The sequence below is a fragment of the Netta rufina genome, assembly GCF_964035555.1.
Source record: "Netta rufina genome assembly, chromosome: Z".
NCBI classification, from domain to species: Eukaryota; Metazoa; Chordata; class Aves; order Anseriformes; family Anatidae; genus Netta; species Netta rufina.
In genome coordinates, this window is record NC_140126.1 from 60,797,360 (window position 1) to 60,941,538 (window position 144,179).

At 40.3% G+C, this 144,179-nt stretch overlaps 2 protein-coding genes across 2 annotated transcripts; one reads left to right on the top strand and one right to left on the bottom strand.

Moving 5' to 3' along the window:
* Positions 1–19,155: 19,155 nt before the first annotated feature.
* Positions 19,156–27,945, top strand: LOX (lysyl oxidase; the record flags this gene model as incomplete). The annotated part of the gene is made up of 6 exons (XM_084305727.1): positions 19,156–20,191; positions 20,424–20,532; positions 21,812–21,949; positions 24,231–24,387; positions 27,594–27,689; positions 27,826–27,945. Exons 1-6 carry the CDS (start codon positions 19,465–19,467, stop codon positions 27,943–27,945), a joined length of 1,347 nt encoding a protein of 448 aa, XP_084161853.1. The 5' UTR covers positions 19,156–19,464.
* A 13,186-nt stretch (positions 27,946–41,131) lies between these two features.
* Positions 41,132–116,271, bottom strand: SRFBP1 (serum response factor binding protein 1). Its single transcript, XM_084304939.1, has 8 exons — positions 116,161–116,271; positions 89,271–89,359; positions 88,261–88,333; positions 64,906–64,977; positions 44,873–44,954; positions 43,211–43,958; positions 42,762–42,799; positions 41,132–41,995 (listed from the first exon to the last, which is right to left on the bottom strand). The coding sequence occupies exons 1-8, from the start codon at positions 116,188–116,190 to the stop codon at positions 41,808–41,810; spliced, it is 1,320 nt and encodes a 439-aa protein (XP_084161065.1). The 5' UTR covers positions 116,191–116,271; the 3' UTR covers positions 41,132–41,807.
* Between the last annotated feature and the right edge of the window lie 27,908 nt (positions 116,272–144,179).

Genomic DNA, 144,179 nt, shown 5'->3' on the forward strand with positions numbered 1-144,179 from the left:
AGACTGAACCAGGTGTGAGGATTAAGCAGAAAGGAACTGGAAAGAAAACAAATACTGCATTTACAGCAGTTTAATCACCTAAACAGAGGAGACTGCAGCCAGATGTTTGCACATACACGCATGTGCACTAGTGTGCTTGGAGGGAGGGAGCATGAGGAGAAGGAGCAAGGGTAGCCTGGGGACTTGCAGACCCCTGACGATGCAAGGCAGTACAACCAGCCTCAGATGCAATTCTTATTTATGGCAGAAGATACTGTATGCATTGGTGAGAGGTCAGCAAGGCTGGCATGGTTGTCAGCTTCCTGCCATTAGCCTGTCCCTCTGTACAAAGAAGATCCCTCCATCTCTCTGCTGAAGTGCCAAGGCTGCAAGAAATGCAGAGGTAAAATTAAAAAGATGAAGAGAGTTGTACAAGATTTCAGGTGTGGAAGGCAATTAATTTATGGTACCAGGTCTTGGCTGAAGAAAGCAGTCAGTTGTGGACACTGGTGGTTAAAGCTATCTGATTCAGTCTGTGTTGCAACACATCACAGAAAAATCAGCATCTGTTTGAGATTACACCTATAATGAGTGTTTTAAAGAGAGGAATTCTGAAGGCAGCTACGGAAACTATGGACTTTAAAACAAGTTCTGAACTCCTGGGACTAGTAATCCTTCCTGCAGTAGCCCCTTAAGGCTTCATGGCCAGGGCTTTGCACAAAATATGAGCAATAAAATGCAGAGTATCACATGGGCAAAGAAGCACAAAAATCTGCTATTGGGAAACTTGTGGAAGTTGAAAACTATATGTGTGATACCATCGTGGGTGCACTGAACCCTGAGTTATGGTGAAATAAACAGAGAAATGTTTTCACATATAAGTGCTTTTTTGAAGCACGTTAATGTTTTCACAAGAAGAGGTTTCCTGTCCTCATCTATTTGATTATAGGAGGTATTTATTTTTCCTAACCTCCTTTTTTCTTGCCTCTTCAGAACTTGGTTATTTCTCAAAACAGGACTAGAGTAAAAATTACCGATAGGAGGAAATTAGAAAAAAAATATTTTTGAAAAAGAGAGTATTTTTAGCCAATAGTTTCAAAAGCGGGGCTGCACTGAAGGAGAAACTTGTCTGACAGTTTCATCCTTACCCATGGTTTATACAGGGTCACTCAATATATATAGGAAATGAAACCTCTCTACTGTTTTTAGTACTTACTGGCACACAAAAAGAGAGGCAGTAGATCAAGTACAATGTTCATTCATTTTTAGAGACTGGCTGCAGGTCAGGACATGGTCAAATTAGCTAAGCAATGAGAGGGTCCCTGTGTTGCACAGGGTCCATGAATTCTTCAACTAGAGGAAAAGAGAGTTTTTATGTCTGCCAACCTTTCACCCTTCATAGAAGTTTAGTTACAGTTTTTCTGTTTTGTGAGAAAATTTATAATGATAATGATGATTAAAAAACAGTGACAATTCTTTAGATCAGGGTTTTTTGTGCCTTCAGCTCCCAACACAAAACCCTACAGAAAAGATATATAAATGAATACGAGTAACAGAACAGTTAAGAGCTTAAAAAAAAAAAAAAAAAAAAAAAAAAAAAAAAGTAAAAACTCAGCATGGTAGGTTTACCTGGAAAGATTTTCGTAGCAAGGAGGGCTGCACAGAGGTGGCCTCTGAAAAGAGCCAGCCCCAGCTGCTCCAAGAGAGAACCGCTGCTGGCCAGAGCTCAGTCATGAGCACCACTGGGTGGGCCTCTGGGAGAGCAGAGTTAAGGGAGGGAAAGAACTGCTGGGCAACAGCAGCTGGGAGAGAGGGGTGAGAAAATAGAGCAACAGCCCTGCAGCCCCCAGGCGAGTGCAGCAGGAGGGCAGGAGGTGCTGCAGGCAGGCAGCAGCAGTTCCCCTGCGGGCTGTGCAGGGAGAGGCCCCTGGTGGAGCAGGCTGTCCCCCTGCAGCCCATGGGTCCCACATGGAGCAGATCTCCACGCTGCAGCCCCCCCATGGGTGGAGGAGCCCCCGGTGGAGCAGGTGGATGTGGCCTGGAGGAGGCTGCGGCCCATGGAGAGCCCCCGCAGGAGCAGGCCCCGGGCCGGAGCTGCAGCCCGTGGAGAGGAGCCCCCGCAGGAGCAGGGGGTCTGGGGGGAGCTGCCGCCCACCCATGGGGGACCCGTGCTGGAGCAGTTTGCTCCTGGGGGATGGATGGATGGATGGACCACGTGGGATGGAGCCGTATGGGAGCAGTGCTTGAAGAGCTGCTGCCTGTGGGCAGCCCCCCAGGCTCAGCTGGGGAAGGACGGCATCCCTGGGAGGGACCCCACGGGGGGCAGGGGCAGAGAGGGACTGAGAAGGAGTGGCGGAGATGAAGCATCAGGGACTGACTGAAACCCCATTCCCTGCACCATTCTGGTGAGGAGGTACAAGGAGGTGAATAAGAGGGGAAGGTGTTTCCACTTTGTTTCTAGTTCTCTCTGCCCTACATTGTCATCAGTTGTCAACAAATTAAGTTAAGTCTGCCTTGCCCATGATGGTAATTCATGAGTGATATCCTTGTCCTTAATTCAACCCATGAGATATTTTTTTTCCATCGTGTTTTCTTCCGCTGCTGCTGAGGAGGGGTGGTGAGAGAGCAGGGTGGTGGGCACCCAGCAGCTAGCCAAGGCCAACCCAGCAGTCTCAGAAACTGAATTACTGTCTAATGCATTGAACGATTTATTCACTTGCCTTAGACGTAATGTGTATTGTTACAGCACCTACGCTTGCTCATATGATTTATCATCTACTTTTAATGAAGGCTGATTGTTCCAGATATTTGTTTTCTTGTCTCTGTATCTGTTGTCCCAGTATTCAAGGAGAGAAGTGAAACTTGGCCATAGTTATATGGCATTACTCCCTGTAGTGGGATGAGACTGAACCACAACAGTTATGCTAGTACAAGACCACATAGTCCAGCATTTCTTGCTTCATGTGGCTTGTTGGAGTTTCCCAATTTCACCCTTGTGGATCTAGCTAAAATAGGTGTGTTTTGCATTGCAAGTAATATCTCAATTTTGCTTCAAGGATAAACTGAGTAAAATATATCTAGTACTTGGAAATAACGTTCTTACTGTATAAAACTGGGCAATCATCAAAGTTAGTGCTTTAGTTAGTATGCTGGAAGTGGCCCATACCAGTTAAATATCTAGAATGAAAGGGTAATCAGCTCCAGCACCTTTCATTGTCAAACTGGGGGAGTATCTGCAGGGTAGTATAAAACAATTTAATAACAATGTCCATTTATTTGGAACAAAGTGTGTTTGATAGGATGGCTTAACAGCGATGAACATTTGGAATGAGCTATTCAAGATCAGAGTGAGATATTCAAAAGAGGAGCCAGAAGAAAGAGAACTGAAGAAATAAAATAGAGTATGCAACACGTTATGAACTAAAAGTGATGAACAGTTCAGAGAAAACCTTTGTTTGTCATAACTATAGTTGAGCCAGGAACATAGAATCATTTTGAGAAATCACAGTGCATCAGGTTGCCAGGAGCTACAGAAAATCTAAGTACCATTAACCAAAAAATAAGGAAAATAAGGAAATATTCAAAGTAAATAAGTTGTTCTAAGTAGTTCTTGCACCTATTAATATGATGCAAATATAAAGGGGAATTTACATGGGTGTAGTTGTTACCCATCAGTATTATAACGGCTTTTATGCCAAGGCTAGCATCATTTCTTTCATGATTACTTCTAGGTACAGTATGTTCATGTAACATTCTGTACCTTGAGCAACACATGCACTTACTACCTTTGTGCTGGATGACGAGGTTAGCTAGCAGGGACTCAAAATAAAGCTCTCACCCGGTGAGTTATTATCACCATATAGTGCATACTTTATTGCAGTACTTTCAGAGTCAGAGAGCCACATGATCTGACTATGTATGATCTAACTTCTGGATTACATTTAAGATACTGCTTTTCACCTATTAACTCATTTATTTTCTCCAAGCTGGTCTTCTCCCTACCTCACTGTCCTTCCCCAGAGCTAAAAGGAGAAGGGGACGGGATAGGTGACTACCTTATCAAAGAATAAATGGAAAGATGGCAATGATAAAAGCCAGATTAATTTATAAACTTCATACACAGTAGAAACAAAATGAAAAATAGATGTGAAACTACAAAAAGTAATTGGGTGGTGAATTCAAGGTGGTTTCACTGAGGAGTTTTATCATCTTGATACAAATTAAAAACTACACATTGGCCCTCAGTGGCAAAACTAGTACATGAATATGGAGATTTTCTAAAGAAAAGAAGAAATGATGCTTACCTTTCTAACAGTTGACCATAAACCATGATCTCTTCTTAAAAACCATGACCTTTTTCATGGATTTTTGAATACTCAACCTGTTCTGAACAGTGTGTGCAGGTATATGAAGAATAATCTAACTGTATCTATTTCTGGAACATATCCTTATTTTCAATTGAAGCCTCAAGAATCTCTCACCTTGAACATAAATATTTACATGCCTAATATACCCACTACCTGACACATGGTCTAACCTCTTTTATAATCTGGTTGAAATCTCCCTAGCACAGCATACGAAGCTTAGCAACTAGGTGTATGTTACTTAGTATATTAACAATAAATGTATTCCTCTAGCCGTAAGGACAACCAGAAGCCCTACCTCCTTTTAGCGCTACCATGTTATATAAAAGCCAGATTCCAGGATGTGGACGTTTCCACTAAGACCTACCAGAATGCTTGCTAAATCTGGCAGACAGATTATTTTGAGAGCGCTATGAAGTTGAAGGAAGTTATTTTAGACAAAGTCTTTAGTCTAAACATTCAGTTTAAGTCTCATCCCATCACAAGTTAAAGACTTCTCTTATGCCTGGGAGGTCCCTGAACCACCAACATTCCTCCTGGACAATTTGGGATCTGAATGGAATTATCTTCAAATGGAGAGGACTAATAAATAACATAGCTAACGGATAAGTAGAATTTCAAGAATGTCCCAGTATACTGCTTTTCAGGACAACACTGTGTCTGGCATGATTGGAAGAGTCTAAGGATTTTTGAGGTCCAAAACCTTGCTTAAATACTTGTAGACCTTCATGTACTTGTACAGATGGATTAACTGGTGATGTGATAAAAAAGAAAAAGAAAAAAAGTGACATGTAGAGATCAGATTTCACATTAGAAAACACACAGAGTTGCATTACAAGCAGAAAAATCTGGGGTGATTCTGTACTATGCCTCAGATTGCCTTTGCTGATTCTGGTCTTCTTTGTTGACCTCTGCATGACTTGGACTGTCCTGAAAACTTAATTGCAGCACAACCTAAAGAATTTACAGCACTCTGTGCCGTGATGCTGCCTGTGAGTTGCACCTCCAGGCCTGCTGCTGACATGGTCCTGTGAAGTCATCCTTGCAAGATTCTGGCTGGCTGGCTGGCCCTCACACTTCCTTGGCTGTCAGTATCTTTCCCTGGGTTTCAGTCTTCAGGGACTTTTTTACTGCTCTAGCATTCTCATCTCACAGAAACACAGGGGAGCAGGTCAGAGGATAACTTTCTAGATGAAATATAATTCATATGTTTTCTACATATATACATGTAAGTGTATGTGTGAATACATACAAAATACATATAAGTATAAAATATCCAGATTACAGTATCTGTTCACAGTACAGGTGAAAACAAACACATGATACATACAACGCAGACCTACGAATAAGAGTCTTCAAGCTGTTTTATTTCAAATAAACAAGCATATGATACAAGCATAGATACCACGTCCCCACACAAGACAATTTACATGGCGTCAGACTTGGTGGTACTTCTTTTATCAGTGCATTTTCCATCCTGTGCCATTAAAGCTGATTTTTTAATTTTCTCATTCTTCTGGAGAACAAACACAGGTCCTAGGGTTCCTAATTCAAAACCCTTTCCCACATATGCCACCTGCACAATGTATGCTGCCTCTGACAGTATCCAGCCCTGGCTAGGGATGGCTGGGGAGGCACATACAAACAGGCTGTGATGAGGGTGATCTATCTTGGAAATACATTCCCACATTCACATGTTGTTCACAAAGTTGTCTTTTCTTACACATTACTGTTGGTTTGGATCCCATCAGAGCAGATGTTGACCTGGGTTTATTTTTCTCCAATCTCTAATGTTTATCAGTGCTAATTTCCACCTTAGCCTGACCCAGACAATGGTGTGTCAGTACTAAGTTTTGATACCTCATCATTTGCACCTAAATCCTGCTTTATTTAATTTAAACAGGACAAGTCTCAGTACAGAGCTGTTCACTGGAGGAACAATGAACACCTTCCCCTTTATAGGAATAACTGCCTCACACTTTTCATGAAGAAATATATACTTCTGCCCTCAGAGATCCCTACCTGTAATGATCTATTATTTGACAATGGCTTCCTTTTGTTGTGTTTAGTGCAGTATCTTATCAAACTTTTTTTTTTTTTTTTTTAATAGGTAAATGCCTGGGATGCTCTGAGTGGCAGACAAATAGTGCAACAGAACAGGAAGCAAACAGAGCTCACCAGCTCTGACTTGAGTGCTTCCTCGTAGCTTCTTTCCAGTACACTGATGAGAGAGGTGGTTTGTAGCACCTGAAAAAAACGTGTTCATAACCAATACATTGGACTGGAAAAAAAGAAAAAAAAATCCATCAGGGGAATGCATAATGTTCTTAGATCTGCTTCACATATTGTAAACCCCAAAATTACCAGATGAAGCCAGGAGAGGGCAATGAGCACACAGAATATCATTGGTAGCTAGAAAGGCCCGAGTTCCTGAATGGTATATTTTCCTCTTTTTAATGAAGGGGTCTTTTAATGAAGGAGCTATTTGCTCCATCGTTGGCTCTGAAAAAAAATGCATTTCTGAGGTTAAGTATTATTACTCACACAATAAGTTTAAGGATCTTTCAAAGCTAAGCAAAGGTTTCCACACCAATTCTGCTAAAATAAAAAAACAATTCAGAACTGCTGCCGATAGTTTCCTCTTGGGCTAAATGGAAGAATGTGTTTAACTGGACAAATTCCCAGAATTAATGCCACAGAAATTTGCATTAAAAAAAAAACACAAAAAACCAGCATTTAGAAGTGGAAAAACCATTGCAAAGATCTGTTCTAAGAAATTGCTTTCACAACAGTCGTGCTATGAATGCACTTGGAGTTGCTTCTTTCCCAAAGCGTATTATTTTTAAGAGGTTTATTTAGTGCATTTTGGTCTCTTTCAGAATGTTTAACTTTTGTTGAACTCTGGGAAAAAATTGCTCTGTTCATTAACAAAACGAGGACAGCTTTTGTTAGGCTTTCCCAGAAAGAAAGCTCACTGTTATATGTGTTGCTGTTAGGTCCAGTGCAGACATAAACAACAATAAATTGTCCTACTGGATTGAAGCATATAATTTTCTTAGCTTTTTTTTTTTTTTTTTTAACAGGAAACTCCCTTTAGAAAGACAGGGTAAATTCTAACTTCAAAGATACTGTAATACAAAGGGAAAAAAAAAAAAGAAAAAAAAAAGGAAAAACGAAAAAAAATTGCATTGGCTGAAATAAAAATAACCTTTTCCAAAAGCAAATGAATAAGGTACATCATTATTCACAGGTGTAAACAAGTGCAGAGGTTTAGACTGGAGCTTTTTATAGCTGAACTGGAAATACATTCCTTCAAAAAATTCTTCAGAAGCTTGAGTCCTGATTTTTTTTTTTCTATTTTTCAACCTTAATAGTCTAGGTGGCATGTGTTGGATTCTGTTTTTGACCTAAAGGTATTGGTTTAACATTTTATAGCATAATATTTAAAGTCCTGAGGAATTCAGAATACTTTCAGTATCCACAGGAGCAAACAAACACATATTGCCTGCATACCTAATAGTCTAGTGGTTTACCATAGTGAGAAACTGCCCACCACATTTTATGGTTTAACCTCAGTGCTTAGTTTTTTATGGGTTCAAATGAGTTGAGTTTATTTTTCTCAAGGATATCACTATCTCACATTTGACATATGCACTCTTTTCCCTGCATGGGCCGTATTTCCCAAATAATGTATCTTAAAAAGCTGTATAGTTATGAAAACATGACTTCATATGGTATAAATAACAACACATCCATTTTCTGTCACAGAAATATACTGGACTGTCTTATGTTCTTAAACAAAACAACATTTTTGTTTATAAATATATTATTGTTGTAATAAGGGTGCTGCCACAGGGAGGAAGGTACAGGTAAAGGCAAATTAATTGTAATTGCATTTTAAAACCTGAAGGGAGAAAAGATGCTCTCCAGACACTGTATATCCACCAGTGATTCACAGCAGGATTGTTTTGTTTGCAGCCTTCTCAGAAGAAACAAGCCTAAGGAAAGATGTGATCACATGGAGGTGCACCGGCAAGTCTGGAGTGCATGGGACTCGCTGAGTGTGGTGAGACAGACTGAGGCAGGACTGGCTGGAATGGAAATTTCCATAATGGAAATTTGTCCTTTGTTTCTGGCCACAGTTTGATATCTCTTAACCCCTAAGAAAGTAATCTGGTTTGCTTCTGCAGATACAGGATATGGTTTCCCTGAGGTATTTTAAGCTTGGGCAGAAATTGCAAATTGCGATGTAGGACTGAGTGTGTAGAGCTCTGTGTTCCTCGGTACCGGGCTTTTTTTTGAGCAGTTCTTCTACCCGGCGTGCCCTCTCACTGGAATGTAGACCTTAGATCAGTAAAACAGCACAAATTTTTTTTAGAAAGTGCAACTCCACTGCTATGATAATTCAAGCTGAGAACATAACATTTTGACTGGTTAAGAAAACTGATTTGTTTTCAAGCTGTGTAATATTCTTTCTGATCGTAGTGTTTAGAAATCAAAAACAGTTAATGTAAGGGAAGACTTCGCAATTTGTCCTAACTGACTGACTTGTTGGATGGCCTAATGAGAAGATGGGGTGAGGCTCTCCTCAGATGCTTGGGTATCAGCACTTGCTGGTCTCGGAAATGATTCCAGGCAGTAAGTGTCTCTCTGCTTGCCCCCACAGCTGACACCCACCAGTGCCTTTCGCAGTCCAGCAGCACTCCACTGGTTGGAATGAGGAATGCAGAGTTAAGGAAATACTCTTCCTGCATACCACATGCCACATCCAACACTGCTCCTTTACAGCAACATACTGAACTCGTATTCACACTTGTGTTAGCAGGTGCTTTCTTGCTGTGGATGCTGTCTTGAGGATGAGTACCTCAGAAGAGGTGTTCAATTCAGATTATAAATAAGGCACAACTTTGTTTTGTTTTGAAGTGAAGGGGAAAAAAAAACCTATTGCATCAGCTGACTTTGGGATGTGGTGTGCTCTCTATCATTTGAAATCTTTAATCCAAAACTGTCTTTCTAAAAAAGATACCTTAGCTCAGCTACTAATTATGATCTTTATGCAGAAATTACTGGGTAAAATTCTATGGCCTGTGTTATACAGAAGATTAGACTACATAGGTCCTTTTTGGCTTTAAAATTTTGCGAATCCAAATTCCAGTCCAAATTCTAACACATGTAATCTTCCCTATAGCTTTCCCCAGAGGCTTCTATAAAAGCATATTCCATTTACTGCCTGTCCAGCACTGCTCAGTAACACTGTTTCAACAGAGTTGACATGCTCTTCCTTCTTGGTGTGCTAAAAACAGTGATAGAGGAGTTTACTGTAATGTGCCTTTGAATCTTCCATGATGTAATGCATACTGCTTGTTAACACTTACTCTTTGGGAAATAGTAAACCTTTAGGACAGCACAGTAAAGATGTAAAGGTGCGTGGTAGCTTAAGACCTTTCCCTTGTTAATTAGCTCAGGCATTTTATATTGTGCTCTGCTCCTGCTTGCCAACATGTTACAATTTAAAATTTAATAACCTAAAGTTTTACAACAGTGGAGTGGTGTTGAAAATCATTATAATTTTAATGCAGATTAAAATGCAAAGCCAGAGCTACAATTAAAAATGTGGCGAAGATAGTATCTAGAGGAAGTTATATTCTTTAAAAAAACACATCACAGGACATACGTTAAATGCTCTACTGTCAAGTGCAAAGTCCAACCTTAGTATAACTCAGCTAATATCCATGACATCCACTACAAATGAGTGCTGTCCATAAAACTTTAAAGAGGAATCCAGACACACTGAATTCCCTGCATGCCTGTAGGGGAAACACCTGCTTCTGGAACCAGACATTCGGTAAGTTTCATCATCCTCAGCAGCATCCTTCCTCCTTACACATGCCAAAATTAAGGCTCTCTTTTCTTACGGGGTCAGTTCTGTTAATATGATTCCTCAGGAAGCCCTGCGAGAGTTCCAAACAGGCTTTGCTCTTTATTCCTCATTAGGACCAAGATGGTAAGGTAATGCCACCACATCAAGACCTTCTTATTCCCTACTGATTTTCTGGCCTCCTCCATGAAGCTTGGTTCCAGTGGAGCAGTCACAATGACCTTCCACTAGGGAAAGCAGAACATCTAGGGTCTGTCATGCCTCACTACAATCCCATCTGATCACAGTACTAGAAGGTGTAATTTGGTGTACGTGGGTTGGTGATACACCCCATTCTGCAGAACAGCTAACCCCTGTTAGGATCCCCACAGAAAAGCATGGACAATGACAGAAATATAAAATGTTCTAAAGCTGAGGACTGTATGTATTTTTTTTTTCGTGGTCTATGTATTTGCAGAGATCCAACAGTTTGGCTTTGTTCAAGCTATGCATGGACATGTTACTTGTGTTTAGATATAACATAGTATGTAGATAGATACATGTGGGAACTTTTGTTAAACAAGAACAGGTTAAGAATTTAAATAGCACAGTGAAACTAGACTAAAAGAAAACCTGCCGTGGGTTCTCCTGTAGATTTACCAGGGAAGACAAGTAAGGGGTTTAATTGTTCCCATATGTCCCCATCTCATGTCCTCGTCCTTCTCCCAAGCCACCAAATAGACAACTCATACAAACCCAGTCGCTCTGTTTAACCACAGCTTTTCCCTAGTGCCTCTGAAAGTAGGGAGAAGTCAGTGCTGCACAGGAGTCAAGGCTGTTTGTCGTGGCCTCTCCCTCATCCCATCTCCTACCCCCTTGTAGACCCTCATGGCCGCATCACCCCATTCCCTGACCAGATGTGGACACAGCCCAGACGTGTCACGGGGGACAACACAAGTCAGCTGGAAAGTTGGGGAAGAGGATCCATTCACATAAACAAAAGTAGCAGCCACCTTTGCCACTAGAGTATTCAACTGAAATTGGCACAAATGAGTGTATAAATTTCTGAAAATGTATCTGTTTCCACAGACATTTGTTTGGTTATATGACATCACACGCTGGGATAATTTTGAATACTTCTAATTGACACACACGCAGTGCAGTTTCAACCAGTTACTGTGTTAGGCTTCAAATCAGATAAATAAACCCAACAAAACCAACCTGGCATACCACCACGACAATTTCTGTGCTGATCTCTAATTAGTACCTGCTTGAGTCTGTTTGCTTTGAAGAGAAAACAGTATTTACCACCAGCTTTTGCATCAACTCATTAAAGCTGAACAAGAACTACATAAAGTATATCTCGATGATCTTGAGGTCTCTTCCAACCTAGACAATTCTGTGATTCCGTGTGATTCTTTTCAACTACTATTAATTGGTAAATATCACAGTCACAGCTCTTATATACCTTCTACATCTTTTTACAAACATTCCTTTCAATCTAACTGCATGACTTAATGTTTTATTTCAAATAATTTCTTCAATGATCTAAGCAATGAAAAGACCTAAGGTAAAATGTGATAATTACCTGTGGATGAAAATAGGATTTAGATCAGGAATGTGTTTCCAAAAGGATCCACTATGCTGCTACAGAGCAGAATAGTAAAAGAGTTCATAATATTGGTATGTGAGACAAAATATTATGATGAAAATTAGACCAAAGGGAAAACCACCATGGGTGTTTTATTTGAGTCAGAATTGCTGAGTGTCAACTTTGCTTAATAATACACACAGCTGCGTGAGGGCTTTCACATGTTCTAAATGTCGCATCTGTTCAACACAGCATTCTGTATTCAGTGCTGCTATTCATATTGCAGCAGTGGCCAAAAGTAACAGTCAGACTCAGTGCCCTACTGTGAGTATCACTGAGCCTACACATAGGATGCCGTGGTCCCTGCCTGGACAGCTTACAATCTGGCTAGAGGAAGGATACAACAATTGGAAAAAACAAGGGAATAGTAAGGAGGAAAGCTAATGGGACCATGATCATGCATGTGGGTAGGACAAGAGTATGAACAACAAGTAACTCCTCAATAGGTTTAGTGTTCTCTTCATCTTATGAGGAAAGTAAATAAATAGTCAGCTCTTCCCAAGACTCATTCAGTTAGACACTGTTTGTTTCAATCTTCGTAGAATAGTTATAGCTAGTTAAGACTAGAGAAAGAAATGCTCAGCAACCAAGAAATGCTTGCCAGTCCAGACCATCAGTTTAGGCAAACTGGGACATCTCTTCTGTTGTTTGTAAGCTGACTTGTTCCAGAAGTGGAAATGCACACACTTTGCAATACATCTGTTTACTTAACCCTCTCAGAAACTTCTTTTATGAAGATGTACAGATAAACCATCCTACACATTCAAAATAGAACTAATATGTCTGATAACTTCAAACATTTGCTTGCCCATAAATACCAAGCTAGGAGCCAAGACTGGGTTGAAAATGTGAAGTTATTTTTGATGCATCTTGCCCCCCATAAGACACATCTACATTTTGACAGTACCATCAGATACAGCAAAAGGCTGCTGGAGGCATCCAGTAGAGATTAATTGCTGGTAGACGACCGAACTACACTGTTATTTTACATGAACTTGGCTACTGTAATGCAACTCAGAACCTGCATCTCTGTCAGAAGACCCTTTGTTGGGTAAGTCTTTGAGGCCTACCTGAAGTAGGTTTACATGTTCCATACCAATTGTTTCTATTCTTCCGTCATTTCTGTTTGAATACATACTGCAAACTGTTTTTTTCTAGTATCCTTGATACCTCTAGGACCATTATATCTAATGTAAAGGTAACGTTCTCTTTGATGCCATGATGGTATATTGTAGTTATGTACTGGATACAAATTCCTTAGTGAAGACAAAGTATCAGACAATTCACACCCTCGTTACAAAGATACTGGAATTCCTGTGTCAGTTCTTCATTATTGTCATTGTGCTACTACTTCATATGCATTCTTGTTTGCATTATGAATGCCATTATAGATTGCTATTTTGATTGAGACTCTATATGCACTTTCTTGGGGTAGAGACAGCTCTTTTCTGACATGAGTTATGAAAATCCACCTTACAAGCTGAAGGTGGGCTCTTCTCTAATCTTTTTTGAGCAGATACTGAAGTCCTACAGAAAAAATTACCTCTCTTCAACATCCACGCTAATTCAGGGATGATTAGGAAGACAAAGGTGCTATACACTAGGCAGAAAAGAACTGTCAGAATACAGAACAGTTAGGAATTATTTCTACTTGCAGACCAAGCAAGTTAGTTATTATAATGAACTAGATACAACAAATCTGTAACTCCTTTGTGCTATTTTTACAAAATTAGATTTGTTTTAGATATATCACTGCCACACTGTCTAAATATTTTTGATGAGATGAACAGTAATATAATGTTCCAAAATTTCTGTAGGCAAGTTCTTCTTTCATATTATGTTGGATTTCACAAGGACTTTGCCCCAGTGAAGAGGAAAGAAAAATATCTGATTTGAGACGTCATCCATTCCTCTCCCTTCATACACAATGTTCTTAATCTCAGAACAGTCTGGTGAATGCATTAATGTGAAATTAATTGTTTACTCAACTCTCCCTTAGCTTGGACTTACTAGCTCTTTTTTTTTTTTCGTTGTTCTTTTTTAATTTCTTTTGTGCAAAATGTCCACATACGAAAGGCAAGACTCATTCTGGAGCTGGGCCACAAAGCAGACATGATGTGTATAGAATGATGTGTGATGCGTTTAGCCAGACATTTGTTTTTCTGAATTTACTTAAGCTTTTAAGGTTTGTCATGATGTCCTCTTCTCAGGATTGAAGAGCTTCAATAAAAGTAGGCAGTTGTTGAGGACTTGCTCTGCTTGTGAAGACAATCCAGGACTGAACTTCCTAACAACAACAAGAAAAAATACTGTTTACACATGCAGTGTTCAAATCTACTTCATTAACCTTGATAAATGAATCTAATGTGTACCTACCACATGCTCTAATGCACAAGTAATAGTCTCTTTGCTCTAAACATCCTGGATTACTATTCCTTTCTGCATGCCATCAGATAATTTACTGAAATTGAAATGAACATACCCAGTTATATTTTTGACGGTAAATTTTGCCTACTATTGCAATGAATACTTCAAAGACAATAATTAGGGAAACTTTCATCACAGATGCGGACATATATGAAAGGAAATAACTTCACTGGATTTTCAATTATCTGTCTGAATTTGCATTAGTTGTCATTTATTTATTTCACTTTTTTAGAACTCTCACTTGTTATTAAAATATTTGTGAGACTCCTTAGTAGGGAAATAGAAAACAATAATCAGAGATGAAATACACTACAGATTCACAGCAGAAAGTTTTAAAATTTGTTTAATTTTCACCACGCTCTTTTTATATTCAGGTTCAGGTAAGAAGCCATGTAACTAGATGTTGTGAAACCATTCATATTCAGGTCTACCGACACACTGATGGTCTAAACTTTAAAAATACTGCTATTCAAACTTCACTGCAAATCCCTAATTTGACAAAGTCCACAGATGTCAGAAGCCTTTTGTCTTCAAGCTCTCATACCAGAATAAACCAATACTTGCCTCATCTCTGGTAATTGCTTTTCTTATCAGTGCTATCTGATCCTGCAGAAATTTACAAGTGTGTTTAATTTTATTCACCAGAGTATGTGCAGTTCAGCAGGTCTACCCACAGCACGTAAAACCAAGTAACTAAGCTAGCTTTGTATAATAAAATATTAGATAGTGGCCAGGTGATGTTTTGGCTGCTAATGTTGAATTCAAGAGATCACTGACTAATTAAATTTTAAATGATTTATTTGTTCAACAAATCGATAGGTTCACCAACATAAGAAAAATCTATGCATTCCCTTACAAATTCAGAGCAGAAAAATATATAAGAGTTTCCTTTGGCATTTTACTTTGGTGATAGGAAGCTGCTTGATGAGAGACTTCAAAATCAGACCTACAAACAGTAGCTAAATTTAACTAGTAAATTAGCTTTTGTAAAAACAAATTTTTATAGAGTCTTGTCCAAAACCTACTGACATCAGAAAAAGCCTATGATCCTGGTCTCTAATTAAGTTGGTTTCTTAAAAAATAATAGTAATATAAACCCATTACAGACTGCAAATACTTAGTGTCCTTACTGTCTAGTGAAGTCATGTACTGTATAGAATATCTTAACATGTTAATTCAAACTGTTAAGGATAATTCATTACAATGAGGAACCTTTTCATCCATTGCACTGACAATGAGATTTCAAACAAACATATATCAACCTGCTGTAGAGTGGGCTTCAGAAAAATCTACATACAGTGTTCTGCTGTGCAACAAAATTACCCAAATTTGAATACTTGAATGTAAAAACAGTTATGAAAAATACAATCAATAAGATCTGTAAAGCAATAAAAGTGTTAAGAATCTACTTGCAATGCATTGTTTATGCACACAGAAAAATCACAGAAAGTACTTTGCCTACTCAGGCATAACTCACAGATGAGTAAACTAATTTTTTTCTCAAACACAGAAAGCTGAAACCAGCCACGACTCATCAAGCCTATTCTCATAGCGACTCCTCAGCAACCAACCCTTCAATCTCAAACAAATAAATACCAGCTTCAAAGAAATAGAGTTAACACATAGGTAACACAGATTCCAGTCTTTTGTTAAGATTTTATAAAATTGTTTAAATTTCTTTTTTTTTTTTCATGTATATGCCTGTAAGTAAGATCCCAAATTAACACTAAACCAGACCACAAATTAGTCATCCCATAACAACAGAGTTGATGATGTTCTTAGAAATATCATTAAAGCTAATAAATAATGGAGTTGTTGTAAACTGGCTATACATGCAAAATAACTTCTTGTCCTCTACAGTATCAGAGTGCTTTCAACAACACACTAAATAAGAGTAAAGGCTATCTTAAAGAACCTCAAAATGTCTTTCTTGGGACATGTACTAAGAAATGACAAATTCAAATAGTTTTGATTATTTTTTTTTTAAAACTATTATTTTATTTTGTTGATTTTTTTAAATTTAATACAGGTTAATTTTTACTGTTTTTGAGATTTACCACTGCTGTTCAGTAGTGCTGGACATATAAGGAGAGCTCCAAATGTTACAAAGGCCATTAAAAACATTTTTCCATTTCTAACCTTTCAGTGAGGAGCACAACAATTTTCCAATTAAATTTAACTATAAAATACCTCCCAATCTCAGGTTTTGAGAAATTAGTGGGATTACACAATAATACCAGCTTCAATTACTGTAATTTTGGGGGAGGGAAAATTCAATATCTAAGTTGATAAAGACTACATATTTCTATGTGTGGCAGACATCAAAGTTCTGAGTGCGACACACACACAGGCAGCTCAGTCCTTCTAGCCAAAAAAGAAAGAGGTAGATGAATACTCAGGTCGCTAAGAGAACTGCAAACCAGTGTCAAAATTGATCTTTACAAAGAAGCTGTGTTAAACTCACAAGGAAGCTTGATAACAGAGTACTCACTAATTTTTAGCGCATTTTTAAAGCAATCACATTACCTGGCTTGTTTATGAGACTTTCAAGAGATTTTCACCACCTGTCTGTCTGCTCACAGCAGTTGGTGGGCTTTTTGATGGCCTCCACAGACCAAGGTATAGTTAGGCAACCTGTGAGGAAAAGACAGTTGCTGAGCAGGCTATAAGCATCTAACAAATGAAGGATGTGATGCTCTAGGGATGCTGCTAGTACTTTTTGTGAGTTATGAAGCCTAAATTCATGAACAAATAAAGGTTGTTCTGTGGAAAAAATGGCAAACAGTGTGAATGGGTGATAAATGGGCAGGGCAGGCTCAACTACGCTTTCTCCAGTTTAAAAAAAATAATAGTTACTTAATGAGGCAAAGCAAAAACCAAAAACCAAAGACCAAAAATAAACCAAAAAACATATGGCTAGAATCCCACTGTGTGGAAAGATTTTCTAATGTCACACATTGGGAGACAACCTGCTGTTTGTAACACTAGTAAGATTTAGAGGAAGATTAGAAAGACAGAAACCTCATTTCTTTGGTCTTGTATTTTCCCTGTCTTCAACCTTTCCATTTTACTCAGTCTTAGTCACTGATTGTTCCAGGCAAAACTTTAAATGGAGAAGACTATTTTCAAAGCCACAATGGTAATGGCCTGAGGGGACAGACAGTACACAAATATGATGAGTAAGGAGACCCAACTCTGCAGCGGGCTGCCAGGGACAGGGTCTGTTGGGGGCCCTGGTCTGGTGGGTGCTCCTCACCAGCCTGCTGCTGGCTGTCAGGGACAACCAGCACCCACATGGCTGCTGGGGTGCTCCAGGCAAGAGGACTTTGCTCTCTGTGATGAAAATCACCCTGCACTCCCCAGTGTCCTCCAGACAGGGAGTTTTTACACTTGTCCACTGATATCCCAGGGATCTGGGGCCTTGAGATGATGTGGGTGGATGTGGTGTGTCAGTGCCCAGGGCCTCACACTCTCTTGCAGTACAGCCACAGATATCAGCCACAGTGGTGGGCCTGATGGGACACTGGGGTGACACTGGGCACAGGGCTTGTCAGTGGCCACGGAGACCTGCCAGGTCAGGCCCTGGTGGCACTGATGTTGGGTGCCTCACCCTCACATGCCCTCACAGCCACAGCACAGTGCCCCATTTTGTAGGACTTGGGTCACAGCCTGCAAACCTCTGGAGGCAACACGCAAATGAACCACCATGGGCCGTGGCACAAGAGGAGAGCCTGGAGGTCACCTCAGCACAGCAGCCACGAGCAGCACACCCAGCCCAGCCTGGGGGATCACTGTGTGTGTGCTGGTGGTGGCGGGGAGCACGTCCAAAGCACCGAGCTGCTGGTGTGGGACCAGTGGTGGTGGTGGAGGTGGTGGTAGTGGTGGAGGACACATCCCAGCGCTGAGATGTCGGCGTGGGGCTGACTGATGGTGGTGATGGTGATGGTGGTGGTGGTGGTGGTGTTAACAGTGGTGGTGGTGATGGTGGCGGCCTCCCCTCCGCCGCTCTGTCTGGCTCTCAGCCGAAGACCCTTGGCAAAGGCAGCGGGGGACCCGGGCCGCAGGGGTCCCGGTGCCGGGGTCCCGGTGCCGCTGCCGGTCCCGGCCGTGCGGGTTTCGCCTCCCGGCGAGCAGCCGCCAGCGCGCTGCTCGTGTGACTCACACTCAGAAAGGCAGCTCTGGATCCTCGAGGGGCTGCTCGTTTGATGAAGGTTTTCTCCTAATTAACAGCTCGTTAAGCGACTCCGCTACCCAGCCCCGTCACGGAGCTCCCCCCCCTCCCCTCTCCACCCGCAGCCGCTGCCCGGCCGGGGCGATGTGCCGGCCGCCCGGCGCATTTTCCAGAACCGTGTTTCACCTCTCGCTAGCGGCCCCTTCCCCCTTCGCCGCCACCCCGTTTCGAGTCTCTCCAGCGCTGATGAGCTAATAGCATTTTTCCTTTGCATACTTTGGCGCTGCCCCACGGCATAACTCTGGCGCGGCCCCGCCGCCTGGCAGCCTACGTGTGTCTGAGCGCGATCGCCCGCCGCGGGCCCGGCCCAGCCCGGCCCGGCTCGGCTGGGCTCAGCACGGCCCGGCCCGGCCCGGCCCGGCCCGGCCCGTCGGGGCTGGGCTCTGCCCACAGGGGTCCCGCCGCCGCCCAGCCCCGTGCCCCGTCCCCCTCCGGCCTCCCCCGCCCGGTCGGGGGGCGGTGGCGGCGGGGGAGCCGTCCGGGCCGCACGTTTCCAGCCGCATTACGTGAACAAATAGCGGGGGCGCAGCCAGCGGGGCTTGTGTAACTTTGCGAGCGTGCCAGCGAGTTTAAAGTCCCTGCTCTCCTCCTCCTCCTTCCCTCGCTGCAGACGCCCGCGCGGGCCGGAGGACGGTGAGAGGCTGGTTGTTTGCTCCGGCTCCCATTCGCACCCCCTCGCCTATAAATACCGCCGAGAAGAGGAGCCGCTCCCGCCGCCTCCCCCGGGCCGGGCTCCCTCCCGACGGCCCGACCTGCCCGATGGCACCGCCCGCCTGCCGCCGCTCCTGAGCGACCGGGTGCCCCCCGCCTTTCTTCCTCATCCTCCTCATCCTCCTCCTCATCCTCCTCCTCCTCCTCGGCGGCCCGGCCCGGCCGGAGCCCCCTCCCCCGGCACCGGGGCGCCCCTCGCCCCGCTCTCGCCCTCCGTGCTCAGCTGCCTGCCCCCGCCGCCAAGATGCATTTCTCCCGGCCGGGGCTCCTGCTCGCCCAGCTCCACGCCTGCATCTACTGGAGCTGCCTCCGGCCCGCCGGCTGCCAGCAGCAGCAGCACCAGCAGCAGCAGCACCAGCAGCCGCCGCCGCGCCGCCCCGCCGCCGCCCCGCCGCCCCCCGCCGCCTGGAGGCAGCGGATCCAGTGGGAGAACAACGGGCAGGTGTACAGCCTGCTCAGCCTCGGCTCCCAGTACCAGCCCCCGCGGCGCCGGCAGGCGGCCGAGCAAGCGGGCAGCCCCATCCTGCTGCTCCGCAACAACGCCTCGCAGCCGCGGGGCAGCGCCGACCGCCCGACGGCCGCCGGGCACCCGCAGCCCGACGGCGGCAGCCGCGGCTCCGGCGCTCGCCACTGGTTCCAGGCCGGCTACCAGCCGCCCGCCGCCCGCCGCCCCGGCCCCGGCCCCGGCCCCGGCCCCGGGGCTGCCACCCCCGGCGGCGCCCGCAGCCCCTCGGCGGGGCCGTCGCGGCCCAGCGCCCCCAGCAGCCCCGCCGGAGGGCCCGGGGCCGGCGGCTTGCTCCCCCCCGGCGGCCCGCGGGGCGGCAGGGAGGATGTGATGGTGGGCGACGACCCGTACAACCCCTACAAGTACACGGACGATAACCCCTACTACAACTACTACGACACCTACGAGAGGCCCCGCCAGGGCAGCAGGTACAGGCCCGGCTACGGCACCGGCTACTTCCAGTACGGTAAGAGCCCCCCCCGCTCCCCCCCTCCCTCTGTCTTACTCATTTTCCCCCCTCTTCCCCCTCTCCCAGTCTCTTTTCTCCCTCTTTTTTTACGAGGAAGGGTCTGGATGCACGGGAGAGCGTGTAACGGGGGGCAGGCGACATCTCCTTGAGGATGGGGATGGGGGCCAAGTGTGTGCAGACATGTCCTGGGTTGATCTTGCTGTTCTGTGGTTGGTTTGATGAACTGCAGGTCTCCCTGACTTAGTCCCGGATCCCTATTACATCCAGGCGTCCACGTACGTCCAGAGGATGTCCATGTATAACTTGAGATGTGCTGCCGAGGAGAACTGCCTGGCAAGGTAGGCATGGTTCGTGCCCTGGGTTTCATGGTGGTGCTGCTGCAGCTGTGGACTGGTGGGGAGTGGGAGACGGGAGGCCAGAGGGCCTGGGGCCGTGCAGACCCTTCTGCAGCCCTTTTCTGAGCATGTGGCAGATGGCAGGGTTGTGCATGTAGCAGAACAGCACGACCCCATTAGAGGGAGAAGCCAAAGACACTTCGAAGAAACTCCACTTTTTTTTTTTTTTTTTTTTTTTTTTTTTTTAAGTGATGCTGCACGTTTCTATTGCCAGGCTCATTTGAACGTAGCTGAGTTTTGCAAAATGGAGGCACTGAAAAATCCACTTGGACCTGGTGATTTTCATCAGCCTCTTCTAATGCTGCCAAATTGTATTCTACTCCACTTGTAAAAACCTATTCCTAGCCAGCACAAGTTACTGTTAAAATTGAAACATGCTAATTGTTTCTGGACATATGTATTGCAGTGCATCTTAAAACTAAAATCGCCCTGAAAAGTGTTTCCAAGCCTTTCAACAGTCTGAAATAGCAGCTTTGCTGACCAAGTTAGGTCCTGTACACTTGGCAATGAGGGACTTTTCCTGTTTTGTTTGGAACAAAATCACCGTGGCTGGTTTTAACCATTTTAGCTGGTTTGATATCTTATCGTGCAAAACACATTTATTATTTACCAGCGTCATTAATTGATGTCAGACTCTTTCTGTGGTCATGCTCTTTCTTCATTTGCTGAAAAAAGAAAACATGGTATAGGAACTGGTATTTTTTGTTCTCACTTTACAATGAAGGCAATTCGAAATGTTCTTGCTGACTAGCAAATTATTAAATCATTCAGTATGTAAAAAGCTGTAGATTACGGCTGTGTAAAATAGGATAAGCCTGGGGCATGTGTTCAATAATATTTTTACAACAGAAACAAACATCTGTTACGTGATCTTATATTCACAGTGATTTTTTTTGGTTAACAGCAGTTACTGAGATTGTACTTTTGGTACCAGAGTAATTTTACAGCTAAGCAGTGATCTGCTTAACAGGCAGAGCCAGAGAGTCGGTGATCCAGCTCCTCTTTGTGAGATTAGAAGCAGGTCTGAATCTTACTCAGTTCTTCCTCTGATACCAGGCCCTTCTGAAGACACCACGTGGAATTCTTGTGCATCTCTATTGCATGAGCTTTAAGGAGGCTTAAAAGATCAATAATATTCAATCACTTCTGAAACAATATAATGTATTTTTAAAGTGTGCTTGTTTTGCATATACTTATGGCTCTTCTTTTTGCACTGTTACAGTTCAGCTTATCGAGCAGATGTTAGAGACTATGATAACCGAGTGCTCCTGAGGTTCCCTCAAAGAGTGAAAAATCAAGGCACATCGGATTTTCTACCAAGCAGACCCCGTTATTCATGGGAGTGGCACAGCTGTCACCAGTGAGTGAAGTGTTCAGTATGGTACCTTCTAATTATCTCTTTCAGTAACAAATTGTCAATTATAAGGTGACATTTTCTGAAACCAGAGTGGAGTTGGGGGAAAGCTATGGGAAGCTTTAGCATTTTACTCCGTGATTCATTTTATGCTAGTGGTAACCACTTTCAGAGAGCTGTGTGAAAACAAAATGAAGATTGGATATCTATAAAACTCTTGCAAGTACAAGTTTGTTACACGCCTCAATTCAGTTTTTGACAGGGAAACTTCTCCTTCAACTATATTCTATTAAGGTTACTATCTAGTTACATATAAGTCGAACCAGTAAATGAAAATAAAACAAAGTAACTGTGGAAATTCTAAAATGCACGTTTACTAAGATGTTCCCTGTCATTGTAACCACTGACCCATAGTTCTTGACCTGAACTTCTTGGGCTAGTTTGACAAGGCATGTTGAGATCAATGGGTACTGAGTTGGTACAGACTTGGTACTGAGTTGACTGATCTCCTTATCAACATTCATATCATAGCATGATATTTTAGCAGAGCAGTATGGCTCTTGAATGGCAAAATTGTTGGGAATGTGGCAAGGGAAATTCCCAACATTTTGGGAGCAGGTAACATTGCAAACTTGTACAATTTCAGAAAATTCACATGCAGGTTTGGAGGCTTGTTCCTATTTCTGCTATTTCATAGCTGAATCAATTGTAAACTATTAGAAAATTTACCATACTTCCACCTTACTTAAAATATAGTTCTAAGTAATGGGTACTTAATGATGATTTAGTATTGTTCTATTAAAAATACTATGTAATGTGGGCTTAACCTGAATGCCACTTCTGTCAATTGTCTCTAGTTTCAGGGGCTTTAAGCTTAACTGCCTGTAGTCAAACTTGGATGAAAAATTGGTTTCATTAAAACAAATTCTTTCAAAGAAGGACTGATACTACTGGGTTATAAATCTTGTAAGGATCAAAAAGCTAAAACCAAATCAAGCCAAACAGAAAAAGCTTCCAGAAATGTTTTAGTTAAACACCCACTGTGAAAAAAATCCAACAAAAACAACAAAGCCCCCACCCTGGCACTTACTAAGTTGATAAGTGGATGATGAAATGGATGGAGAGAAGTTGAAATCTTCATTGGTAGAAAAGCAGTTTCGTACTGTGCTACTGTAGCCCAGATATCACTATCCAGATGCAAAGTGTCTCTGATGTTAATACAGTTCTTGGACAGACCATATACTGCCAACAAAAAAAATCCATTTCTCGTGATCATTCCTATGGCAGTGAAACAAGTCCATTTGGAAATAGACTATAACTACTAATGCCTTTGGCTAGTCATCATCTGTGAACTGGTTTTAGTGTTCCTGACATGCATGCTTGCTAGACTTCTGTGCTTCTCTCCATTTTAACAGTATGTTTGAATTCTATTTAATTACCTTTCTCATGTAGCTCTTGAGCTGAAAGTGTTCATAAGTAACAGTAGCCAAGTGCTGCACACAAAGTGCAGATAGGTAGTACAAGTTTAGGTTTCCACCTTTAAAGAAAAAGTGGGACTACTAGAATAGTAGGTGTTCAAGTCCACAGAGAGAGATAGAACTCACAGTGTATGAAAGCAAGAAAAATACTGTGCCTAGATTGAAAGCATATGCACTTTTGAAATAGAGACCACATTAACTGTAGACTACAAAAATGCTGACATCTCTGTTCAGTTTCCGTTAGTTCTTAATGACCAAGCCAATGAGATCTGTACACCAAAGCTTCCTTCATGCAAATTTGTTTTCACTAATATTATGAATGTGATATGGATTTCCATGGACTGAGGACCATGGAAATGGGAAGGTAAATAGCTGATTTTTGGGTAACAAGTAGGAAACATCTCTGGAATTTACAGTATGTAAGGTAAGCATTCCTAGCCAAACTCTGCCCAAAGGCAGAGTTATAAGATGTACAACTCAAGTATGAACTATGTAATATTTGCTATTGTTATTCTGATAATAACAGCTCATTCTCTGTAAAATGGTAACTTTTGGAAAAACCGGGCTGTTGTACAGTTTTTCCCCTATCATTTGCTTGAAGAAGTTGGGGTTTTTATACTCATTGAAAATTGGAATAATGAATAGAATACTTAACTGAGTGGCTTATAATAGGAAAGTATACTAACATATGTGTTACGTGCAATGAAGAAAATGTGGCTAGGTCTTATCTTGATAAGTGAATAGGAATATGTTAAAATTATGCTGACAAAATCTGATCCATCTTTAATAACATATCCATGGTCTCACAGACATTATCACAGCATGGATGAATTCAGTCACTATGACTTGTTGGATGCGAGCTCACACAGAAAAGTTGCTGAAGGACACAAAGCAAGCTTCTGTCTTGAAGATACCTCCTGTGATTACGGGTATTATAGACGATATGCATGTACAGCACACACGCAGGTAAGAGTTGGTTCAGGGACAACCAGAAAGAGTTGGTTCAGGGTTTCTTTCTCCTATCTGATTTATTTTTTGATTGTGTGTCTTTTTCCTATCAGTACAGGCTAAATCTGATGTGCTAACAGGTGTGGAAATTCTGCATCACGGAGGTTGGGACAGCGACTTGAAATATTATAGTTTACCTAGTTGCTGTGAAACGCAGGTGTCACTAAAATGCAGGGACGCTCGTTAACTTACACCACTGGTAACTGACCTGTGTTAAAGCACACCACAAATTCTTTCAATTTATAGACAGGACTGGTCTAGCAAGCTAAAGAGAACTGAAGACTGAGTCAGTAAAGTTGTTTGAAGTGTTCATTCCTCCAGGAACTGTTGGGTGATGCCCCTGGCTGTTCCCAGTGTTCATAGGTAGTATCTTCTCTCTTGCAGAGCATGAAGCTGCAAAGTGTTGAATTTCCTTGATACCTGTAGTTACTGGGTGGCAGTCCAGTACAGAAAGTTTACAGCATTGTTTTATGCATATATAGAAGGCCATTAAAGAATCACAGCCATGTGAACGTGTGTATATTAGTCATATACAAGTGTAAACCAAGATATTAGGGCTATTAAAGAAACAGCCAAAAAACAACAAAAAACAAACAAACAAACAACAACAACAAAAAAAAAGAATGTACCATTCTGATATACCAGTTCATGATAGACTGCTACCTTGACTATTGTGTGGAGTGCTGGTCACTGCCTCTCAAAACTGTTACCATAAACAAGCAAAGCAACCAACCCTAGGAGAACAAGGATGATCAGGAGCGTAGTATGGCTACAACATTAGGATTTCATAGGGCGTGAAAAATATTTTCATATTTGAAAAGCCAGAAATAGTACCAAATCATGAATGATCCTGGATTGGAAGAAGAAATCGTTGATATTCACTGTTTTTCACAGTACGAGAATTTAGGATATCCAAAAGAATTGCCAGGCAACATCTTTAAGACATTGAAGGGTGCTCTTTTGACATAAGAATAAATTGTTCAACTCCTTGCCATAGGATGTTGCAGAGACCAAAAATAATCTATGAGTTCAAAAAAAATCTTTGGCCAAATAATGGAGGCTATTAAACACAATCTGATGGCATTCTGTGTCTCAGATATTGTTAAATGCCTGGTGGAAGGAATTTATCTGGCTAAGGGACATTATGAATCCCATTTCTTTTGTTTTTTCTCCTCAATCATCTGTTGCTGACCACTGTCAGAGACATGACAATGAGCTCAATGGACCTGTGGTTTATCTCAGTGTGGCTATACCGTGAACATGTATCCCTTACTCTGCAGTTTTTAATCTAGGAGGTAGTTATTTTATCACAGAGAATGACAGCCATGCTTCACTGGCTGACGTGTACGCATCTGAATTTTAAATATAATGAATGATCTACACTACATAAAAGCTTTGAAGAGGTTTTATAAACATCTTTTCTCCTTCTGTAGACGATGACATCTAACTAAGCAACATGCATATTTTACAGCTGGAGTATTTGTGTCAGTAGAATCATGCCTATGTCAGCATTTCCACTGGAAGCCCATATTTCAGGGGTTTGTAATTGGACTGTAAAACTTTCCTCCAGCCTCAGACTTGGCACATACGTGAGAGAGTCTGAGCTGATCACCAGCTGGGTCAAGAGGGAATTCTTGTGGACTTGGATTTTGAGCAATCTGTGTGTTACTAGAATGTATTAGCTTTGCCTAAACCAGTCTACATCGGCCATGATGAAAAACACCACATTTGAACCACTGATACATTCATATATGGAAATTCTTTTTAAAGTTCCTAAACTGCAAAGAAACTTTCAGAAAAGATAGGTCTGGAAGAAAGACTACATTTTAAATTGTATCAGAATTCTTGTGTCTGTGTTTGCCTGAAGAGAAACCCCACCGGGGCACTTCCCTGAAAAACTAAATGTGCAAACAGCCCTCAATTTTCCTTTTCCTGTGTAGAGGTTGCACTTACACAGAGCAAAAAGATATGCTCTTCCTAAGGGTGGTGACAGGTTCCAACACAGGTGATGAAGTTCATACTCAATCACAGAGTCATAGAGTGGTTGAGGTTGGAACGGACCTCTGGAGATCATCTAGTCCAAATCCCCTGCTGAGCAGGATCACCTAGAGCACTTTGCACAGGATGGCATCTAAATGGATTTTGAATATCTCCAGAGAAGGAGACTCCACAACCTCTCTGGGCAACCTGTCCCAGTGCTCTGTCATCCTCACAGTACAGAAATGCCCCCTCATATTCATCTGGAACCTTCTGTGCTTCAGTTTGTGCCCATTGCCTCTCGTTCTGTCACTGGGCACAGCTGAAAAGAGACTGGCTCCGTCCTCTCAACACCCTCTCCTCAGATATTTATACACTTTGATAAGACCAACGAACCTCAGAATCTCAAAAATCTCAGAAGCTGTTTACTTGAGATTTGCAAATATTTAGGTCCAGTCTTTGGTCAAGTTTGATTTTATTTTTTCTGTCAAGATTAAGATTTTCAAATATTCAGCTGTAAGGTTTCCTTTGAAACATTGCTGTTGGAAAATATATTATTTTCTGTGAAGAAGTGTCTTTTGGCAGTGAATAATTCCAACTCATTTTTATTTGGGCAGGAGTGGTAGTTAGGGAAGAATAGGGAGGTAGTGTCAGAATTCTGTCTTGTAAAGGTCCCTTTCATGTTCCAAAGTCTTCCTATCAGTAGCTCAATGCCTTCTACTCAGGATCCCCTGCTGACTGACCATTCTTGTACTAAAGTAGTCATACACACCAAAAAAGCACAGCTGGAGGAAAATTAAAACCAGACGTGCCTAAGCATCACTTCTCAGAGTACTTTTCAAAATTATGGTTTTCTAGATTATTTTAATTAACTTAATTTTTGACTTCAAACTACAGATAAAATCTAGATATTTCACAGTTGTGATATATACTGATAGTATAGGTATTTCTTATGCTATACTAGCAAAACGGTCTCTATAAAAGTGACATGCTAGAATTATGTGTTCTAGTTCAGGTATTAAAATTAAATGCCAAGAAAAAATAAGCCTTATTCCCTGAGATAATTTTTCATTTTCCTACTGAAATGTTGTGATGGCTAAGTGTACTTCAGTCTCAGTGTTACTAATGTCTGGAATGTTACTGTTCCTAAAAAAAATTTTGACACCTATCTAACTCTTATTTTCAAGGGATTGAGCCCTGGCTGTTACGACACTTACAATGCTGACATAGATTGCCAGTGGATTGATATCACAGATGTGAAACCTGGAAATTACATTCTGAAGGTAAGGGTTTTGGGAAAGGAGAGTTACTTTCCTTCTCTCTTCTCTCTCTCTCTCTTTTTTTTTTTTCCTTTTTGTTTTTTTAAGAGAAGCAATGTAAAGTTACCAACCCAACAACACTGCTCTTTCTCCTATTAAGGTCAGTGTAAACCCCAGCTACTTGGTACCTGAATCCGATTACTCCAACAATATAGTACGCTGTGATATACGCTATACTGGCCATCATGCATATGCCTCTGGCTGTACAATTTCACCGTAAGTATATTTAACTGTTTTGTGTTCATAGTACTGAAGTTGACAATCAAATTTATGAAGTTTAGAGATGTATTTCCTATTGAAAAAGTCACAGTTCTAATGATACAGGTTTATTTAGTATGTCACTTCACAGCTTTCAGGATCTAGTGTGTTAATTTGAAATTTGGATGAAACTTTTCAAAGGTTTGTCAGGAAGGATGAGTATGGTTACTTTGGTCTTGATAACTTCATATCTTTTGAATCCTGACATGGACTAATAACATTATTTACACAATTTAACACTATTTTTTAAATTATTTAGCTTTGAAAAACAATCATAAGTGAGAATTTCACTTTTGTCATCTTACTATTGGGATATATAGCACTTCAAAATTCTACTATCGCCTGTGCTCTGAGATGCTGCCTCTGGCTCAGGCCTTTATATTTGCACTAAAACCTTTCTGTTCTCATTCAATACCCATTTATAGCACTCGAACAGAACTGTTGAGCAGTTAAATAGCTCAGTTAAATAGTTAAAGCATTTTGCAAAATCCCACACGTATATGTTACTTTAGTGCTGTGGACACTGCAGCTATCTTTCCTGAAACAGCTCTCCCAGACACACAGTGTTGACAGTTTGCCATTAGTTCTTCAAAAGTTTAAACAATGCTACAACTATGCTTGTCATTTCTTTCCTCTGAAAAGGCACACTCACGTTTAAATAATGTTCATATTTGTGGATCTGCCATAGCTTAGTAGTTGCAAAATATACACACAGAAAGCAGTCTTCTGTAACACAGAGATAAGTGGTTCTCAGGATAACATGTTAGCTACTCATACAAAACAATTACGAAGTGGTTTGATTTCATGGCATAAAAAATGATGTGTCAACACTGTATAGAGATTCATGTGAGATTCCAGAGCAGCAAACAAAAAATGAAATAAATGTTCGGTATAGTCCACTGTAACAGCATCGATGAAGCAAACATAATTAATTTAAAGTAAATATTGATAATTTAGCCTGTAAAAGGTTCATTGCTTACTTTGTATTAGGAAGTTGCTGATTAAATGACACTAAAATGAGAAACATTATTTCACTCCAGCATGGAGATACGTTTATAATTACACTTAGGTCATAAATGCAAGAAGTTAAATAAATGGCTTCAGCATAATCCTTTATTATTAGTGTACAGTGGTAAGACTTGTAGAAAGTAGTGAAAGAGAACAACATGTGTCCTAGAGGTCATGAGGGATTTATTTTTGACAGACCTGTGTAAGGAGCTTTTTAAAATATTTCTCTGTAGCAACAATGACTAGGTGAATGCAGTGAACGCAGCTTCTACTCACTCACATTCAAAGGGAAGAGATGCTTGATTAATTAGCTTAATGTTCTCCCCATCTTTGTAAATGCAAGCAAATAAATATATTCATGCCTGTTAGAATCTAACAAAATTTCTTCTGCCCTTTTTGAGCTGCATCTTCATGTTGACAGAAGGATGTGTAGCAGATTTTTTTGGTATTTTTGTATTTTTGACCATGTGCTTACCACTGTTACTTTTCTTTTAACAGGTACTGAGAAGGATGCAAGAAAATGGATGAGACAGAGCCAAATGTTTTGAACTGAAGTATCATTATATAAATTTCAATAGGATGTAAACACTATAGAAGCAAAACTACAGAACATACACATATACACCCACACACATCATGTGATTTTGAAGCACATCAGCTGCTTTTCAACAAAATCTGTAACTGGATTTTAAACATTTGAATTGGCATTACTTCTTTAACTATTGAAATGTGTGGAACTGGTGATTCATCTACAGATAAATTTTGAAATTCTAACTCATTAGTAAAATCATGAGCATTTTTTAACTCCTGCAAATTTGGAGTTCAGGTGATAAATAGACTTCAGTCAGAATATTACTGTTGAACGTATTCTAAAAAGTAGCAAAACTTTATGTAAAATAAATTAAATAAAATGCAATAGAAAGTACTAACATCAGCTATCTCAGAAAATACCAGAATGAAAAACAGCTTGAGAGTAATGCTGCAGTAACCATTAAAATAAAACTTGCTAGGACACGTTGATACGAATGAGAAAAGTATGTTCAGTTTTCAAGGGATATTAACATATAGCGAAGAAATACATATCTATCTATCTATCTATCAGTTATACCCCTGCAAGAAAAGTTACGTTTACATTTTTAATACATTAGAAGTTTTACCGTTTTCTTAAGTCAAAAACAGATGGGGTTTTGAAAGAAACCTTTCATCAGTAGAAATGAATTAAAGAACTTATCCACCTTTCTGTGCTTTAGAGATTTTTCAAGGTGGGGCTTTTAAAAGACTTCTGCACACATAATGTGGATAAATATGAATACCTGTCAAGAAGAGGGCTCTTAGAGGTGACGAAGAGTCCCTGGTGTAGTCATCTGTGAAAAATAACCAGTTGAACAGGTTAACCATCAAAATAATACAGGCAGTTAACTCAGGTGGCACCATAAAAAGAAGTAGGTCAGAATCTCTAAAAAGGTATTTTTATCGTGAAGAAGCTTACTGCCTGCTTCCCCCTGAAGTACTGTACTTGGCTTTTAAAATTTATATCTCAGTAGTCAAGCAATGAAGTTGAAAATATACTATATAGAGAGGGAGAGCAAAAGTCAATGTATTAAATATCCTACTTTAGGCTGTTCAGGAACCAAATACAACATTTTTAAGGGGAAAAATTTCCAGCCCAAATTAAAGTTTTCACTGAATGTCTTACTGGTGCTGGGTACACTACCCCTCCTCCCATCCCCAAATTATTTTGCTTTTGCAGTGCACCCTGCTGTAAGCTACAGTAGCTGTGATTTTGTTTTTAAACTGTGAAATAACATATCACAAGGGGATCTCATGCTTTTTTTCAGATCATATAAAATGAAGGATCTACTTTTGAAACAAAGTGACCTAGAAGTATTGATTGGTATTGGTTATATTTAATCAGCAGTTCAAAACATCTAATGAGATGTGAAAGCTAGAAATCAAGTATCTTGATTTCTTGATTTTTTTTAAGTACATGTGCTATTCAGTATAGTTAAAAAGGAAAAATCTGAGGAGATTTTGTTACCAGTATTGAGAATACTTCAGGCAGTATTTGGAAATATTTTTTGAAATAGAACCTTATGAATTAAATTTGGAAGTTTTATCTCAATTATAATATCCTTTAAGGATCAGCTTGTTTTTTACTGCATATATTTATTTCAAGAGTATAAAGTATTTCCACCGTAATCATAACTAGGTTAAAAACTTATCCAACTAATGGGTATACTGAAAAGAGAGTCTAAGAACCAACAACCAAGTGATTACTACCCCAAGTTTGAAGTGTGTCCTGAATACAGTTTAGACTGCAGGTCCCTTTTAGTTTGTTCAGAGATCCATTTTAGCAATCAGTCACCAGTATGGGCAGCGAACAGGAGCAAAATTTGGAAACTAGGTTTATTAGAAAGCCATTTATTACATGTGTCTGCAAAGTGAGGGCCTGATTAAAGCTCAGGCTTCTGAAATCTCAGCTCAAAGAGTTTTTAAGACTAGGGTTTAAGGGATGCAAGTGCATTCACCTTTCTAGAAACTTAGGTTAGAACTGGGGTGAAGGTCCTGATAGCAGCTTGGGCAGTGGACACACAAGCTACTACTGTAATGGAAGCTAAGCTGTGGGCACAGACTGCTTCCTGGTAAGAGGTTGTGTGCTCTTACCTCATTGTGCCTGACACTGAATGTGGGACAAGAAACTAACTGGACACAGAGCAGCTGAGGAATTTCTCCCTCAGCTTTCTAGGCAGTCACCTGCTCGCATGTCTATACCCAAACTACTTGCAGAACTCCACTGAAGTCAGCAAGAAGCCAGAGAAGGTTAAGCATCTGTGTAGGTGGAGCAAGTTTTAGTACTGGACTTAGACCTTTCAATGGGAACGGCCTGGTTTGGAAAGGTGTCGAACGCCATAACTTTGAGTATTGGGGATATTGTGGCTACAGGGATGTAGCTCTTTTCCGTAGCAAAATATTTTTACTTGTTTTAAAGTGTGTGTTAAGGAACGTGACAGTAATATACGATAGCACAAACATTGCTGAAGATAACATGAACAGTCTATTCAGAAAAGCAAGAGATTTTAGGATTAAAAAAAAAAAGAAGAAATATGACTTTAACTTACCCTATTTAACTACAGCTAATCACAATGCAGTAGAAGAGTTGATCAAATAGCATGTGTAGAAGCATTTTTAATTAGGGGAGCGCCAACCAGAATTTTTAGTATCTTGGCTCTGCAGTTTTGTCCCAGACATCTTAACTGACTGTTTTCATACTGGAATATATTTAAGAAATTACGTGCATTTTTGCTGAAAAACGTTTATAAAAAATGTTTGATAAAACCTTATTTTATAAAGCAAATTATGTTTTTGAATCATTTTTTACAAGACATTGGGCTTATTTCTATCGTCTTTGAAAGGGATCTACCATTGGTCTCAGTGGGAGCAGTATCAGACAAATTTTGTGAGAAATCCAGTATAAAATTGTTGTAATGTAGTCTCAGATCTTTGAAAAGACAAAATGTTTAGTATATGTGTGAAGCAATTGCCTCCCACATTTCAGGTCTTTAGATAAAAACTGCACATAAGGAACGTACCATGTACCAGACTCATTACAGAAGGGGTTCGTTATATTTTTTTTTTAATCCTGAAATATATTTGGTATTTGCATATTTCTAGACAAAAGTGTAACAAAAATGACAGATTGGTCACCATCTGAACCAACATATTGTGTAGATGATGTTTTTGTGTTAGTAAGTCTACTCGTTTTTCTCTCTGCTCCAGAGTTTACTATGCCATGTTGAATGGGTACAAACACCAAAATGTACCTTCTTTGTCATTTATGCATTGTTTTGTACTCATTCAGACCAGCATGGTGAATTTCATAAATGAGACATCAAAAGGTGGTTTATCCTGTGTCTCACATTTATGCTGATATGGCATTTTCATTTTCTCCAAATCATAAAAGGTGCTGAAAGGTTTTAACTTGAATTAAAACCAAAAAGTATGCTATGAGGAGGTTTTTATTATGCAACTAATTGCTACAGATTCAGTGAAATGCCACTTGTTTTTGCAACTTTTTTTTTTTAAGTTTTCATTATTTTCTTCACTTCTCTTCCAAGAGTCTTAATTTCAAAAAACCTTGCATCTTTATCTGAAGAGCTCTTATTTATAATATTCAGACACTAGCTTTGTATTCTTTATTGCACTTTCATATTCTTGTGTTACATGCCCGTATTATGGTTGCAAATTTATGTGAAAATGACTTGAATAAAATTTTTCAAGCGTTCTATTTGTCTAAGTTTTATGCTTAATGGAAGAATTTATCATAGGCCACATCCAACTATAATGAGTAAGCTTCAGTGAAAGTTGTGTGCATGTGCATGTCTTATATGACAAGAAAATGGGGAAGACCATGTTGCTCTGACATGGTCTCAGAAAAAAATGTCATGCCCAGATAAAAAGAAATCAAAAGATGCAAGGGATGATAAATTACCCCTCACACTACACAAAAGCTTAACAAGTGAAGGCATAATAGGATAAGATATGGTTCATCTGGATACAGCCCATGTTGTTAAAGATTTCCGTACCAAACAAGCTGTCTCTGAAGGAACTGGAGCTTAGAAACCAGTTTTGGAATTTTTGCACCAAAAACTTTGCTCATATGGAAAGAATGTATGAGCAGTCTGTCACAGATAGTCAATGTACTCTATACAATTGACTTAACACATTTAACACTCAGTTACTCCAAAAACATTTTATCCTTTATTTACGTTTTCTGAATACAAACCAACATTCCGCTGCCTCTTCAATCTGTATGCTAAGCTGATTAAATAGGATGAATTACAAAACATCTCCATTCCCTTTGCTGAGGGATTAATTCAGAACATGGTTAGGAATACTGAATTGTTCACTCTAGTAAGAGGCCTCCAAGCACTGAAATATCAGCGATGGTGTTCTTGACCCTGGGTAAATGGAGATAAAAATGATGTAGTATCTTTAAAAAAAACACACACACGTAAATGTAGAATTATTTCAGATTTAAACAATGTTGTGGTGGTGTTTCCAAAATTTATTTAACAATATTATTTCTATGCTATATGGTTTAGAGCTAAGAGCTTCTAACTAGGAATCCCTGCAAGTGCTATCCACAGAGCACAGAACTCCATGCAAGTACAGGAATGCAGTCAAAACAATTATACATCCAACTATTGTAGTAAGAATATTCAGATTTATTGAAAATATCATTTCCATCCACTATCACTCATCTCTCATTTTCACATTAACTCACCTGCCTAGTATCACAAAATGATCTGTCACCAGCCTACAACTAGCAAATAGCCCCAAACTTTCAGTTAAGATTTTAATTTTGGCCCTAAATCTAACTTGTTCATATAAAATTGATGACAAATTTTTTATGCCTGTTTGGAAATTTTCAAACTGGTGCTATCAATTTCACAGCTGTGTTTTTTTGATTTTTTTCCCTCTTTTATTCCCTTTTAATATATTCAAAACTAACACTGAATCTTTTTAAAGATAGTGAAATCTGAGATTGTTTTGTCAGGAAGTTTGAAGTGAAAACATTGTGCACCTAAAAGCAGTCTAGGAGTATCTGACAAACCCAGGCTGAGAACATTTCGCCAATGGTATGGTACTGAAGTGGAAAGCATGGTTCTCCAGGTTTCTTAATCTAATCATCACAGAATAAAATAACTTTACATATCGCTATGAAAATAGATTTGTAATACTTTGTGAGAGGTCTATGTTGAAACAATGTTACAGATACAAGCAATATTATATACTGAAAATGTTATGCTGTCATAATGAAGAAAAAATGTTCTAACTTTTATCAACAAGCTCCAGGCATGTTCACTGAGTTTATCAGTTCATAGAAATCACCCAGTTGCACATTATAAATATTATCAAGTTTTAACCATCACTGCTCATTTGTGCAGTGCTTAGCACATGAAGGCTGTGATCCAGGTGAGTCACTAAGTACCAGTAGCAACAATTAATTAAGATATGAAGCAATGCCAATAACCTAATCTCTCTTCTCTCATTCATGTTCAGCACGTCTTTTTTTTTCACAGCTTTTGATTTATTTACTTTTTATTTTTTATTATTATTATTTTTTTTTTTTGAGTAGAAGCTTGAAGGTATTTCAGAAGTGTTTCTGAAGAGGAAAAAAGAGATGTTTTGATAAACTAGGTTTCCTTCAAGAAGAACTCTATGGCCACAAATTACAGCTGTAAGAATTTGGTAAGAAACTTGCTCCAATGCCAAGATAAACTAACGCTCCTAGATCTCTCAACACATACAAACAAGCATTTTAGAACATATGCTTCTTAAACATTTTTTTCAAACTATTTGCACTCTAACTTTTTAGTCTTTAATGTAAGTCAACTATTAAAATATGGTTCTCATCTACTCAAAGAAAGATAAGCTGTCCATGAAAAATTGTATTATAACTGATGACAGCTAACAAAAGAAATTTTTCTAGCATTTTACTGCCTTTTACTGGAATCAGAGAAGTCACATGTCAAACATTTGTTTGGACTAGCATTCAGCGAGGATTATGTATTCATTTGTTTATTGTAAGCATTCAGGACTAGCATTTGCATCTGGAAAACTACAAGAGTTTGCTATGTGGCAGGTAAATGCAAGGCGTTTTCTACAAAAGCTGATCCTTCTCTACAAAAACACAATACACAGGCTTTTATGTTTTCATGTTTTATTTTTCTGGCCTTAAGTTTAAAGTCATTCTATGTGGTACATTAGAAACAGCAACAACAAAGAATCATAGAATCATAGAATCATAGAATATCCTGAGTTGGAAGGGACCCTTAAGGATCATCAAGTCCAACTCTTGACACCGCACAGGTCTACCCAAAAGTTCAGACCATGTGACCAAGTGCACAGTCCAATCTCTTCTTAAATTCAGACAGGCTCGGTGCAGTGACCACTTCCCTGGGGAGCCTGTTCCAGTGTGCAACCACCCTCTCTGTGAAGAACCCCCTCCTGACGTCCAGCCTAAATTTCTCCTGCCTCAGCTTAACCCCGTTCCCGCGGGTCCTGTCACTGGTGTTAATGGAGAAAAGGTCTCCTGCCTCTCGAAGAGCACTGGGAAATGGAAAGTTATCTGAGTTTCAAATTCAAAAGCAATGCAACTCAGGAAAACAAAGCAGCCCAGAAGGCTACTGGTCTTCTCTGCTGTTGGGATGCATTCCTGGCTCATGCTCTGCTGGTGTCCACCAGACACCTGGGTCCTTTCCTGCAAGCTGCTTTCCAGGCAGTCAGCACCCATCACAGACTAATGTACAGTGCTTGTGCTCACCGTCTCCCACAGCATTCTCCTCAAGAAACTGGCTGCTCTTGGCTTGGACTGGCGCACGCTTCGTTGGGTTAGAAACTGGCTGGATAGCCGGGCCCAAAGAGTCGTGGTGAATGGAGCCAAGTCCAGTTGGAGGCCAGTCACTAGTGGCATTCACCAGGGCTCGGTGCTGGGGCCGGTCCTCTTTAATATCTTCATCGATGATCTGGACGAGGGCATTGAATGCACCCTCAGTAAGTTTGCAGATGACACCAAGTTAGGTGCGTGTGTCGATCTGCTTGAGGGTAGGAAAGCTCTGCAGGAGGATCTGAATAGGCTGGACCGATGGGCTGAGGTCAACTGCATGAAGTTCAACAAGGCCAAGTGCCGGGTCCTGCACCTGGGGCGCAATAACCCCAAGCAGAGCTACAGGCTGGGAGATGAGTGGTTGGAGAGCTGCCAGGCAGAGAAGGACCTGGGAGTGATGGTTGATAGTCGGCTGAATATGAGCCAGCAGTGTACTCAGGTGGCCAAGAAAGCCAACGGCATCCTGGCCTGTATCAGGAACAGTGTGACCAGCAGGGCTAGGGAGGTGATCGTCCCCCTGTACTCAGCTCTGGTGAGGCCGCACCTCGAGTACTGTGTTTAGTTTTGGGCCCCTCGCTACAAGAAGGACATCGAGGTGCTTGAGCGGGTGCAGAGAAGGGCGACGAAGCTGGTGAGGGGCCTGGAGAACAAGTCCTACGAGGAGCGGCTGAGGGAGCTGGGCTTGTTCAGCCTGGAGAAGAGGAGGCTCAGGGGTGACCTTATCGCTCTTTTTAGGTACCTCAAGGGAGGCTGTAGCAAGGTGGGGGTTGGTCTGTTCTCCCACGTGCCTGGTGACAGGACGAGGGGGAATGGGCTAAAGTTGAGCCAGGGGAGTTTTAGGTTAGATGTTAGGAAGAACTTCTTCACTGAAAGGGTTGTGAGGCACTGGAACAGGCTGCCCAGGGAAGTGGTGGAGTCACCATCCCTGGAGGTCTTCAAAAGACGTTTAGATGTAGAGCTTAGGGAAATGGTTTAGTGGGGACTGTTAGCGTTAGGTCAGAGGTTGGACTCGATGATCTTGAGGTCTCTTCCAACCTAGAAATTCTGTGATTCTGTGATTCTGTGATTCACCAGGGGCAGGGCTTTGCATTTGCCCTTCCCAAACTTCACGAGGTTTAAACTTTCCCTCTGACCATTTCTCCATCCTGTCCACGTCTCTGCATGGCAGCACAACCACCTGGCTAACATGCCGCTCCTCCCAGTTCTGTAATTTCTGTAAATTTGTTGAAGGCGTGCTCTGTCCCATCATCCAGGTCATTAACAAAGCTGTTAAATACTGAGCTTAAAATTTATGGTGACAGAAGGAAAACAGCCATCAAAACTTCAGCCCTGGATATGGGGAAAGCAGACTTCAGGCTGCTCAGGGAACTAGTCAGCAAGGTCCCCTGGGAAACTGCTTTTGAAGGCATTGGCATCCATCAGTGCTGGTCTCTAAGCACTGCCTCCTAAAAGCACTAGATCAGGCAATTCCTAAATATCGGAAGTCAGGCAGGCAGGGCAGAAGGCCAGCCTGACTGCCCAGGGATCTTTTACTGGAACTTAGGTGAAAAAAGAAAGTGTATGACTGCTGGAGGGAGGGTCAGGCGATGAGGAAGGAATACAGGGATGCTGTTAGTGTTTGTAGGGAGAAAATTCGTGTGGTCAAAGCCCAACTAGAGCTGGCCATGTCTGTGGGAGACAACAAAAAAGTTTTTTTTCTTTTTTCTTTTTTTTTTTTTTTAAGGTATGTGAACAGAAAAAGGAGAGCCAAAGAAAACAGGTCTGCTACTTGATGGGGAAGGTCTCCTCACAGACAATGACAAAGGCAAAGCAGAGAAGTTTAATACCTTCTTCGCCTCTGTCTTCAACACTCATGATGGGCTTCGGGACCCAGGGTGCCCTGAGCTGGAGGACCATGATGGTGGGAATGATAAACTCCCAACCAACCCTGAACATGTGCAGGATTTGCTGGTCCACCTGGATCCAAACAAGTCCATGGGTCCAGATGGGATTCATCCCAGGGTGCTTAAAGAGCTGGCTGACATCATTGCGGGACCTCTCTCAATTATTTTTCAATCTGGAAATTTTCAATCTGGGAATCTGGAGAGGTCCCGGTAGACTGGAAGCTGGTAAATGTTGTGCCAATTTTCAAGAAGGGCAAGAAAGAAGACCCTAGCAATTACAGGCCTGTCAGTGTCATGTCAGTGCCTGGTAAAATTATGGAGAAGATGATCCTTGAAGTTACTGAAGCATACCTGGGGGTCAATGCAGTCATTGGTCCCAGCCAACATGGGTTCATGAGGGGTAAGTCATGCCTAACAAATTTGATTTCCTTTTAGGATAAGATCACCCATCTAGTTGACCAAGGGAAACCAACTGATGTGATCTTTTTGGACTTTAGCAAGGCTTTTGACATGGTTTCCCATAGGATCCTACTGGACGAAATGTCCAGTGTACAACTTAACAAAAACATCATACAGTGGGTGAGCTGATGCGCAGGGCTCAAAGGGTTGTGGTAAATGGGGCCACATCTGGCTGGTGGATGGTCACTAGTGGGGTCCCTCAAGGCTCCATTTTAGGGCCAGTCCTCTTCAATGACTTTATAAATGATTTGGATGTAGGACTAGAAGGTGTTTTGAGCAAATTTGCTGATGACACCAAACTTGGAGGAGTTGTGAACTCGTATGAGGGTGGAAAGGCCTTGCAGAGACCTGGACAGATTGGAGAGCGGGGCAGTCACCAGTCACATGAAGTTTAACAAAGGCAAGTGCCGGGTCCTGCACCTGGGACTGGGCAACCCTGGCTATACATACAGACTGGGCAATGAGATGCTGGAGAGCAGCCCCGCAGAGAGGTCTCTGGATGTTGTGGTTGATAGCAAACTGAATATGAGCCAGCAGTGTGCCCTGGCAGCCAGGAGGGCCAACCATAACCTGGGGTGCATAAACCACAGCATTGCTAGTCAGTCGAAGGAGGTGATTGTCCTGCTCTACTCTGCACTGCTGCGGCCTCACCTCAAGTACTGTGTGCAGTTCTGGGCACCACAGTACAAAAAGGACATGAAACTGTTGGAGAGTGTCCAGAGGAGGGCGACGAAGATGGTGAAGGGTCTAGACGGGAAGACCTATTAGGAGCAACTGAGAGCACTGGGCCTGTTCAGCCTGGAGAAAAGGAGGCTGAGGGGGCACCTCATCGCGGTCTACAAGTTTCTTGTGAGGGGGACTGGAGGGGCAGGTGCTGACCTATTCTTTGTAATCAGCAGTGATAGGATCTGTGGGAACAGTGTTAAGCTGAGGCAGGGGAAGTTTAGGCTGGACATAAGGAAGAGGTTCTTCACTGAGAGGGTGGTTGCACACTGGAACAGGCTCCCCAGGGACGTAGTCACTGCAGCAAGCCTGTCTGAATTTAAGAAGCAATCGGACTGTGCACTTAGTAACATGGTCTAAACTTTCAGGTAGACCTATGCAGTGCCAGGAGTTGGACTTGATGATCCTCATGGGTCCCTTCCAACTCGGGATATTCTATGATTCTGTGACTATTGACTTCAGTACTGAACCCTGGGGACACCACTAGTTACCTGTCTTCCAGTTGTATGGGCTTTCTCCTGATCAAAGCCTTTGGAGCTCAGCAGTTTAGCCAGTTTTTGATTCATCTCACTTTCCATTTACCTCGTCCATATTACCTCAGTTTATCTATAAGGATATTAAGAGTGCATCAAAAGCCTTACTAAAGTGGAGATAAGCAACATCCATTCAGATAATATCCAGATGTTAGGATAAGCAACCTTTCTCTAACATCCACCCTCTCTATGATAAGTAGCATTGAAAGGGTGAATTAATTGTTCATTGTGCCTTCTAATACAGGAGTTGAGAACATTTAATAAACCCAGTAAGTCACTGCTTAAGACACAGAAAAAGAGATTGTTTTTTCTTAGAGTAAAATACATAGGAAGGACTTCTACAACGTAAAAGATTAGAGGCTGCACAAGTTCACATGGATTTTACAGTAGACAAACTTGCAGAAGAGAAATTCATTAAGGATTATCAAACACAATAAATTACCATATCTTAGTAAGTCCCTGAGCTGTAAAACTGCAAGTTGGGTGAATGTTTGGATAACGTAGCACTGCCTGCTTCCTCCATCTCTATACTTAAAGCATGCCTTTTTTTGATTACTGTTGTAGATGCTAGGCTAGATGGCCCTTTGATGTGATACTAGGTTATTCTCAGGCATTAAAAAATGCCACAGGACTTATACAGTACATCATCTCCCACCCATAGTAGTCATTTATCAAGTTTCTGGATTAACTTGCTACAAGATTATGAAAGATAACTATATTTAAATAAACATCACCATTAAAGATTAACTATAAATTCAGAACTTGTTCCAATTAAGCAGTAGGAAAAGACCCTGAAGAAAAATACTGTGAAGATTTTATCTCATATCCCAATCAAAAGAACTCCAAAATTGAGAATGCCACTTAAAAGCCAAATGTTTCTTAGTCTGCCAAGACTAAGGCTTTCAGTTTTTCAGCGTTCTATGAGAAATAACTAAATACATTTGTCTAACACTACTTTTTTATATACATTCGATTTGCTTAAATATCAGCTGTATCAAATACTAAGGATGACTTCTAATTGTACAAATGGAGACAGACCTAGTGAACCACCCAGATACAACCTCCAGGACAGGAATATTAAAGACACTTTTTTTCAGTTTTTCAGACCAGCCATGTAATCAAGAAATGACAAAGATTGCAATTTAACAGGCCAATATTTTATTGCTATCTGGAAATTTTGGTATCACGTGCATTACAGAGTGGATTTTTGAGATACCTGATACATCCATGAATTTGTAAAGTCTATTCATGTTTAAGAGATCTTTTCTTCTCACCCAAGATGTATTTGATAATATAGTCCTAAGATTAGCACTTCAAAAGAGGTATTTTATATTCTCACCTCTCACCTGAAATACAAGCCCTCAAGCAGTTAGAAGTACATTTTTACAAAAACAATGCTCCAGAGAGTCTGTACTACTCCTACAAAGCACAAAGGGTGTTCCTAGCCCATTCAGTCACATTAGGATGTATTTCATACATGGTGGCATTATGTAACAGGACTTATAAACCAACTCCCAAACCAACGCCCATACCTTAGTCAACAGACAGCACGCTCAGTAAAGGAAGCAATCTAATGACAATGCTTTTTTATAGACTGCAAAGAACAAGGAAGGTTTAGTAAAAATAATTTATAAAGACACCTAAACGTGACTTAAAAATGCATGAATTTGGAGACATGTAAAATTTTATCTCAGTAAAGATTTCTAGTCTGATTTCCATCCTTACCACAGAGAAAAAGTGTTCAAACAATGGTTGTTACTTCATAAGAAAGTACCACAGGATGCAAATTTACAAGAACCATATTTTAAAATCTCAATTTATATACAGTCTAGTCATCAAATTTAATCTTTTTTCCTTGGAATGCTGTAATTTGAGATATTTGTTCCCGACGTCTCTTGCTTGCTTCCCATGAAGGATGAAGAGGCTGCTCCAAACACGGTTTCTTACTGTCACATTTAAGACCCGAACCTTTTGCAAATGGTTGCTTTTTGAGCTGTGGTTCCTTTTTGAAAAGAGCTGTGTGAGAAGTACAACATGAAACATTAAGTACAGCACAAACCTTCATAAAAATGTGCTAAAACTACTTTGAGATTATAGACATTTTCAAGAATTTATTAATGAGCCATGGGGCATACATTCACCTGAATGCTCACAAGCAAGATTTTCTCATCTTGCAGCCCAGTAAATTGTCACTTGGTAGACTGCATATAGTTAAAATTTATTATTACCGACCACACTGTAAATTTGTGCAAATATTCAGCACAATCTCAACTTTTTCTTCACAACAAATCAATCAGGAATTACACAATAAAACTCAGAAGGACTGAAATGATACCCTTGACTTGAAGAATTCCAAAATGGAACCACATACTATAAATGGAATAAAATATTGAAGAAGTTAAATGATTACTCACAAGGTAAACTATGTGTTAAACACCATAATACCATCCGATTGCACTTACCATTACCTGGGCACAGGTAGCATTAACTGCTCAATGTAAACAGACAGAAAAGCATTTTTCTGTGTAAACTACTATGTACTGTGTACATTTTCCTATGTATTACTTTAAGTATTTTTAATAATCAAAGATAGGACATAGCAAATAACATCCAGAAATAAAAATGAAAGCTAAAAAAACTGACAATTTTAACAATTTAAAACAAAAAAATAATGTTAAAATTGTTAAAATACATGCCACAATTAAGACTAGCATAATTTGACTGCAGAGGCAAGAAAATCTCAAGATGTTTTTATTTCTACAACTTAATCAGTAATACATACCTGTTCTTCTGTTTTGGAGAGGCTGGTCTTTAGTATTTCTAAAAACAAAAACATAATTAATGACTTTTCAAGAAACTTGTAAGATGATAAACACAAATAAAGAATCATCATCACCAAAACACTTGTGCAATGACATTTCAAGCATAACAGTAAAAACCACATATAGTTTTTCCTCTTTGTTAATAAATGACTAAAACCAGAAGTATTCCACACTGATTTGATTTGGATGCAATACTAGTTAGGAATGCTAAATGTAAATCAGTGCCTGTATGAATATAAAAAATACCTTAAGTATCAATAAAGCACAAGAAGACTTAAGAGTAGTTTAGGCAAAAAAAGCTGTAATGGGCTGAAATTCTTGTTTAGTAACAGCTACTAAAAATCAGAAAAAATTACATTACTGGGAAGGAGGGAGGAAATGAATTACAAAGCAATAGGAATAGGTTTACCTTCCTCTGTTTTGGGATTTCTGATTGGAGGTAGTAGACAAAGAACTGCAGAACACTGATTCTAGCTTCTTTGCTTTTGTACTGGACTTTTCTTCTTCTACGATCAAATCTTGCACTGTCCTAGATCCTGTGTTCTTTTCTTTGTTCAGTAGATTTTCCTGAGGCTTATTCTTATCTTTTACTAAAGAAAGATCACTAGCTGCCGTTATTTTTTTCTTTCTTTTTACTTTGCCAATGAAGAAATCGTCACTGCTATCACTGTCAGAATCTGATGTCTGGTTATAAAACCTCTCTTCAGTACTATCATCAAAGTACTCCTCTTCACTATTTTGTTCCAGGTCACTATCATTACTAATTGTTTTTTTCTTTGCAGTTAATTTGTTCATATTCATATTTTCTTTCCTTTTTTTATTGCCAAGTTTATCTCCTGTTTTATTCTGAGTCAATTGTGGCCTTTCCACTGTCTTAAATGAAAACTCTTTTGGACTGCATGTTCTCTCCATTTCCATAATTTTCTGTTCAGATTCACTGTCACCGAGTTCTTCAGCCCCTCCGTTAGTCTGTATTTTCATGTCCATTTTTGTTTTGGGTTCACATCCTTGCTTTTTTTGATCTGGTTTAAGTACTCGTTCATCCAAACTGCTAATGGAATGTTGTCCTGATTTAGGCTGTGCTTCTGGTGTATCCTTTTTTGCAGGACTGGCTTTGTTTGGGTCCTGTCTTGCATCCTTAAACGCTTTTACAGCAGCTATAAGAGGAGAAGAAGAAAGGTCATTTGTTGCAGCTATGTAAGTTAAGCATGTAAGTTATTTTAATAAAATAAAACATTTTTGCAAGTTAAATTTATTGTATTGAGTAAACATTATTTGAACGTCCTTATCAATCTTTAACTGAACAGCTGAGACAAATAATGTCTTAGGCTACAGCACAAACAAGTGAGGAAAACCAACTAATTTGCTGTTTTTGAAACTAGGTTTAACTGTGAACTCATCTTCAGCTTATAATCACGGTTTTTAATTGTTTGGGATGTTATTTTGCATGTAAAAACTGCTAATAAATATTAATTTCATTGGATATAATTAAATGGGTAGTTGACATGGTCTGTTATTAATGAAATAATTCCGTGTTGTTATTACTAGGACTTGACCCTTTTTAACATTGTTTTTAGTTCGAAAATTTGAGTTTAAAGAGCACAGGAGATATTCTGAAGAACCAGGAAAGATTCCATAGGGAATCTATAGGCAGTTTACCAGAAAGTCTAAGGGAGTAACTGGCAGAACCTTTTAGCTACCTTTGAAATCCCAGCTGAAATGCTCCTTTTACCTTTGTATCTGCTTGTTATTATTCTGCCAGTTCAGTCTTATTTTATTTAGAGATTGTCCATTACATCTATTCAATTTTTGGAATTCCATTAAGAGCCCTGTTTGTACTATACTTTGTATCTTACATGCCATGTGACGTCCTGTCACGTACAAGCCTATTTCAGACAGCACATATAACTACAAGCTTGTGACACTTGCTCCACTGCAACCAGTTGAGGTAGCTATAGGTGCTGATACACTTTTCTTTTTATACTGGTTGTTCATATCAGGAATTAACATGAACAAGGGAACACATCTGCAAGCTACTAAGTCGCATGCAAGTTAATACACTGTGTCATACCTTTAAGTTCAGCAATTTTGTGTTTCAAGAGGGGGTGTGTTGCAAGTCTTGCAATGGCTCGCTCACTTGCAGTAGCCTTTGGCTATACAAAATAAAAGGCATGAACAGAATAATTAATACTTACAGAATAGGTCATGCTAAAATGCATACTAATGTGATTCTGGACTATTGAACAAAAAGAGAAAAAGCTTAAGACATTATAACATTTGAGGATTTCTCAGTTTTCTTGTATTACTGTAATTCTAAATGAGGAAAAATCTGGCTGCACAGATTGACAGAAACATAACAGACAATTCTGCAATTTCTCAGCTACCAAAGAAGCATAACATGATTTTTATTTTAGAAGTACCAACCACATATTTCAGACCTAATGCATGGCTATTATATTTTCTGTTTCTGATACATGTAAAGCAAATTCATGAACCCTGTGAAAAAATAACACTGTATTGGTAGGAGACATTCTGCATGACGGAATAGAGCTGCCTGCAGGAGGTACAGCGCAGAAGCCTTTAAAGTTGGCAAAATCACAAAACAGATATTGCAGGAAGATACATTAAAAGTGTTTGATAGGCAAGGTCTAACCTGATCTTAGAGTCAAACAACCCTGAGTTTGATATGGTAGAATAACAGACCTACATAGACAGATTCAAAGATTGAGTACTATCTTAATGCTTTAATATGAAGAAAAAGTAGAGAGGTAGGAGGAGCTAATTCTACTTCTGACTTCCTCTTTTATAGGCTGGAATTCACAAGTACTAGCTATCATATCTTCAGGCTCTTCTTATCACTTGGCTTACAAAACAAAATAAGAAGTACCTAAGACTTTTTCAGGAATAGCGTTTTTTTTTTTTTTTTTTTTTTTTTTTTTTTTAGCTCACTAGGAAGATTTCCTAATGCCTGCGGTAGAATTTATGAGAAAGGATAAAAGACACACCATTCTCCCTTCCTCTTAGTGGTACTGTAATGGGTATATTATTAAATTGCTGTAACCCATGAACTGAGCTGTATGTTACAGGAATTACCACCTCCACCAATGGATGATGAGCCTTATAAAGAGCTGGGCATGTGCCCAGTGACCCAACCTGGGCTGGCTTTAGTGCCCAACAACTCAGCACAACCTGCTGCTTCTGCGTCTCCTGGCCTGAGTAACCACTGTAAGAAATGGAGCCCAAGTCACAGGCTGAATTAACTCGGTAAGCAGTTAATGGAGGTGCTTCACAGACTAAGGGTGCTTCACAGACTGCTGATAACACAGCAGTCTTTTCGTTACTGCTGAGTGTTGCATGCACAGCATCAGGGCCTTCTCCATTTCGCTCTCAAGGGAAATGCACGTGATGTTGGGAAGGAAATACAGCTGGGACAGCTGACACAAATTGACCAAAAGTATATTCCATTTCACATTAAGTCATGCTCTGCAATAAAAGCTCAAGAAAAGTAGGAAGAGGAAGGATGTTTGCTGCTACTGCATTTGTCATCCCAAGAACTGTTACCTGTGATGAAGCCCAGCTTTATGAGATGTGGCTAAACATGTGCCTGCCACTGGGAAGTAATGAATGAATCCCTCATTTTGCTTTGCTTGCACACACAATTTTGCTTCACTTAAAAAACTGTCTGTATCTCAACCCACGTGTTTTTTAACTTTTGTTCTTCCCAATCTGTCCCCACCCTGCTGGGCAGGAGGAGTGGAAGAGTGAGCAAGCAGCTGGGGGGTGCTTAGTGCTTAGGGTGCTTAGTCTGGTCAAGCCACCAGACATACAAACAATACCTAAAAGATCACAAATGCACGTTTGAAGTATTTGGTTTCTTTGACATAACAGCGTCGAGTAGGGAATCCTACTAGGTTGCAGGCACGTTTTCTTCCAGCAGTCATGCCACTTAAAATTAACAGTTGTGTATTCATAGGGTAGAGATGAAGGGATACTTATACCAACCACGAGAGCTGGAGGGTCAGTTTCTGTGCTTTGGGTCTGAAGAAAACAGCAAATCCTGAAATTTGGAATCTGATGTGTCCCTGCTAAGTTTCTCAATATAACAGGACACCACAGCTACAGCAAAGCCAGTATTTCCAAATGAAAAAACATTTAACTGGTTTGCAAAATGTAAATTCTGTTCCTCAAACAATGCAAAGCAAATCCAATTTGCTGTAGTTGTATAGATTATAAAGTGCATGCTGGATATGTCAGTTCATATTTTACGTTTGAGTTGTGCAGAGCATCTGGGAATTCTAGTACTTTCCTTTCTCTTCAAGTCTCTGCTATTACAGCATTATTGCTTCAGATCAAGAAAAACTGGAAAAATATTTCGCACATAGAATGTCTACAGGATTACAAACACTGGCTGGAGAAGATGGGTCAGAAGATGAGTCCATTTCCAAGGGCCACAGACTGGCTTAATCTCAGGCTAGTCTAGCTCTGAGAACTTGGAGTCTGGATTTTTGATTCCCATGTGACAGTGCTGTATGCTGCCACCAGATTCCTGGGACAGCAAGCTCACATTTCTGAAGATCAAACAGTATTTTCTTTGGAGATTTTTCTATAGCTGGAAAATGTATTTCTGAACTTAATTAATACACTTTTTCCCTCAGCCACTTCCTGTGGGTTTTGAAAGAATATACCATGAAGTTCAGAAAGCAGCAGCAGCTTCTGTGCAACATCTGGTGTCCTTTAATTCAAATATTTATAGAAAGAGTTTAAGCATATACATGCCAATTCATATGGAATAACCACATTTTTTCCTTATAGCTAAATGCTTCACAAATGCTACTCACACTGACAGACAGCAGCCAACAAACATACAATATGACATTAACATTCTCAAAAAAATCCCATTTTTCTATTTTTTGGCACATCCAATGCTCAATTCATTTTTCCTCAAGTATTCTCCAGTATTCTCCTCAAGTATTCTCCATAAAGCCTTGGCAGAAAATAAAACTTAACAGAAAAATGCCAACTGTATCTATAGCAAGAACACTCCCACCCTCCACCTTCCCCCAGTATGTTTATTTACACAGATACTGGAAATGTAAATATTTACTTTCATAAGTTCCTGCTACTTCCTGTATTATTTTGCACTATTCATTTTTTTCATGCAAGAATTTCCTAATGTTTTTCATAGGAATGCTCTGCCTCATTCAATTTGCAACTGAGGCACTGCAAAATGAACAATGCAACTCAGCACTGCATGATCATACTTTTCAGCCATGGGCTGTATGCTACCTGCAGAAGAACCAGAAAGCTAGAGACTCCTCACATGTTTTATCTTGGTAAATAATTCATTATTTCATTATATATATACATATTCATGTATAGCATTAAAGACGTTTACCATCACTGTTGTGTTTCACTAAACTCCGTAGGAACATTTGACAGAATTAACTGCATCAATCATTGTGCCTTTCAGATCTTAAAATTAAAAAGAGAAACTTGTGTTCCTTATCCTAAATAGCAGATGTTGACAGATGCACAAACCTCAAAACATAACTTGGTAGTTATAGCAAATAAAGTAATCTGTGCTTAACTCATATGTACAAATACATAAGGACCCCCTACACAGGGGAGACAAACTTTGTAAAATGTGGCAATGATTGAGAAAAGTATGGACATTAGAAGCTTGTTAAAATAGAAACAGATTCACACTTCAAGTTTTGAGATGAGCTGGACAGGGGTCAGAAGTACGGAATGACTCTGAGGGCTGGCAGCACCGTGTAAAAAAAAAAAAACTGTGGTATGGAAATATCATGCAGAATTTGGGTGTGTAGTACTTGCCTCATACCATGCAGGAGATAAAGTGAGAACAAGAAAGACTTGGTAGAGATGGGATTTGCTGCCATTACTTGCTACATGACAGTAGGGCTTTTGGAAGAATTTAACAGCAGAAATGTGAGATTAATTTGGGAACGTGAAGTGGAGACCTCTGACCATTGCTTCATCCTTATTACTCATCCTGTTCAACTTTTCTTTAGATTTTACCCTCTGTGCTACAATTATAACCAATAACAGGGAAGAAAGAGGTCATACTTCTTTTATTCCTGTTGGGTTCTGTACAAGAAGGGACTGCCTTGCTACAGATAGCCTAACCGTGACTACTACTAGAAGACTACCAACAAGAATTTCAGCTGGGTCAAAGGACAGTGCCGCCAAACAGGCAATGCTTGGTGGCCCTCCACCTGTCACTGTACATGATTTATTATAATACTCACATGGACACAGTCAGAAAACCTATCAATGAGCACACAGTATACAGTACATCGCTAAACCTACAGCACAAAAGTAACCTAGAAACACGTCATATTGATATTTCTATAATAACTGGCAGTACAGTCTAAAGTGCAACAGCAGCCTGATTTCAAAAGAAAACAAGAAAGAAATTAAAACAAAACAAAACAAAACAACCAACCAAACAAGCAAGCAAAAAAAATAAGTTAAAAAAAAAAGACGAGAGAATGCTAACCAGGTTAAGCATAAAAAAATCCCAAATTCTGGGCCAAAAGAAGATGTCATTGTAATACCCTTTGTAGCAGATTAGTAGAAGAGCTCTCTCTGTGCTAAAAACATCAGAAAACCTCTTAATCCACATATTGTTCCCAGAGCTCTAACTAGCTACAGCTGTCTTTCACAACAGCAGGAGGAATGCAGTTAATGTGGAGTCACAGGGTGTCTGAAGGTGCTAGATGATGGCTGCCATCCAAGTCCATCCCATGACCTCATACTGCTTTGGAAAAAGATCATTGAGAAAAGTTACTTTCTGACTGTGAAATGCTGTCAGTTCTCCCCCTTCCTTTATGTCTGCAAGACATATGGTACGCGTCTTGTGGCCATCAGATCAACTGAAGATATTGGTATGAGAACCAATTGGTTATCGATCACACTTGTGGCAGCGGTGCTGCCCTACAGCTCCTGAGGTTGTTTGGCTGTGTCCCGTCTTCATAGTGGGAAGATGGATCAGATAGAGGATGCAAGAAACAGGTCTTTGTTGGGCATGGCAAGAGTTTAAAAGAGTGACTCTTCCAAATACAGAAACAACAGCAAGCATCACACAGTATGCACAGGACAGAAACATCAGCACTAACTGCTTCAAATTCTGCACTGGAAATAGATAACCAGAAATTATTGGATTTTATTCAACTTTTACTCATTTTTTACTCAAGTCTCCCCGTTTTTCCATCTAAGTTCAAAATGATGGTACAGCTATTAGGGAGAAGTAGCTCTATGAGCTTAGTATTAAGGCAAGTGAGAAATTCTTATGGCGATTAATTCTGTATGGATTTCAGGAAATCACGCTAGTTTATTTATTTTTTAAACTGTAATATACGTATAATTTTTAAAATGGGTTGAACATTTTCCAGTTGAAGCTAAAATGTATGTCTTAACAGATCTAAAGCCTTTGTAAAAACCTCAGTATGACAATGTCTTGAAATAGAAAAACAGGACAAAAATTGAACAATTTCTCATAAACCACCAAAATACACAGTAACCCCGAAGTCCCCTTTGACTACCTGTTTATTCTTCCTAAGACTTGTCACAATTTATGTTGGCTCGCCTAATTTTCTGTTATTGCCATAATTCAACCATGAAAATATATGAAAAATTATTTTACTTCTCTTGTAAGCACAAGGAAGTTGTAAGGAGTTGAATACTCACAGCAACATGGGGTACTCTGCACAAACTTTTTGGTCACCGCAGAACTACGCACAATGCAAGTCAGAGGTCTGGAAAACCCAGCTGATCTTGCACTGATGGCAGTAGCACTGTCTGTCACGCGAACATTGAATTCTACGGACTTCTGAATCCAGCTTCAGGAAGAAGCATCAAAACCTTCTAAATACTGCTGAGCTGCTTACACTCCTCTAACTTAACTTGTATGCATGGATCAAAGTTATTCTCCCCCCCGCAATCCATTCACTTTATTTACCCTCAAATCAACATCCAATTTAGCTTGTTTTGTCTCTTATCAAAAATAAGTACAGAGCATAAACCTGTTTCTATCATTGTCTCCCTCTTCATTTAAAATGTGAGTTTCCAAAGATGCCAAAAACTCAAACAAAATAGACTTCCTGCTGTTCTTTGCTGTATGCATGATGAAAAAATACCTACAGTCCATGCATTTAACAACGTTTAAAGGCACTTTAAGAACAAGTGTTTCAAGATCAACTTTATGTGGAATACAAAAGAGTCAGAGTTCCTCTGGATTAACCTGTCACAACTAATTTAGCCAACCGTACAACTGTGAGGTAAATGCTTACTTTTCAGGTTGGGAATTGGTCAAAAAGAAAGAGTGCTTCATCACAAACTACCACAGTGATCTACAGCAGAGCTTGGAATAAAACCCAGACCTGGCCAAGTCCAAATCATTTATTCAATCTACTGCTAATTCTTTCCTTCTTCTCTTTATGAATAAAATAACTCCTACGATAGTTTCAATAAAGAAAAGTCAGAGCAAGAAATCCAGAATAAAACAAGCATGGATTCCTAATTATCTCCTCATGGTGAACAGGGTAAACCCTACATGTAAGCTGAAAGAGCAAGACTGTGGGGAATCGCAAATGCTGCTTGCTCTTCACCTCTTGCAGGGCCAGGAAGAAGATGTCTATAATCCCATCAATTTGGCCTCCCACGCAAACAATAAACACATTTTGAAGAAAAAAGTCAATTTCTTAAGATTGTGAAAGAGGTCACAAAGCTAGCATTGTGTCAACTCCTCCTTCCCCTCTCTAAATTGCAGCAGTTCAACCTATTGTTAGTTAGTCTACCCCAGTGAAACCTCCGCTGACCTTCAACAAAGCCTAGAATCATGCTGAACATTATTTTATGCTGGGAAAAATGTGTGCATGCCGTCGACAAATCTTCAGTAGAAAGCAGCTGGAGAGACTGCTAACAAAGACTTCTTATATTTTTAATTGAAATATATTAAATGAATACAAAATTACATGAATTGTACATATGGTACAATTAACCAGCATTAAGTATTTATAATTCTGACTTATATCAATTTAAAGTCAAGTACGTAAGACTACAGCATAAAGACTGCATGGTTTTCCATATATTTTGGAATAAAATATATGCATTTTGTGTATTTTTGTATGTGAACATCGAAGCACTACATCAGTACAAAGTATTTGAGTTTTGCCAAACTGAATAAAAAAATAAAAAATTGGCACAAAGCACAGTAAAATAGATGCCACAGGAGAAGGAAAAAAAATCAGGCAAAAGACAATGATAATGAGAAACTAAAGTGGAAAGCAAAATATGAAGAAATAGAAACCCTGAAGCAAAAAATGTACTTTTCAGGGGGAACAGGAACAAAATGTGTCTTGGATAACAGGCGGTAGCTCTGAACAATACAAAGAGAAAGGTCTTTGCTACAAAATTCACACCGACTTCTTAAGAGAATATATTGACATTTAGAGTGAAGTTCATATATAAATTAATTTGACAAGTATTCCATATCAGATCTGAAACCACAACTGACTTTTCCAAGCATGTGAAGTATCCTGAAAAGTCGACTAATTGTTTGCTTGCAATTGGCCACCTAGAATGAGGGTCTAGAGGCTCAAAATAGGCAGTTTACTAACTCCAAACGGAGAGTTAGCCGGCCAGTCTCAAAATTAAATTTGAAACAAGTGCTGTTTGGGAAAACAAAATAAATTAATAAATAAAAGCTTGCTTACACTTGCTTGCTTGTTATAGAAAAGACAACAGAAACACAAAGTAGACCAGCAATACTCAGACATGCATCTGAGTTCCCAAGATCCAACTGTGCATCATGGGCATGTCCAAAGACTCAAAGAGTGGAAGCAGATGGGAGCAAACAAATTGGCAGTGTACAAGGATGAGCTCTACATTACTAGAACTGCTTAATGGGCCAAGAAGCTCACAGTACTCAACCTTGGATGATCCCGTTAAGCTTCGGAATTGAGATATCCACCCGTCTCCTGACAAAATCAGTTTGGAGACAGAACTCTGTACAGAACTTTTAGGGATGTAATCCTGAGATGTCCTTACAATATTCCGCTGCAAGACAGATGCTCAAACCTCAAAGCATATCTTGTCAGCTGGAGCCTGATAAAGCGGCATAGATGTGAGCACATACAAGAGTTTATAACAAAGAACCACTGGAGAAAGTAGACACAGTTCAGATCTTAAAACTTTTAAAACAGATGCAAAGCTTCAAAACTAACAGTTGAAAACAAGCTCTGACTTAATCGTGTATATTTCAAATCACAGGCAGTTAAAAGAATTATCTCTGAAAAAAAAACAACACAAAACAAAAACAAACAAACAAACAAAACCCTACACCATTCTGCTCACACCTACACAAGCATTAACACCAGGGAATTTGCCAATATATAACTAAAGACTTGTCAGGTCAGCATCCTCAGACAAAACTTCAAGAGAGAGATGTGTTTACGTTCAGAGCACTGCTGCAGAACCTACAATGGCCAGGGATCTGGGGGCACAGAGGACTTACAGACTTCACAAACCCTGCACACATGAACCAGGGGTAGGCCATATTAGAATATGCTATTCAAAACAAGACAGAGTTTCTTGGCATCTCACATTGCAATTTTTGTGCACAATTGAAAACAGATTTCTTTTAATCTATATGTTTTGCAGCCACTTTCTGAAAAAGACAATGGAAACACAAATTCAGTTCACTGAAAAACTATTAAACATCTGAGATAAACATACTGATTCCTTGGCAACAAAATACAGATTTTCCATCATTAAGTCTATTGAGGGAGTATATGCATTTGAAACTCACTCTAATCATAAACACATGTCAGATATATATAGAAGCCCTGCTGTTACTTAAGAATATCATCAGATGATGAATGTAAAATTAATGGAAAACCTGAACGGTCACATTTTCTAGCAGGTAGTTCACCATATGGTGCACAGATTAACCACCTTTATGCTCGGAGGCTCTCAGGCATCTTCTGGGCCATTACATTATTGTTACTTTGGCATGCAGAGTGTTCCTGAAGTGCAATCACTCAACCCTTTCAATCATCACACAATTATTGGTATTGGAAAACCAAGAAAAACTACACCATCACCCTTCAAATGTAATGCTGTTACACTTTCAGTAAGTAACTGGTTACATCACATTTCCCATACATTCTCTTACTTCATGATCTTGCCATAGAGGGGCAATATGCTCTAAACCCATGCTCTCATTTTACCTAACCAAGACTTTTAAATGTACCTACATTCACTGACATCTGAAGAGACAAGTTGTTTCCTTAAACAGAATTCCAATAACTCAAGAAAATCTTATTTTTCCAATTATACAGGCAGGTATTAAAACTTTCAAGCAATAATGTCTTCAGGATTTTTGATATGGTTTTCCAGTGTTACAGACTCATACCGAGCTGAAAGAATCTGAAATTTCATAACTTTTTTTTTTTTTTTAAACATTTTTTGTAACTGTTAATTCCTTAGTTCTAAATTGCAAGACTTTAAAAATGACCTGGATAGGAAGGAGGGAACAAGTACGAAAGGTTTTGCATTTTATTTCTCTATGATATACAACAAGGAACTGATAGTTTCATGTACGCAAATAAAAAGAGCAAAGGACAGCAGCAGCTGTTTTTCATTTTTAGAAATATCAGAAATGTCATTTATTCTATTCTAATTTTGTAACACAATTCTGGGTTACACCACAAAGCATATATATAGAAAGAACTTTTTCAATTTGAAATAGGTTAGTAGTTGGCAGTCTTTAATGTAATCATAATTGTTTAAATAGCATCAAACTCATCTTAACACAGTAGGTTCTGTAAGCAACAGGAACAATGGAAGATGACAACTCATGTGTGTTCCACCTCACATCTTCTCTTCTTGCACACCCTCTGTGGTGTTTCTCAAAACAAGACAAAGAGGTGATGAACCGCAGTCACCTTTCTCTCCCCACTGATTTGGGTTTCTCACTCCTACTCAGGGAAGAGCTGTTACACACAGAAATAACCTGTTGGAACTATGCGCTTCTAAAACCACGTCAGGTAACCTTGGTTGAAATTGATCAGTCGGTGCCAGAGTTTAGAACAGACTGACGGCCAGACAGGGCTTCCTCATCTGGTGGAGCGCATCCTCCTCCCTGCCCCTTCATGTGGATGAAGTTGAAAAAACGATTACCTTCCCTATGGATACATAAAGGATACAATTTAGAGGCTGTCTTTAGTAACCAAATCATACTGGAAGGAGGCCCCTTCCAACCCAAGCCATTCTATGATTTCTATGATAGAATCACAGATTGGTTTGGGCTGAAAGGGACCTAGAAGACTATATTGTTCCAGCCCCCTGCCATGGGCAGGGACACCTTCCTCCAGCCCAGGCTGCCCAAGGCCCCATCCAGCCTGGCCTTGAAGACCTCCAGGGATGGGGCATCCACAGCTTCTCTGGGCAGTCTGTGCCAGTGCCTCACCACCCTCTGGATGAAGAATTTCTTCCTAATATCTAATACAAATCTATGCTTTTTAAGTTTAAAGCCGTTCTTCTTTGTCCTATCATCACACTTCCTGACAGAGAGTCTCTCCCCAGCTTTCCTGTAGGTCCCCTTTAGGTACTGGAAGGCCAGTATAAGGTCTCCCTGGAATCTTCTCTTCTTCAGGCTGGACAATCATAGCTCTCTCAGCCTTTATGTGTAGGAGAGGTGCTCCAGGCCCTTGATCATCTTCATGGCCAACCTCTGGATTCACTTCAACATGCCCATGTCCTTCTCGTGCTGGGGCCCCAGAGCTGAACACAGTGCTCCAGGTGGGGCCTCACAAGAGCAGAGCAGAGGGGGAGAATCCCCTCCCTCAGCCTTCTGGCCACACTGCTTTTGGTGCAGCCCAGGACACGATTGGCTTTCTGGGCTGCAAGAACACATTGACAGCTCACGTCAAGCTTCTCATCCACCATCATGCCCAGGGCCTTCTCCTCAGGGCTGCTCTCAATCCATTCTCTGCCCAGCCTGTATTTGTGCTTAGGATTGCCTTGACCCTGGTGCAGGACCTTGTGCTCAGCCTTGTTGAACTTCATGAGGTTCACCCAGGCCCACCTCTCAGCCTGCCCAGGTCCCTCTGGATGGCATCCCTTTCTGCCAGCACGTCAACCACAGCACACAGCTCGGTGTCATTGGCAAACCTGCTGAGGGTGCACTCAGTCCCACTGTCCATGCCACTGACAAAGATGTTCAACAGTGCCCGTCCTAATACCAACTGCTGAGGAACACCACTTGTCACTGATCTCCACCTGGACATTGAGCTGTTGACTGCAGCTCTCTGAGTGCGACCATCCAGCCAATTCCTTACCCACCAAGTGGCCCATTCATCAAATTCATGTCTCTCCAATCTAGAGACAAGGATATAACGTGGCACTGTGTCAAATGCTTTGCACAGGTTGAGGTCGGTGACATAAGCTGCTGTTCCCCTACCCACCAATGCTGTAACCCTGTCAGAGAAAGCCTCCACATTTGTCAAGCACCATCTGCCCTTAGTGTATCCATGTTGGCTGTCACCCATCACCTCCTTATTTCCCATGTGCCTTAGTAGTTTCCAGAAGGATCTGCTCTATGATCCTGCCAGACCCAGAATTAATGAATTAAATAGATGAATTAAAGGTAACTGAAATGTCTTGCTATTACCAGCGGTCTTAAATTTGTAGTTTCTATAACCTAGTTTATGGTTTTCTATTTGCAATCATCATTCTAAGTGTAAGTTGTAGGACATTACTAGTACCAAACTTTTATTACAGTTGTAACTTCCATTTTCAGGATTTCTTAGTGCTTCTGTTTTCCTGTTACATTTTTATGCTATTATACTAAAAACAATTATTCACAACACAGTTCTACTCTCATGCATGTACATACTGCCCCATCATCCCTGTGAAGACAGCACCTTTCATTAATAACCTTAAAGACTCTGAGGAAGATATCCATTAAATATGTGATGACAAAAAAAGGGAAACATTATTCCCATTATTCAGAAGGGTAAAAAGGAGGACCCAGGGAACTACGGACTGGTGAGCCTCACCTCTGTGGCTGGGAAGACCATGAAACAGGTCATCCTGGAAGCAATGTAAAGGCACGTGCAAGACAAGGTGATCTGAGACAGCCAGCACGGCTTCACCAAGGACAAGTCGTGCCTGACCACTCTGGTGGCCTTCTATGATAGACTGGCTGCCTCAGTTAACAAGGAATGATCAACCAATGTCATCTGCTTGGAATTCTGCAAAGCCATTGACATGGTCCCAACACAGGTTCAACAAGTCCAGGTGCAAGGTGCTGCACCTGGGCATGAACACAGACTGGGAGAACTCACTGAGAGCAGCCCTGCAGAGAAGGACCTGGGGGTTCTGGTGGACAGAAAGCTGAAATAGTTGAAATTAACTTATTCCAATCTAAAGAAAGGACATCAATTTTGATATTGAGCTTAGCTAAGGACAGGAATACATTTTAACAGATCCTTGGCTTAGTCATTTAAAACCCGAGAGGAGACAGCCTTTTCATGTCAGAGATGCATGTGCTACCCCCATGAAAAGCTGTCAAAGCTGCTAGTAGTTTATTTCAACACTGAACTTTGAAAGTATTCTTTCGAGGATGGACAGATGCAGGCTGTAACTAAACTGAGATCATATGCTACTCTGGTGCTGAAGATGATTGTAAGTTCAGTCTTGCCTACCTCTTTGCTCACAAATAGTGACCATACTGAGGCACACGGGTGGCAGCTCAAGAATGGAGAAGGATTTGTCAAAAAATTGACAGACTTTTTAATACTTTTTATACATTTTATTCTGACATAGAACTTCAGTTGCAGCCATAGTGATGGGTTCTAGACTAAAGTTTCATGGGCTGCACAAAGGACACACATGCAGCTTAGCATATCTTTTGTTTTTATGTATACACATATGCTTATATATTATTTATATGTAAAAAAGACATGCTAAACAACTCACAGTTCAAATGATCAATTTTGGAAGATGAGAAGCCTTCAGGAAAAAAAAAAAGCCAACCAACCAACAATCAGTCAGATCGTACAGAGAAAGTATTTACGCCTGAATGCGATATTCATCGCTGAATGCAAAATTCTTCACTTCATCAGTAGTGTTAGAAAGACCACAGACATTCCTGTTAAAGTTAACATCTGGTGTTTGACATGGAAAATTCGCAGGAAACAGTGGCTTCATACATTCAGTTTAACTTCCATTCAAACAGAATCAAAATACTCAAGACAAAAGGAATCCAACACTGCAACACTGATTCCCAGCATTAATCCAATCCTATTAGCCTGTGTTACAGGAAATTGTGCTACAAGATCAATGCAACACGTTTCCAAAAACATGTATCATGCTGACAGATGCAACCATTACATAAAGAAAAGCATATCTAGTGTCTGATATGCAAATCATTGTCTTTACTTCCATACTGAAAGGAAAGGAACTCAACACGATGTCTTATCATGTGGGGATTCTGTGAAAAGTATTTTTTACGACTCTCATGATAAACATTGCTGGGGAAGGGAAACACCATTGTACATACAAGTTAATACATATTCATTCTGATGCAAAACTAAATAAGGGTAACAAATCTGGTCACATAAAACTGTTTTGACAGTAATGCTCCCAATCATTGTTACAAACAATGAAAAAGGAGATGGATATTATTAAGAGTACTGACAGACCATCATTAAAGATCATAAACATATTATAATTATGCACTGATTACCTATACATAATTCCTAATTTAAGGAGAGTATTAACAACCTGAATTTAGATTAAAAAAAATCATGGGCCCCACAAGAAAAGCAGCTGTTCTCCCCAACATTTCTAAAATCAGGCCACAAAACAGCTCAGTGCAAAGACGTAATGATAAGTGCGTGTATTGTACAAAGCTGATGGACTGTAACCCCACTATTACACAAAAGACTGATTCATACAGTAGTTCTTTCCCTATGGTCTATGGATTGCAAAAAAAAAATATTTTCATAAGCAAAGTATGTTAAAAATCCACATAAGTAATTATCTAGTTATGCTGCAACATAACTACTAAAGGTACTAGCAACAGAAACAGAAGTTTTATATCAATAATAGAATCTATCCTAATCAGAATGTTTTTGTAGCCAGAATTCTTCAGGGGGGCCTTGGAAGGGAGGGAAGGCAGGGGATTGTGGAAAAATCCCCCAAAGCCCAAACGAAAGACAGCAACTATTCTCTGCTTGATCCAAAGCCTTTGAAGTTAATGGAAAGTCTTCAATTAAACTGCAAGGGACTTTGCATCAGGCTCCTTTTATGATTTAATGTATTTCCTCAGATTAAATCCACAGAGAATACTGAGTGTTCTTTTTTTTTTTTTTCTCTTTAATATATTTTCCATTAGAAAGTACATTTTCAAATAAAGTAAAGCCAGAATCACAAAATGTACATTTAGGAACATCAACTAAAATTGAAACCATTATGGTTTTCAAAGTTAGAAAATACAGATACCAGCATTTCTCCTTGGATGCTGCTGTTTAATCAAAATTGTGTGTGATTCAAAAATGCCATCTTCCTTTCTTTCCTCATTATAAAATTAAAAATTACTAGAAGTATCAAATTTAAAATTTCCTTAATAAATTTACATTTTAAAAAACAAGTTTATGCGTAAGAGTAAATATTATGTTTGTGTAACCATGTCTTGTTCATGTCTTCTGACCTAAGACTTCCAGTTAGTGCTATACTCTGGGGAACCTGATGCTCCAAATAATTGCTTACTGAGTGTGATACTCAAATGCCTCAAAGTTGGCAGCCTTTCACAAAATGCTTTTAACAAACTATTGGTGTGAAATGCATTTTCATTGTAAATATATGAAGAAGGACTTAAAGCAACACAAGCTCTGTGACTACCCTATCCTTGCTCTTTTTTTTTTTTTTTTTGCTCGCTGATTACAGAGTTGTGAATTTAAGAAGTTCAAATAATAGTTTAAAAAGAAGGATATGAATCTCATAATTGCTATTTTAATTTTGCAATGTAAACAGTTTATTTGAAATAAATAATGGTGATATACCATCAGTCTTGTAACTTTATCCTTTGCTCCATACACCTTTTTGCCCATACACCTTTCTATCTCGTTCTCATACTCTTCTTGCTTGACTTCTTCAGTCCTGCACTTGCAATCCAGTGAGTTCATGGAGGAGCTTGGTAGGTGGAGTAGTCTCTTCTCAAGTGTGAAGTAACAGCATTTTCATTTGATAAATTACAGAAAATCTTTTATTATTGCTGTTAATATTTTAGCTAGTTCTTAAATGCCAGATTTGTATGAGCCATGGATATTAATTTCACTCGCCCGCAAAATAACCCCCAGAACTGTAGCATAAAAGCCTTTAAGCATCCATTAAAAACTGACGGACCTAAAGCTAAACAGCACTAATGTCATCCCTCCAAAATCATATGTTAAGTACAGCTGTTATCAAAAATCTTAGTGTGCACCAGGCTGCACAGTCAAATCCTGGCATGTATCTGCCTATGGCCATGCATAAGCTGCCTGAGATCCTGTTCCTAAAGCCTTAGAATTCCATCTAAATTCCAAACAAGACAAAGCTGGTCGCTGAACACGAAGCAATCCAAAATAAGCTGACCAGGCCTTACATTAACAAAAAAGCTTCTAAGGCCTAGTAATGGATTACATTTCTGGACTAGAAGAAATTTCTCAACACGCCTGGAAATTGCAGCAAGCTTTTCAGTAATGCTGAGACTCAGAAGAATATGCCATGGCACCAAGCTTTGGTGATCATTATAAACTCCAAGTTTGCTGCACAGAATCCTCTTTTCAGACAAGCATCTGCATACTTCAGACAAGACTGGAGGAGAAGGTGAAAATACAGGATTTAGCAGGAAAAGGTGGTTCCAAGGACCACACATGAGAGCTCAGTGCAGAAAAGGAAACCTCTGTTACTAATGTTATGTATCTAGGAGCAAAAAACAGAGGACATACATTTATCATCTGCAGATTGACTTGCCTACTAAGATACAAATCATGTGCTCAGTTTAAGCTGCCATAGTAATGTATACTGGTGCTCTATTCTTTACTAAAGGAAAAGTTCATCGGGTCCTCTGCATTTTCAATTTCACATTTTCCCCTAAAAATCTGAAAGTTAATGAATTTTGAAGCATGTAGATTATTTAGGAAAAAATAAGAATATTTTGATTTAAGGCAGGATGGCATTTAAGATCTTTGCCTGGAGAAGAGAGTTCCATTATGCTGCCGTAGGATTCTGTAATTCTCACTGTTCAAAGCGCAACTTTTTTTTTTTTTTTTTTTTCATGTTCTATATACCAAGTTTGTACTGGAAATAAAACTAAGTGAGGTGCTACAAGAAGTTAGTATCTGTTATCAGTAAGGGAAACAAAAGCAACTGGAGTTACGATGAAGGTGCTCATAGATGGATTACTGTCCTCTTTTTTTGGAGAAACAGCACATATGATTTCTCTAATACCACAAAAATATGATTGCATATTAACCTATCTATCCAGCCTATCTTAACCTGTCTAACTTACCTTGAAACTATGTTAACAGTAGATAATGGTTATGGCCCTTGCTAGCTTCTAAATCAGTTCTCTACTTATAATAAAGAACTTTTTGTACGATTAGCTTTTGATTTATACTTCTGGAGTGCTGGAGCACACCACTAAGAAACCAAGCCTACCATATCAGTTCAGGGACACATGCTATAAAGAACAGTTCAAAATGTATCGCAGTTGGAAGGCAAGTTAAAAGAAAAAAAAATAGACAACAAAAGTGGCACGTTTTTCAGTTTTAATGACTAACAAAAACATTCATTGCTGACAGTACACAACTGCATACAAAAAGTGCATAAAACTCATTAAAAACCTAGAAAATAGCTTTCATTTTTCAACAGCTGTATCTAAGCACCAACTATATACAGTTGAAGTCACATGGCAACATTTATTACAATCTTTACAACAGACTTTATCACCTGTTAATAGTAATGGTGCCAGCTGCAGCAATATTAAAAATGGGCTTTGAAAGTTTCATCAGAGGTGCACAAATGACTGCTCACCCACTGCTTCCTGTCTTACATTAACATGGCCAGCCCTATGACATTTTTATTAATGAAAAACAGAAAAAGTCCAGTGTCATGTGGCTGGTGAATTGCCAACTCACTCCACAACTATAATTTTGATTTGCTTATCAGGAACCATCAGCATAACAATCTTGACAGCTAAATCATAAAAACTGCAGTTACAGTGTCACTTGCTAAATGGCACAATTTTATTGTACTTCACTGAAATCTATGCAAACTCTTTCTAAATAGAAAAGTATGCTTATCTTATTCTGAAAAATATATGGGAAAACATAGTAATAGAACATAAAATCTCAGTGGGCAGAAGGAATGAAACAACTATCTTGACTACACGTCCACTATGCAAAACTAATATTCAGCATTCCACAGTGAATTAAAAGCAGATTGCCTTTTATCAATGAAAACAAACCTATTCGGAAAATGAAAACAGCCACAGGATGTTTTGCTTCAAATATTTCGAAATTTGAGTTAATGAAAAGGTAAACAATGTGTTCGACATTTCATGTGACCTACAGAATATTGATATAGATTTTTTTTCCCCAAATTTTATTATTTCTAACTAACTGTGGGAAAAGAAGGAATAATACACTGGAAAATTAACTTCTGCTAAAGCATGCAAGGGATACATTCTTTAGCTGGGGATATGCTATGGCCAACCAGTGAAGTTAAGATGGCTAAGCTACCACTTATCAGCAGTGTTGCGATGCTAAGGATAACCCCGCCGCCCCAGAGGTTTCAAAGAGCATCAGCCACCATCCAAACACTTGTTTTGAAACAGGAGACCTGTTCTCTACAAAGCATGAGATGAACAGACTTTCCCACAACCACAAAACATTACCAGCCGCAGAAAGTAACACAAACAACAAAAGATCTTAAAAATCAAAACAATTCCATGAAGACACCTGTATTATCTGTTTTCAACAATTCCTGCTAAATGAAAGTCTATTTTAAATACATTTGGAAAGCACTCAGCCAGGACTATGAAAACATGAATCCTATTATTTGGGAGGAATATGTATACCCAGGGCTAGGAGAATCTCACAGACTTCTCTTACACTTTTCCCCTCTGCTTACATCTGAGTAAATACTAGGAAAAGCAATGAATACACAAAATGAATGGGTAAGATTAACAATACCTCTTGTTATATTCTTGGCAATAGAATTATCCTCTTAGACAATAAAATTCCAACTATAAACCTGTAAACTCTTTTAAAACTCTTTTATTTCATCTGGGGGCTTCTACACCTTTTGAGAATGCAATCAGCACAAGCTTGATGCATTTGAACTCTTGGCAGAGAATCTTCTACAGTATTAAATGACAAAATGTTTTATTGTTTGAATTTTAGCACCCTCTTTAAAGTCCCTCTCCATGTGTCCTCTCTATCATGAATCTTTTCACATCTGCACCATTTCGGACACCATAGTAACCAGTAACTAGCTCACATTCACAATGGAAAATGTTGGTCAAGTAACTTTAAAAAGAATGCTGCCTTTTAGCTCCTTGTCATTATCTCTGTGGCCCTTTCCTGACTCTCTTCCATCATTAAGAGAAGCAAAAACATAAGACACTTCCATCCAAACACTGCTCCAAAAATACTGAATTCCTATGATATGAAGTGTACTATACTATCACACAGTCACAGAAGGGCTGAGGCTTACAGAGAGCTCTGGAGGCACCAGGTCCTGCCCCTGCTCCAGCAGGGCCACCCCAAGCAGGGTGCCCAGGACCACGTCCAGGTGGCTTTTGAAGATCTCCAAGGTGGGAGACTCTAGAGCCTAAGTGGACAAACTGTGCCAGAGCTCGGTCACTGGCATAGCAAAAAGTGTTTCCTGATGTTCAGACAGAACCTCTGATGTTCCAGTTTGTGCCCACTGGCTCTTGTCCTGGCACTGGGAACCACCAAGAGCCTGGCTGCATTCTCCTTGCACCCTCCCTTCGGGTATTTACATAAATTAATGAGATCCACCCTGAGATTTCTCTTCTCTGGCATACTAATTTTATTTTGTTTCAGTGAAATCCTGCTCCACTTTATGCTGATGGATGAACTGCACCACACATGGTTGTGCTTTGAAATAGTACAGTTATATTGCACACAAGTGATGCCATTATAGGAGGAAATGATCCAATTCTAAATGAAAACTTAAGACTGTCCATGATGTACATTTCAGATCTCTGACTCTTCCCAGTCCTCAGTAAACCACCCACAGGAATTTAGGAGAATCTGGTGGAAATACACAGTTTCATTTTATTTTTTGATTCAGAATTGCTATGTATAATCATTTCTGCAGCACCTTTTAGAAGGGTACGTATTTCTGCTCTTCTTCACTTTTCTTTTAGAGTGTTATGCCTGCTCTCATCCTCAGCTACTTATTACAAAGAACATCTGCACACTTCTGTGCCTTCATTTCATCCCTTACAGGTACACTCGTTAGTTAATATTTAGTAACATACCATCATTAGTGGGTTTCAGGAGAAGCACTGCATTGAAATTCATGAGCCACGGTGGTGTTAATATCCCACCTATATTTCAGGCTAATGTTTTGTTCACATGGGTAAGCTTCTCTCTGCCTCTAGAAGTATTTAGAGCTTATTTTCAACTGTTGTTAAAAGCTTTGATTATTTACATTAACTGATCCGTGTATATACACTACATAAACATAACAAATCCATTTATAAAGACAGAAAGAACACTACTATGCTTCCTGGTATGCAACTCTAGTTACTAGGGATTAGCTGGCCAGCCCTGATGACAAGCTACTCATGCTAAACAACTATATAGTGTTTTGTAGACGTGTCCTAGTGGATACATTTCCTTAGAAAAGGAAGGCCTGTAGGGAAAACCTTATATAACATACACAAGACAGCATGCAAATGCAGGTACCCACCCACATATGCACCTTTTCCTAAGGAGCTCGCATACTCTCTCACACTCATGGAACAAGGTGCAGAAAACCAAGACCAACAAGCCTTACCTTTTTGCAGACACTTTCAAAGTTAATTTCTTTCCCAAGTGCAAGTTTGGTAACTTGATCTGGCTTTATTTCCTGTGGATGAAAGATATATTTATTCTTTAGACTTCACTAAACATTTCTAAGTTTTATGTTCCTCATAAACATGATAACTTTATAGCATCTCCTGTTGATTAACTAAAGGAAGAAATTCAGTTTGTTATATATAGACTTTGTTGTTGTTGTTTATGTAAATACTACATTTACTTAAAAACATTAATTTAAACTTCAATTAATTTAAACATTAATTTAAACTTATATCTGACTGTATCTAATATTACTAAGGGAAATGGAGATTTTCAAAAGCAAAGTACGTAGAATGGTGAAGTTATTTCTAGAAATTGTCTGTATTGATTGTGCTTCATAAAAGCTTTGAAAGGTTATGAAATTCCACAATTCTCATAGACTCTGAAGTTACATCAGAACTGATCAACATACGTGTATATGTAAGGTTGAGACGATGAAACTGAAGTTGAAAAGTAAAATAAAATGATTATAAAAAAATAGAAATCCTTCTTTTCTGAAGGTAATACACATGCAATTTCCATTCCCAGACTTAAGAATTAACTACTGTTATGCTGAGCCCGAATACCTTTCACACATTCACAGTTCTGAAAAATTTCACAGATAACACAGATAACTAGTTATTCTGATAGCTATCATTAAGATCGAGATTGTATCTAAATGCTGCTGGCTTCAACACTTGAAGAAAATTATCCATACACTGAATTTCTGAAACTCCAGGAAAGCAGATGCCTTAAGTCTAAATTACAGCAAATCACAACACTAGTGGTCAATTAAGAAGAAAAAAAATAAACTGGAGATGCACGTGCAAAATATTAAAGTTTGACAAAGTGCTGCATGTCCAGATGACTGTGTGCGCCTGCAGTTGAATACTATGCTTAGATTAAGGCAAGAGAGACACTAACTGAAAACCCTTTCAAGCAATTACTGCAACTATTAGGTCAGAATAATTAATGTACTAGCCAAGATCAAATGTAATCAAATGTAAGTCAAATTTTGCAAGACATTATAGTTTACACCTCTAAAAGAAGATTATGGAAAGACTTTCATGTTTACTTATTACTTTCTTTTATTACCCTAATTTATCATCCTTGATAAATATTCCAACATTTCCATTAAACATCCCACTCCATTGTTAGGTTTCCATATTTTATCCTCTTCCTAACTCAGCTCTACAGCAGTCTGTGCATGTACTTGGTTCTTCCTGAAATTAGACAGTCATACCATTAATTTCAAAATCTTACATTGTTGTTCCTTCTGTATATTAAATCCGAGAGTTGCATCTTACCTAGGTCTTTAAGATACTGTGTAAATACGTGTCTTAAAACTATGAGTAGTCATATAATAGCAAGAATAAGCTAACAGGACAAAATGGAGAAACTAAAAAAAATAAAAAATCAGTTGTTGTGCATGTCAGAAGAGCTTTCTGACAACGAGACCTAGATGCCTGCAAAATCATCTCCCAGAGGTACCGGTGGAAGCCCAATCATTTGGCATGCAGAATCCAGACTGGAAAAACACTGGTGAATATAGGAAACAATCTTACACTGGCAGATGGACAGACTGCATGACCTAATAGAATCTAGAGATGGAAAAGACCTATGATTCAGTTTTCCATGACTTTCCAAAGTGTTTCACAGATGGTGAAAGTAGGACACAGTAGTTAAGTGACATGCTTACAGTCACATAGTTGGTTGGGAGCTATGAATGAAGCTCTGGAACCCAGTACTGTTCATTAAATTTAGCTGTTTCTTTATATTAAAAAAGAATAGGTAATTTATATGATCTTCACTAGCTTAATGTTGCAGAATCACGCATATTGATAGAGCAGGAGTAACAGTTTGGAATGTGAGGTCGTGAATGGAGCTTCACTGAAATGCTTAATATACAGAATGAGACCGTGAACCTAAAAAGCCCGAATTTATAAACATCTTCTTCACTTTCCTTAGATTTAAGGCAGAACAAGCATTTCTGATTTATATGGCCTTCAGCAATACCTCATTTTTGTGAAAGTAGCCATATGAGTGAAATTACTGGGCTATACAGACCTTTCTTCTGCCTCTATTAATGGTCAGCAGCAGACAGGAGAACAGGAAGAGAATACCATGATGTTTTTCCCAGCACAGCCTTCTCAACTTTGAGGTGCACACTGCTGAAGGATTCCCAACTCACAGAGAGAACCTTTGCATTTACTACCTGCTTCCATCGCTTCTATTGGGGGCTGTTGTAAGTGGCTGGTGCCTCCTGTCTCCGGGACCCATGGATTCCTCCTGCCCTGCTGCTGGAGCCCAGCCCTGTGCACCTTGGAGCCCCTCTCAAACACCAGCACCTGTAGGATCAACCTACAACACCCGATGCAGGAAAAATACAGACACTCTGCTGGCCCCTACCAGCAGGCTGGGTGATGCACTGACACCCTCACTCTCCCCGTCTCAGCAGTATCTGTGCACAGGACGCGCTGTCCCTGTCTCCTCTCTGCAGCTGGCTGTTGGGACACATGCTATTTCTTGCTTCCCTGGCTGAGGTGGAGACCCTCATCTGCTCCCCTTGCAGGCTCGGGCAGCTTACACACTGGTCTGACTCTAGCAGCTGGCCCGTACTCAGTCATGCTTGTACTGCTGCCCTTTATGGTGTGCATTGATAACAACCATCATCCACCAGCACACCAGTGGATGCCAGATAGGATGCTGTTGTGAACGGTGCTGGCTGTACACCCAGAGGTCAGTAGTTTCTGTCATAACTCATGGGTTTCATCTCTTTCCTACGCGAGGAAGGGCAGCCAGCATGCAGGCGAGTTGGACATGGTGATCCCAATAGCTGATTTTTGTTTTGATCATCCCCCAAGAAGATAATAGGTGACTAGAGACAAGCTGAACAGATCATTTTGTTCTGATTCCAAACTGTCCCTACCTCACCAACTATCACAAACCCTTTCAGAGACAGGGACGTGAGCAAGGTGGGGATCTCTGCAGGCTGCTGCACACAATGCGAAGCACATCGGCACTGTCTGACCTGCCTGGTGCCTGGGCCGAGCTGAGAGCTCTGGCAGGGACAACAGCGATGAGATGAGCAGGGAGCAAGCGAGCAGCAGCACAGGACCAGCCCGAGTCCCTGCACCAGGCCGTGCTGGCTGCTCCAGCAGCTGCTCTGCACTTTGGGGGGAAATCAGGCTAAATGGACCTGTCAGCCAGTTGGATCTTGTTAAGGCTGCAGGCAGATGACTAGGCCTTGGCCCGAGATTAAGCTGAATAAACAGGATGTGAAAAACTACTGGACATGACATAATAAAATTGCTGGATGTGACAGATAATGCGAGAAGCTGACAATACGGCTAGATTTTACAGATCTTTAAGGGAGAGCTACGTGAAAAACAGACAAACTCCAGAGAAAGCTTAAGGAGTACTGGGGAGACTTAGGGGAGGACATCTTGTACGGTTGACAGTACCCGGGTAGCCACACCAGTTACACCATGTAAAGCCAAATCGCCTGAAATTTGGGTGTGGGTACAGCAATGGGGACAAACGAATTACAGGTGGGCAAAGGTTAGATAGGGATGGAAACAGGGATGGCCAAGGCAGTGAAAGGCTGGGCTGTGAAACGTGCAGATGGGACAACACAGCATGCAGCCAGACAGCCTCGCGCAGCCCCTCAGCTCCACGGCCAGTACCGCAGGCAGAGATTTCACTCCACCACCCATGGAAATTTAGAACAGCAATTTTTTTTTCTATAAATGATGAAGTTCATTTAAATAAGCCGGAACTGTTTTGCATAGAAAAACAAGGCTATATTGCACAGAAGTATGAATTTTCAGATGCCATTTATGCTTTGCAATGTCATACCAACACTAGTCATGGTTGCTCAGATTACACTTTATCCAGGTGATACTGAGGAAGATACACATTTTAATATAAAGGGAATGGTAATGTAATTTATTGAATAGCCTTCAGAAGACAGGAAAGACAAAAAAACCTGTCGGATGAGGCTTTGACACATCTCAGAAATGCAAGATTATTCACATAAAATGTATTCCCGGCTATGCTGTCTAAGGCAATTTTAGATGACTCAGAAGAAAAAGTTGCCAGTAGTGGCCTGTGGAAACAATTTAGGAGTTTAAGTCCTCACTCTGTTAAAAACCATACCTAGTACGCGACCTCAATTTTGTTTTGACTAGTATTTTCCTTTTACCTTTATAAATTCTGTCATTTTTATCACCATGTTTTCATACGTTCTTAACTGTTCAAGTCTTAAGCCTTTCCTTATGAAATTTCACCATATGTACCCATCTTTATACAATGATTTTTTCTTACAATGAGAACATTTCTTTAAAAAGAAATAAGTACGTGATTCAGGGTATATACAAGTAGCTAACACAAGACTTGCACCTAGTATCAAATATTTCTGTTGAAATCTCCCCTGTAGTTTGTTGCCTACTACTGCACTTAGATCTTTTAAAATAATAACATTTTTTTTACCCTTGAAACAGTTTGTTTCTTACCCATTACTGCACTCAGATCTTGTAACATATTATCCCTTGAACGGGTGTTTGAGGCTACCTTCTCATAAACTAAGTTTATTACCTTTTTCTTTTGCATTTAATCTCATTCTGTTGTCCCCTGCCATTTTTTAGGTCCTTTAGTAAGGAGAAAGGGGTAGAAAATACATTATTTCAGTATAGGTTATCAGATCCTTTTTTTCTATGAGTAATGATTGTATCTAATGACTAATGACTACAGTCTAACGACTGTATGGTTTCCTGTCACAAACAGTTTGCCACCTTTTCTAAGCCTCTAAATGTCCTGTATTTCAGCCATTCAGAGCAAAAGTATCCTTTGACTCTGAAAATACCACCATTGTGAAGCACTTACACAAAAACAGATTATATGCTCACAGTATAGCGAGTATATATATACTCACCATATATACTCTACTACATAGTAGAATATATTCCAAAGAGTGAAAGAAATCAACAGTGGTTTACCTAAAAGGTTATGTGTTTTTCATAAATCCATGGTAAGAGTACAGGTTTGTTTCAACTGTGAAGGCCTGTTATCAAGAAATGCAATACCCTAATTGGTGATTATGAAGAAAAAGTGACACTAACTTAAGCCATTTTTTATTCCTGACAGTTGAGAATATGCAAATACTTGGCCAGCAACTGTGAACTAAATATACATACATTACATATGTATATATATATATTTATACATGAGTTTATGAGTTGCTAAGTCTCATTAGTGGATCATCATAACAAAATTAATGAAACTCTGCCTGTCTAAAAATAAAAACAAAACAAAACCCAAAACAAACCCACCTCCAAAACTCATCCTCCTCACCCCCATTTTATCAGATTTGAAACCAATGTGTATAGTACGGGAAAAGAAGGGAATTTGGATAATATTCATAGCAGAACAGTAGGACAGAAAATTTGAGCTGGTAAGTAAAAATTTAATATTGTCTAGTTAAGTGTGGCTTAAGCTCATTAATAAATTTATTAAAAAGATCAATGCTACACTGAGATATTTACGTTATTATAAAATTTCTATGTAATTTTTCCAATAGACCAGAATTAAAGCACTTCTGGGTAGGCAGCCACCTGCCAGCCAGAACTGACAAACTATTACCAAGTCACCTCCCAAGATCTCTTTTGAGTAATTAAGTGCAATGAAATTTCTCTATTACAGGATAAAAATTTGTCCTTACATAACCTAGGTAATTCTTTTTTTTTTTTTTTTTGCATTTCTTCTCATTTTCTACTACCATTTTTAAGAAAAGAATAAAATGGGATACAGTGTCTGTCTTGGTAATATCATACAGAAGAGGACGACTCTCATTCTGGACAAAAAGCCCATAGCCTTTCTGGCTCCTGGAAATTTAATCTTTCATTTGGCTTTATTATTTTCCTCAGTGGAATCCAGGCAATCCAGGTCACACTCATCTTTATCCATTACATTCAAATTACATAAAATCCTTCCAGAGAAGTCTACTGATTTGTTGCAAATTTCCATAACTGCAGCTTGAAGTTAGGTGAATTCAGAGAATGTTAAAAGCTGCTTGCTTATGACTGCAACTTCTGCAGTAAAGCTTTTCATGGCTAAAGACCCACACTTGTTTGAATTATTTCCTGTTTTGTTGACTGTCACAAGTAATCCTGAAGACCCATTTATCTTCTCCGGCTGAATGACACTAGAATGCCTGAATGATGCAACTGCACCATTTACTTTACCTGATGCTAAGACAGAGATTGGATAATCATTAAAATGTTTCATTCCAAACTGACAACAATATCGGCTGATATCCACTAGGTCAATCAATATAGTACCAGTATCTTGGTACTAAAAATTCTATTGCTAGCAGCCACTAAAAATGTCTGGTCTTAACATCCATGTGTTTCTATTAAAAATATGGCATGTTCTGAAATTGTGGCAAGTAAAAAACAGAATTTTTCCATCAGAAATTCAATCTAGAATTTCAATCTTTCATTGTAAAAAGACCTACCATCATCTGCTGCTGCAGCAGATTGCAAACAGACACTTTCTATAATGCTTCATATCCATGGAAAAGAAAGCACTATGCTGGAGTTAACAAATTTCAGATTACTGTTGCAGAAGTATGAGGTTTTAAGTCCAAAGGTGTGAATCCTGTAAGAGCTGGTAACAGCCTCACTGGAGGTAGATTGATACACACGGAGTCTAGGATGGCACTGTCAAGACCATCCCCGCCACAGGTCCAAATTTAACTGACACCCAGAAAATTAAGGTATACCAGCTTCCAAGTCACTCATTCAGAATAGCTGCCCTTCAGAAGTATCTAAGCATCTTTATGTTCTATAAGCTAAAAAGTTTTTTTTTTTTTTTAAACAGTCATTTGGTAAAAACAAGCTCACCGATCCTAGAAGTGTCAGCTCCCCCACCAGCCCATGCAGCTGAAATGGGTATTCATGCTACCACACCTAGGAGCTGGGCAGATCCAGCACTTCAGGTAGCCTAGTTTGCAGAAACCCTTCATACATGTTGGAGAAAGGAAGGCCTTGTTGTGTCTCAGTTCATGCTAGGTTTAAATAAAATGCAATTAAAAGCACTTATTTGTAAACAGACAATGGCAATTACAGATTTATGAAGTGTAAAGAAAGGAAAAACAAGATACACTAGGGTTCAGTATCTCTCTGCCTTACTCTGGGTGATTGGCTGCTCTTCCTGACAAGGCAACACTCAGGATTTTCAATGTTTATGCACATTTACTCCAGAGCCTGCACTTTTCAGACAGAGAAAGTGAGGGGAGTCAGTTTAGGAGTCACGGCCTTGGTCTCTTCGGTGACTCACTGGCAGACTTGATGTAAGCACGTAAAGATTATACAAATGCACAATATCCTAACTGCCTATTAACAGAGACTATAAAGTACAATAATTAACCACTATGGGGTGAAAGTGTTTGGAAGGATCGATTCCCAGTCACTTTCATCTAGTATAATCTAAGACACTGTCAGAGTAGGGACCAAACATTGAGGCATATGTGCACTCAAAGTTCATATAAGCAAGACAAACAAAGCAGCACGTTACTAATTTTATTATTATTTTTAATAAATGAAAATTACAGGTCACATTGCAATGAGGGCAGGAATGTCTTCTCAGATGGCAATGCTCTCTCTGCATGTTGCATGAACTTCTCACTATTAAACTGTTTTTATACTATCAATCTTAAGAACGTTTACTGATACTGTTTGAATAAATACTCTTTTGGAAGTTTGCATGTTTTCAGGAGCGACTTCATATTTTAATAAATGACTCCACCAGTTAAACTTCTGCAAAACTTACAGGCAACATAGTCTGACAGAAATTGGAAGTATGTGGATATATAGATTTAGTTTTCCACAGAAGTCGGGTTTTACTGTAAATACCTGTGTCATGAAGAACAAACAGCTACAAGAAAGCAAAACCACAATAGAAAGAGATCTCATGGAACATTTTTTGGTCTACCAGTCTAGCCAAAAAGGCTTTTCCCGGCAACCTGACTGGATGACTTGATACTATATCATCACACACTGAAACCAAGGGTTTCATCCAGTAAAAATGAAGACATTTTCTCTCTAATTGTAGACAAATTAAGTGAATTATAATTTAAATACATTCTCCTGTGTCATTACTGTTGAAGATTGTTATTATGTCCTATAGTAATTATGGTATTTTTCACTTATCAAAAATCTAGATCCTGTATTACAAAGAGGAAGAACAGTATAAAAAGAAAGTGTTCTACAGTTGTTAATTTTCCTAAAGTATACAGTCAAGAAACTATCACGTTTTTAATACAACTTCGCAACTTCCATCAATTGCCTTATTTTTTTTTTTTAAGGAATTTAATGTTGTTCTAACTTGCCTTTTATTCAACGTATGACTTTTATAAAAAAAACCTTCCTTGAAATAATTAATTTTTAGTTTTGTTGTATTAATAACAACATGGGCAAGAATACCACAGTACAGATTAAGAAAAACAATAGAACTTAACTGTATTTTAAAATAACAAAACAAAAGCAGTCACTAGAGGAAATTTTCAGAGTGGAATAGAACTTCCCAAAAACTCAAAAGCTGCACAGCAGTCTTAGTTTAGATGAATACATGGCATTCAATCTTGATAGGAACTAACTGTCACTAACCTGTTAAAAAAAATGCACTCTGAAATTACATTTACTCATTGGGAATGTAAGAATGTATTTCAAGTGGAACTTGTCTAGCAATTGTTCTTTCTGTAAACTACACTGGTGTCAGGTTTTTGCTGGCACCAATTTTAAACATTACTAAATGTCTACAGTATTGCTGTCTCAGTTTAGATCCAAGTGAAATTCAATGTCAACCTGCAAGTTTTTATCTACTAAGTTTCACACTAGAAATAAAAAAATCAAGTTTTCTTTTTATAATGTTGTCTAGAAAAATAAAGTTATTAAAATCCTCATCAAATAACGCTACACAATATTACTGTAAACACAGTTTTGTCCAAATGGATACTTTCCTCTAGCTAAATATCCTTAATCTGATATCCTTTACAAGCTCTCTTAAAAGCAGAGAATGAAGCTGAGGGAAAGATACTTAGTCATACAGTTTAATAATAAAACAAAGCTTAAAACCAACTTCCCAAAACAAGAGTTAACATAGTTCATTTGTTTATGCTGTTGTAAAATACCCAAACTTTATTTGGCAAGTATAGGCTGCTCTTTTCTGCCACGTTTATAAACTAATTTAATATTTCAAGAGGTATGCAAGTCAAATGCCAGCAATTACATCAGTCTACAGAGATGAACACTGTGAACTTGGCATTTTGTTTAGTCAATTAGATTAAATGAATTGTTTAATTTTGGAGGTTCCCATCTGATTCAGTAGCCACGTTCGGGGAGAAACGTTGTTTTCACCATACATACAAAAAAGTTAGGAAGTCTGTAATCTTGTGACAATTTCAAAAGTAGTAGGTATTATGAAAGTAAACTACAATTACAAGGATTCAAAAAAAAAAGAAAAAAAAAAGCTACACAAAAGGAAAAAAACAACCTCACTACATTATTCAGTGCAGAAAGCATGATAGCATGATGAGGCCAAAATTATCATTATTTGAATATTCTTTTCTCCTCAAACATCTTTTGGTTATTAATGTCAATGTTCACTTGGAATAGTACAATCTGTAATTTCACTCTGTACTGGCAATTTGTTCCACGCTGCTTTTCTAATATTAAAATAACAACCACATGCAATTTCAGGGTTAACATATTTCCAAGCAGTCCTGTGTTGGCTGGAACTATCTTCAGTTTTGAATTACTATCCTTGGTATTCACAACCGTTGCCAATAGCCTTCGTTGCCAGATGAACTGTTTTTGCAAAAATTGAAGAAAAACAGCATTGCCTGCCAGAAGGGGACGCTATGCACAGCTAGCAGAAAGCTGCCTTATTTTCAGCTAAGCCTCTCTTCTTCCAGCAGCAGCTGGGGCCAGCAAGACTGCATGCAACCAAAGAAGCCAGGAAGGATATACTATATTCTTACAACGTTCCCACTGAAGACAGTGACTGACAAATGGATGCAATCCAGTTAATAAGCCCTACCTGCTAGATGCTGGTTTTAAATAGAAATGGAAACAGAAATGAAGACAGAAGAACCCAGAGAGGTGCAGAAAGTGACAGAAGAGCACGAATACACAGAGCCATATATACAGCCTCTTTTTGTGTACTTCCAGACAGCATGAAAAGAAAAGAGTTCAGAGATTAGTCACAATTGAGTAAGAAAGAATTCCCATTCTTCATTACCTTTTCTGGTGTACCTTTTCTCCAGGAAAAGTACTCCTCCATCAGTCTTTTCTTAAAGTGCATAAGGAAGAAATTAAATTACCTTTTGACCCATCCTAGAGATCTTGATCCTAGCAGTCTTAGTGGTCTTTGTCTTGGCCTCCACAAGACAAACTTGCTATTTCACTTGCCCAAGGTGAGAAAAAAGAAAAAAGAAAAAAAAACAACACCACCACAACTGAACAAATACAGAACAAGACCAACATTTCCCATAGTTTCTAAAATCTGAATTTCAAGGAAGAAGTCAATTGTATCATATGTCAATCATGTCCTTAACAGCCTATTCATATCATTGCAGCATCTTTCATTAACATTACAAGCTCGAATCATTTTGTACATATGTGACGGGCAAAGGTGGAAAGCAGGGATCTGCTTTCGTGTGCAAAAACACACGAAAAATAGGATTATTTTCAGTACCTACAGTTTTCCTAATTGGCTGCCAGAACCTCCTGATCAAAATATTAGCATTTAGAGCACAAAATAAGTATCCAGCATGAATATATGAATTGAGCATACCTCCAAAATCAGTTTTCACCTTGTACTCTATTGGATCCAATTTTCTTATACCTTACATAGATGCTAAGGTGTATCTGATCATCCTTGCCACTCTTTAACACTTTATCTATTTTTTTTTTTTTAATTTAAAATACAGTAGGAAGATGCAGCACATGGGAAAACAAGACAGTCAAACAGGAACACACTGTCTTCTGCCTGAAGATGCTGAATAACAAAACAGGATTTTCACACAGGTGTCTGCAGTAACTCCAAAATCCACCTTCTCACTGGTAGTAGCCAATCTAGATCCAACAAAAACCAAACAAATCAAATCTTTAATTTGCACCAATACCACATGCGTTATTTTGCATTTATGTGTACTGGATTTCTTTGTCATTTTATTGAATACTGCTCACTTTTATGGTATTGTTCTGCAGTGTTTTAGTGTAGTATCTGGCAATTTTGGATTATCAAGCTCTGTCAAATTAATTCTCTTTCTCTGAACCATTTCTAGCACTGATCCCCATAAAATGCCACTGCTAATGTTCCAGCACCATCATAGCTAGCCATATATTCCTCTCTTCTAGTTACCATGTCTTAACTCTGTTATAAAAACAAACAAACTTCCTTCTATTGATCAAAAGCTTTCCCTTCCCTTCCCTTCCCTTCCCAAACAGAGGCCTTGGTGAAAGAGGGCCAAGAGCTGTTTGGAAATTTAAGATGAGACAGTGACTCACTGGGCAACATCCATTTTATCTATTGATTTCTTCAAAGAACTCCCATTGATTTGCAGGGCATTACTTTCGTTTTCTAAAGGTACAATTATTCTGCCTCATCCTACTCACCCACATGTTCACTAAATCCGTTGTTTAATAAAAGTGCCAATGAGTCTGTCCAGCACTGAAGTCATGTTTACATTAATATTACATTCCCAGAACAGACTTTATACATATTCTTTGTAAGCAGGAGGCAACTGTGGGGGAAATAAGGTTTTACACACAAAAGCAATCAATTAGAATAGAGTCATAGCAGCTGCAGTCACCATTCTGAATTAATTAGTTTCCAAGTGACTATAAAGAGATTTACAGTAGGTCTCCAATTTCTACCCTCCTCCCTTCCTCACACTCCCCCCTCATTCCACCGATTAAGAGGAAAGGAGAATAAAACTTTTACTACATTATTCAAGAAAAAAAAAAAGTCAACTGTGAAGAATAATACATATAATTTCTGTTTTAAAATTCTTCAAGAGACAGGAGTCCCAAAATGGACAGCTGAATCAGGGGACTGAACCAGTTTAGTACAACTCCACCACACTGACTACGCAGACTCACTGTTTACTGCAGATATTCTTCTGAGCTGCTCCAAAATCAATTGAACTACAAAGAGACTGGCACACAGCAAGAGGTTGACTAGAACTGACTCACAGATGGTCCTCTTGTAACGACCATCGTATTTGGTGACTATGAGTGTACCACAGCATGGGATGGGTAAAATGTAAAGAAAACATATGCAGTGCTTACAGACTTTCTTTTCTCAGATTCAGATGAGTTACGGAAAAAGCATAACAAAAAGGCCCAAGGTAGTGAGCTACAGTGAAATACATGAGATGATGGAAGAAATTAACAACAGAAGAAATATACATTTGGAATATGCAGACATGTTTTCACAATGAGCACAGGAACATGCTGACACTTCTGTAGTTATTTTGAGTAACAATAACTAAGTGTTTTTGTTTGCTGTCACTGCTCACTTTTCATATAAATTAAGTCATATGGGTTGCATTATTATTTTTTGTTTGTTTTTTTTTGTACTACTGCAAAGGTTGCATCTTCACTAAAACAAGCAATAAAATTACCTATGCAGGACTCATCTGCAAGACATATTTTTAAAAAAGTGAAAATAGCTTATTTTGCATCCTTACAAAAAAAAAAAAAAAAAAGTAAAATTCTTACACAAGACTTGAGGAAAAAGCTTCATCTGCAAGCCAGATTTTTAAGATAGTTGACAACCTTTATTTAGAACTTACTTTAATATTTTCCTTAAGTTGTCTCAAATCCAACAAAATGCTTGCCTTTGTGATCTGTTTTCACTTTGTAACTAAGAATCTAGTGTGCATATGAATAAAAGCACGTAACTGCTTCTATTTAAGTATCTCATCAATGATAAAGGCTTGAAAATGAAGGTGGTGATATATTTAATGTCTTTTACATTTAAGAAATAGACCATCTTTTTATGCAGTCCAAAGCAGTATTTGGTGTAAAAAAAATCATTACTTCTGTTATCATAATGCAATAAAACAGTAGGAATGGTTGTCATTTTTTTTCTCATCCCAGCTTGAAATTGTACAGAATAACCCTTTTCCCCCACATTTTTCTCTCTTTTTTTTTTTTTAATAAACTCTAAGTATTTGTTTATGCTTGCCATCCAGAAAAGCAAACAAACTAACAAAAAAAACCCAAACAGCCAACACAAAAACCCAACAACCACCATACAAGTTTTCTCTGTCAAAATTGTTAAGTTTGCTTAGTTAAGATATCTTGCCATCCGGAAAGTAAAACACAACAGCTATTTCTAGACTGGCTTGGGAAAGCAGTTCTCCTAAACATGAGATTTCTCGTTGTAGCATAAACACGAAGTAATGTATCATTGAAAATAATATCAACTGCCATAAAGTTTAAGAACAGAACAAAGTTTGCGATTATACCAACCTACCTTCTTGCTGTTTTGAGGATCGGGAAAAGAGGGTGGGTAGCAATACTCAAGAAAAGTGGGTACTACTGAGGAGCCATGGTTAAGTAGTGTCTTTACAAAGTATTCCCTTTTTCATATTCTCAGTTATCAGGAATATCAAGAGCCAAGCCTCAAGCCACATTAACTCTGGGAAAAAGGAATCCCAATAGACAGTCATTCAACTCATCACTCTTCTCTATACTTTTACTCCACCTCAGCCATGTTTTTAATCAAAACAAATGTTTTCATTTAAAAAAAAAAAAAAAAAAGAAAAAAAGCGTTGTTATCATTTGCTTCTTAGGACAAGCTTATATACATAGAATCACGCAATCATTTGGGTAAGAGAAGAGCTTCAAGATCTTCAAATCCAACCATCTCCCAGACCTACCAAGTCTCATCTCTACACCATGCCCTTTAGTGTTATGATTCGCATATCCCTTACATACCTCCAGGGATGGGGACACCGCCCCTGGGCAACCCACTCCAATGCTTGACCGCTCTCTCTGTGAAGAAGTTTATCCTCATATCCAATCTAAACCTCTCTGGCACTACTCGAAATCACGCCCTATCACTTGTCACCCCAGAAAAGAGACCAACACTCTTGCTACAACACCTTGCTCTGTATTTTAACGTCAATATAGTGTTTCTTAATTTCAGAAAGAGAAGGAAAAAAAGTCATTTGTAAAAGAATTTGTTTAATATCAGAAAGTTGTAGCACTTTTGAATGCTCAATAACTTATTGAGGAACTATCTCCAGAAGAATTTCACAGAAGAGGAATTCCATGGAACTTCATAAATATAATAAAGAGTATCAGTGAGCACATTCGATGACATATCATCTCACATATCACAGTCAGAAGCGTAAGCCAGAGAGAGAACACACTGCAGAAGTAAAGGTTCGGGTTTTGTCTCTTTCAAATTACAGCAAACAACACTTTTACAGTCTAAACTAACGTCCAAGATACTTTAATAGTCATATAAAATATTCAAATACAGAAATACATGATGGTTGCTTCCTGATCTCCAGTCATGAGACACTGATTGCCAAACAAACCTCTCTGCCATTTTTGCATGGCAAAAGGCCATTTGTTTACCCCTTATCTGAAACAAGTTGACTTGCTGGTAATACCAGTTCAATAGTACGAACTGGGACAGAACAGAAAGTCCACAAGTTTATCCATTACAGCAGTATCAAATACAATTGTCTAGCCACTTGCAGGTACAGCAGTACTGCACACTGTATATTCTCAAGCACTTTGTCTACCTGCTTGTATTCAATATTGATTATGATGCTCTTCTACACACTCTTTGGAAGGTGAATGTATGGTATTGTATGGTTATTTGTGCACATAAGCATGCAACTCTATTGACGTATTCCTAAAGATATTTTTAATGAGGAAAAAGAACAGCTGACAGGATGACATAGCTTTCACACCCAACAAAAGCTAAAATATTTCACTGTACATTTACATTTTTACCTCTCCTAACTTTAAAATCCCTCCTGCTTAGGACTGCATAATGATACGATTATGTAGATTGGAAGAGACCTCCAGACCTAGTCCAACCTTCTTCCCAAACAAGCTCCAGAGAAGATGACTGCTCAGAGCCCTTGAATTCTGAACACCTCCAGTGGCTAAGATCCCACATTCAGGTTGTGACTCGAGCCTATTGCTCACCATTCTCCCACTGGATACCTCTAAGAAAAGCCTGGCTTACCTCCTAGGCTATAGTAGGTAGTTGCAGACAGCAATAAGGCTTCCCCTTAGCTTTTTTTTCCCTGACGAGTGAACACAGTTCTCTCCTTGTACTTGCCAGCTATACACTCTTCCTAATGCAGCTCACAATGCAGTTAATATTCCTTGCGACAGAGGCACTTTTGCATGTCATGTTCAATTTCTTGTCCACCAGGGTGCTGAGGTCCTTCTCCACAAAGCTGCTTTCTAGCCAACTGGTATCCAGTCTCTAATTTTGCATGGAGCTATTCCATACCAAACACAAGACTACATTTTTGCCTTTCTTGAACATGTGGCTCCTCTCAATGAGCTCATTCCTCTACCCTGTACAAATCACCCCAAATAGCAGCCCTGCCTTCATACATATCATTTACACTCCCCAGTTTGGCATCATCCTTGAACCTGCTGAGCGTAAACCCCATACCACCATTTAGGACGTTACTATAACACTAGCCAGTATCGGTAGTAGCATAGCTCCTTAGCGGACACCGCTTGTAACCAGCAACCAGCTGGCATGTCCCACCACTGATTACACCACTTTGAACTTGACAGACCAAACAGTTTTCCACCCAGTCTTATTGCCAGTTGCCCAACTCTCAGAATCCAGAACTCCACCATCACATGGTCACTGTAAAGGAGGCTACCCTAACCTTCATATTCCTGACCAGTTCTTTCCTGTTTCTATACACCCAGTCTAGCAGAGAATCTCTTTTCATCAGATTCTCGATCACCTGTGTTAGAAAGCAATCATCAACACTACCTGTGTGCGTCTACATTCTCCCAAGCAGTCTGTCCTTGTTTCCACTTTTGGTGGACTGTGTATGTGTTTGGGATCAGTTATGAGCTCGCTGTTCATCCATGCTGTCTTCTGCATTATGTTAGGTGTTTTCTACTTGAAAGAGCTTTCCATTTCAGTCATGACAAAACTAGAGGTATCGGTTAAATTAATACTCAGTTTTTATAGCAAATATAACCTGTCTTATAAGGGCATACATTAAGCAGAAGAGCAAAGCAATGCTATAGACAAAGTAGAATGTGCTGTGATGAACTCTAGGAGTATAATTCAGTGTTTCCTAAAATTGCCTGATATGTTGCACATGTATGCCTTAAGTAATGTGCACATGGGTCCATCCATCACTCAAAGCACCAAATTTCCTGTATTACTGCAGAGAAGCACATCATGCATTCCTAACAAGTGAGACACTTGCCAAAGCATGGACTTGCACTACTCTACTGAAGCAGAGCTGAAGGACTTCAAGTTCTACCCTTTCCCCCTTCACTGCAATGGTCTGAAAGTGGCATCCGGCCCATGCCATTGTGAAAGCAGGACCCTTCTGTTTTTCCTTAAGAAGCAACAGGGACCCCTCCTAAAATGATTATACATTAGAGTTTAAGAGTTTCCCACTACTCTTTCAGAAACCTTTAGAGGTTAAAGATTTTGTAATGTTAATATGAAAGTCTGCTATCTATTATGAAATAAAATATGCAAGATTTGTTGGAAACATATGCTGGGAAATAAAACAAAAAGCAAAACTGCAAAAAGGTACTCTAGTCCTCATTCTTACCTAAGACAATATTACAGTGAGATATTAACTGAGAGCAAGGCTACATAAGATGAAAATATTAACTAAATAGGGAAACACTACTGTTGTTAAAAAAAAAAAAAAAAAAAAAAAGTCAGGCTTTTTCAAAAAGCCTGACATTTCAGGATACAAAAATTCCATTCAAAAAGTCAGTACTAAAAGCAAAATCTATTACGCTCTGTAGGCCTTTTGTTCAGGACTAGATAACCAGCTTTTTAACCAGGCCAGCCTTTCTCATCCACAACACTATTACTTTCATGAAACTGGATGATTTTTGTTCCATTGCCAAAGATTATAAAAACTTCAGACTGAACTTCTACCTTTAAAAAAACAGTTTGGCTTTCAAATGCCTGACTATTACTGGAGTTCATACTTCTGTTCATAGCTCGTTAAAATACAAGCTTAAGAAAGAATAAATTACAACAAAGTCTTATTTTTTCCTATTTCTTTTGTAACAAACTCATTGTTTTACAATAAATATTGTGGTTTAAGTGTACTAGAAAAAACACAAAACATTGATGCCCATCTATATGAAGGGTTGTAAGGAGGACCTGGGGAACTACAGGCCTGTTAGCCTGAACCCGGTGCTGGAGAAGGTTATCAAACAGGTCCTCTTGAGTGCAATCACACAGCACACGTGGGACAACCTGGGCATCAGGCCCAGTCAGCATGAACTCATGAAAGGCAAGTCCTGCCTGACCAACCTCATCTTCTATGACCAGGTGACCTGCCTGGTGGATGAGGGAAAGGCTGTTGACATAGTCTACCTAGACTTCAGCGAGGCCTTTGACACACTCCCCCATAGTATTCTCCTGGAGCAGCTGGCAGCCCATGGCTTGGACAGATACACTCTGGGCTGGGGTAAAAACTGGCTGGACGGCTGGGCCCAGAGAGTGGTGGTGAATGGAGTGAAATCCAGCTGGTGACCAGTCACCTGTGATGTTCCCCAGGGGTCGGTGTTGGGGCCCATCTTCTTTAATATCTGTATTGATGATTTGGATGAGGGAAATGAGTACACCCTCAGTAAGTTTGCAGACTACACCAAGTTGGGGGGAAGTGTCAACCTGCTAGAGGGTAAGAAGACCCTGTGGAGGGACCTGGACAGGTTGGGTCAATGTGCAGAGGCCAATGGGATGAGGTTCAACATGGCTGAGTACCGGGTGCTGCACTTTGGCCACAACAACCCCATGCAGTGCTGCAGGCTTGGGGCAGAGTGGCTGGAAAGCTGTGCAGAGGAAAAGGATCTGGGGGTATTGGTCGATGCTCACCTGAACATGAGCCGGCAGTGTGCCCAGGTGGCCAAGGAGGCCAATGGCATCCTGGCTTGTGTCAGGAACAGTGCAGCCAGCAGGAGCAGGGAGGTGATCATCCTCCTATACTCTGCTCTGGTGAGGCCTCACCTTGAGTGCTGTGTTCACCTTTGGGCCCTTCAGTACAAGAAGGACATTGAGGGCCTGGAAGATGTCCAGAGAAGGGCTAAGAAGCTGGTGAAGGGAACACAAGTCCTATGAGGAGCAGCTGAGGGGACTGGGGTTGTTTAGTCTGGAGAAGAGAAGGCTCAGGGGAGACCTCATTGCTCTCTGCAACTGCCTGAAAGGAAGGTGTGGGGAGCTGGGGGTCGGTCTCTTCTCACAGGTAACCAGTGATAGGACTAGAGGGAATGGCCTCAAGTTGTGCCAGGGGAGGTTCTGGTTGGAAGTGAGGAGACATTTCCTCTCAGAAAGAGCAGTCAGGCATTGGAACAGGTTGCCCAGGGAGGTGGTGGAGTCACTGTCCTTGCGGGTGTTTAAGGAAAGGTTGGATGTGGTGCTCAGGAACATGGTTTTATTACCGGTAGGGTGATGGTTGGACCATATGATCTTGGAGGTCTTTTCCAACCTTAACGATTCTGTGAATATCAAATTATTTTTTTCTTCAGGAATAATTTTCAGGACAGAGAATGCATAAGCATCCATTTACAAGCAATTTAATAATAGTTGTAATCAACTGCTGCTCTTTTCTAACAGCTGGAAGATAATTTCCCTTCAATCTTATCAAATAACCTTTTGCCCATGTATCACTAATTCTCCAAATGGAATATTGCAATAGCAACAGGTGCCATAATAACAGTATTCCCTGTGAGGTATAGGCTAGTCCTAAATACACAGTAAAGCAACTACATTAAGTTACATTAAGATCTAATTTCAGCAAAAAAAAATGTAAACAGTTCAAAGTAAGTTGCCCACTGCTAATAATTTGCAAGACTATCAGTCATAATTCTGCAAAAGATGCTTAAAAAATACTACAGCTTCATAAATAGGGTAAGAAATACTCTACAATTGATAATAAACCCGCTCTGGCAGTATCATCAAACTTGAAAATTAAAGAAAATCCTGTACATATGTACAATTTTCTCTTTCAAGAAAATGAAATCACAGCTGAAAGACTAGAAAGATCATACTGTTCTTCCCTCCCCAGCCCCCCCATCTTTCATGAATTGTTAAATAAATATTTTGTATGGTTTTGGCAAAAGAAATTCTGAAGAACTCAAAAAACAGTGTTTTACTCCAATAGCTTTGAGAACTCCTGCAAACAATTAACTCAGTCCTGCAACCACGTAGCTAGAATTTTTAACTGCTCTCCCTTCTCACAATGTATGTATCTTGTTGTGCCTGAGACATTATTACTTGTATTTGCCTATTAAGTTCTTTTAAATCTCCAGTTCTAACAATCAAAACACACACAACTAGAAATTAAATGTCATTCTAACAAAAACACAACAATATAAGTGTTTTTTTTTTACATGCAGCCCAGCACCAAAATTTCTTACATTTTCAATATATGCAGTACTGTCAATGAATGAATATGTAGAATTTTTAAAAAGTATATACAAAAATAGATACAGTATTTAACCTGAAAAGTGAGTATCTAATTATGTCCCACTCCTAGGAATCTGTGTATTTACAGTGAAATTATGTCATCAGTGTCTTTCTGGGTGTACTTGAAGATAGGAAAAAGCACACTCAAGAGTTAGTGGTAAGGCAACAATTACCAAATGACAGCAATTATATTCCTCTCCCTGTAATATCAGATGGTAATTAGTAAAGACCCAAGCTAGAAAGAGAAGTTAAGATCTTTAATTGAAAGTTCACTTTTGTATCATTCTAAAGGAACTGTAGCCCTCAGAAGTCCTCCTGAGCTGCAGGCAATTGCTAACAACACATGAGCCATTAGGAAATTTTCTTTTTCCTCGTTATTGTTGTTACAGTCCAGATGAAAGATAACACCTCCTCCAAGACAGTGAAAAGGTTTCTTGGTTTAATGGTAGATGAATGTATAAATATAATTCTTAGAAAGACAAATAATTCTCCCTCACTGGTATTTCAACCCCTCAGCTTTTTTTTTTTTTCCCTCAGAAAAATTTAAGTTATTGCATTAAAAACTTTAACAACACAGACAAATGTGTCAAGGTCCCAGTGTTTCAGTCTTTCTTCCCACAGCTGGAAACAAATTCTTTTTGAAATGTAACTCTACTCTTACTCCTTCTGAGAACATCAGCATAACTTAAGTCCTTCACAAATGACACTGTCCGCACTGTCTGTGCCAGCAGTTCCCATAAAGTGCTAAAAGCTGGTGTTTTTTTTTTTTTTTTTTTTTTCTCCTGGATATGTGGGAGGGGAAAGATGTTCCTGATGTCTTCTTGACTGATGGAAGAAAAATGTGTATTTATAAAGTGTACTCTCTTTGGCAACGGTGGGAAAAACTCAGAAGAAAAATTATACTATTTTCCTTCTCTGGGATTTTCAAAGATGTATTTTTTTTCCAATCTTCAGAAACCCTTCATAGCTTTTGCAGCTATTAAAGAAGTTCTATATGCTCTAAGCAGTCATCTCAAATAATCTTTTATCCATATATACACATGCTGTCAGATTCTGGTGTAACATCCGCTTTCTGGCTCCAAGCCGCTTTGGCCAGAGTAAGTATTTTTTTGTTGTTGTCTTTTTCTCTAGATTTACAGCTCAGTATACTCCTTAAGTGTAAACATTCAGAAAGAGAGAAGGTAGAGATTTTTATTACATAAAATGATGAATGAGTAGAATTTCGTGGACTATTTCTGTTAATTATAAGGAATACGACCACTTTTTACTTTCTGGACACACTGTCGGTTTCAAAACAATTTGCGTCTCCTCTGACAAGTGCTTGGGATCCACACATCAAAACTGCTGAATTAGTCTGGATAACACAAACCTGCTTTAAGTTAAAACTTTGTAGAGTATTAATCAATGTTCCTTATTAATCATTTCTATTCTTTCTTTCCTAAAAATGAGAAAATACCTTATGTTATGTGAGGAGTTATTTCGAAAACATCGATCATAGGATCAGTAACTTAAAAGAAAGGTTGCTGGGTATGATGTTTCACTGGTAAAGAAACGCCCACTATGACAGAGAATTTCAATGATTTATGTGAAAGCTGTCTTGTTTCTCCACTATGGTGAATGAGGAAAATTTCTATGCCAACTCTGAAAAGATTTCAGTCTAGAAATCAAAAGTGGTGAAAAAATATGTAAACAACTAGAGCCTTTTAGGCTGTGATTCATAAGAAAAGAACAGGAATCTTCATTTCATCTAAGAAACAAATGTACTCTAGAGCCGTAAGTGTCTACTTATTCTTTTTAAAAAATGAAAAAAGAAACCAAACAACAACATCCAGGAGATGCAACCTTTTTTGCTATTAAAATACTACCAATATAATATGGGCACTTTTAACACAATAAAGACCACTAACAGCATGATTTCAGGCAACTGAGATCATTTAATAGCTGTTTGCCTGGGAAGTGGGAGAGCTTTTCTTCCTTCTCAGCTGCTCACTTGGAAGTCTCCTCACTCTATATAAACTATTTCAAAGCAAGCTTTGTTTGCCTTTAGCTCTCCAAATTACAAATCTACCCTCCCTCAACAATCAGTCTTCAAGCACTTACAAGTCCTGCACTCAGGAAACTTACGTAGCATTAATGAATCACTACTGACAGCTGAGGTTCTCCCTTAATTCCACATGGCTCATTCTCTGCTTGACCAAACAACAACCTCACAATGAAAGGTCTTTTTCAAAGCAGTGTTTCACAGTACTAGTAACAGAACCAGCCTTTTATCTCAAGGCACCTCTGTTTACAAGCCTGGTTACCCTTCCAGGGAAACGGACAGGCAGTCCAGGAAGGTAACTCGGTCCATTCCACATCTGATTCTTTCTGGAGATATTTCTGTACCCATTTATGATACAGAAACCAGAAAGCACTGAGGTTTTTTAACTGACATTGCAAACTACCTAGAATCAGGTGGGATAAATCTAACTGCTGCTGTTCACTGCAGGTGTATGGTGAAAAAAACAGACACATTAAAAAAGCTTACACCAACAGAAACCTCTCTAATGTACATGGTCAATACAGTTTGAAGTACAGGCAGCCTTCAAGATGTCTGCGTGAGCCAATCCTGGAAGTAAAAGCACTATGCAGACAAAGAAACACTTCTGTTGCTTGACTACTGCTTAACACTATAGTACAGTGATAACCATTTCCTTTCCCCCTTTATTTATTTGTGGAGACTCTTTTTCAAATACTATGCTAAAAAACTCTGTGATTCCACCTGACAAATAAAGCAATTCTTAATGGTCAATGAAGCCTCTTCATTTGTCAGCTTTTTTTGAAGACCAGGATGAAAAATAAACAAATAGGTAAGGGCAATCGCTACTGTTATCAGGAAAAACAAAACAAAAACAAATCATCAAATAAAACTTCTGTAATTTAATACGAAAACAGCTTTCTTGGCCTATAATCTTGTGCTCAGACCTCATGAGTATAATATATACCTCCTGTCAACACAAAAAATTGTTAGCATTACCTGCTAAAATTGAGATATAAGTAGTACAGAACATTGTCAAGTTAAAAGATACCAAAACAGCAACGGGCAGCAAGCTGGAAGATGAAAAAGGCCTGAATCAAGCGCTACCAGTCCCTTGCAGCTACAGTTTCAAAAACTAGTACAGAACTTTAAAGATGAAAGTAGTACACTACTGGCATCACATTTAAAGCGATGAAAACTGACAACAGTGATACTATGGTCGGGCACATAAAGCACCATTTGCACTTCTAAGTGGCATGAGAAATTTATTTCCTGCACTTTAACTGTCACAGTAGAAACTTCAAGCACGATTCATTTCTAAACAGATTCAAGTTTTGTTTGGCAAGCTTAAGACCCAAATTGTCTTAACACCTTGACAGATGCACCAAACAAACACAGAAATATGGAAATGTTCATAATTTTCCAGCTGTGTTACAGTAATGGCCACGCTGACTTTGGAAATACTTCAGCTAAGTTTCAGTAATGCAGTCCTAGAAAACAAAGCTTTTAGTTGTTAAAATTAATTCATTTTAATATTTAAATATCTAAATATGGTATTACCTTCATAGCATGGATTTCTTCTATTAATCTCTCAACTCGTTTTTGGTTCTTTAATTTGAGGTCTTCTGAACCCCTGTAAATGAAGTCTGTCTTTATTAAAAAAATCTGACTTCTCTTCACTTTTTTCTTCCAAGATGGTGATACTAAGTAGCAAACTAAAAATATCACAAGAATGAGCACAATTCACATTCCTTTGCTGTTAAATAAAAATTTTAGCAGAGTTGAACATAATATAATGCTCCTACTGTTCAGAACAGACGAAAACACACAAAATTTAGCAAAATAATCAGAAAGACAAATGTTATTTACTAGGTAAATACATGGTAATTACAATTCCAAACAGTAATAAGTAGGAGACACTGTTATCTCAAATATGATTACATTTTAAGATCTGTTGTACTTAAATATAAACATTCATTGGGTGGGCCTGTTTCTTATTTTTCACGATTTGCTAGGTTTGTGGGAAAACAGTATGTTCAATTTACACTTTGAACACAGTAACACAGTTATCTTATGTTGTCTCCAGTGAAAAACATCACCAGTCACTTTGGGCCAATCTACAAATATTGTTTTAATTAACTTAATTAATATAAACTATTACAAAATAAGTATTATTTATATAACAATACATACTAAATATTTCTTAATATAAAATATTGCAGACAACTGCAGTGAGAAAATATTGGACAACTTACGTGCAATAGTAGAATAACCTCAAAGATCAGGTTTGATGCTTTCAAAAGCACCATAAAAAGTTGTGTTGGGATTAACTTCCAATATGCTAAATATGTTTAATAAATTTTACCCCTATTCTACTTTACAAAACTACTTTTTAGTTGGTATTTTGATTCTATCTAAAATAAAGAAAAAATAAGACTAATAAAACATATACATCAGAGTGCCTTCAGTTTTCTATGTAATAAATGTTTCTCCCTGTTATTTTGGAAGACATTTCAGATACTGACTCATTTATAAATACACAAACAAGAACACTGATATTTAAAACTGACTTTTTCAACTTCAGCTTCCCAATGTGTCTGGTTAGTCTGCGAATAGTCAGGACTCGGACTTTCTTCACATCTTTTCTCATCTTCACAACCTGTCAGAAAGATGGAAGACATTATAAAGATTGTGTTCCTTGATCAATTTCCATATACAATACATTCATTGCACTGATTTAAATTTTAGAAATTAGTTCAACAAAAAAACATTCTTGAAAACAGAGTGCATTCCCTTGCTACCCAAACCCAAGTTCAAGTGAATTCAGATTTCATTTAAAAATCAAACTGCTTCCATAAACAGAGGAAGAACAACCAGCAGTCTAAAAATGTGTCTGAGGTCTCAACAGAAGACAAGACATTCCTAACTAGCCATACTTTAATATTATTCTTTGAGCTAGACTGAGCTACATATTTGTAAAGACTCACCTTTTGCCTTCACTTTGTTTATTTTTGTCCTGGTGAAACAGCACCAGTACTTTTCCATCGTTAAATATTATGTAAAAGCATTTTGTTATGAAGCATTTTGAAAGATATAAGGAAAGACTCCCAAGCTAAACATTATCTGTTATAGAACAGATTTTGTGATGCAAAAATCTTTTTATGTATTCGAATTGTTGAAAAATTGATTATATGAACCTGTTGAAAATAAAATCAAGGTGATTTTCAACTTGCTACACTCATTTTCAACTTTACACTGCCTACTTCCCAAAATGTATTTCAAAATAGAAAGTATTAAAGAAAAATGATAGAGATGTTCTGGTCTTGCTTCTCTCACACTAAGAGGTGCAGAATTGAAACTGTTAGTAAAAGGTGGCACAAACAGAAAAATCTCTAGAATCTTTTGCTGTAAAGTTCCATCATGGGAAACCTTAGGCTGAGATGTTGCCTTCACAATGATGAACATTTTGAAGAGACAGGGACTTGATACTGACTTATGAAAGTGCTTTTTTAAGTCACAGAATCACAGAATTGTAGGGGTTGGAAGGGACCTCAAGAGATCATCGGGTCCAACCCTCCTGCCAAAGCAGGTTCCCTAGAGCAGGTTGCCCAGGTAAGCATCCAGACAGGCCTTGAATATCTTTAGAGGAGACCCCACAACCTCCCTGGGCAGCCTGTCCCAGTGCTCCATCACCCTCACCGTGAAGAAGTTCTTTCACATGTTGGTGCAGAACTTCCTGTGATCCATTTTGTGGCCATTGCCCCTTGTCCTGTCCCCACAAACCACTGAAAAGAGGTTGGCCAAATCCCTCCGTCTCCCACACCTCAGGTATTTATACACATTGATGAGATCCCCTCTCAGTCTTCTCTTCTCAAGGCTGAAAAAAAAACCAACTTTTGATATATCTGAATCACTATCTAAATATGAAAAAGATTTCATATTTAGATTTACAAAATATGAAATATTAAAGCATTAAAAATACATTGTTCCTGACAAAAAGCTAAATTTGTCTTAAATTCAAGCAGTATGGTTCAAAATAAATTTTTAAAGAAGGGTAGAAAGGAGGATGTGGGGCATTGTGGACCGGTAAGCATCAACTCTGTGGCTGGGAATACCATGGAACAGGCCCTCCTGGAAGCAATGACAAGGCACATGCAAGACAAGGAGGTGATCTGACACAGCCAGCACGGCTTCACCAAGGGCAAATCATGCCTGACCACTCTGGTGGCCTTCTATGATAGACTGACTGCCTCAGTTAACAAGGGATGATCAACCAATGGCATCTACTTGAAATTCTGCAAAGCCATGCACACAGTCCCAAATGACATCCTCATCTCCAAATCTGAGAGATTTGAAGGGTGGACCGTTCAGTGGACAAGGAATTGGCTGGATGGCTGCATCCAGAGGGCTGCAGTCACTGGCTCTTTGTCTAGCGTGAAGCTGGTGACAAGTGCTGGGACCTGTACTGTTATCTTACAACATCTTTACTACAACTCAGATTGAGTGCACCCTCAGCAAGTTTGCAGATGACACCAAGCTGAGTGGTGCAGTCAATACAACAGAAGAAAGGGATGCCATCCAAAGGGACCTGGACAAACAGGCTCATGTGAACCTAATGAGGTTCAACAAGTCCAAGTGCAAGGTGCTGCACCAGGGTTGGGGCAATCCCAGACATGAGCATGGACTGGGAGAAGAACTCATTGAGATCAGCCCTGCAGAGAAGGATTTGGGGGCTCTGGTGGATGAAAAGCTCAACATGAGCCAGCAGGGTGTGCTTGCAGCCCAGAAGGCCAACTGGGTCCTGGGCTGCATCAACAGAAGGTGAGGGAGGGGACTGTCACCCTCTTTTGCCCTCATAAGGGCCCACCTGAAGTGCTGCATCCACGTCTGGAGCTCCAGCACAAGAAGGATGTGGACTTGTTGGAGAAGGTCCAGAGGAGAGCTACAAAGATGATCAGAGGGCTGGAGCACCTCTCCTGTGAAGAAAAGCTGTGAGAGCTCAGGATATTCAGTCTGGAGAGGAGAAGGCTCTGGGATGATCTTATTGCAGCTTTTCAGTACTTAAAGGGGGCTTATGAAAAAGACAGAGTGACTTTTTCCTTTAGCAGCCAATGACAGGACATGGAGTGATGGCTTTAAACTGAAAAAAGGGAGATTTAGACTGGATGTTAGAAGGAAATTCACTCAGAGGGTGGTGAGGCACTGGGAGATGTTGCCCAGAGAAGCTGTGGACGGCTTGTCCCTGGACTAGGCCCTGGCCACCCTGACCAAGGCAGGAGGGTTGGAACTGGATGGTCTTTAACCCCTTTACGATCCAAGCCACTCTATGAAGTTGGCAGCTCTTTCTTGAGGAAATACTTTACTTCCAATTTCTCAGAGGCAACATCAGACTGACTGTGTGCTGCCCAAATACCTAACAGTTGCCATCAAACCAGTTCCACCAAGAATATTGGCATTACAAACCTGCAACAAGCTAGACCAAAAGCAAACAAAAATTTTCAAAGTCCCTGTAGGAAAATATAGTAAAAAACTATGATGTGAAGTTCAGGACCACAAATTGAGAAGATTATTATTTTTTTCAATGCATATTCTGAACACTTAATTATCTTTGTAGCTAAGTTACCTGCACAAGCAAGCATTTAAGTCCTAACTGTGCTCAGCAGTAGCTCTACTGAAGGCTGAATCTGTTAGAATAAAACAATTTATAGGGAGAGGACCTTTGAATACAGGTCCCAGCACTGTCACCTCTAAGAAGAAACACATTCAGTAGTGCTTCTGCTAAAAGGAGTGGAGTGAAACTCTTCTGGGGTAGTTATTCACACTTGCACAAAGAAAAGTGAAAAGGTGTTGTTTGGGGACAGGCAAGATGACTTCACGAAGGGCAAATCATGCCTAAATTGTGGTCTTCTAGGACAGAGCAACAGCATCATTGGACAAGGGAAAGCAACCTGGACTCGTGTAAAGCCTTTGGTAACAGTTCCCCACAACATCCTCATCTCTAAGTTACAGAGATCCAGTTCTGGGGTCCCCACCATAAGAGAGACATGGATAAGTTAAAGAAGGTTCAAAGGGAGCCCTGAAAAAATGATCAGGGAGCTGGAGCACCTCTCCAAGACAGGCTGAGAGACTTTAGCCTAGAGAAAAGAAGTTTTCAGTGGAGGCCTTACGGCTACCTTCTAACACCTAAAGGCAACCTATAAGAAAGATGGGAAGAGACTCATTACTAGGTAATGTAGTGATAGGACAAGGAGTAATGGTTTTAAACTAAAAGAGAGTAGATTTAGATTAGATATAAGGAAGAAACTCTTCACTTCTTGGTGGTGAGGCTCTGGAACAGGCTGCCCAGTGAAGCTGCGGATGCCTCCCCTGTGGGAATGTCCAAGGCCAGGCTGGATGGGGCTTTGGGCAGCCTGATCTACTGGAAGATGTCCTTGTCCACAGCCAGAGGTTTGGAGCTAGATGGTCCCTTCTAATCCTAAGAATTCTGTGAAAAGGGTAAGAAGGTTTTTGGGCCAAGAATGACTGACATTTAAGATCGGTGTCCTGTTCTAAAATCTGAGTATCAGAAGTCAGTACTTTACCCAGGCGAAAAAAATCGAAAGGCCTACAGAGCACTTATACATCAGTGAATAGTAAAAGCCACAAGCACCAAGCCAAGTCTATGCTAAATAACTACACTGTTTAAGTTTCCACGCACTAAGGAAAAAATGTTTAAGATTACCATTTGCCATCTTGGCATGTAAACATATCTCTTTATATGATATCAAGGGGAATTATCACTTTTTTTTTTTTTTTTTTAATAGAGCAACAGTTCACTGTAATACATCATCTTGTAAATGGAGGAGACAAAATGAACCTTCTGGTTGAATACGTCTTAAATACTAAATACATTCAAAAAGATGAAAACTGAGTATGCATGCTTCAAAGGAAGATGTTTTTCTTTTGTTTAATTACTATTAAAAGCATCTCCAAGCTACAAACACATTTGAATTCAAAGAATTCATACAATAACTTAACATGGTAGTTACTGCATATCCGAATACTAACTATATTTAACTTTCTCTCCAAAATATTTTGTAATGTATTTTTTTTTACAGAAATATTAATGCAGACACAGCATGTTTCTGGGGCTTAAGTGAGCCAAGACCCAGCCTCTCCAGATGCCAGCCAATGAAAGCTCTGTAGACATATGACAGCAGGAATGAGGGAAGGTATTCACTCCTTGGCAGACTAGGCATATCAATTTATGTAATCCACAGTCACTTCTTTCACACGGGACAGCATGCATCAACTCTGTTCTTGGAAGTACTCATAAAGTTCTCAAGAAAGCAGCCTGCTCTTTGGGACAGAAATCAAAAAGTCTTTGCTTTAGAGTGTGCCTCAAACAATGGGTCTTAGACCACCAGTGTGGCTCCTAGGACTGATAGCCTCTCGTGTTAAAAAGTGAGACAGACAACTTTCCCTTGAGGTAAACAAAACCGTAACAAAAACAAAAAATAGACGTGATTTTTTTTCAAAATAGTAATAAACATTTATTCACAATAGGTAAGATATTCTTTTATATAAAAGATAAGACAACAATACAGGAGTCTTTGCAATGCAACTTGTAAAGGCTGCACTATAAACAGGGTTAGACTTACCAATGCTTCAGTGCACGGTGACAAGGATTTTTAAACATACTTAGATGTGAAAGTAAACTCAAAAGAATAATTATAGCCTCAGTCAAAACCCCAAGCAAACAGCTTCTTCTATCAATAGCAACACATTTTAGGATTCCTAGAAATTCAGGAAGCATGCCGTTGTAAGTGGAAATAACCACTTCAAGGATTTTTTGCAATAAAGGACGTGGGATGCTTTCCATTTTGGAAGGCATTTTTTTATTCTTTAGAAAAACATTATCTAAGAAACAATTGCTTCTATCTAAGAAGAATTGTTAAATACTAAGTAAGAACCGGTCACTTTTACCAGGACAAATTGACCTTCCATACATGTATTAGGAATAATTTATAAATTTTTAAATCTAAAAGAAATCACAGTGGAAAGGTGTTCACTTTTAACAACAACGAAGGCAGTGAAATGTATGCTGTGGTTTAACTCAGCGTTCAGATGAGCAACACTCAGCTGCTTGCTCACTCTCACAGGTGAGACGTGGGAGAGAATCAGAAATGTGAAAGTGCGAGAACCCAGGGGTTGGGATAAAGACAGCTCACTAGGTCCAGCAACAGCTGCATGCACAAGTGAAGCAAAGCAAGGAATTCATTTGTGGCTTCCCATCGGCAGGCAGGTGTTAAGCCACTCCTGTGGGCAGCCCCCGCAGGCTCAGTTTGGGAAAGTTTGGGAAGGACGGCATCCCTGGGAGGGACCCCACGGGGAGCAGGGGCAGGGAGGGACCGTGAGGGAGCAGCAGAGACCAAGTGCCAGGGACTGACCACAGCCCCCTTTCCCCGTTTTCCTGAGCTACTCAGGGGGAGGAGGTGTTTTGCTTGTTTGTTTTGTTTTGTTTCTCACTGCTAATAACAGGTAGTGAAACCTGGATTACATATATCTCCCTACGCTAAGTGTTTTCCCTGTGATGATAAATGTTATCTCTCTGCCCTTATCTCAACCCTTGAGCCCTTTCCATCATATTTCTTCCCTGTTCCTTTGAGGAGGGGGAGTGAGAGAGTGGTTGTGGTGGAGCTCGGCTGCCCAGCTGTGTAAAACCACCACAATCATGCCCACCATTATGTTGGGCAGACAAACACCATCACTCACAATATCCCTCCCTCCCTCCTTCTTTTCCCCAGCTTTTATTGCGACCACGATGCCACATGGACATTCCTCTGGCTGTCCTGGGCCAGCTGTCCTGGCTGTGCCCCCTCCCAGCTCCTGGTGTACTTCTTGCTGCCAGGGCAGCACCAGAAGCTGAAATGAAGGTCTTTGGCTCTGTGCAAGCACTGCCCTGCAACAACTGAAGCATCAGTGTGTTACCAGCATTCTCGTCCTCAATCCTAAACACGGAACCATACCAGCGAGTAGGAAGAAAATTAATTCTATCCCAGTCAAAACCAGGACAACATACTAGCCTGAAAGAACATTAGCATGTTTCAAAAGCTACAATGGTAGTGTAGGAGCTGCACTAAAAATTACATCCATTATACACTATGCCTTGCACAGATACCTTAAGTAAAATAGGTATTTCTACTACTACAGATCCCAATTTGTATTACTACAGATCCTACATGAAGACAAAATACAAAAAGACAAACAAATAAAAACGTCAAAGGTTGCAGCTATTCTACACGTAAAGAAAGCTCCATAGTCCCAACAGCTTGAAGTCTACAGCAAGCATTCCTCAAAATACAATGCACACCAGCCAGCTTCACACAAGCCCTTTTGAGTCATACGCAAAGTAGTGTCTCCTGTTTCAAGACAGGACGAGACATAAGATCACCAGGAAATTACTGGCCAGACAAGAACTGTAGAAATCCTCTCCTGTGGTTTACCTTTGCCCAAGGAGTGCACGTTATTGAGAAGGATTATAACAGGAGTTACTGATTTCAGTACAACCCATGTTAAAGCGATACTGAGCACAGAGGCAGGAGCTCCCAGGACTCACTGCTGGTAATGGCAGTGACAGGGAAGAGATCACGGATCCTCCTGGCAGCTTTGTCAGCGCATACGGAAGGCAGGGAGGTGACTCAAGACAGCCAGCACAGCTTCATAAAGGACAAATCGTGCCTGACCTACCTAGTCACCATCTCTGATGGAGTCAATGTTTGTGGATGACACTAAGCTGAGTGGTGCAGCTGATACAACAGAAGGAAGAGATGCCATCCAGACGGGACGGCTTGGGAAAGAGGCCCATATGAACCTCATGAAGCTCAACAGCACCAAGTGCTGCACCTGTACCAGAACAATCCCCAAATTAACGTAGGCTGGGAGATGAAGATGGAGAGCTGCTCTGGAGAAAAGGACTTGGGGGTACTGGTGGATGGGAAGCTTGACATGAGCCAGCAGTGAACACTTGCAGAAGTGTTGGCCAGAAGGTGATCGTATTCTGGGGTGCATCAAGAGTGTGGTCAGCAGGTCAAGGGAGGGGATTGAACCCAACTACTCCACTCTCATGAGACCCTACCTGTAGCACCCAGCTGTGGGGCCCTCCCTGTAAAAGAGACCTGTTAGAGCAGATTTAGATTAGATATAAGGAAGAAATTCTTCACCATCAGGGTGGTGAGGCACTGGACCAGGTTGCCCAGAGAAGCTGTGGCTGCCTCATCCCTGGAGATGTTCAAGGCCAAGTTAGACAGGCTCTGGGAAGTCTGATCTAGTTGAAGATGTCCTTGTCCATTGCTGGGTATTTGGAACTGGATGGTCTTTAAGGTCCCTCAAACCATCCTGTGATTCAGTATCTGGCAAGAAAAAGAAATCCCCAATTTGCTCAGACATATATACTTGGCTTGTTAGGTCAGAGGTTGTACTCTGTGATCTTGGAGGTCTCTTCCAACCTAGATGTTTCTGTTATTCTGTGAAGAGGTTGTCTGCCAAATCAAAAGAGGATGATCCCCAGGAAATATGGAGTCTAACAAGTCTCCATTTAAAGACATCATAAGAACTATATTTAACCCAGCATTTAGAAATTAAAAAATTTCTCAAAAGAGAAATTAACAGTTTCAGCCACTGACTTCTTATTGCAGGCTGCTCCTGCCTTTGACAGGTGAAAACCACCTCCAGAGCTTTTCCCTCTCACATGGTAGCCCTACAAAACCTTCCCCAGTCCTCAGCAGTTTCACAACTGACTATGTCCAAGCGGGGGGAACAGAGAGAAAACAGAAACTCACAGAAGACTGTTTAACCACATCTTTGATCTCCAAGTTTCCTCCTGGTATCTTCTGCAAGAAATTCATCTGGTTTGAATAGTGATATTTCAGCCATAGTTGCCAAGTTACTTAATTTCAACTAACAAAGGACTTGACAGGTCTAAATTAGTGCCGGAATCAGTGCTGGAGTTACTGGAAGTTGTTTTTGATCACATACATTATGCCCTTTTAAATTAACAGAGCATAGACATTGTATAGAATAAAAAATATCTGCAATAGTAAAGAAATCTATTATGAGAGTCTCCCATACAAATTAATTGTTGCAAAAGAACTCTCATGAAAATGTTCATGTTTCCTGAAGAGAAACCTAGTGAATTTGTAAAGAACCAAAAATAAAAGCTTGTTTTCGGTTCCAAATCCTGAATCACGACAAAAAGGTCCTCAGATCTGTGATGGCAACAAAACCACATAAAGCAACGGGGACAATATGACAGTACAGGCACACTTCACATTCAAATTTACATGACTAGTCAAAGGTATTTGTGTTCACATTTCTAAGACAACAGCAGCAAAGTTCTCAGCGAAACACTACATGAGAATAAAATGTTATGCTTGGCCAATTCTGAAACTTGTTTTGAGGTCTGTACAGGCAACTTGCCTCCAAACTAAACTAGTGTTCAGCCAATTAGAAAAAATAGAGGAAAGTGTGACTAAAGATTTGTAGATGTATCAAGAAAGGTACGTGTCTATTCTGAACTATAGCATCAACTATGCCTCAAAAAAAAAAAACCCACAAAATCTTCAACTAATTATAATCCAATGGATTAAGAGCAAAAAAAGAAAAGCAACATTTTTATGCCTAAAACTTGTTTAATATAATATACTCTAAAAGACTGACAATTAGAAGATCTGTATAGATTTATAACATGAAATTTTTCTTTATAACATGAAAGTTTTTCTTTCATATTATCATGTGCAAAAACTAGTTCCATAAATGAATATACCTGAAAGACCTAGAACATCTTAAATTCTTCTTAACTTAAAGTTAATACAAGCTTACTTATGCAGCTGACCCCAGTTATCCAAAATTCATGGAAGCCAAGAAACTGATGGTCATGTCTTTTCCCTCCGAACAGTTTGAAGCACACACAACCGTTCTCCTTAGGATTCAGCCCATAGGGTGCTGAACATCTTGATCATGACCCAATAATGCACTTAAAGTATTAAACCCTTAAAAACAGCACTGGACAACAGATGGGAGTTTCTTCATCCACTTCTGCTTTATGCCAGCTCACAGTCTAGTTCGAGTTCCTGTACAAGTACAAATCTATCTGTTCTCATCATTGAAGGCCTCTGCATCGAACCTAATCAAGTGAAATAAACTCACCAAGAGGGGTTACAGTGTTCTGAAATATCCATACAATTACACAAACATGCAATCGATGAACCAAGACCTTCCTCCTCTCCCCGGCACAGTGAGGTCCCTACTGTATGAAGACTGTATTCAGGGTCCAGACACAACTGAAGAAATTTTCATTTACAGTTTGAAGACACTCCAAAGCAATGCTCTGTAATTTTACATAGAAATGCTTGAGTCCAGTTGAGTCCATGAGAGACATAAGGTCTCTCACGTCTTTCCCTAAGAAAAGCTGCAACAAAACCAGATACATGCACTGGAAATGCTCTCATGGTATCAGCCATGAATCCTTTGATATTACATGAAGAAAAAGAGGGTAGTTCTGAGTTTGCTTCTGTACTTGAGGCCAACAGGTTCTATTTGACACAAAGTTCAAGCATAATATCAGAGTAGGATGACAACAAAAATTCAAGAAACTACCTTGTAAATTGCATCTCAGAAAAGAGCCTATTTTAAATACACCTAATCATATCACTACCAACAAATTCTAACGTAACTGCAAAAGCTGGGTCTCATTTATAACAGTTTGTTCATTAAACAGCCACTAGCTGTATTTCAGCCTTAGAGGAGCCCTGTCATGAGAAAAGAATCCCAGCATACTGCAATAAGATTCTGTTCCATTAACAGCAGAATGGCTCAAGGCAAATAGAAAAAAGATATTTAAATGTACCCAAAGGCAAACAACAGCTTGTTGATGGTATTTCACATTTTTTCCTGAACCCCCTAAAGTTTAAGTAGCCTTGCTTATATACAAAGGGAAAAATTCACCAGAAATGCACCAAAAACATTTGCAAATATTGCTTAAGTTATGTGCAAACAAATTCCACAAGAAATCCAGTTTAAAAGACAAAAAAAAAAAAAAAGGAAAGAAAGTACTGAAGAGACATTGACTACTTAAATACATAGCAAGAAAAACATGGAACTAAGTAATGTTTCAGTTTTCACCAATCCTTCCTTTCCTAGCAGAGGGCACACCAAAAGTATTGGTTTCATTTTTGTTACTTGGCAGTCTGCTAACCAAGAAATTACCATGGCAACCTAGTATTCTAGACGTTAATTTTTGGTGCTATTTGGCAACAGAGAGCTTTCAAATTCAAAACACCTGCAGCTAGATCACTTATTAGCCAAAACTAACAATAGTATATAATCTTTTGAGTGAATGATTTCAGTGAAAAAATGTTTCTGGAACTTCATTACAAATATTTCTCTCCATTATCTGGAATGTCACTTGAAATATCTAATGATTTTTGAGATTCTTAGGAAAAGTTAGTAATTGCCAAGTTTACTTTTTTTTAAAAAAGTCACTATATTACAGTATATATTTTATACATGTCAAAATATCTGGAAGTAGTCAGTATTAGACTTATTATAGCTTCACGTATTTGCATTATAAAAACATATGTAAGCAGGGAGAGAAAGGCAGCAAGAATAACACATACACAGCGACATATAAAGATCAGGGCTCAGTCGTTCAGTTCCATGACAGTTTTACACAAATACACATCCACAAAAAATATCCTAACCTTACCAAAAAACAAACCAAGGTTAGTCTTCAGCCAGATCAGTTTCCTGAGTTGGTTCCCCTCATGGCCACATGAATGCTGGCCAGTTCCAGGGCAAAAGAACAAGGTGGGAACATACAGATGGAGATGGAGGGAGAGACGGGATACCACAAACCAGACTAAAATCAGTAAGCTATCCCTTTATTTGATACAAGGATCAAGTCCTAGCATAAGAAGAGCTAAGGAACACACTGTTTCTTTTAGCTAGGGTCTTCTATTTTATTACAATATTAGTCTTGCTTTTTCCATCTTCAGCTACACGCAATCACATTTGTACCAAGTGGACTGGGCAGGACCATAATGCATCAACACAAATGGTATGCAAGTTCATGAAACATGGGACAGCTTTTTTCGGGACTAAAACACAGCACCCTGCTGCCCAGAGCGGGCAGAGGTGCACTGCTGGAGGCACCTGCAGAGCAAAGCACCCGCAGTCTCTCAGGATTTGGGCACTCACGTCATCAGGCTCCCCACAAAGACTCCTTAAGATGAATGGGGAAAAGCTTGCTGCCCTCTTGGGCATGTTTCCACCTTTCTCATTGGCAAAGCAATGCACGCACTCCTTGTGAATTACCATCAAACCCTTTCTCTGCTGTCTGACTATGCTGCTTTCCTCATACCTTCTCAACTGAAGCACTGAAATGAGCTTTTTGGTATTATATTTTGAAATATAAATTTATTTATTTATTTATTTTTAAATACAGGACTGATTTTTCTCCTGTGTGGAGAACAGTTGTCATTTCTACCATAATTTCTCCAAATGGAAACCGCAATGAGTACTCAGACTGCTAGTATTTTCATCTAAAGGTTTTGAGAAGCGATTCAAAATATCTCAGATAGTTGGGAGGGAGTAAGGATAGTCTAGAATTACTTGCTCATTGCCAAAGACCGAAATTTAATGGATTTACTGCTGCAAAATCGGTGTCTCATTGTAAAGAGTCAGGCTGCATGCAGTACTTCAGAAAGCATTTGAGCTCTCAAGTCCAAACCAGGATCATGAGCTAGCTAGACATATTTCTGCACCCTAAAAAAACAGTGGTAGCTGTAAAAGGACAGAGTAAAACTAAACATAAAGAACTAGTCCACAGATGCCACACTAGACAAACCAGCATGAGTTACCACATGGACAGAAAAAATAAAAAAATAAATACGTATATTTATATATATATATGCACACACACACAAGTCCTCCAAACCTGAGGACTAGCAGAAGGTGACTTTGTAACCCTGTATTTAATTGATCAGCTGGACACACATTCGAAAACCCACAGCTAGCACTCTGCTCAAGTATTTCCAAGGAATGTTGCAGGGGGATGTGATTAAGGCAGTCAACACAACCGCACACTAATCAGTGGATTTATATGTTCAAGATTTCTTAATTAGACCACTGATCTAGCTAGAAGCCTCATGTGAATTTCATCCCTCCTTATGCTTTGATTTCACAGAAAGACAGTAATAGAAACTACAATAGTGATGTAAGAATTATCAGAATAAATACACATGAATAAATATTGAGAGTAGCAAGGTTTTTTTTTTTTTTTTTTTTTTTACTTTTACTCTTCAACAGGTGGACTTTCCAAAAGTAGATGAAGAAGAGTGCACTGCTCCCATGATAACATTACGAATTCTAAATAATCTTAAGCACAACATCATACCTTGACTAACAATCTGTGTAACTTTTTGCAGTCATCATACAAATCATGAACATTACCCAAGCATGCAGAGTTCAACTGGTGCCATAAAAAAAACAAAACAAAACAAAAACACCTCTGGCAGAACTGGGTATGGAACCTGTTCATACAACAGTCAGAAACACACCACCACCATTCCCAGTATTAAAGGGGAGGGAGTATTGATTTGTTGAATCTCCACCCAGTGTGTCTTAAATTGTGATGTTGCTACTCCCTCTTTTTCCATTTTGAGAAAGAAAGGCATCTTTCTATATAAGTGGCATGTTGTATAAAAAAACAAACAAACAAAACACAACCCTCTTCAGAAAATATTTTACATTTAAAAAAATACAATTCATGTTAAAGCTTTTTAAAGGTTAGAAGTTTAACATCCTTTTATCTAAAAACAAGCTTGAGCAACACTGTTGAGCACTTGCCGCCCTCCCAGTTACGACAATTCACAAACTAAAGCATTAACCTTAATCACCAGTGAGGAGCTACAGCTCTCACTTCTGACTGCCCGGTACATGATCAGCAATGGCTTTAAATGTGCGTGAAATTCAGGCCAGCTGTCAGAGCCCCAAACCATCAAGGAATGGACTTGTCTGACCGAACACGTGGACAATGGACTCCTAGCTACGTAAGTCAGTAGGGATCTACCACGTACCAACTCCTTTGCAACAGAATCTGAAACTGGAGCAACTGAATAAGCGTCATTCCTTCTTGCAAGCAGAGAAGCAGCAGAACAACCAGCTGGCCGTTCAGCTGAAAGAACAAACCAGCACATCAGGTCATTTTCCCTTATTCTATCTCAGTAATGGGATATAAGCCACTCGAAAAAGGGCACAGTAGCAATGTTTACCAGAGGAGAATGGTAAGAGAGTGAGTAAGTTCTGACAAACTGTAAACAGTGTTCTGTTGTAATCTTCTTTACTTTCCCTCACTTACTTGCTCCTCTACTTCCACACAGCAGTTCACTGTTGAATATTCCAAATAACTGGCTAGTAAATCGTGCTGAATTAAATGATTTCAAGCATCCTCACAGCATTCTTCTAGTTAACCAGCTGCTCCTTGCATGCCTCGGTTTGCTTTCAAAGAACTGCATGACATGGGCTTTCATGCATCATCTATCACCCGCCCACGGGCCTCCAATATCCTTTGCCCAAGCAGTCAGCATGCCACAGGAGCAACTGCAGGTCAACTGTCTCAACTCAGAATACAGGGTTCGGGCAATTAACGACTGCTGTTGCAATGAGATGGTGGTATTGGCCTCTTAAGTCACCATAGAAAACTTCAGAGTCCTGAGAGCCAGCACATTACTACTTTTCTCAGCTATCCTGTAAGAGCAGAGCATTAAAACTTTGTGTATTCTGGAATTAAATTTGTTAACCTAGTTTCTGAGGAAATTAAGTTTGTCATCACATTGTTTGCCTGTCAGTATCTCTCCCCAGTAACTTTCAGGCTTAAGAAACAGACACCAGGCCTGACAAATCACCACAGGCCAGAGCTCCCGCACATTTTATGAAAATTGGTAGCTGAATAGGTCACGAGAACTAAAATTAGCTTGTCAAGCATGGAAGATACATAAGCAGAATTCGTATCTTTTCCATGTGGGCTGCCAATTTGCATGCATACTCGCTCACCAGCATGTCTGGCTCTGAACCAGCCCCAGAGCACCAGCCACATCTCTGGGTCAGCCAAACAGGTGGGAAACATGGTCTGTAACTACAGCTACCGCTTAGTGCTCACAGAGGGCAAATCCCTGGACAATAAGTAAAAAACTGTACAGACAGAGGACGAACTGAGGATATCAGTATGAGGTTTTAAGGAACACTGGATGCAAAGTTGTAAGGCTTCACTGGTTCTGCTGCTTATGTATTAAGTATGTTTTACTCTTACACGTTCTTTGGGCTGATGCTTTTAACCTGGTGACCGAAGTTCCAAGGGGAATTAGGACCTGACACCTTGCTGAAGTGGATAAATGAAGGTGAGGTTCTTCCGTGCAGGAGATATCACGTAAAATGAGACATTTTTATTCTGATTTGAATTATCTTCAGCTCAGACTAGTCCCCCATACAGAGATAACAGGGAATGGGTGGGATGCCTGCGAAAAATTATAGTTGCACAACACCTGGCAAATATCTCTGTCTTAATATTACCAGAGAAAGCACTAAGTATTTTTGTGAAGCTGTCGTTCAAAAACAGCCATTCATTTCATAGTAAGACACCCACTTCAAACTCACCCACTTCAATGTCACCATACAGTTGTTATTATGCAGACAGAGAGGAATCATAAAAGGAAAATGGTTTCAAGTTAATAAAACAACACAAAACTTCATTATTATTTGAATGCTAGTACCAGCTGAGGAATGATAATATCGGAGAAACACTGCTTAAACTGCTTTTCCATTTCTCTGTAAATATGAAAGATAAGAAATGGTTTGTAATTTCCAGATTGTATATAAAGTACATCCAAACTGTGCTTTTGTGAAAAATGAAAATAAAAGTACTTCACATTATTATTACCAAAAAAAAACAACCAAACACCACCACAAACGTATACATTTTTAATATCCACTATTTTTCTTGAAATTCTTCCTCAGCAAAGTATCTCCCAGTCCATACATGTAAGAAGGGAAATCTGGAAAATCAAAAGACAGAAAGGCTTCTTCAACTATGTGAAAACTGCCAACAGAAAGAGGGGAAGGCCTCAACTATCAACTCCTACCAGTGAAGTGAAACTCAAACCATTAAGTTTAAATGCATTCTGGATAGAAGTAAAGCATGTCTCATATTAAACCTTGCAGCAGGTAAACCAAATTTTCATCGTATGAGTAAATATCACCAGTACTGGTGGACAGTGGAGACAGAGGAATACGCAGCACTCCTTGCACTACACAGGTCCTGCAAGCTGAAGGAATTTCTGCCATGCAAGTGTACTTTAGCCGTAACATTTTTTCTTGTCTCTAATCAGTAACCCTGAAAGTTTCTACCTTCTTGTCTGAAGGCAGAAGTATGATTCTTCAAAATTCAGACAGGAAAGAAAGTATATGCCTAGCAACACAGTACTGCATCATGAGGGAGATAAGCAGAGAGGTATGTCACAGAACAAGGGAGTATAAAGAAAGTGAGAAATGGTGTCCCGTCCAACAAGGTGATAAATCTCCAACCCTTGCCAGACCAAAACAAACAAACAAAAAAACACAGAACAAAACCAACAAAACACCATAAACCATAAGCCCTTTGTTTTCATGCCTGGAAAAAACAGCTGTGGTAATAAACATTTAATAAGGATGAAACATTCAGAATTTCAAAGGAAGAAATCCAGGAAGGGAAAGCCAAAGAAAAGAAAGGGAAAGAAAGGGAAAACCAAAGGAAAGAAAGGGAAAGCCATGAGATAACCTGAAGCCAGTGAAAGAATAGAAAAACGTATGTAATTTTCCATTTCCTAAATATTTTGAACTTTTCGATAGTTTTCCACAAAACTGTCGTCTTCCTTATTTTATTGATAAGTGCTAACAAAAGACAACTTCCAACTTATTTTACTAAGGTACGCCTAGTCTAAGGCTGTTCATGTGCCCTATGCAGCCCCTAGCACAAAGCTACCTACCACGCATATCAATTACACATATATCAACACATTGAATGAGTACAACACCAGTTCAGGCCTACAGTGTGCTAATGAGTGACAAAAAAAGCCATAGCCTCAGGGACCACACTCTGATAACCACTGATAAAAAGGCAATTCAGTTTGCATAACCAATTTTTTGGAGTTGTTCAAAGAGGATGAGTATTCTGCTAGTGCACCAAAAAGTGGGGTGAGCTCTTGGTTTCAAACATGAAACAACATTAACCATGTGTCAGATTACAAAGCACAGCATGCTATTTCCCCTACAATGCCTGCCTCCCCCCTCCCCACTTTTCTTCCATCAAGATCATTTATTCTAGCATGTCTCTGCATTTTTTTTTTTGTTTAACAACTACAGATTAGGCCAAATAAATCTTAAAACAGAAAGAGAAGCCCTACATATTTAACAGCACTACCATATAACTTATTTAATGTACTTTTCAGTAAGTGTAGAAAATACAAAGAACACAGAGTTTACAGAGTTTAAAACATCCCTCCAGATATCTGGTTGACACTGTTTCACAAACACACCTTCAATTCTTCATTGTGCAGTTGACAAAACCCCAGATCTAGAAGATACAGTAACCATGCCAGTGTTAGTAAGAACTTACAGTTGCACAGGACGGTTCCTGCAGAACCTTCTTTGTTCTGACATGACAACTGCTCTCACATACACACCTGTTTTATATATGTTGTATTCACTGTTCAGCCATTTAGAACTTCTTTCCTAGTTTTCCCACCTGAAGAGTGGCTTTTTACCCAGGCAGACAATGACAGAACAAGAGGGAATGGCTTTAAAATAAAAGAGGAGATTTTAAAATAAGAGAGGAGATTTCGATTAGAAGTTAGGAAATTCTTCACTGTAAGGGTAGTGAGGCCCTGGCACAGGTTGCCCAGAGAAGCTGTGGATGCCCCATCCCTGGAGGTGCTCAAGGACAGGTTGGATGGGGCTTTGGGCAACGTGGTCTAATGGTGGCATCCCTGCCCACAGGAAGAGGGTGGAACTGAATGGTCTTTCCTTCCCCTTCCAACACAAAACTTTCCATGATTCTAGTATTGGGTTTTGGGGGCATTCCCTTCTCCTGAAGCTTGCTGCTTGCTTTGTTGATCTCCAGATTTTCCATACCAAACATAAACATTTTCCCTTATGAAACGTGTCCCTCATTCCATTCCCTCCTGACACACATCGCCCACTGATCATATTTGACTGATGGAATACCTGAAGTTCTGTCCCTCCTCCCTTCTTTCCATCACCCTTGTTATTTCTGAGCTGCTAACAACAGCAAGCAATCACTTTGACAGCCTGTTGCTTTATACTCTTCTCTGGAATTCCTATCTCATCGTGCAATTAAGTGTTAGTTATGCTATCCTTCCTATGCAGCAGTCCCCCAGTGATCTTTCCCTCTGGATGAAATCCCTTATTTGTTCCTAGGAACCAGCTGCTATTCAAAAACAGTTCTTACCAGCCTCTCAGGCAAGCAGTCTACCGATCAGCACATAAGCATATCTACACAGGACCTCAGACTTTTTTCTGATGTATTCTCATAAAACTGCAAAGAGGAATGGCTAATTCTGAAAAAGATGAAGATAGCTTATTATCACAGAAAAAAAAAAAAAAAAGTAAGAAGCCATCTACTCAATGAATTGTAATAGGTAAAAAATTAATGGAAACTGTTCCCTTAGGTGCTTAAGGATTCAGATATTCACACCCAGCACTTACTGGCAGCTCTATGCCAATGATATACTGTAGGTACTGCTTATATAAAATCTTGTTTCTCCGTGCTGCTCAAATAATTTTTTGAAAGGGGTGGGCTTTCTTTGAATACTTTAATTCAAGACAAAATAAATTTAATTTCAATATTTTTAGTTTGAAAAAATTTAAGAGTTATACCTGCTGGAAGACGTTTTGTTTTCCATTGGCCCATTTTGCATTGCTGGCTAGTTTGCATTTTCCATTGGAAGTATCAAGGTCAGAATTTAGGGAAATGACCTACAAACTCCTGAACCGCAGACCAAAAAGAAAAGAGAAATAATGAAGACAAACATAATTTTAAAGCCATTTTAAAAACATGTTTGGAGACCTTTATTTGAAACTGGCTTATTGTCGTTTTAGGTATTTGGAAAAAGAGTAAGCCAAATCAGAAGATGGCACTCTTTTTCTTAAATAGCTTCCAAACAAAGAGCCATTCCAGGTTCACTGCTCACCTTACCTTAACACACACACGCCCTAAGAATGGGAAACATGAAGTCCCTAACATTTTACTCCTCACCCTGAGCTCCTGCTCCTACTGGGGTGGTACTCCTCACTTCTGCTGCCAAAAAGGACATGACATGTTTGAGATTGCATTCTTCCATAGTGTATTAATTTCAAAGACTTTCTGATCTGATTTCTTATCTTGCCAAGCTGCTAGACAGTCATATCTTAAGCTAACAGATGTCCGATTCAACTTCTGAGAGATGCTTTATATCCAATGTTTGCATAAATAAAACATTTAAACAAGTCTACTAATGTATGAGAAACCAGCTTCCGTCACAATTGGATTGATCCAATCAGATCTCTAGATTTTACACTCGAATTAGTGAATTAGAGCCCCTAAATTATCTCTGGCCAGTATTAAGCTTGCTAATGATTTCAATAGAAGTTCTCTAAGAGACTTACAGAAATACTTCACTGGACTCAATTTTGGCCTGTTTACTCATTACAGAATGATGATGAACAGAACATTTTCATTCTAAAAACACGATAATTGATTCACATTCCAAGTAAATTTTGACTATATACACACACACATTTCATTTAGTACTAAATGCAATATGAATTCATCGTTGTAACCCATCTTTGCATCAGAAATAATGTATTTGTAACTGTTCATACAAAACCAGTACAAGATTTTAAAATCCCTTTCCCTGAGATGACTTAAAGGGCAATCAAAGAGTCACTGAATGTAGTAACTGATCACTTCTGTGTAAAAAACCCTAACAGAAATTTTTTTCCCTTAATTGCTCTCCACTACCAATCTCCACAGCATAAAATAAACTAAAAGAAACTTATCACTGGTGAATTTATCATCAATTGTTGATGATAAATTCACAATTGATTACTATTCTTCTTCTAGGACACTCCTCTACCCTAAAAATCTAGTAGGAAAAAATGCAACACCATAATATTCCCCTTTTCAATCAGTTCACCCTTTCTTCTTTTTCATTTGGCAGCAAGCTTTATACCCAGTAATGCAAAGGTTGTAGAAAGATGTCTGCTATAACAGCAGTAAGCAATTCAGCACATTTACTACAATAAAAAGGATTTCTATAAGAATATATATATTTCAAGCATGCATATACACCTATAAATTACATCCGATAAAAGTCTAGAGTGTGTACTGCAAGTATCTCAGTTCCTTTAAAAAACAAGTTGCAAAGTTTCCCATGACTGTTTGCATGTTTTTTTCATTATTGTATACTACCACACCAAGGAACCACAGATGTTTTGTTTTATGAGAGCATCTTGCTAGCCTACGTGGCCTACCACACACACTTTATATAAACCACTTGAGTTAAGGAAAAGTTTTCATTTCTGTCCTGAAGTACGGTAGTTTGATAAGGGCTGTATACAATACTGCCAGAAGAAGGCAAAAAAAATAGGCACAGTTTGCCATGTTTAATTGATTCAGTAATCTGATGAAAGAAAATCTGTGTGAATGGCTGATCAGAATTTGCTGTTAATACTCGTATAACTGATGATGTGGCAACTCTAGAAACTTTAGAAACAGCTGCTGGAACAGTTCCTAGAAAAAAAAAAAAAAAGCCACAATTCCTCAGAATTCTATCTCACAGAGTATAAGTTTGGAAATTTCATAAGCTTTCAAAAGACCTTTTCCTTAGGACATTTACATGGTCTGTAAAAGAATGTCAGTAATTTAACACTTGAACTGTTTTAAACAGAATTCAAGCCCAATGTAGCACAGTTTTTTCTCCTGCAAGAAACTGTTGTGCTTAGAATTATTTATTAGTAACACAAGTAATGCAAGAATTTTTACATGCATTTCCACAGAGCTAAAATATGACTGCTGCCAAGTATTCCAGAGTTTAAAGAGAAAGCACTGCTAGCTTTCTAACTTTGCAGAGACTTGTAATTTACAGCAAAAAGTAGCAATTTGCCAATATATTGAGGAAAAAAAAAAAAAAAAAAAAGGAATAGATTAGCTATCTGGTTTTGAACTGTGTAGGTTTTAAAGATAAAAAAAAGGGGGGGGGAGGGTTAAACTCCTGTATTTTCTTATACCTTTCCAATGAAGTTTAGTCTGATTTCAGTGACATGTAAGAGACTGTGTGACCAGCTCCAATGAAGTATTTAAGACCATGCACAGATCTTGGCAATGCCACAATTCAGCCCACAGCCAGCTTCAATTTCTACCACAGAACATCCCCAGACACCTGTACTTTTTTCAAAAGTATCTAAGTGCAAACACTTGATATCAAGATTAATTCTGAAGTGGTCACAGATGAGCCTAAAGTTGACCTAAGTTGCCTAAGAGATATCAGACACAGCAGATAGCTCAGGGTACCAGGATGGGTGTCCACCACCAGCAAAGAGTCTGGATTTTGTAGCACTTCCCAGAATTGAAAAGATTAAGATTACAAAATGAGTTCAGTGAGAGGGAGTTTAAGATAGCTGCTTCTGCTTAAGGAGAGTGTCTTGGCCAACATGCTACTGTAACATGGTGCTGGAACAAACAAGAATCACAAGCCAGAGACAAAATATTAAAAGAGAAGTCATCTGTAGACCTGCAAGAGGAATTTCTTCAGGGTAAATAGTTCTGAGTTCCGGTATTTCCTTTGAGGGAGCTCATGTATTTTATGTTAATTGGTGGATAAGCAGCCTTTGGAGCACAGCCAAGAACTTTTCCTAAGGAAATTCTCCCACTGGTTAACTATACGACGAGGCTCCCCTCACCACGTCGAGTCTACCTTCTTTCCTTGACAGTAGCCTATTATTGCTATTTGTTAAAACTTGTGATTAGTGCTCTCTGCTGGTGATTGAGATCGCAGGATTGAACTCATCTCAGACAGATACTATAACCTTTTCTAACAAAGCCACAACACTAAAATGCAGCGTTTTCCTCAGCAGGGAGACACATGCCTTGAAAGAGAGCGTGGTATTTTGACATACGAGCAATCAGACATCGCGTAGCTCAGTGCAATACCAGGTAACTGGTCAGGCACCTCACCTCATACCCCACTCCCCCTTTAGACAGCTAAAAGGTCAGAGTAGAAGATTATTAAAGGAGCTCCTAGATTCACCACAGCCCAGAGGATAGCATACAAAATGGATCTTTGGGGGCAGCTACTATATTTCAAAGAGAAGCCTGCATAACCGCATTGGGCTGGCTGCCCAGTATTTCGGCCTGCTTTAAATACCATAATGCCTAACAGCACTCAGTCATTGTTATTTTGAAGGTTTCAGTCTAGGATTCTTTTTTATCACTGGTAAAGAAGGTCCAGGAATGCACTTAAAAACATCATAACATTCTTTAGGTAACACTAGCTATTTGGATATAATACACTAAAAAAACCCTCAATGCTCCCACCCAGTTTGTGCTCAAAAGTGAAAAGAGATTAAAAAAAAAAAAAATCTTGAAAGAAGACTGTGGGAAATAGAACTCCTGAAAATTACATTTCGACTTTACTCATTACAGGGCTGCAACTTGGTCTAAGAGCTCTTTTTCAGGTAAGAGAACAGGTGTTGTTTTTTCCCCTTCAGATACTCTTGTTCACATTTTCCAAAGATAAACTTTTGAAAGTGTAGTAGCGAAATGACATGATTCTTCTTACGTAAGGGTTAGTAACTACTCTCCAACGAGCTCATTCTTCAAGATTAGCAAGATCTAAGGACTCCTTTGGACTTCTCTTTGAACCCTTTAGTTTTCCTGTCCCTATAACCTTGATCACTAGTTGACTTCCACAAAAGGAACACCTGCTAGACAACAGAACTGTACACCATACAATCACCCTGGCTATTTAGGTTTGTTGGCTGAACGCTCTCCCCAGACCTTCTGTCTATGCAGAAGCAGAAAACCACCTCACCGAAAAGTTTATCCTGCTCAGAAAAAAAGGACGCATGGTCTTGTGGCTGCAGTGGGTGAGGAGCAAGAAGAGTGAGAAACTCCAGCACCTGATGCAGTGAGGCCCATGAAATCACGGCCTGAGAAAGATACAGCTGTGGCACGTCACATGTGACCATGATGCTACACTGAACAGCACAGCACTTCTGAAAGTGAAGACCCTTCAATGCTAAAAGATGGCCCAGTTTCTGCAGTCTGAAATGTGGGGGAAAAAACTAACCAGTAAGATACTGAATTACTTGCGTAAATTGTCATCAAACATCAATGAAAACACATAGATGTGTATCGCATCTGAGTGATGTGGCAGTCAAAATACTGAAGACTGGAAATAAGGAAGCACTTAAGCAACAGCAAATAAGTACCAGGGAGAGGTCCTGAACTACATTTTATCTGGAATGTCTCTCTGCAAAAATGGGGACTATTCAATGAACACAGAACTTCAAATTAATTTCATTTTTGGTAAGTTTTAAATTGAAATTTATGAAAACATGCTGGGCCTACTGGATCAGTAACAGAAATACACAATGTGCTAAGGGCTAGCTAAGATGTTGTGCTAATATTCTGCATTTAAAATACTTACCAAAATGATAAATGCATTTCTGAACTGTACAAGTCAATTCAGCTTCAGGAGGAATGCATGTGCCTCTCAAACATCCCCCTCCCTATTCTTCTTTAATAATTCCACCTGATATCCTGCTGAGAATACAACTTCTGGCTTCCACTATTACACAAAGTTTTATCACTGGAAGTTAAAAGAATATATTTGGCCTTACTGTTACAGGCTGATGCACAACAATGCGTGAGTGAAGGTACGCCTAAGGGCAAGCGTGGTAACTGATTTTCCATTGATGTCTGTTACCTAAGCTGTGACTGACAAATGCAAAACCAGCCTAGGCTACACGAGGCAAACCATATATAAATATCTACAAATTTACATTTCCTTCTTGTGCTGTGATAAAAGATGCAAGTTTCACACAATTAAGGATATAACAAACCACAGTTTCAGACCATATGCCAGTCATTTTCCACAAGTTAAAGCTCCCTCCCATGGCTTTGTGTGTGATTTTTTTCCTCATCATTCACACTATCCATCATTGACTCTGCTGTACACCAGTTTAAACACTTAACCACATGTCCAGATTGGTTTCTGACCATGTCATTCATCCACACTGCAGCCAAGTCAGGATGGCAGCCCTAAACTGAAAATGTAAAAGGGCCTGAGAACTGTCGTGCTGAACATTGCAGCACAAGGGTTTGTGACCCAGAAAACTGCTGAATGGAATCTACAAACTGGAGCCTGATTACAAATTTCCTTGTGCAGATTAAAGGAATTCTACATTTCTATTAGGAGCCTTAAAAGTTTGTGTGCATATATATCACTCCAAAGACAGACTTTTATCTTGACTTTACCTCGCAGTAAAAAAGGAAACCTTTACACTGAGAAGGATAAATATCTTCTAAAAAGCACAGCTTTATAAATAAAGCTAGACTTTATCTGAATCAGTAAGAAGTCCACAACATCATTAATGGCAGAAATTATTTTAGAGCACGTACCTAATTATTAAACACAAATTTAAGAGAAAAATGCAACTAATACAAAATTTCCATAACCAAACTTGGCAAATTCAGTTCATATGTCCCAGAGAAACAACTCTCAGCTCTGCAAAGGCTTAAGCTTGCTTTCCAAAATACAATGCCTCGCTAACACTCAAACTTAGGCCCTTACAGCACCAACTTAGGTACATATTAGAACTATGCGTTTTTAGAAGTATTCATGCAAAGATCATTTGCATTGGCTTCATGGGCTTTCTGCAGCTTAATTCCTTGAGGTAGTTGTAACCAAATGAATTCCAAGAAGACAAAAAAGGGGGGTAGAGAGAGAGACTGCCTCTACACGACACAAAAAACACAAGATAACACTATTAGAGAAGCATGAATTCTGAAGAAAAAAAAAGAAAGAGAAAAGAAAAGGCAAATCTGACTTGGTTTCCATTCACAAGCTTCTGTTCCATGCTGTTGTATATTGCTGATCAACAAAAATAATTTTTCACACTAAACACGTGGTCTTTCCCTTTAAACTTACCCTTGTCCATGGCAGTTGATGATTATGTGCTGCCATCTAGCAAACGCTTCCAGAAAAGTTTAGTTTATATGGTGCTTTTTTTTGTTGTTTTTAATATTGCAAGATATTTTGTGACAAGATACATCAATTTCTTTTAAAAGCTTTATAAAATAGGAAACACATATAGCACAGAAGTATTTTTTAAAGATTTCTTCAGCCTGTATGCCTTTAAGGTTAAACATGAGATAGGAATAGAAATATAGCTTACTATAGCCAAAAAAAATGCATGTTATATTTTAACTATGTGCAAAAAAGAAAGTCACATCTCCTAAGAAATATTGTATTTTCCGCTTCCTTCTAAAAAACTCTAAACTTCACTTCCCTCTTTCTGCAGCCATTACTTCTCCCTGCCACTTACTCTACCTTGGGCACAGAAATTGAATGACTGAATGTCTGAATTGAAAAAAAATAAAATAAATTAAAAAAAGAAAATCCTAACTTCTAACTTCACAGTCACAATATAGCACTGAAATTGCATCATCTTATCTGATGGCAGCAAGCTGATAGCTTCTTAAAATAGCAGATCTTGCTCCTTGTATTCAGATCTTGCTGTTTTCTGTAATTATCTAGGTATACATGCAATTAGAAAAAAAAAAAAAAAAAGAGCATTTATACACTTTTGGCAGAGTATCTATTTGTTGCCCTGGAAACACTGTGACAGTTTCTGGGGGTGTTACACTGATATCAACAACTGTGCATGAAAAAATAAAACAAAGGACAAGCAGAATGTCTAAATGCATTATTCTGTGGATAGCTAAATAAACTGCGTTTTCATAACCTTGTCTTAATTCACCTTATCACAATGACCGCAGTCCATCTCAATTTTACCCAGAATCCTCACCACTCTACAAAAACTTTCAATCTGTTCATACAGTGACCAAATAGTATCACAGTTTTTTTTTTCCATTTTTATTTCTGTTAGATCAGAACAACTGAGAGCTTGCTGCTTCGTGGAGTTACTATTTTCTATCCAAATTACACCTTTTAAAAGGCTTGAGGTCTCTACAACTTTACAGATTTTCTGAAATTATCAAATGAACTCAAGCTGTCAGAAAGGAGACAGCCTTTTACTTGTTTAATTTCCTTGGCGAATAAGACTTGCATTATATTAACAAAATTTTAACTTTCACATTTCTCTGTTGAGAAGAGGTGGAATAATCACCCAGTTCAATATCTGCTTTCCATTTGTGACAAAATACTTGCACACTTCATGACGATACTGGCACCTGAAGTTTGAACTTTTCATTAACAGTGCAAGGTTTTTTTTTTGTTTGTTTCCACCAGAGCAGTAATACCTGATACCCTGCCACTGAATTACACTGAACCTACTCAGACACAAAGTTATTTACTTCTCTCATCCAGAAACAAACTGAATAAATATATCTTATTAGCACAGAACAATTGTGCACAGAACAATACCCTCTTTCAAAGTGTATGAGTATACAGCTCTTACCTGTGCCAACATAGTTTATAGGAACACTGTAGCCACTGTGTAACAAAGTTTTTGCACACGAGTGACTATTCATTTCTTCAGTTACCATGTTTAGGTTATGTATTGAACACACAACAGGAAGTAATTGAAATAAAAGTCAATTAGTATCATGAACGGCATCAATTTATGTTACTGAGAAGTGTTCTTAAACTACTTCATCTTCCTGTACGTTGGTTAACAAAACATTGAAGCCTATCAAACTAAGATTACGTGACTCCATCATATAGCTTATTAATTAATTAATAAAGAAGTGTATCACCTATTTGACACTTAAAGTTCTTTCTGTAATAATTAGCATGATATGATATATATTGATATAGCCTGACAGGGGAAGAAATGTGTATGACCCCTAGTGCTTGTTTGCTGCAGAACGCCAAAGCCACACCGCACAAAGCTGCTTTTTACTTTCCGTACGCCTGCCCCTTAGCAGGCTGGACGAATATCCCCAAAAAAACCGATAGTTTTAAACACCGGGCTTCCTCAAACCACCCCTTCACTCGTGCCCACACCCCACCACGCCACCTTTACCAGAGAAAGGCAGACATCTTTTAACGGGACGACAAATCCTCTCAGCAGCACCCCAGTAAACGGCGAGCGGCCGTTAAACCGCCCGCGGCCGTTAAACCGTCCCCCCCCCCCCCCCCTCACCTCGTTGTTGAGGTTCAGCACCGGGCCCATGGCGCCGGGACCCCGCGCACGCCGCCGCCAAGCGAAACCCCGCGCATGCGCCGCGCCGGGCTGGAAACTCGGTGGTTGGAGGCCCGCTCTATGCCGCGTCTCTATGGTCCCGCTCCTCCCGCCCCGCCCCGCCCCGCCTCAGCCGCGGCTTCCCCTCACTCCCCCCCCCCCGCCCGTCCCAGTAACGGTCATAACGGTCGTAACGGCCGTAACGGCCCCTTCTTCCCCCCGCCTCTTCCAGCCTCGGGGGTGCTCGTCAGCAGGCTGGGTGCTGGCCCCTGGATGGCGGTGTTGTGCCTGGGAGTTGCGCCGCCTGGTCTGGCGTGGAGGAGCTGGGGGCATTTTTGGCCGGTGTCCGGGCATCGCCTGTGGGCACACGAAGTAAAGCAAACCAAAAAAGAAATAAATAAAATAAACCAAAAGTACTTTGAGCGCGTTCACTCATAGTGCAGCAGAGGTATCTTTTTTTTTTTTTTTTTTTTTTTTTTTTTTTTTTTTTTTTTTCCGCCAGCAGCTCTATTTCAGGTTAAATCTGACTGCTTTTACCCATTATGCTTTGTTGCTAACTTCAGGTAGGGTGTATTTTTAGAAAAAAAAAAAAAAAAATTAAAAAAATCTGACTTGAGCAGTTCAGTCCCGCCAACCTAAAGACAGTCAGCTACGTACAGCATTCTTCGCTGTTTGGTACCACTGAAGGCAAGTGGCTGTACTGGGAACTAGATGCATGTGATCATGGCTGCGTATAAACAGTTCCGGATGAAATGCGCTCGGTACAGTCAATACGATTTTAAAAGTCAAGGAACGTAATCGCATATCTAGATTAGATTTGTGTGCAGGATGTACAATTAGAATCAGAAACTCAGTTTGGAAAGATCTGCCAAGGCAAACGAAGGGTACTTCCCTTTGTCATTATATTTTATGCAAAATTCCTAAATATGCCATTCTTAATTTCCCTTGTGCACCTTACCAAAGAGAAAGACAAAAGGGCACCATAGAGCCAGCTACGGTTCTCTGGCTGTAACCACTGTCTGCCTGGCCTCACATGAATTAGAATTGTTCCCTGACTCTGTAACCCACTGGATCGTTACCTCAATTTTCCTTTCCATTTCCTCTGGACACTGAAATAAGTTGCTTTGGAAGTGTCTTGCAGACCCTGATGACATGCTTCTGGCCTTCTTCATCCAACAGTTTTATTTTCTCATTATTCACTCAGTCACTGGTGAAAATATGTGTTTTGCTTGCTTTTGCTTTCATCTTTTAAACTTCAGAGTCCTTCCAGAGTTTGGAATCATTGTGCCTCACAGCTGTTTTTTTGGCTCTTTCTCATGCTATTCTTTGACTTAAATTCATCCTAAGTTGAGATTTTCTTGTCAGCTTGTCACAGTCAGGATGCTTTGAGGCATTGTCCCGTGTAACACTTCCATACCATGATGCTTTGTTCTGACCTTCCTTTCATCTCAGGATTTCACTCAGAAATGTCGGCAGGTTTTGTCAGCGTTTGAACACATTTCTCTGAACCATCATCTCTACTTTGAGAACAGCTGCAGTCATGTGCATGTGGCAGGGTGTCAGCAGGACACGATATGTTGCGGAACACCACAGGGGAATAGAAGCAGTAAGATATTTAAGGCAAAAGGGGTTTGTGGTTGGGTCCATTTCCCTCCCTTTATCTGGGCACAGCTTTTTTTTTTTTTTTCTCTCAGCTCTTTATGTATGTGTAATAAGAGAAAACCTCAGCGTCACACAATAAGCAACTGAAATATCCAGGTATGAACTACTAAAATTGCTGCTTATGAAAGGAAAATGTCACAAACATAAATTGTTAAGTAATTGATGATGGATTGCAGAAAACAAACAAACAAACAAACAAAAACAACAAAAACCAATATGCATTAAACATTTAAACTTAATGTCCCAGATCTGAGTTCAGCACAAAATCATCCTTGTAGGCTTTGTTTTTCATATAAATTAAAGTATTATTTATATTCAGAAATATTTTTCGAAATTTAAACTATCAGAGCGTGGCTGGTTGTTTATTAGGTTCTTGGGAAGAAGCAGTCTCAAAGTTAATTCTGTTCCTTTAAAAACGCAGGGATGTGATCACTTAGAATTGAAATACATTGAATTTCACTAAAGAGTTCTAGGTGCATACACAACAGTGTGGTAGCTGTTAAATATGTATGAAGAACCCAAAAGTTTTAGAAGTTAACAGCAGAATATGAAAAATAAGTCTGCAATAACAAGAGCCATCGTCTACTTTTGTATTCTGCCCTAAAAAGTCAAAATAACTCAAGTCATTAAACATTTTTAGATGTTATCACGGAAGTTTTTAAATAAGTTTTTCAATCTTTTTCTTATGTATATGAGAATTCACATTTCAATACTATAATCAAATTATTAACCTAATTTGCCATGTATACATCTTGCTAAGATTTTAAAAATAAGATCAGTTGCATTTTTTAACTGGTCTTTCTCAAAAGAGCATGTTCACTGGATTTTTGATGTGAATTAATATGATTGAATTACTCATAAAATACTGATTACAAGGGGTCCAACAAACTTGCTTACAGAGAAATAATGATAAGAAAATAAGATGCAGGTTGAGAAAAGGGCAGAGAACTGAGCTCCCTCCAATCTCTTGCAGGAGGATCACTCAAAAAGTCAGTTGCAAATGCACACTAAAGAGATCGGATGAGCAGAAGCTGCATGAGAAAATGGTAGCAAGATTAACAGTCTTAACGTTGGCTCGTTGTCATGCCACACAAACAACGTGTTGCTTTGAAGGCTGAGAATGGAGAAGTGGGTCTGACTCTTGCTTAGAATGTATATGGCACCTAGGGAGAAAAATAAATAGGGTTAGTCCTAATATTGAAACCCTGGAAGGAGATTTGGAAGTAGGTAGTGGAGCTTAGAGATGGAAGGAGAAAGAAAGAGGGTAGGACAATATTTGGAGTGACTGATAGGGTTAGTGGTGCTGTCTGCCAGCTGTACTGTAAAGAAAAAGCTGAAGAGAATGAGTGGAAAACGGAAATGGATAAATAATGGCATAACATGGCTTTATCAGCACTAATGGAGAGGTGTGAATATGAGTGAATGAGAAAACTAAAACAGAGGAGAATTTAACATGCACGGGATAATGTTAGTTACTTATGTGAATATATAAAACAAAGCATTGTGACTTATTGTACTCTTAGAATTAAGAAATTATTTTGTTCCAGAATTTTAATTTTGTAAATATAAATTTTCTGTATTAAAAAGGCGAAAGGTCAAAGAACATCACATCGCGCATTGTGCATTTAAAGAGGATATTTAGTCAGAAGTCAAATCAGCATTAATTGTCCCTTCCATTCCCTTCAGGGAGATGCAGAGGGATACTTCCAGCTAAGCTCAGCTAAGGTCTTGCTGCTGAGAGTAACAGAATTTGAGCGTGAGTGGATTCTTAACCTAAAGTCCTCAGCTGAAGTTTACTTTTTAGGTAGGGTGAATCTTGGCATGGGTATCACAGATGTGAAGAAAAGCTCAGAAAATGGGAGGAGTGTAGTTGGTATTTAGTGTCTACCTAAGTCTGAAATCATAAGTGGATGTGATTTACTCCAGTTGTCATGAAATGTTTCTTGAGTGCTTCCAGTGCTAATTAAAAGGCAGTGTTTGAGTCAGTGTCAGTCTTCATCAAATTCATGTACAAAAGCAGCTGGGGAATTGAGAACTCATAGTCTATTCCAAGGGACATCTAATTAATGAAGCACTTGTCCTCTCTCTCTTTTCTTTCCCCTTTAAAACTGATCTAGGAGTTAAGCCTCTGGAGAGGAGAATTCTAGCAGAATTCATTCAGGATTTGTCATTAGGAGGAACTGAGTCAAAGGAATTTCTCAAACTCCAGAGACCAGAAGCTGACCTAAAGTTTTCTGCCAGGTATACAAATGTATACATTTTCAGTGATGTCTTATTTTGTTACAGCTTTGGAATTGCATATCTGCACGATATTGTTAGGTGGTGAGTTTATAAGAAGCCAATTTGGTATTTATGATAGTTTTGATATATCAGGAAAGATAACTGACATACAAAAACAAATTTGTAAGGGTAAAAATTCTCTGAATTTCTTCCAGTCTGCTAATTAACGTGTTTTTACCACAATGTGAAGAGGATTGCAGCACTTTACCTATGCTCCTTAGAGGGATTGTTTTCTCATCCTTAATGTAAACTGAATTTACATTAGAAAAAAAAATCTTTTATTATTATTTTTTTTCCCCCGAAGAATCAACAACATGCAAACAGAAGTCAACAATGCACTGTAAGTCTTCCTAGAGCAATTAGTTATTCTCAGCAGTTCCTTGGAATTATCACATTTTCTATCCTGGTTCTTCTGGCTTCAAAGAAGCAGCTGCTGGAGTGTATCTCATAAGCATAAGCACTTCCAAAACTAAAGCAGGTTCTATAACATTTCTGTGGGGTAACATAGAATATGAGTAAAAGTTGTTGTATTAGCTGCCTTCTGTGTTTTAAGTTATCATACATATTTCAGAAACTGCTTTTATGTGTCTTTACTTGTCTATCTGTTACAGAATAGCAAAGGACATTCCTGGTCAATTAAAAAATGCATAGAACAGATTGTAGCAACTCAAGAGAAGTAAGTTCTATCTGCAAACACATATGAATCCATACAGTAGATACTCATTTGTATGTACCATTTCTCTAATTAAAATGAGAAAAAGATTAAAACTATGTTTAGGATAACATCTCTGCAGAATGTGGTTTGTGAAGCACGCTGATTTTTTTTTGACTTCATGTTTTTAAAACTGTTTTATATGGTACTGGCTTAAAAATAGTTTACAATAATCTCAGAAAGCAATCTGAAGCTGATGTTCATCCCTAAATACATTTTTATGATGTAGCTTTTTGAGGAATAGCTTGTAGTGGAAATTCTGCCTGATGAATATGTAACTTCTTCAGTGTTAACAGAACTGTGTTTTGAGGCTTTTAGAAAAGGAGATGAAAAATACAGATAAAAAAATTAATTCTTACTTTATAAGGTTGTACAACCAGCAAAAATGGCGTCATTTAAAAGCACTCTGTTTTGTTGCAGAAGTGTACATTATGTGATACAGCCTGAGTTTATGTAACATGTGATCCTCTGACAAAGATTAAACTTACAGAGCTTCCAAGCCAAAACATGATGGAAAAAATCTGGTGTATTTCCAATGCCAAAGCAATTGCTGAATGTTTGCTGTGAAACCAGTAAAAACTGGACATAATTTCCTGGATTCTGAGGGCTTAGAATCACAGAATCACAGAATTTCTAGGTTGGAAGAGACCTCAAGATCATCGAGTCCAACCTCTGTATTACTTTTAACTTCAAATACATCTTCTTTTCTCTGTTTTCAAAGAAACATCAGTGGTTACATTCCAGTTGCTGTATTCAGTTTGAAGAGATGTGTTTTTGGCATGGAAGTGCTGATAAGGGAATCACTGCCGTAATATTTATGCTACAGACACAGATACTCTCTATTTCTTAGCTTCCAGAAAATCTATGTTGCTGACTTTATGTTTCACTTTTGGTTTGTTTTCACTGAGAGAAAAGAAGAATTCCTTGTGGCAATTTATATATGAAATTTCCAGTAGTAAACATCTTGTACTTCTTAATCTGTTGCACTGAATACTTCTAATTTGTGAGATAATTAAGCCTTTTCATTATGCATTTATTTGGCAGTTGGTTGGTTTTGACAATCTAGCACAAGTACAATCACACATTAACAATCTCACTAAAATTTTAATTGACTTTTTAGTATTACCAGCAGAATCCAAAAGTTACAGAGCGGTTTTAAAAGTAATCTTTAAGTAATTTCCAATTTGTGAAAAGAGTAACTTTTTTTTTTTTTTTTTAAATATCACAAAGAGAAAATTGGATTGGCGTACATAACCAATGGAGCATGGATTCTGAACATCCTGAAGTGACCCATGAGGTAGGCAGTAGATATTGTTTTCATAGTTTTGGGCTCTGTTCTCTATATAATTCTCACTGTTTGCTAGGTTTAGCTCCTTCTTTCCCATATAAAATGGTCACTGGACATTCTGGGTTCCTTTTAATAGATTTTTCCAATCAGATGTGATTCTTGATATGTAACAGTTTACCAGCTGCACAAACCTGATATTTAAAAATTATTTCTAAAAGGAAAATGAAGAAATGTTTGGATAAACATTACTTCATTCTTCAGTTTCTAATGTTTACAAAATCTGTAGAGTCCATATCTGAATCTAAGATTATATTTTGTAATGATTTGTAGTCTAAATAAAGAAGGAAGGGAAGGCTTATAAAGATGAAAGAGATTTAAACTTCAGAATTGCAGAGAAAAAGAAGGGGCTTTCTGCTAATTTAAAATATCCTGATGTCTGACCTGTTACCACAGTCTATAAAAAGTCTTACAACTTCTGTCTTAGAATAGGAGAATCTAAATAAGAAGTAAAAAAAGTGCAAACGCAGGCACACAGATTAAGTTGTTTTGTGGTTTTGTTTTTCCTTTAGATAATAATAACAAACCCCACAGTATATGTAAGTTTTGTGTATTTACTTTTCTGCTATTACAGAGAGCATTGGTAAGTGATGAAAAGAATCACAGAATCGTAGAACAGCTTGGGTTGGAAGGGACTTTAAAGACCATCCAGTTCCATGAGGGCAAAAGAGGGGGACAATCCTCTTCCTCCATCTGTTGGTCACACCTCCTGAGATGCAGACCCGGACACACTGCTGGCACACCCTGCTGGCTCATGTTGAGCTTTTTGTTCACCAGACCCCCAAGTCCTTCTTGACAGCTCTGCTCTCAGTGAGTTTTTCTTACAGACTGTGCTTATGTCTGGGATTGCCCTGACCCAGGTGCAGCACCTTGCACTTGGAATCATTGAACCTCATGCAGTTCACACTTGTTTAGGTTATCCAGGTCCCTTTGGATGGCATCCCTTCCTTCTGGTGTATCAGCTGCACCACTCAGCTCGGTGTCATCTGCAAACTTGTTGAGGGTGCACTTGATCCTGCTGTCTGTGTCTATAAAGGGCCCATGCAGTTCCTAACTGACCAGTGTTTATTGTGCAAGTTATAACTCTGTATTTTTTGTTTGTTCTTAAACTTAATGTCATGTCTTTGGGGAACACATCTGTAGTAGATTCTAGCACTTTGGTCATCTGACTTCCTGTTAGAATAATAAACAAAAATTAGTTAACAGGCATGAACGGTTTGGACAAATACGGATTCATTCCTATTTATTATTTTTTCTCGTGTAATTTTCTAAAAACGTAGACTTTCTGTAGTGAGTGGAAGAATATGCTAAAATATTCAAGACTCATGGACTGTATTACTGCATAAATAGGCATCTTTCATGATTTGCTTCATGTTTTCCAAATTAGTCTCGGCCTTTGAAGAGTACACTGAGTAAAGGCTCTGTCTGGTGATTGTCAGTGGTTTCCTGATTTTTCTTACTGTCTTTTTTCCAATCTCCTAAATTTTTTCTGTTTGTTCTTGGTTCAAACTTAGTCTACCTTTCTTTTCTGTAATAATTTTTCATCCTGTCATGGATACAATAAGCTGTGAATCTGAATGTATAAGCATTTTTTTCCCTTTCATTTTGTCTTTCAGATGCATTGAAGTTTTCAGTTAGCACTCCAGCAATTCTATCAACCTCTATATTTTAATCCCTAATAACTGTATGAAGAATATTCTAATTTCTGATTTGATTTTTCTTCTTGCTTTTTTTTTAGTATTGGCAAAGTTTTTAAGCCTGCTAATAAAGAAGTTATCATACATTGGTGTATCTTTTTTATCACTGTTTGACTTCTCTGCGTATGTGTGTGCATATGCGTGCCTTCATTTTGATACTGCATGAGAGAATAAATAGAAAAGTCTCTTGTACTACTGATAAAATCTTACAGGAATCCATTTACAAGGTCATCAGCATAAGGCTGGTACAGCAGCACTAAGTTACTGTAGCTCTGTACATGTTTCTTTTGAAGCAAATAAAATAGGAAGGGAGCTAATTGAATTTCTCAGACTCCCCGTTGCTTCTGCTGCCCTTAGTTTATCCTTGGAAACTCCTCAAAGCTTTGACAACAGTGGCAAGAAACTGTGCAGTCACAATATTCTGAAACTTGCTGTAGGCTGTTGGCATTTTATTAGTTTTGGAAAGGAATGATTGGCTTACAGTAAGTAAATATACATATGAGTTTTCCTGAAAATTGTCATTGAAAGTGCGTATTCATAACTGAATGGCAGTTATGGTGATATAAGGTGAAGATGATGGGTACTGTACAAATAACAGTTATTTTCTGAAGAAATGCATGCACATAGTGATCTTGTCTGCCTCTCTGCCTATGCAGGTACAAAATCCTTGCAGCCTGTAATAATAGCTTGATTAATACCTGATTGTAATTCTTTCCTTCATGGCAGTCATGCCTGAAGAATGAACAACTATATTCAGTTTGTTCCAATCAAAATGGCACATATTTCAAGAGCAATTTTCAGATGAATATATGAATAAGAAATCCTGTGCAATGACTTCATATCCTCTCCTTTCTTGGTGTCCAATAATGTATAACCACCTTTAGGATAATTTTAGAGAGAAGGACTGCTAAGAGAAGGTTTTTTCAGACTGCTCAGCATTTAAGAACTGAACTTACTGAGGTCCTAAGTGGCTTGCCCAAAGTTCTTGCACAGTTTGTGATCAATCCAGAGAAATAAATTTGATTTCTGTTTTTCACCTTCACGGCCTATGTGCTGCACTAGTGACATTTAATCAATGCAAAAGCATTGTTCTCCAATGGAAGATTATGTTGCTTCTTCCTCTGGTTCCTAATTCGTTTATTTATAGGTCAAAGGCCTGAGTCTGCATGACTATCTTGCATTGCAATAGTTTTGGAAAGCAGATAGAAATTTGATAGCTCAGCATACTTGGGACTTCTCTGTGTAACTTTGTAGAGAGAAGGGTGCTTAGTGGATGGGGGAAGAATTTTTCTGGATTCTGATTGTATGCCTCATCTGGATATGGAAGCTCCTGGGGAAAAAACAGTCAAGGACAGTCCTCAGCTACTTCATTGTTCTCTGCACTTATTGGCAGCATGCTATCCAATTTATGTGAGGATCAAATAAGCCAATTGCAGGTCTGGTAGAAGTTCAAAACTGGCAAAAATGCATTGCTGAGCATAGCTCAACTGGGAACATGAAAATCTAGGCTGAAGTTGGTGCAGTGCATAAGGACCCCTGTGCGTAGGCTTTACAAATAAAAAGTTTGGCTTCAGCTCATGGAAGTGATTAATCCATTTAGGCAGGGCTGTTTCATACAACTTAATTCGAAGTCTCTTGTTAAAGCTCACTAAGTAAGATTAGAGTCTGGAGGGAGGACTTCTTAGGGGAGGGGCAGAAGGTTAATCCTGTTCTAAAGATCTTACTGATAGGGATTTTTTTACTTACTTTCTCCAGAAGGTATTTATTTTAGAAATAATGAGTTCACTTACGATATTGTTGATATGAGGAACAAGTGAAAAAGTCCAAAAGCCGATTTCTACACTGCTTTTTAAATGATTATGTAGTCATTAAAATAATTAACGAGCCTCCATGGACTATGCAAGTACAGCAAGAAGAATAAGCAAATTTACCTTGCGTGCATACCCTTAAAAATGCTGTGAGAGTAATTGATTTCTGTGACCTAGTGGTAAACCGGGAAACCTGAAGACAAAAAAAAAGTTCAAAATGACCTATTTTTTATTTTAAAATAGTGGTCATTTACACATTTTTTTCCACTTGCTGTTTAAAACACATCTTTTGTATCGTAGAACAGCATTTAAAAGGGCATCAAGAAAAACAAATTTTTGCTTTCTATTCCTTTCTTAGTCTTTCAATTTATTGAATTACTATCAATAAACTACCACCAGTATATTCAAAGAAGTTGCTGAACAATGTTTGTTTTGCCATATTGCTTTCACAAAGGCTAGCTAAATGGCTGAAAATCCACAGCTGCTGTCATGTATGGTATTTTGGATGATTCTGTTATTGACTAATAAAATGCATGCTCTGCCTGATGCCCCTGATTTGAGTAATCTGTAGTAGCTTACTCTTGTAACATTATCACTACTAAGTGATAAATTCTTATTTTCTGATTTTATCAAAATTTAGATATTTTCTGCAGTTTTCTCTCTAGAGTCAAGGTTTTGCTATTCTCTCTGTTGTATTGCTTAAGCAATGGGTTCTAGAGTCCTCCTCATGCTCTCTGTCTCTCCATCCCAATAAACACATTCATGGAACAATTTCAAAAAGAAAAAAATCCATCTTGGCATATACTCTAACATGAGTTTTGAATACTTTCATAAGGAATAGTTGTTCTGGTACCTGTGGTGAAGAATGAAATAGAACTAAGCCCAGCCACTGGTCTTTGAGTAAAGCATACAATATCTCCCTCTTTGGTTTCTGAGTTCTAGTTTCTAATCCTCAATTTTTTATTTTTTATTTTTTTCCCAGATGTACTGAGTAAGTTTATCCCAAAATTTTTGTTACTTTTGAGTTGCCTATAGTTTTTTTTTGATTGTTTGTTTGTTTGTTTTGTTTTTTTCCCAGCAAATAATTTATTAACATTTGCCACTCCCTGCGGCATATCATTTAGAGCTTATGTAACTAAACCTTGTTCATTATTACATTCATCAGTTCAATGGCAAAAGACAATAAATACTTCTTTAATTGAGGAGTGATTGTACTGGCAACAGTAGTTAGTGCTTTCTGTCATGTTTTGAAAACTTAAAAAATGAAAGAATCTTGCAAAATCTTCTTTTATATGATTCAAAAGCCCGATTTGCAATTTCTATAATCCATCTAAATGAAGAAGTCCTACAGAGTTTGTTATTGGCTATTATCAGTAGGAGGTCTAGAAAACACCAAAATTCAATTATGTGCATGTTCACATGCATTTTGTGGTGTATTTGTAGTGATACATTTATCAAATGGATCTTCAGTCTGCTTGAGTCAGCAGAGAGAAAGCAGTTTATAATAATTTCAAAGTAATATTGTCCAAATTCCATCTGCTTTATGAATAGAAATCCATGAAAGTACTCATTGAGTACTGTAAGCAGGTCTTATGTCACGTGTGTGTAGTTTGGTAATTCTACACCATAGCAATCGCAGCCTGTGAAAATAGTTAGCCATATGGTACAGGTCACGGGGCATACCACATTTATCAGAACAGTAAATGTTTTCTTTCTTTTACAAGAAGAGTAAAAATTTAAAGTTGATACTGGTATGTTATTCAACTACCAATTATACAGAAAGAGACAGAGAAAGATAAATTTTCCAGCTTTTAATATCACCAAGCAATGCCTTCAGTCATCACTCGAGTCAAATCTAATCATGTATTACATGATTAGGATTTGTAAGACAGCTGGTCTTACAAATTTTGCCCACTAACAAAATAATAGCCTGTCTTCTACCACAAAAACTTAGAGACAGCTTTGGGAAGGGAGTATTCACTGATTTAAGGAGTCTTTCATGCGTTTATGTGTGCCCTATCTTCTGATATGCTAATGCTGAAATCCTTTTATTCTTTATTTATAACGAAGCAAGTTAAAAATATTGCTGGAGTTAATCAGCAGTGCTGGAAGGGACAGCTTTCTAAAAGTTCACACTATTTCTCTGAAAGTTCACACCGTTTAAGAGAATTATTTATTTTTAAATCTTCAAGTGGAATCTTGACAGTGAAGGCGAGATGTGAACATGTTCAGGTCATAACAGTTCCCACTTTCAAGACAACAAATGCTCCAATACTTTGTATATCATAACCTGGTTTAAATTCTCTGGAGTTGTTTTCTCTTATCTGTATTCAATATCTGAGACCTAGAAAATATCTGACTAAATTAAAAATCTACCAATATTTTTTTTTTTTTGAAAGACAAATCAAGTTACAAAGTCCTTGTTGTTATTTTGTTATTTAAAGCTATGAGAAATTGGTTGCAGTGTTTTTACTGTTTTTAAAATTAACCCATATATGCTCTCTGGTATGACAAGTTTATCTGTTCTTCCAAAATTTAAGTAAGTTTTGGTTTATTTAGAATATGTATGAACATATAACATACATATATGCAAGTATAAGTATACGTAATACAAATGTATAATATATATAAATGATGTAATGCTTAGATAATATCTTGATGTTAAGGATGCAGTTCACAATTTTTATGAATAGTGGGTGCAAAGACTTTCATTTATCAAGACCTCGTAGCTTAGTATATTGCTGGAAATAATTTTTGCATGTACAGCCTTAAATCCTATGCTGGTGTATAAAACTTTCTTCTAAAAAGTACACCAAGCTTTGTCTAAAGGTTACTTTAATATTCCCCTCTCTCTATGTAAAATGTATCACAGTTAGAACTTTGAATTTCCTTAAATACATAAAATGGTTCCTGCCACCTACAAGCTACTGTCATTCAGGTTAATATGAGAAGACCAGCTGACATCTGCTATCTCTAGACATTAGCAGAAATATGAGGAACAGAGTTACAGGAACAATAATACTGCAGTTGATTCACTGTATTGATACCAAGATGATTATTATACCAGCCTTCTATAAAAAGCTGTCTTTACAAATGGTCGTTGCCAATATGGCTCATGGCAAAGAGTATGATGGGCAGTAGCTGAAAGCAAACCTGTAAAATCAGATTACTGCAGCTGAAGTTAGTGGATAGAGTTTAAGAATTTCTCAAATATTTGAATTCTTTTAGAAAAGGGTTCTTTGCTACTGCAGAACAGGCAGGAGAATTCAAGATATGTAATATGTGAAGCAGTGAGAGATGCTCACAGACACCGCTCAGCCAAAATATACAAATATATACCAATCTATACATAAACACATATACACAAACATATACAAATCTATACATGAAGTAGTCACATATATAAGCAGATGTAGCTCAACCAACAAAAGAAATGTGTTTCTGCAGTTGTTCCTTTTGACATCTTTGCAAGCAGTAATGCAACTTAGGTGGCATTCCCTTCAGAAAAATATAACATAACAAAGTGCTTTTGAAAAGCATTTGGACAACCTAACCAGTCACATGTAATCACGTAGATGCAACATGATATGACATAGACTGCTTGTAAGGAAAGAAAATGGAGGAACAAGTATCTCATGGGTTATGTTCCCTGCCCACCGTATGGAGCACAGAGTGTAATGTTGTCATAGAAAAACCACCTTGCTGTACATGCTCTGAGATCCTCACTGGAGATGCCCCTATGTTCTTCTGACAAGAAAGGACAGTTAGTTGGCCTGTAGGGATAAAGGTGGTGCATAAATATGCTTACTTGTGTCTGTCTACACTATACGTTTTGAAAAAAAATAGGACAACCAGTTCGGAAAAGTCTTCATGGTCACTGGTGATTTAACATTTTTTTGTTTGCAGGTACTGAAAACTGGTTGGCCACAGAAGTGCCTGCTGGTGAAGCTGCATTGCACTAATTATGGTGCTCCACCTCCATTGCTAGCTTTCATTTCAGTTATGTTTTTGCCTATGAATTTGCTGCCTGGTAACTTGCAAAACTTTGTTAGGTTAGAACTTAATTAGATAAATTATAAATGAATTAGATCATGAATAATTATTTATATATGGAGTACTGTTTTAGTATTTTTTATTCTCTACGGTTAGTTAGAAAAGATGATGTGCTGTTAGTTTCCATTACCATACTGATAGGTGCTTAGTTATTAATACATATTCATGACGCTCTTGGGGTATTCAGGGTGCTGAAACAAATAGCTCTTGGAACACTGACTATTGCTTCAGCACTTTTTCCCAACATCTGCTTTGTATTTCAACTTTCTGCACTCCCCGATTTTCTTGCCCAATCTGGGCCTCACCGTAAAACAGAGCTGCCGAAAGCGAGAGGTGAAAAGAAGTTTCTGGTTCCTTTAAGCTGTGGTCAGGCAACACTGTTCTACAATGTTTTCTTTTTATACAACCAGACACCTGAGCATGCTCTCACCTTTATTCTACATTTTTGCATGCAGTTAAAGCTCTGGCAAAACCTTATGACTGAAAAAAGGCAGGAAAAAAAAAAAAAAAAAAAAAAAAGCCTGATAGATGATTCTCAGCTTCCCAAAGAGGTTTTAGAGACTGGGGTCTGCAAATAGATCTGCCAGTCTGTTTGTCTGGACAAAGTCCTTCTTCACAGCACAATAAATTGCCCAGACTTGGTGGGTACTAATCCCTCTTTTGAGATCTCTTACTTCAGAGGTGCAGGAGGCTCCACAGAATTGTGAGGACTGGCTATCATGCTCCGTCATTCTGCTAGAGCTGGGCCAGCTTTCACTGACAAGAACTTGCATTATCACCCATTTCCCATCAAGCATCCCATCCCGTCAAGCATCCAGGGGAGCATGATATTCCTTAAAGCAGATTTATGGAAACTAATGTGTCTCCAGATTTTCTTAACAAAAAAAAAAAAAAAAGGTAACAACAACAAAAACAAACAAAAACAGAAAATTATTATTAGAAAATTTTCAATGGATTTTACAAATAACATGTATAAGAGTATTATAGCTGAAATTTCTCTAAAGAACATTGACAGGTCAGTCATGAGCTGCCAAGAAAAAGCACTCTGACTGTGGAAATCTGACATTAAATAGGCTGACACTGACACAAGAGTGCACTTCCCTCATAACAAAGTTGTATTTGCACTGTGGTTCAACATAGAAACTACTCGCAAGTAATCTTTGTGGCTGTTAGGTAGCTATTATCATCGTTTTCATGTGTGGAAAACATCCTAAAGGTATCAAGGAACTGAGAAAAGACTGAAATCTGTTGACCTCTAGGCCTTTGCCTTAACAAAAAAACACTGGGAGGATAAAATAAAGGATGAATAAAAAGACTGTTAAAGAGAGCTTGCTTCAATAATTCAGGTCATAGTAACTCTTGTGAAAATATGATATGATCAAAGATGGGGACCTACAACACCACTGATACTAATTTAGTAGCACGTGCCATTGAAGCTATTGTTATATATGCAGAAGTGCCTCGCTCAGTGCTCTAAGTGTAATGTTATCAGTCTTAGTGTCTTGAAATTCAGAATTTTATTACTCCCTAGTGCAGATTAGTGGTGTCTTCAGAGACTTTATCATCATTCTCAGGCTGCTGTATGACAGTGTTTCAGATGATGCCAGTCATATCAATGGAAATAAAAGATTATTGCACAAGATCTGAAATGTGAATAGTGACTTTTTCTACTTCAGGGTTTTGTATGATGGGGACAAGAATGTGATTTTAAAACAAGATTTGTGTTGCCGAGCTGACTCGTGTGAGGTAGAGCTACAGACACTTTTAGCAATATCACCTAGAATTTCTCCTTGCCTTCCTGAAGGCCAGTGTAAGAGCTTCTTTACTCTTTTTGAAAGGAAATGAACTGATGGACATGAGCAGCCTGCCTGAAAATATATTGCTGATGCAGTCCTTTTATTCAGAGTACTTAAAGTTTGTGATTTATTGTTAAGACAAATGAGTGGCAGAATATTACCCTCCATTTATGTTCCCATGCATTTAATGAGCACATAATGTAACACTGAAGCAATTCTCTTTTAATTGGACAAGACTCTTGCATGCACCCAAGAGAAACTCTTAATCTAACATGCTATACCTTATAGCTATGAATTATAACTTTTAAAAATCTATCAAGATTTTAAAATGGAAATTTTCATGAAAAGCTGTTGAATTGTAAAACTAGATGGTCTTCAAGGACTCTTCCAATCCAGATCTTTCAATGATTGTATGATTCTATTATCTGTCACAGAACAAATATATATCCATTTTCTATGGGGGCTAAGTTTTATAAAACAGAAGATTTGTTTTCCTTATTATCTTCCTAATACACTTGATTGCAAATTGTTTGTGTTGCAGAATTTCCAGTTCAGCTGAGGACACTGAACTATTGCTTGTATGACAATAGCTCTTAGGACATTTTGAATAGTTCCCCAGTATTTACACTGGCAGGGAGGGGTTGTGCCTACTTTTGAAGGAAAGAACAATTTTCACTCTCTTTTCCCATGGTGTATAATGATCCTAATTAGAAATCAAGATTTTTCTTTAGAAACCAATACTGAAGTCTTTTAGTGAAAGGTAATACTTGCATGAAGTTATAATTTGGCTGATTGTCTGTGCTGCTTTGCATGTCAAAAATCCTATGAGGTATTAGTGTAAGGTTTAGGCAGGAATTCATTTTGAGGCTGTAAGGCTAATTTATTATGATATGTTGAAGTGTTAAAGAAGAGATGCGATACAAATTCTTGCCTGTCTTAATATGTCACAATGAATATATTGTCAATCTTAGCTAATTACCATTGCCAATGCTTGCTGTGAGACTCTATTTTAAAAATAGCTGATGATCTAATGGCAAATGGAAAATTAAAATTCTCTGCTGACATATCTATCTATTGTTCCATCATTGTACATATAATTTCTAAGAAAAGTGTAAATATTTTTAGCACAATTCTAGTATCTTTGTGATTGCATGTTTTACTTATAGCTGTTGAATTCGAATATAAATCCATTCAGATTCCTTTGAATTACTAAACTCTGAACATTCTACAAAGGGAATATACTTGAGTAAGTGGTGTTATATATGAAGTCTCAAGTCAATCTGATCTTTGTAATATTTATACGTATAAAAGGTATAAAAGCTATAAAAGGTATAAAAGATATAAAAGGCAAGTAAACACCACTGGATGTGCGGGGAGTCTACGCTCCACCAACATGCACACACGAACATCAAACATTCTAAATATACAGAACATTGCTTTACATACTAAACTCGAATACGCCTTTAAATATGTAAAATCAGAAAACGTAACAAACAAACCTTTAAGTTGCATGATGTAACAGTCTCCATTTTCCATTCCTTTTATTGATTACAAACACGTCTCCATTTTCCATTCCCTTTGAACAATATGTCTCACTTTAAGTTGTCAAGCAACTCGGCATTCAGGCCTTACGTATCCCGTCCTTCCTGGATCAAAGAAAAGCATATCCATCTCCTTTTCAAGGCCAATAGGCCTGGGACACAAAGCACGTCCAGGTCACCAGGGGATGAAACAGCAAAGGCCTTCGATGGCTGTAGAAGCAGGGGGGCCGATGGCGTAGCAGTGGGATCAGTAAAGGAGCGCGCAGCTCCCTCACTGTCTGGCAAACCACACGTGTCTGACTGTGGGCCCACATGGCTCTTTAAGACCTCAGAGGCTGCTCGCCAGGTGCCGAGCAATCCCGCTGCAACCTTGTCGTTTTTAGCTGCAGAATCCCACACCTTGACCTCAGTTTGGCCCCATATTTCAGGCTCATTAACTGTCTGACTGTTAAGAAGGAGAATAAGCTGTAAGCTTGCCAGGACAGTCTTTGTTCCTAAGGACGTCCGATTCCCCCTAACGCGCAACTGCTGACCAGCGAGGGGCAGTTGTGTGCGCGGCTGCGCTTCTCTCAGCTTGAGCTTCTTCCCAGCTCCGCTGCGCCCATTTGCAGCGACTTTCTGGACAAGCTTCTCGGAGCGGTTTGCTGAGTTTGGCCGAGCCCATCTTCCTGAGGCCATCAATGTGCCCGTTCCCATCCTGGTCTGCGTCCCGCTAGCCTGTTCCTTTTCATTCCTTCTTGCTACTTCTCTATTGATGCCATAACTTCATCGGGTTGCCTTGTTCATCTTGAGGACAGGCTCCCCTCTTATAGCCTTCTCCCCACGGCAGTCCTTTTCCAAAAGAGCTTTTCATTGGTCAAACAACTTTGCATCTACCAACAACGGCAAACACCCAGCAACATCCACGCCTTAATGGCTGGAGAACAAGCAAGCCGAGACTGCATGGAGTCTCCTGGATCACCCTTTGGTATTCCCTCTAAGCTCTTTTTCATTCCTGATGGCCTCATCGTTCAGAGTCAGGCATTCCCACCAAGCATGGGGCTTGCTGACCCCCATGGCCACACTCCCACATCTCCCCCTTCTTCATTCATATCAACCATCTTCTTGACAGGAATTCGTATGCCATATATGACAGTGGCATCCCTGGCCATGGCAGGGGGAGTGGAACTAGGTGATCCTTAAGGTCCCTTCCAACCTGAGCCAGTCGACATTTCTATGCCCGTAGGATTGTGTGATTCGACGAAGAAGACCAAGACACTGTCTGTGGCAGGGGGACAACTCTTTATTTGGATGACAAGCACGTGTGCCCTGCTAAAGGCGCGGGGGCCTCTTGCAGGGCTGGGGAGAGTCCGGGTTGCTGTCGGCCCTCCTCTTCCTCCTCCGCCGGGGCCTCCCAGCTGAGTTGTCCCTGCCCTGGCCAGGAGGAGAGGGCTCATGGCTGCAGCCCGGCACCACGGCATCTTCTTCTGCCGCCTGTCGCGGCTCTGAGAGGGGCTCCTCCTGCTCCGCGGGGATGGGTGCGGTGGGCGGGAGGTCAGGACCCCCACGCAGGGCGGCACCGGAGGTGCTGGGCAGCTCGTCGAGGTCAGAAGCCTCCGGGCTGCTGGAGGACAGCAGCATGGTGACAGGAGTGTCCCGGGGGGAGGCAGCAGGGCTGGGGGTGGGCTCGGGGCTCTCTTCTGGCTCCCAGGTGTCTTGGGAGGCCTGGAGGTCTGGCTCCCAGGTGTCTTGGGAGCCCTCGAGGTCCACCTCAGGGCCGTTGTAGAGCTGGCTGGCAGGCCGCGGTTGCAGGAACCCCACGTGCTCGAGGTACTCCTCGCTGCACGTCTGCAGCATGATGGAGATGAGGCGCTGCACAAAGCTCAGCGTGTGGCCCTGCAGCAACGGTTGCAGCTCCCGCACCAAGGCCTGCTCATCCAGCCCGTAGCGGCACAGCCAAGCGATGACGGTGGCCTCCAGCATGTCCTGGTCCCACCAGGCAGCGTCAAACAGCTCCCTGGCTTGCTGTCGCACCCAGGAGCGCAGCGGACCGAGGACTTCCAGGTGCTCCCTGAAGAGGGCCGCCCATTCCTCGGGCAGGAGGTGTCCCACGGCAGGCTGGGCCACTGGCTCTGCAGCCCCCTGCTCGTCCTGCTGGCTGTCATCTTGGGCCTCTGCGTCGGGGGCAAGCTGCACCTCCAGGAAGTCGTCCTCCGCCCAGATGGAGTAGCGGATGGAGGTGATGTGCTGCCTGCAGAGAGGGCAGGTGCTGCTTCTCTTGGCCCAGCGCATGATGCACCCGAAGCAGAAGTGGTGCACACAGGGGAGGGCGTAGCTGGGCTCCTTGGGGGCCCCCTGGCACACAGGGCAGGTGACGTCCTGGGCCTCACTGGCCATGGCGTCGGCTCGCTGCAGCGGGCTGGGGAGAGCTGCAGATGGGGAGCTGCTTCCCCTGGCTGGCGCCGCTGCCACAGGTGCTGTGTGCTGCAAGAAGGAGAGAGGCCAGGCTCAGTGGCTGTGGCGGAGCGGGCAGCGGCACTGCCCCGGCCCCTCAGCAGGACAAAAGCCCAAGCCGAGCCCCGGGCCACGTGTCCCCGCACAGCTCACCTGCACTGCTGCGAGCACTCCCCGCACAGCCCCGGCTGCCTGAGCCAGGCAGGGCCGGGGAAACGCAGGCACTGGCTGTGGGGATGGGCACTGAGAGCAGCTGCCAACAGCCCCACAGCACAGCTCCAACTAATCCTCTCAAGAGATCCTTGCTCGGCACTCCAAGCCTCGCACACACGCTCAGCGGGAGTCCAGGCACGAGCCAGGCTGGGCCAGGCTCTGCCGGCGCCCCAAGATAAGCAGCGAGGACTGTGAGGTCACAGCCCATTGCCGGCTGACCTCAGAGCCCATCGCTGCCTGAGCTCAGAGCCCAGCGCTCTGGGTGACCCCCAAAACCAAAGCACATGTCCGAAAGCACTTCCGAGACAGTCTGTGAACTGCAGCACGTTTGCTGCCATGACCACTTCACTGGGAGGCCTGTTTCAGTGGTCAAGCCCCGTGAAAAAGTTGGTGAAAAAGCTTTTCCTCACCTCCAGCCAGACCCTCCAGTGGCCCACCTCCTTGCCATTCCCTCGAGTTTTGTCAGTGTCCCCAGAGAGCAGAGCTGAACAAACACGGGGACCTCATGTGCTCCTCATCCATCTTACTCTCCAGAGCCTTGACCACTTTGAAGCCCTCCTTTGGACACTCTCCAATAACTTGATGTCCTTCTGTTAGTGTGCTGCCCAAAAGTGCACACACGACAGGACTCGAGGCGATGCGGAAAGAGCGCAGAGCAGAGCACAGCAATCCCTGCCCCCGCCCGGCTGGTGATACTGTGCTGGAGGCAGCCCAGGATGCGGTTGCCCCTCCTGGCTGCCAGGGCCCGTGCTTGAATCACGTTCAACTAGCCATCGACCCAAAGCCCCAGATCGCTCTCTGCAGGGCTGCGCTCCAGCCTCTCGTCCCCCCGACTGTCCCTACAGCCAGGGTTGCCCCTTGCCAGGCGTGGAATGCCTCACTCGCTCTTGCTAAACCTCATCTGGTTGGGGATTGCCCTGCTCTCTGATTTGTCAAGATCTCTCTGCAAAGCCTTCCTCCCCTTGATGGAGTCAGTCACTCCTTCCTGTTCAGCATCAAGCCTAAATGGACTCCATCTGCCCTCAAGTCCTACATGCGAGTCAGTCAGGACAACCCTGAAGAGAACAGGCCCTAAAATGGAGGCATGCGGAAGCCCCTAGTGACTGGCCGGCAGCCCGATGCCACCCCATTTACAGTAACGCTTGGAGCCCGACCCGTCAGCCCCTTGTTCCCCCATCGCATTCTGCATTGCTCTAGCTGTGTGCTGCCCAATTTGTCCAGAAGGAGACCGTGAGAAACAGTATTGAAGCTGTGCTGAAATCCAAACGGGTGCCATCGGCTGGCTTCCCTTGGGCAACCAGATGGTTGGCCACTTCATGAAAGGAAATCAATGGGGGTGGGCAAGTGATGGGGAGGGGACATCGCCAGGGCAGCTGACCTCAACCAACCAAAGGCACATTCCAGAGCACCTGAGGCCACACTCAGCAAGAAAAAGGGGAGCTCCCGTGGGGAAGGGGCTGTCCTCCTGAACAACCGCTGAACAAACTTTTTGAGGCCCTGCATCCCAGGACGTGGCCGAACATGGCTCGTTGGTGGGAAGTAGAGAATATTTCTTTTTCCTTCTCTCTGTGCTTCCGCGCGGCCTTATTGTTTCTTTGGCTTCTTTTTCTGCCCATTCCCTCTCCCTTTCATTAAACAATTCTCATCTCCAAGCTCGAGCTCTTTGTGTTGTATTTTCTCCCCCATTTTCCTCTTTGAGGAGACGGGGAGTGAGAGAGCGCTTGTGCTGGAGCTCGGCTGCTCCACCACAGATCCTGGGGGTAAAATGGCAGGATGGGCTTCGCCACATTCCGATGGATGTGATCAACAACATAACGGCAATGTCTCCGCCAAGTAGTAAAAAAGAAACGCAAGCTTTCCTAGGTCTTGTGAGGTTTTGGAGAATGCGTGTGCCAGGCTATAGTCAGCTTGTGAGTCCTCTCTATCAAGTGACTTGGACGGGAACGCTTTCGAGTGAGGCCCCGAGCAACAAGAGGCCTTTGAACAAGTCAAACAAGAAATAGCTCGTGCATAAGCCCTTGGGCCTGTCCGTACTGGGCCAGCTGTGCAAAACACACTTTACACTGCGGCTGGGGAGCATGGGCTCACCTGCAGCCTCTGGCAGAAGACCCCAGGAGAAGCTCGAGGTCGACCTCTGGGGTTCTGGAGCCGGGGCTATCAAGGATCAGAAGCCAATTACACCGCAACTGAAAAGGAAAGATTAACAGCATATGAGGGGATACGAGCTGCTTCAGAAGTTGTTGGTACAGAAGCACGACTCCCCTTGGCCCCACGGCTACCTGTGTTGCATTGGATGTTCAAAGGGAAAATCCCCACTACACACCATGCAACCGATGCTACGTGGACTATGTGGGTAGCGTTAATTACACAGCAGGCTCGAATGGGGAAACCCAAGTGCCTGGGAATCCTGCAAGAGATCATGGACTGGCCGCAGGGCAGGGATTTCGGAGTGCTGACACAAGCGGTAACTGGTGCTGAAGAAGCACCAGCATACAATGAGTTGCCAGAAGACAGAAAGCAGTAGGTGTTGTTCACTGACGGATGCTGCCGTGTGGTAGGGGGCCGTCTGAAGTGGGAAGCTGCCGTGTGGAGTCCCACACGACAAGTTGTGAAGGCAGTGGAAGGGCAAGGTGAGTTGAGTCAGTATGCAGAAGTGAAGCTATACAACTGGCCCTAGAAACTGCTGAAAGAGAAAATTGGCCAGCACTGTATCTCTACGCTGACTCCTGGATGGTGGCAAATGCTCTGTGGGGGTGGCTGCGGCAATGGAAACAGAAGAACTGGCAGCGCAGAGGTAAACCTATCTGGGCTGCTACTCTGTGGCAAGATATTGCTGCCTGGCTAGGACACCTGGCTGCTAAGGTACGTCATGTAGATGCATGCCCGCATGCCTAAGAACCGTGCCACTGAAGAACGTCAGAACAACGAAGAAGTGGCTCGAGCTTTGACAATTGAAGTGGCTCAGGTGGACCTGGACTGGGGACGTAAGGGTGAGCTGTTTGTAGCTCGATGGGCCCATGAAACATCCCGACATCTAGGGAGGGATGCCACATGCAGATGGGCTCGTGATCGAGGGCTGGGGTGGACCTGACCATTGAGGCCATCCCAGAGGTTAGCCATCAGTGTGAGATCTGTGCTGCAATCAAACGAGCCATGAGGGTAAAGTCTCCCTGGAACAGGGGGAGATGTCTTGGATTTCGGTGTGGTGAGGCCTGGCAGATTGCCTACATCGCACCACTCCCACCAACCCGCCAAGGCAAAGGGTCCGTACTTGCCATGGTAGAAGCAACTGCTGGGTGGCTGGACACATATCCGGTAAAGCCCGCCACGGCCCAAACCACTGTCTTGGGCCTGGAAAGGCAAGTGCTGTGGCGACATGGTACACGAGGGAGGATTGAGTCCGACAATGGGAGTCACTTGAGAAACAATTTGGTCACCACCTGGGCCAAGAGGCATGGCATTGAGTGGGTGGATCACATCCCTTATCAGCCACAAGCCTCTGGGAACGTTGAGAGGTACAATGGACTGTTAAAAACTCTGCTGCGAGCATTGGGTGCTGGGCCGTGGAAACATTGGGATAGAAATCCAGCAGAGGCCACTTGGCTAGTTAACAACAGGGGGGTTGACAGCCGTCCTGGTCCTGCCGAAACAAAACCCCTCCACACCGTGGGAGAAGCTCAAGTCCCCGTAGCGCATGTGGGGAAGTGGATGGGGAAGGCGGTGTGGGTTGCCCCTGCCGTGGGAAAAGGCAACCCCACTCGTGGGATTGCCTTCTCCCAACGACCAGGGTATATATATACCTGGTGGGTAATGCAGAAAGATGGGGATATCAGGTGTGTGCCTGAAGGAGATTGTTATAAATGGCTCAGGATTCAAATTAGGATTAAATAAAAAAATAGGATCTATTAAAAGAATATAAAGGAATAGAGGTAAGCAAACAGCGCTGGGTGCACCGGGAGTCTCCGCTCCACCAGGACGCGCACACCAGTTACATGAAGCAGCTGATTTTTATGCTCCTAGACTAATACATATTCATTACTACTTCTAAAAAAAATAGATTATTATAATTAGCTTCCGGGGTCCAGTCCCTCCTACTAGAGCATGCGCAGTCTCCTCTGGGGGTCTCTTCTGGGGGTCTCTAGGGGTCTTTCATGCTGAAGGCTCGTAGTCTTCCTCTCCCCCTTTGTACTTACTTGGCACCATACCAAGTTTATAGAACATTCTCCACAGGTCTTGTCTCCCAGCCGTCCTTCAGCTTCTTTTTCCTTCCTCTTAATCTCTCGGCCCCCCCTAACCGGATACCAAAGATCCGCATAGTATCCCGTAACAGTCACTAGTTGTTATCTGAACAACTCCCAGACAGTTCTGAAACTCCCAGACATCAAACACAAACAGCTTTCTTATTGACGCTTCACGAGTAATTGAAACATTCTTCCCCAGCCATTCACAGACACATCTATAGCAGTGTTAAGTTAATCTCGAAGAAGACAGGAAAAAAGGCTGTAACTGTTAGAAATGGAAGTCCGGAATAACAAAAGCAAACAGGTTCATAAATTTAAGGAGTATTTTCTGAAGACTTGATAAATTAACTAGAATGAGGGAGAGACTGGGACACACTGCATCTGTGGTTCAAGAATTAAATTGCCAGTGCAGGGCCCAGAGGCAGACAGGATTCAAACAGAATTGTTCTTTATGGACACGAATTGTTAAAACATTCCTCACAGAGATTAAGCATTGGGAGACAATTAATCTGTAATCCAAGTTATGTGGTGTGGACGGACACTGCAGAACCACCGACAGGTCAGCTTTGCAAGGAACCTGGCAGTGCAACAGCGCTGTGAGCTGAGCTGGGGCTGGTGTCAAGGAAACCAACTTCGCCTGCCCTGTTTGACCGCTTTGACAGACGAAGCTGAAACCATCATGTGTCCATGTTTTGAAGATTATTTTTGGGAAAGACCTGTGGAATGAAAAGAAGTACAGATGTGTTCATACTTTAATGGACAGAGACCACTGGTGATGAGTGTATCTATACCCTAATCTGTGCGGGACCTGAGTGTGACACGAATGTTCTGGACTAAGGGGTGGAGGTAGTGTTGGGTCTGTCTGGGCTGGAGTCACCTTTCCCTGCAGCAGCCCACACAGTGCTGTGCTCTGCACTCGTAGCTGGAACAGCACTGCTGTCACTGCAGTGTTGTGCCTATTGCTGCACAGTGCTGGCACAGCACCAGGACTCCTTCCAAGCCCCCAGGAGCCAGCAGCCTGCGGGTGGGCAAGTGATGGGGAGGGGACATCGCCAGGGCAGCTGACCTCAACCAACCAAAGGCACATTCCAGAGCACCTGAGGTCACACTCAGCAAGAAAAGGGGGGCTCTCGTGGGGGAGGGGGCTGTCCTCCTGAACAACCGCTGCGCGTTTGGAGGCCCTGCTTCCCAGGACGTGGCCGAACATGGCTCGTTGATGGGAAGTAGAGAATTTTTCTTTTTCCTTCTCTCTGTGCTTCCGCGCGGCCTTATTGTTTCTTTGGTTTCTTCTTCTGCCCACTCCCCTTCCCTTTCATTAAACCATTCTCATCTCCAAGCTCGAACTCTTTGTGCTGAATTTTCTCCCCCATTTTAAAAGCCGCTCCTCTGTGTTCGCAAGAAGTGAAATAATTTGAATTCCTAGCTTACTTTTTAAATGATTTTCCAATAGCTTCAGCAAGGCCTGTGGGACACCAGAACACCCAAATCATTGCCATCTCCCCTGGGTGATTTGTAGCACCATTGCCATGCGTGTGATGGATTGGATACCAAATTTGTGGAAAGGTTTAGGTGAAGTGGTCGGACTTAAGTGCTTCCCCCTGCTATTTGTAGAGATGCTGATATCTTTGAGAAAAGCAAAGTCTTGGAGCTCAGGCAATGTCCCAGACAGACAGCTGATGCGATCTTTGTCTCCAAAGAGCTTTTCCCCCTCAAAAGAAAGCGGTTTGTGCCTTTTGCAAGGAATTGGCTTCTAGCCAATGAGCTGGTGAATCCGCAGGAGGATACGATAGTTGGGTTGGAAGCGACTGCAGAGGTTTCTGCTTGAAGCTCCTGCTCGAAGCAGAGTCAGACGCAGTGTTTGAGGGCTTTATGCCGTGCCATCTGCAAGCCCTGCCATGGATGAGGCTGCACGCTCTTTCTGGAGCTGACGGCGTAGCAGTGGGATCAGTAAAGGAGCGCGCAGCTCCCTCACTGTCTGGCAAACGGCACGTGTCTGACTGTGGGCCCACATGGCTCTTTAAGACCTCAGAGGCTGCTCGCCAGGTGCCGAGCAATCCCGCTGCAACCTTGTCGTTTTTAGTTGCAGAATCCCACACCTTGACCTCAGTTTGGCCCCATATTTCAGGCTCATTAACTGTCTGACTGTTAAGAAGGAGAATAAGCTGTAAGCTTGCCAGGACAGTCTTTGTTCCTAAGGACGTCCGATTCCCCCTAACGCGCAACTGCTGACCAGCGAGGGGCAGTTGTGTGCGCGGCTGCGCTTCTCTCAGCTTGAGCTTCTTCCCAGCTCCGCTGCGCCCATTTGCAGCGACTTTCTGGACAAGCTTCTCGGAGCGGTTTGCTGAGTTTGGCTGAGCCCATCTTCCTGAGGCCATCAATGTGCCCGTTCCCATCCTGGTCTGCGTCCCGCTAGCCTGTTCCTTTTCATTCCTTCTTGCTACTTCTCTATTGATGCCATAACTTCATCGGGTTGCCTTGTTCATCTTGAGGACAGGCTCCCCTCTTATAGCCTTCTCCCCACGGCAGTCCTTTTCCAAAAGAGCTTTTCATTGGTCAAACAACTTTGCATCTACCAACAACGGCAAACACCCAGCAACATCCACGCCTTAATGGCTGGAGAACAAGCAAGCCGAGACTGCATGGAGTCTCCTGGATCACCCTTTGGTATTCCCTCTAAGCTCTTTTTCATTCCTGATGGCCTCATCGTTCAGAGTCAGGCATTCCCACCAAGCATGGGGCTTGCTGACCCCCATGGCCACACTCCCACATCTCCCCCTTCTTCATTCATATCAACCATCTTCTTGACAGGAATTCGTATGCCATATATGACAGTGGCATCCCTGGCCATGGCAGGGGGAGTGGAACTAGGTGATCCTTAAGGTCCCTTCCAACCTGAGCCAGTCGACCTTTCTATGCCCGTAGGATTGTGTGATTCGACGAAGAAGACCAAGACACTGTCTGTGGCAGGGGGACAACTCTTTATTTGGATGACAAGCACGTGTGCCCTGCTAAAGGCGCGGGGGCCTCTTGCAGGGCTGGGGAGAGTCCGGGTTGCTGTCGGCCCTCCTCTTCCTCCTCCGCCGGGGCCTCCCAGCTGAGTTGTCCCTGCCCTGGCCAGGAGGAGAGGGCTCATGGCTGCAGCCCGGCACCACGGCATCTTCTTCTGCCGCCTGTCGCGGCTCTGAGAGGGGCTCCTCCTGCTCCGCGGGGATGGGTGCGGTGGGCGGGAGGTCAGGACCCCCACGCAGGGCGGCACCGGAGGTGCTGGGCAGCTCGTCGAGGTCAGAAGCCTCCGGGCTGCTGGAGGACAGCAGCATGGTGACAGGAGTGTCCCGGGGGGAGGCAGCAGGGCTGGGGGTGGGCTCGGGGCTCTCTTCTGGCTCCCAGGTGTCTTGGGAGGCCTGGAGGTCTGGCTCCCAGGTGTCTTGGGAGCCCTCGAGGTCCACCTCAGGGCCGTTGTAGAGCTGGCTGGCAGGCCGCGGTTGCAGGAACCCCACGTGCTCGAGGTACTCCTCGCTGCACGTCTGCAGCATGATGGAGATGAGGCGCTGCACAAAGCTCAGCGTGTGGCCCTGCAGCAACGGTTGCAGCTCCCGCACCAAGGCCTGCTCATCCAGCCCGTAGCGGCACAGCCAAGCGATGACGGTGGCCTCCAGCATGTCCTGGTCCCACCAGGCAGCGTCAAACAGCTCCCTGGCTTGCTGTCGCACCCAGGAGCGCAGCGGACCGAGGACTTCCAGGTGCTCCCTGAAGAGGGCCGCCCATTCCTCGGGCAGGAGGTGTCCCACGGCAGGCTGGGCCACTGGCTCTGCAGCCCCCTGCTCGTCCTGCTGGCTGTCATCTTGGGCCTCTGCGTCGGGGGCAAGCTGCACCTCCAGGAAGTCGTCCTCCGCCCAGATGGAGTAGCGGATGGAGGTGATGTGCTGCCTGCAGAGAGGGCAGGTGCTGCTTCTCTTGGCCCAGCGCATGATGCACCCGAAGCAGAAGTGGTGCACACAGGGGAGGGCGTAGCTGGGCTCCTTGGGGGCCCCCTGGCACACAGGGCAGGTGACGTCCTGGGCCTCACTGGCCATGGCGTCGGCTCGCTGCAGCGGGCTGGGGAGAGCTGCAGATGGGGAGCTGCTTCCCCTGGCTGGCGCCGCTGCCACAGGTGCTGTGTGCTGCAAGAAGGAGAGAGGCCAGGCTCAGTGGCTGTGGCG

What these genes read in the sequence shown, in the direction of transcription:
- SRFBP1 (XM_084304939.1), bottom strand. Translation starts at nt 116,190, where the DNA reads ATGGGCCCGGTGCTGAACCTCAACAACGAG. An exon ending in AAGAAATCCATGCTATGAAG is followed by an intron (nt 64,978 to 88,260) that starts GTAATACCATAT and finishes TTTCATCCACAG; the next exon opens with GAAATAAAGCCAGATCAAGT. An exon ending in TTGAAAGTGTCTGCAAAAAG is followed by an intron (nt 44,955 to 64,905) that starts GTAAGGCTTGTT and finishes TATTTTGTATAG; the next exon opens with CCAAAGGCTACTGCAAGTGA.